The sequence below is a fragment of the Phyllobates terribilis genome, unplaced genomic scaffold, assembly GCF_046119375.1.
Source record: "Phyllobates terribilis strain yellow unplaced genomic scaffold, ASM4611937v1 Scaffold_9__5_contigs__length_417890890, whole genome shotgun sequence".
NCBI lineage: Eukaryota > Metazoa > Chordata > Amphibia > Anura > Dendrobatidae > Phyllobates > Phyllobates terribilis.
Window position 1 is genome coordinate 227,074,720 of NW_027362769.1, and position 144,179 is coordinate 227,218,898.

The following is a 144,179-nucleotide window of genomic DNA, read 5'->3' on the forward strand; positions in this document are numbered from 1 at the left end:
AATGTACAATTCCACTTTTGGAGGTGATAGTGGCCCCCTTACCTGCAGGGCCCTTGTTCGGCTGCACAGGTTTCACTAATTGTATGTCCACCTCTGCCAGTAACTATGGTTGGCTGAGTGTCCCAACCCTACAAGTTCTGTGAAACTGCATAGACTTTCGCAGGCACTAAAACATTAGTGGAATAGCTAGCAGGGTGGCTGGCAGGACATTTTCCACAAATGTTTCCTGACAAGGAGGGGGAAGCCAACACAGCATAGGCCAGTGAATGGAATCTTTGTCCCTGAAGGAAAACCATTGTAACACATTGCAAAAAAGGAAAGGGCTAGCCTTTTACAATGAGAAATGGTAGTGGTAAAACTTGGTGCCATCACGTACCAAGATATGTAAGGACAATGGTTGACGAGAGCTGAGACTAAAAGTTCCTCCCTTTTATGAATGCCCCTTTAAACATTCTATCCTTCTATCCAGTCACAACCCTTTTCAATTACATAGAAGAAAGCAATCTCAATAAGTGTTTCCAAGGCCGGGGGTCACACTACCGTAGATTCTGTCAGGCAAGAGAATCGGATCGATTACGTTAATGACACACTAATCAAATTCTCATCCGAGTGTCAGCTTAGTGTGATCCGATTCTATTGATTTAGAGATTTGCAGCACAGGTGAGAAGATGGAGAAAAAAAATTCTCCTTTTTCTCCATTGTGTGAGTCTGTGAAAATCGGACTGGACTTAGATGTCATGCAAGTGCAGTCCGATCTTCTCCGCGCACTCATAAAAGTGATCCATTATTCGGATGTACCAGGAGATGTATTCTTCTTCTCCATTGTGTGAATCTGCGAAAATCGGACTGCATTCAGATGCCATCCAAGTGCAGTCCAATGTTTTTCGCGCACCCATAAAAGTGATCCATTATTCGGATGTACCAGCAGATTTATCCTTCTTCTCCATTGTGAGAGCCATGGATATCGGGCTGCAGTCAGATATCATCCAAGTGCAGTCCAATGTTTTCGGCGCACCCATACAAGTGATCCATTATTCGGATGTAGCCGCAGCATGCTGCTATTGTTTACTCATGCTGAATCGGTATGCGAAAAAAGCACTGATCTGCACTGCCCCACAGTATAACATAGGGCTGAGCGCTATCCGATAAAACATCAGAGAGCACTCGTCTGATGAATACGCTCTAAATATAACAAACATTTCAGAAAATGGTTACATTTCTTCCTAACTATAACACATGTTGTAGGCGTCAATTTTTCCAAGCTCTTTACATCATTTTTTGTAACCTGACACATACAAGTGCCACGTTACGCACACCTTTTTTTTTTTTCCTCTGACTTGAGAAATCATAAATATTCAGTATAGTTCTCCCTAAAACTACATGACACAACTGATAATAAAAGGAAACTGTGCAACCTACTGGCTTTTCACATGACTCTCTCGGATCTAATCTGCAAACTGCAGGTTTAAATAGTTTTCCCTCTCAGTTTAACCATTATCTGATCCAAAAGGCATGCAGGGCTGTCTGTGCTGAGTGCTGCTGAATCCAGCTCAGCAGCGCCCTCTGCAGTACAGCAGCGCACAGAAGCTACTTAACTCTTCTGACGTCTCCAGAATTTCTAGGAATGCCCCTTCCCTGTTACTATATTTGGAGGTAGTTTCTAGGAAAATAATTTTCAGAGGATCTGGACTTCAGCACAGCTCCATAATCAGAACCACTTTCAGGATCTTTTTTTTTTTCTCTCTCCCTGCAGCAAACTCAGGAGTCTTTTTTTATATGCTGGATCCACAGCCTGATCTGCAACACTGTTGTACAGAACCTGAATCCATATAGCTGGCACTTGTGGAGATGACAGATTTCACTAGCTACATGTGCATTTTTAGTCACTTTTTTTGGATCTCTCCTGCAGCCACCAGTGGATTTTTTTTTTTTTTTTACCCCTGATCTGGCCTCTTGTGGCGTGACCATGATGATGATGAAGAAATGTTACAGAAGCCTGGCAATGTGATCTTTATATAATGAGTCAGGATTCGCTAAGGGAAGGAGCAGGGCTGAGGATCAAGCTTCTCCCAGCTCTCAGGGAATGACAAGCAGGAGGGAGATCTGCAGCCTGGGCTCTCCCTGCTGGCTCCACAGCCTGTAAGTTACCCTCCTTTTGTCCTGATTTCTAGAAATAATACAGAATGCAGCAGCCTGTAATCAGCATTGCTAGTGCATGGCACATACACATGGCACAATGCATGCTCTGATACCCTGGATATGCAGGTGTGGTGTGTCTGACTATAGGGGATCCATAGCTGCTTGATTGCAATTGATCATTACTTTATAGTATGACCTTGTATATTGCTGGATGGTGTGTGCACATAGCACTTTATTCTACAATCCTGCTGTAGATTGCATGAAGACAATGGACTAAGTACCTGTATTCTCAGGGGACCTTGCCATAGACAGTCTGACATTCAGCTGCAGTCTGCTTTATTACACTGCTGGCTGCTAAAGCAACAGATCTCAGCTGATTTGTGCTGCTTCTTGTAAAGTCATGCTTTTTTTTATCATCTGCAAATGATACCATCTTTTCTCGTGGGTTTGTATATTTGTTAAAAAAAAAAAGTTGCATAAATATATTATATATATATATATATATATATATATATATATATACATACATATAATACATATCTGTTTTAAAGCTGCCCTTGGAGGAAAGAGTTAACTTTTTAGTACGTCAGTACATGTCGGCTACATTTTATTTTTCAATACTCTGTAAAACATAACCTTGTAACCATTTTTACGCTCATGGCGTGCACGTTTGAAATAATGTGAACACACCCACTAAGACTGAACGCTGTCCTATGCGTTAGCACCAGGATAGGCTTTTTTTTGGGGGGGTGTTTTTGCTTTAAAATGTCCTAAAACCCATATGGGAGCACATATTTTAATTAGCCCAAATTCATCAACATAGTTTTGTAGAAAGGAGCAGCCAAGGATTGTCGCTTATTCTGATTGTTGAGTGGTATTTTCTGAAAGGCTTGGACTGGTATGGAAATATAGATCATAAATGTTCCATTTGATTAATAATGGCTCTAGAACCTTTGACTGTTGGGACTTGATAACGTGCCCCCTTCCCGCCTGAACATAGGGGCCAGGAGGCCTTTTTAGTCTTTCGACCTACCTGAGCCTATACTTTTTGAAAGAGTTGTCACTAACACTTATATTCACATAGTGAAACCATAAAATACTTACATTTCATGGATTACACTGTTATATTTACATATTTACACTATTATATTTACATGTTTACACTATTAGATTTAAATATTTACGCTATTAGATTTACTTATTTACACTATTAGATTTATGTATTTTAACACCTTAAGAGGCAAATGATGCTTATACCTTTATAGATATGAATTCTCGCCATCACGTCAGGTTCATTAAAAGGTCCCTGTAACCAATACTCTCAAAATCCCTTATAAAGTTATCATGTTTAAATAATCCCTTCCAAACGCTCCCTAAATTGTTGATATGTTATAAACCTTTAACTTTTATGGTGGTTAGGGGTAGGGCAGAGTTGTTAAAAAAAAAAAAGAAGGCACAATTTGCTATACATTTCATATCATCCAATTATTTTACCAGTTGTTACTTTTTTGGGTTCCGGCTGAGGCGCCTGCAATCCACGATGCAAGCCAAAACTAACAAAATAAGGGTTGACAGCTACATTTGGAAAGGACTTGAATCTTATGGCTCTTGTTCTCCAGTTAACCCTGCTGTGTCCTTTTTTTTTTTTTTTTTTTTAATGCATTTACAGAAAGAAAAAAAGTATGTTTTTTTTATTCTTGCTGAAGTCGTCGGTAAGTGGACAAAAGCAAATATTCAAATGTGTTCTGAACTGAAAGGGTTAATCTATTTCGATGATGTTGGATATCTTGCTTTTTTTTTGGGAGGGCAATTGAAAAATAAATGTATGGTTTCTAATGAAGGAAGCTGTGGAGTAAATAGGAGATTCTGCCATTAAGTAATTGTATATGATACAGTCAGTAAAAAGTCTTTAGAAGTTTTATACAAAGTTATGAATTTGCTTCCATTACTTTCCAGCAGGAGGGATATATTTTGGACCATAACTCTATCATCAGTGTGTGGTTTCAGAGTCGGGATTTTGGGGGCGAGATGAGCTTATTTTTTATCCAACTGGCCCGCAAAGTCCCGCTTTTGGGGGCCACTTATATCTCCAGAAAGAAACACAAATCAAGAATATTTTTTTTTTCTTCGGTCAGTATTATTTCTGTGCTTTACCTTTGTAGCTAATGGAAACATGGATATCACATGTTTGTAATTTACGAAAAAATGCCAGGATAACATTATTACATAATATTACATACGCCTACACTTTACTTCTGCACATACAAGGTTTCTGCTGTTTGTAGATGGAGGGAAATCAAACTTTATTAAAATATTATATTTCAGTTTAATAATTTCTTATCACAATGTAATGTGTTTTATGAAATTATAATATATTTAAAATTACATTATCTATTGATGAAACATATAAGAGTAAACATAAGAATACCAATTAAAAATATATACCGTATACGTATTTTTAATTAGTATTCTAATATATGAGAGATTAAAGTGATTCTATTTTTTTTCTTTCAGTAATTAACCAAAAATAATGAATTATTTTGTTATTTTAATGTTGAGATAATTTTACTTTATTCACACTTATCGTAATTAACTATTAAAAACCGGTATCGATAGCAAATGGGAATTATACATCAGCTCTAATTTGGAACCTATTTACTGTGGAGTTTATGTAGATGATACAGTAAGGTCACACCAGTGTATTTTCATAATTTTATTTTAATATTGTTCAGTGCAGTGAATTATGTGGATAATTACAGTTTAGAAAGTAAAATTCTAGCCTTAAATTGGTAAAAAAATTGTTCAGTGCGTTTTTGGAGGCAAGAAAGACATGTGAAGGATCCGATTGAGTTGTTATAAAACAGCTCGTGGGGTTTTCACACTTGTGTATGTAAGTGAGAACACTAATTAATATTGGATTTTTGCATGATTACTTTAGTATCCTACAAGACTGAGATGAGGCCCAAACTTTTTTCTCGCTAGTTTTTTTTTTTTTTTTTTTTTTTTTTTTTTTTTAAATTTCTGCTTTTTTTTTCTATAAAAAAAAAAATGAAGACTGTACTTTTGAATACTTCAGTTTAAATAATTGCACCGCCATGTGGAAAACCTCACGTTGTCGTTCAGTGTCTAAAAAAACCCAGCTCAGCTTTCTCTGCTCTGTTTTTAACACCTTTGTTGCAAATATTCTCTTTAGACACTAGTATAATATTTCCTCTGGAAATGTGGATTACCATCTGTAGAGTAATATAATACCAGGAGCGAGTAAAGTAAAGTCGCTATTTATTAACAGTTTCCCACCATTTGTCAATAATTATATTATATGGTATTGGGTGTCAATAATAATTATTATCGAATTTCTATTTTTTTTTTTTAGCTGATTTGACCATTTTTCTAATACAAACTAGAAACAAGGAGAGTTGAATATATATATACGCTGGACGAAGAAGAAATTGTGTACAGGTTTGGTCTAGGCCTAATGTAAGCCTTGTATCTCCTGTGTGAATGGAGCGGTAATGCGCATGTGTAGCAACCGATCCCATAGCCAATGAATGGAGCAATGGTTACACATGCGCATTACAGATTCATACATGCTGAGGATATGGGATCCACATTTATAGGACTGGTGGGAGTCAAAGTGGTCGAATCCCTACCAAGTCTTGAGAAAAGGCTTTTGTGTCCCTCATGTGGAAAGAGTGGTAGTGTGCATGTGTGACCATTTCTATGGGATTTGTATTGCGCATGCATCAGACAACAGTGGTCATATTCTTTTTTAACAGATCTTTTCGAAAATACTTACACTTTGATTTGAAGCTCAACATTGCAAAAATCCTAAGTGTTTCTTAACTTAAAAAGAGAGGGACTTTTTACTCTTTCGTGGTAATTAGTTTCTCACAAATTGAAAACCACCTATCAATCTGTTAGTAAACTTTTTTATTACTTGAAAATGCTAAGTCAAAGGAGACAACCAATATAACTGTACTTCTTGTCCATGAACAACTGCCGATCTACTAACAAATGTCCAATTAGCTACACATGTATATATTTTGTTGTATGTATACATACATAGATATAATTCTTTTTTTGTTTGTTTTGCGTATGTATAGCTAAATTACTGTTCAATATAATTTGAAGTGATGGTCTCGGCTGCTCCACTGGCACAAAGACCAACCGGATGTTTTGCCTACCAAACTGCATTAAAAGTCATGTGTAGGTCCAACTGATCTTGCCATATTTCGAGAGGCTCCACCTCGTTATCATGCAGAGCACCCTGAATGAAACATGGAGCGACTAGTAGAGATGAGCTAACCTGAACTGTAAAGTTTGGGGTTCGTACCGAACATGAACACTGAAATACGAACATGGACTTCTCGCAGAAGTCTGTTTTAGTGTTCGGAGTTCCGGGCGAAGTTCGAAAATAAACTCCTAGCACTTACTATGAACATTTTACAACACCAAAGTTTGTGCCCCTCTTGACTTCTATGGGGTTCTGGTTAAAGTTCAGGTAGAGTTCTGGTACCCGAACCAAACTTTTGACTAAAGTTTGGTCGAACCCGAACTTCCAGGGGTCCACTCATCCCTAGCGACTAGCTATAGGGATGAGGGACCTTTTGTTTTTGGTGGAATTAATTAAGGACTGTCCAACTGTTTTCTGGTGTAAAAAGTGTAGGACAATTTTGCATAAGTCACGTTTGTGCAAAAATGTTGGAACATTTTTCAATTACCCATCCACTTTACAAAAGTGATGAAGATGTAGACAGAGATTACAAGGAGAGGGCGACCACTCTCACACCCCAACAGATTACCAGAAATTGGTGTAAATTGTAGCGTAAATCTATCCTAGTTTATGATAAGTGTAGTTTTCATTTTTTTTTTTGCACACGGATAGACAAAAATGTACCAAATTTATTACGAAGCACCGGTTAATATATTTGGCACATTTTATACCAGCACTACAACAGTAAGGCTATGTGCCCACGATGCAGAAATGCTGCATATTTTTTCCGCATCTCCATGGCAGGAAAAACGCATGTGGATTTTACATGCATTTGTCAAGCGTTTTTGCATGCATTTGTGCATGCGGGTTATCAAGCGCTTTTCCAAGCGATTCTAGCATCACTTGGAAAGTACTTGACAACTTGTTCACACTATATAAATCCATGGAACCTGCATGGATTTATAGTAGTGTGACCAAGTAATAGTTAAAAAAAAAGAATAAGAATGATAAAAAATAAAAAATAAAGATTATACTTACCTTCCGATAGCCCCGGTGTTTTCTCTGCTACGTCTGGTGTGTTGTATGGGTCGCGGTGGTGTGAAAGGACCTGAGGTGACGTCATTGAGTCATGTGACAGGTCACGCGACCGCCTGACCTGTAACATGACTAAATGACGTCACAGCAGGTCCTTTTAGACCATCGCGAGCCATAAAACAGACCGGACGTAGCGGAGAAAACACCGGGGCTATCGGAAGGTAAGTATAATCTTTATTTTTTATTTTTAATTATTTTTTTTAACAAGTTCTATGGTACCCGGGTCTGGAGGAGAGTCTCCTCTTCTCCAGACCCGGGTACCATCCGGACATTGAACTGCATGATAACCGCATGTGCCCATGCGGATGTTATCCGATTCAATGCAAGTCAATGGCGGCAATTACGCTGCATGTCTGCAAAATTAATGGACATGCTGCGTATTTTTCCGCAATGATAATCCGCAGCGGAAATTTCCGCAGCATGTGCACAGCACATGCGGATTATCATTGGGGACCATGGAGCACGTATTACCAAGTGTTTTTGCAAGCGTTTTCGCTGCGGTAATTCCGTGGCAAAAACGCTTGAAAAACGCATAGTGGGCACGCAGCCTAAGTATAAGGCTGGCATATGAACTGCACCTGAAATGAATGAATATTTCTTTTGGGCTCTTCGAAAGTTGTTAGTAGTTGCTTATTTCTGTTGCCTCTGTGGGTGAACCTGAGTGGTCCTGAACAATTCTGTATGAATTTACTAAGCTACAACAGTCGTCATAACTAATTGTTGTGGCAAAATGCATACACATTACCATTTTAAGCATTACTTAAAGGGAACCTGTCAGTAGGCTTTCACTAGTGTTGAGCGAATTTGTTCGTCATTTCAAATTTGTGTTCGGGGTTCCGGCTTATTCGAGGCAAAAAATCGGCTCCGCCCACAAACATCCCTGATTTGCCACACTGTAATGTAAATGTTATCTGCGTGACAGCGTGGCAAATCAGGGATGTTCGTGGGCGAAGCTGATGTTTTGCTGCGAACAAGCCGGAACCCCGAATACGAACACAAATTTGAAATGCCGAACACTAGTTTTCACCACCAAAATATTGATGTGCGCATAGCTCTTTGAAAGACAAATACACCATTACCTTTAGCTAGACAGTTGTTAATAAGAAATTATATTTTAAATGAGTATGCAAATGAGGCTGAAGTGCTTTCAGCATTTGGAAGCACTTCCTAAGCCTTTGTCGCTCCGGCTCTATTCCCCCTCCAGCGTCACTGCCTCCTGACTGACTGTCATTTGCTTGAAGTAACACAGGAAAGGAGCTGTCAGTCAAGTAGGAGGCAGCAGCGCAGGAGCAGCCTATGAAGTTGTACAGAGGCTTGGGAAGTGCTTCCATGCACCAATAGCTCTTCAGCCTCATTTGCATACCCATTCAAACACTGATTTCTCAGTAATAGAGGAAAGGAAGGGCTAGCTAAAGGTATTGCTGGACTTGTCTTTGAAAGAGCTACATGTGCATATAAATACTTTGGGGGTGAAATCTTGCTGACAGATTCCCTTTAACATGACATAGTCTCAAATTAATTTACATATCTCAATTTAAAATACCTGGTTGATCATACACTAGTGAGGCTCATGGAGTGGGATATACTATAGGAATATGGTTTATACTATAAGAACTGGGGTTTGGATTCATTTTTATTGTAAGGCAGGAGAAAGTCTTGCAGCGATTACTAAGACATTACAGGTGTCCTCCAGCTGCACGGCAAACTTTGTAATTCAAGTAAAAAAGAAAAGTTTGGATCTTTCTACTTTGTCATGCTAAGTATTTGCTGTATATCAGCACATGTTGGGTACGCATTCATCACCTATGAACATTTGGTGAAAGGTTGCCCTGGTTGAAACATTTACATCTTGGTCCATTTGCAGGGTCTACAACATGGCCGCTCCTTCAACCTCTGTGCATAAATTTCCAGACAAAGAAACTGTGTAGTTCTGTCAGTGAAGTATGTCAAGTTATAGCTCGTGGAATTTACCCAGAAACTGTTGAAACTTTGTATGATGTTATATTGTCTGCATTATAGGGAGAGGATGGCTACAATATCTGGGCCAGTGGGAGGCGTATTATTTATTGTTCTGTACAGTTATAGAGTCAAATGTTGCGGTCATTTTGAAAGACGAACCATTATTTAAGAAAAGCCAGGCTACTCATTGTGTTAGGCAATCTTTACAACGGCATTTTCATACCTCCTAGTTGATTGATATCCCCCCGTCCTGTGCGTCACCTCCAACCATCACTACATTTTACTCATACAATGTTGCCAGGTATTATTTATAATTTGGTTGGAGTTGAGGTTGATGTAGAGTAAGAGGGTACGACCAATCCAGCCAGGATGGTGGGGGGTTGGAGCTAGAACTGTATGACTTTCCTAAGCTCGGTACCACCCAAGTGACTCTAAAAAATGTAAGTTTTAACATGCAGAGAAAGGGGGTCTGGCTTAACTATTGAAATAAGCCCTCTAATCACGTGCCGACACAGAAAACTCTCTCTTGTGTTGGAGCCAAGCTGAAAGAGAAGCTGTCAAGACCCAGGAGCCGCACCGATCAGGGCATCAAATTTAAGTAGGAAGTTGCGCACATACATAGATAAATATATGTTTTTCAAGTTGGACAACCCCTTTAATTATGTCCCAAATAGTAGCCTAATTGTACATGAGATTTTGAAAGGCAACAAATTGGCAGAACACAACACGGGACTTCCCTTTAGGTACACAGTAATTATAGATAAATGCAGTTTGTAAGAATAAAGCCTCCAAACCCACATTGAATCTAATCTACAGGATAATTATGAACTGTCAGATTGTCCAACTATAGGAAAACATTTTTAAGATATTGTACTCTTGTTCTGTGTGTAAGAGCTCATGCCTCACAACTCATTTTCCCGTACAAGTGCTATCTGTGGTTTTCACAGAGAGAACTCGTAGCCATGATATTTTATGGAGCTGTGCACATGTCCAGGTGGTCCGCGGAAAAAAGAGATATCCAATTTTGATCCGAGTGTTGGATCAAAATCGGCAATGCAAGTCTATGGGTTGGTGAAAAAAATTGGACTGCACTTGAATGACATCTGAGTGCGGTCCGATTTTCATGGACTGACAGAATATAGAAGGTGGAGAAATTTTTTTTTCTCTCCACGTCTAAGAAAAACTAATGCCGCTCTAATGAAACTCTGATTAAACTTTGATCAAACCCTGATCAAAATAATCAGACCATTTTTCATGTGAACCTACTGTCACAGGTGTGTCAGGTGTAACAGACAGTTGCTCTGGACCTGACTGTAGAAAGTCACTGCGCTTGGCATTGCGGACTCCTTCTTAATCCTTCTTCCTTTAGAACCCAGCAGCAACCTCCCTCCTGCTGCTGATTGCCACACTCTTGCTTGGTAGTTAAAAACTCTCAGTTTGCTCCAGGGAATCGCTGGTGATAGTTCTATGTATCTTTGTGCAGGCTTGGAGCACTAGCAGTCGGCTAGCTTCTTCCCTGGTGCCCTTGGAGGACAGTTGGCGTTATCTCTCTAATGTCTGCTCAAGCGAAGTTTATCCCCTTTGTTTGTCTACCTTGTTGTCTTTAGTTTGTAGTGGGGTCTGACCAGTGCTCACCCCTCCCTATCTAGGGCCAAGCTCTAGGGACATTCAGGGCTTAGCGTCCTGCTTGGCGCTAGGTGTGGAACCTATATAAGGATGATAGGGTAGGCAGGGTGATATTAGATCTGCCTAGGGGTCTCCACTTCCCTTTTCCCTAGTGTTTGGACTTCCTCCCCTCTTCCCTTTGTGTTGCACTTAGTCTTTCCCACACCTTGCATGACACCTACCCTAATGCTAATATAGCTCAGACCTTTACATTTACATTACTACTGCATAAGCTCTTGGGGTTTATGGCCTTTATTGTATTACTTTGGTAAATGAAAACACATCATGTTGATCTAATGTTTTATCTTTTTTGTATTGGTTATTGTTAGTGATCTGATCACATTTTATATTAGAAAATTATGCAATACCCAAGAGTTTACATAGCCAGGACTCTTAGAGCAACAGCATTAAACTGCATTGAATAAAGGATGTGGTTGAAAAAGTTGGCCAGGCAAAAGGCAACGGGCAAATGTCCATTTCTCACAGCCTGGTCAAGTATTAGGAAGCACCAAGCCAAATTTCAGTGTGTGTATGTTATGAAAAAGACTTTTGCAACTCAACTTTTCTTCTAATTAATTTGAATTTAGGGAAACATTTATTACTTTTTTATTGACAAAATGAATTAAGTTTTATTTGTTTAAATTCAGAAAGTTTCTGCATGTTACTATTGCTCATTACGGCTGTTCTTTAGTGTTGTGTTAGTGTTGTGTTCAGTACTGATCTCTTCATTCATAATGGAGTCTTAAGGCAAAAATTTACCGATATTCCTCCATGCATGGTGGTGTCCTGAATCTCTAACAAAAGCAGACATTGAGGGGAAAAAAGCAATATTTTTGGATTTCAGCATTCCAAATCCTTTGTTTTCAAAAGTAATGTCTCTGTCAGGTTTTCTGTCAGCAGCTTCTTCTCCTCTCCCAACTGAGGACACACGCACATTCGACCGAGCCCAACATGAATGAGTATGAAGGGTGTGTTGGGAGGAGTATATGTCGGTTGAATAAGTATTTGGCAGACACATTTTTTTTTAGGTGTACGGATATCTTTTACAAATGTCTGATTAAACTCATGTTGCTATTAACTTAGAAGAAAACAATCCAAAATTATTATGTCCTCTATGTCAAGATTACACCCCTCAGTGGGTCTGGGTTGCACTTACTGACTGCTCAACCGTCCAATCTGGTACAGGGGCGTGCTGAAGCTGTCAGTACTTTGACAGCTCAGTGTCCAATCTGGTGCAGGGGAGTCCTGAGCTATTGGTGTTTTGATTGACAGCTCGGTTGACAATCTGAGACAGGGAGGTGCTGGCTGTCTCCAGGTGTTCATTGTCCCATGTCATTGCTCAGCTACTTAGCGGGGTTGTTAGTCTCAGGCCTCTGACAGATGTAGCTTCAGCTAAGTGTGGTTGGTTTTCTCTGTGCCTAGTGTTTTGCTTGATGATCTTTCGTTGCCTGACCTTGGACCTCTTTTTGACTCTCCATCGGTTTAACCCCTTTGTTCTGATCCTCTATCCTCCTGGTATTTTGACCTCGGACCATTACCTGACTATGACTTTGTCTCTTCCCTCTGTATATGACGTACCCTCCTGGCTTTTGACCTCAGACCCCTTGACTAACCAACTCACGGCTTGTCCGTGAGAAGTGACTTAGTGTCACAGTCTAATTGAAAAGACTATAAAGGGGTATTCTCAACATCAATCTTTATAACTTTCCAGACTGCCGGGAGCGGGAGGAGGGGTGTCAGAGACCTCCTGATTGATTGACAGTTAGGACCAGTCCCATTGTCATGCTTCTGACCAGAACTATGTGCTCTCCCCTGTTGTAAGCAGAAACAGTTTTGCTTCTGCTGCATCGGAGAAGGGTAGCTGCAGCAATCGGGACAGCTTAAGAGCAGCGCTTACTAGCTTTAATGGAAAGGAGACTTAGGCAGTGAGAAGTAAAAAATAAATGTAAAAATCCCTCTGTTCTTGAGAACGGAAAGAATTTTTAATAACCAGCAACTTGCAAAGTTGCTTGTTTCTACAAGCAGTTTGTAATTTTACCAATTTATCATAATGAGAATAACCCTTTGAGCGGTGTTAGATGTTGCATTATGATTTCCATATTGTAGCAGTTTGCAGCCCTTTAAATCCCTTTTTTGTTATAAAATGTGTCAGCTGAATGTTACTATCTTTGTATACACAGTTGTCCGTTGTTAAGCAACCACTATCTTGACATCTAAGACTCTGTTCACATCTCATTTTGATTTTACGTCAAAGGCATATATTTGGGAGAGTCTTGTAACAGCTGCCAATTCCCCGAGAAAAAAGGCTATGAAATATTCCATTGTATACAGAGGGGAAGGTCGCCCATAGGCTCCTGTTACGTATACTGTCCAAAATATATATAGTCTATGGTATACAAATTTTTAATTGTGTCTCTTAACACTTTCCTAAATGGTGAAAGAAGGTATATTCAGGTATATCAGCCTAATCTGTACTGAAAGGTTGTACACTTGGCACATATTGGTGTATAGACGCAACATGCAGAGCAATGAGATTGCGTATGAGCTTCTCATGTCCGGAAAAAACAACTAAAACTACATAAATATTTATCAATAACCAGTAAATTCACAATCTCAGTTGTCGTCAATGTCACTTATTGGTTTCATTAATGTAAAATTTTAACGTCTATCTTCCAAAGATAAATAGATCGCTCACAAAAAATGTCTTTCAAACAAGCCAAACAACTTGGATTCACCAAATCACAGATCAAAGTAGGCAAATGACCAGAACCAAAGTCAGGAAGGACTGGATTGTAGGATAATCTAAAGAATATTCCACAGTAGTACTAGCGTGAAACAGTGTCATACAAAGGGTGAATATTATGCCTTGATATGGCCACAAAGCGCATTGTTGACTTCCAATATTCTTATTTTCCACAAATGTTAACCTGACTTTGTTTAAAACGTTTTGTAAGAGTCTTATGAAAAATAGATTGACTTCCAAGTCAGAATCAATGATATGCAGCACTTAAAGTGTGAACATTGTCCTTCCTTACCTTAACTTTTGGATCAACAAATCCATTTTATCACACAATGTCTATGGTTTTTGTCTGTGTGGCTACCTAGTGCTTCAGATGTAAAGGTTTAACTAGCATTTTAGTGAAATTGTGTTGTTGGTTTGTAAAATACTGCTACAAAAATGAAAAAAATAAATAAATAAAAAAAAATATATATACACTTGCCTAATTTTCCAGCACTATGCCTCCACTCTCAGTCCTATGTCTGCCCTCTGTCTCCTGAAATAATTTCACATGGCTACTGATCAGATGCAGCCTTCACATTTTTGTCTGAGCAGAAGTAACACTGTTCTTCCAATTATACAAAAATGTGAAGGCCGGAGCTGATCAAAAGCAACTGATTGGCTGCAGCGGTCTATGTCACTAGACTATCAGGGGACACCGGGCTGAGAGCTGAAGAGTGGCTCCTGTCCGGGAATTAAGCATAAATATATTTTTTTATTTATGCAGCACCCTGGATCACTTAATAAGCTGTGGTCCAGTAAGAAAAGGTAAAGGTAGACATATCATATGCAGCCACCTTCCCTCATTTTCAATTTTCTTTCTTTCTTGAATTGAATTCTTCAATTCATTGTCATTTTTTTCTGGTTTGCCTTTGTCCAATATTTTCTTATTTTCTTCTTATCTTATCCAGTGGTTTTCTCCTTATTTTCAGTGAAAGAAAATCTGCTTGTTTTTTTATCTCCAAGCTGTGTCCATTTTTACCATCAGTGTGTGATCAGTGTACAGTCCGTGTGTCCGCTTTTACCATCAGTGTTTAGTCCGTGTGTCCGATTTTACCATCAGTGTTTGGCCCGTGTGTCCAATTTTACCATCAGTGTTTGACCCGTGTGTCTGATTTTACCATCAGTGTTTTGCCCGTGTGTCCGATTTTACCATCAGTGTTTGGTCCGAGTGTCCGATTTTACCATCAGTGTTTGGTTTGTGTGTCCGATTTTTCCATCAGTGTTTGGCCCGTGTGTCCGATTTTACCATAAGTGTGTGATCAGTGTACAGTCCATGTGTCTGATTTTACCATCAGTGTTTGGCCCGTGTGTCCGATTTTACCATAAGTGTGTGATCAGTGTACAGTCCATGTGTCTGATTTTACCATCAGTGTTTGGCCCGTGTGTCCGATTTTACCATAAGTGTGTGATCAGTGTACAGTCCGTGTGTCTGATTTTACCATCAGTGTTTGGTCCGAGTGTCCGATTTTACCTTCAGTGTGTCAGTGTACAGTCCGTGTGTCAGTTTTTACCATCAGTGTGTCATCAGTGTACAGTAAATCAAAAAAATCACTGCACACCCTAAAGTGGTGCTCAAGAAGGGACCGTGCCCTGTCACATGTGAAAATAACCTTGGTACTCGAAAAAATTCTGCTTAAGAAAATTTATTACAGTCCATATTAATATACAGTAAACATACGTTAACGTTTCGGTCTACACGACCTTCTTCAGTTGACCGTATATTCGTATCAATGGTATAAGGGAAGATAAGCCGCGCTGCCGGTCCTGAGTCCCCTACGAGCTCCCTAGCAGGCTGTCCTAGTTGACTCCTCCAGCTTATCTTCCCTTATACCATTGATACGAATGGTCAACTGAAGAAGGTCGTGTAGACCGAAACGTTAACGTATGTTTACTGTATATTAATATGGACTGTAATAAATTTTCTTAAGCAGAATTTTTTCGAGTGCCAAGGTTATTTTCACATGTCATCAGTGTACAGTCCGTGTGTCTGTTTTTACCATCAGTGTGTCAGTGTTTTTCCAGTATGGATAAAGAAATAAATGACAAAGCTTCTCCTATACTTTGCAATGTTAAACGCGGACAGCACACGGATGCCACACTGATGACACACGGATGCCATCTGTGCGCTGTACGTGTCTGTCATGGACCCATAAACTTGTATTGGCCTTTGTCATCCAGAAAAAGCGAACATGACTGTGTGTTTTGCACGGACATGCAGTCCATATAAAAACACGGACATATGCATAGCAGCATAGGTTATAATAGGGACGTGTGTTATCTGAAAAAAACAGATGCCACACATACTGGAGACACAGGCATGTGAAGGAGGCCTAACAGTGAGAGCAGCAACTTGTAAAATATTTTGCAGGAGTCAAGTAGATGAGCTACCATGACTCTTCTGCCAAGTAGCTCCTCTCATTTGACTCCTGCACGGTAATTTACATACAGCAAGCTTATCAATTAATTTATAATTTTTATAAATTATTGCTTTTTACTATTGTATATAAAGATACTTATAGAAAGGGAAAGAGTAAGGCTATGTTCACACATCATGTTTTTTGATGCGTTTTTTTTATGCAAATTTTCAGCTGCGTTTTACAGTACCAGCAAAGTCTATGAGATTCCAGAAATCTCATGCACACATCAGGTTTTTTTTTTGTTCAGGATTTTGTGCTTTGCGTGTTTTTTTGCAAAATCGAGCATGTCACTTCTTTCAGTGTTTTTTTTCAGTGCTTTTTCACCCATTGAAAGTAATGGGTGGTGGAAAAAAACACTGAAAAAACGCACCAAAAACGCAGGTGTCAAGTTTTCAGCGTTTTTTCAGCATTTTTTGTGCCTAAACTAGAATGAGATTTTTATTTTTTTTTTTCACTGAACTTTTTATGCATAACATACGCAAAAGGACAGTGAAAATAAAACGCACCAAAAAAAAGCAAGAAAACCGCAACAAAATTCCTGAACAACCTCCTGGCAAGAGATCAGGTTTTGCTGCAGAAAATGAACACTGAAAAAACCATGATGTGTGAACATAGCCTAAAAGTAAAAGCTAATTGTAGCGGTTTACCGGAAATAAGAATTTATTGACCACTTCTTAACTTCTATGGTATCTTATATGACTTTTAGCTGCACTATTTTTATACCTGCTATTTGGTATAATGGATATGGAAACGGTGTAGTCCCATGTCTTATTAATTCATCCTTATCATTTTCATTTTAGAGAAAAAAAAAATTATTTGTTTTATAAAATAGGAATTCTCTCACTGGAATACTGACTAATTTGACAGAAAATGTAAGAAAATACTCCCTGTCTTCCCAACAAGCTTTAGCTGATGTTTCGCTACTTTCCTGCTGCCTCTCAGTTCTCACATCTCTCTGCTCGGTTTCGATGACGGCAAAAAGCAGACACAGACCTGTTATTAGTTTTTAACTAGTTAATTCCCAGACTTCTTAGGCTATGTTCAAACATCATGTTTTTTTCAGCATTTTTTGATGCAGTTTTTTATGCAATTTTTCAGCTGCCTTTTGCAGTACCAGCAGTCTATGAGAAACCAGAATTCTCTGTTCACACATCATGGTTTTTTTTGTTCATGATTTTGTGCCTTGCATGTTTTTTTGGAAAATAGAGCATGTCACTTCTTTCAGCATTTTTTCACCCATAGGAAGTAATGGGTGGTGAAAAAAACGCATCAAAAACGCACCAAAATTTGTTTCAGCATTTTTTCACCGTTTTTTTTATGCCAAAATAGAATGGGGTTCTTTTTTTGACAGAGCTTTAGGTACAGGCATAAAAAGAGACAGTGAAAAAAACGCTGCAAAAATGCACCAGAAAAGCAACAAAACTGCAAGAAAAATCCTGAACAAAATGCCCTTGAAGATCAGGTTTTGCTGCAGAAAATTGACACAAAAAAAAACCATGATGTGTGAACATAGCCTTACAAGCTAGACATGAAAAATTATCATTTTGAAAATTTTGTTTAATTCGAAGATAATGAGGCCTCATACGTATTTCACACTAAAAATCTGTTACATGTATGATACAGATGCATGGAGCTCGCAAAACAACATTTTTTTTTGTGGCCAAAAAAAAAAAAAACTATGCAGATTTTATGACGTGCTCTGAACATTCAGATTTCTGGTGCAAAATCCATACGTAACATTTGAGATTTTGGCAAAAAAAACTTCTGAGTATTTTTTGCCATGTGTGAATGTGGTCTTAGAAATGTAATAATATAAAATAATTCTAGAATCTAGACATAAAGTGCATGCTCTACTTTCCTATTAGAGAAAGTAAGAGGATTGGGTTAATATACTTTTAAAACACTCTAAATATTTAAGTTAATTTTTTGGCTTCTTCATCTCGACATTGGAATTTTTGCTAGTGTAGACTTGCTGTATTACTTGGAACAGTCCATATTAAAACCCCTTCAAACATGCCTTCTGGATCTTATTTAAGAAGTAAATGAAATCTCATGACTACCCCGTAGTTCTAAAATTATAATCTCTGTAGATCGCAGGAGATTTACATGTTCTAGAACTCGCAACTTTATTTTACATTGATTAACAACCTCTGGGTAATACTTTATTAAAGTTTATATGTGAAATCGAGAACTTCAAAAATAAATAAATCTGCTAAAAAGTAAAATTTGAACTAAATAAACAGCCAAAATAGTTGTACAAATTTTCGATAAAACATATTATTAAACATTTCTTCAAACAGATCACTCTAATCAAGAGAGTCATTCTGTTAATATACGGAGGAAATAATAAAAAAAAAAAAAAAAAAAAAAAATAAGCTAATCTTGAAGTTTAGACGTGTAATTTTTTATTGTTCTTGACTGTTCTTCCAGATGGACAACACATTCCCGCTGATGATGGTAATCTTGTGTGGCACTGAAACTATGACAGATACGGTACTTCCTATGAACGGAAGAAAATCGAACAATGGATAGATTTTTGTTTGTAAGATCAGATCTATTTTACCATAGTCTCGTAAAGGGGCTAGTGAGTTTTAGCAGGGTATTAAACCTTTCTACTTTAGCCAGGTATTAGGTGTAAGGCCTAGATATTTTAAAGTATAGGGCTTAAAAAAAAGAATAGCCTAGCTTTCACCATGATCATGCTGTTCAAAAATTGTAAAAAAATAAATAAATTATAATAATTAAAAAAAATTTTTAAATTATTGATTGACTTGGAGTGGGCAATTAGATTTACGCCTTACATAGTAAATTGACCTTTATTCTGGAGTTAATGTGATAATTGTCGAATGGCACGCATATTTTATCATTTGTACCAAACTGACAAAATGGCAAAAAAGAGCTAGAATCCTGCTTCGTAATAGTAAAACATGTCTTAAAACTAATAAATTCATTTCTACAAATGATGTGAAAGACGTTCACAATGGTTACTACTATGCTCTTAACTCCGCAGGTAGTGCTTCATTGTCATTTATCACGGCTACTGTATTAGGCTGCGTTCGCACAATGAGTTTTTTTTACACTAAGTATTTTAGAAAAAATGCAAGTAACCTATTTTAATTAATGGGTGCGGAAATTCTGCAACATCAAAAGCTCATCGTGAGAACGTAGCTTTATTTTACACACTTGGCTTTGAAGAATAGCATTTGAAGCTAGTTTTAATGCACTCATATACATAGTAATTGGATTAACTGGTCATATGGCTAACTATTGCTGTAAATTTTCACAGTCAAAACTTACTTAATGTTAAAATTGTATTTAATTGGCTATCGAGCAAAAATTTGCATATAGAAAGTACAAATTTTTGAATTATATTCCATGGAAAAAATAACCTACATGATCACAAATATCTTATAGTGTGCACATCTTTTAAAGCACCACTCCAGCATTGTTGTTTTTTTAAATGTAAGCCCCCTGCCCCCGTTTTTATACTCGCCTTCCGGCAGCTGCACCTTTTACGGATGCCCTCCGGTCCAGTGTCACCATCTTGTGTCCATAACTTCTGAATGTCCAGAAGTTACGTCACAAGAGCTCAATGCAAGTCTATGAGAGCTAACCAAATCACACAGAAAATATAACCACAAAACCAGTAGAAAATCAAATAAATGTAAATCTTTATTAAGGAATAATCAATAAATGACAACACACTAAAAGCAACACGACCACAGGAGGAGATAATAATAATAATAATAATAATAATAGTAAAAAATTCCAAAAAATAGCAGTATCCAGTATATATAAAACCAGTTCATTCAATATATATTATATATATATATATATATATATATAATCAGAGTAATTAATTCAATGTAAAGTTAAAGAAATATATAATGGGGATATCCTATACTCTACATTATATACAGCAATGAGTAATTATGATAAGATAGGCCATATATTATGTCACATATCCATACTACTATTCATATGTTCAGGTCATAACTGTGATCAAATCAAATACCTGGTATGTACAGACCTGAGGGTGTCTCCACCTGTTGGAATGGCACCACAAACATCCCGACGCGCGTTTCGGTTTTCTGCCTTTGCATTTTTGTTTTTAAGTGTATGAGAGCCAGAAAAACACCAGAACGAGGCTCTCATAGACTTGTATTGAAATGTGACATCCTGCGCACTCTAAGAAAAACTGGAGCTGCCGGCAGGTCACTATTTCCCGAAGATTGACTGGAGTGATGCCGGAAAAGGATGAACGCAGCAGCTGGTGAGTACGAGACAGGGCGCAGGGGAATTACATTTAAAGCACCATTTCAGCAGTGCAATAAAAACACTGGAGTGGTGCTTTAAAATAAGCATATCCCAGTGTTATAAAATATTCTACGACTGGGCAAGTAGAGAGAAAAGTGAATGTGTATAGACATATTGGCCATAAGCTATAGATATTTATCTCCAGATCATAGGCAGATCAAGTTTTTCTCAATAGCATCTACTGTATTATCATGATCTCATCCAGCTGGATTGTCTACGAATTTGCAGATAAATATCTCTTGTGTATTGTCTCTTAAGTTGTGCAGCATTTTAAGGTGACAAAACCAATGGAGGTGTTATTACACCACATGCTTTAATTTATCATAAAAAATGAGAGTTAGGCTACTTTTCCACTATGAATTTTTGGTGCTTTTTTTACGCTGCGTATGTTAAAAAAAATGCAAGTCTTTTATTTAGGCTATGTTCACACATCATGTTTTTTTTGCCGTCAATTTTCTGCAGCAAAACCTGATCTTCAAGGGCATTTTGTTCAGGATTTTTCTTGCAGTTTTGTTACTTTTTTGATGTGTTTTTTCAGCTTTTTTTTTCACTGTCGTTCTGTCTCTTTTTATGGCTGTACATAAAGTTCTGTGGAAAAAAAAGTACCCCATTCTATTTTGGCATAAAAAATGCTGAAACAAATTTTGGTGCGTTTTTAATGTGTTTTTTTCACCACCCATTACTTCCTTTGGATGGAAAAATACTGAAAGAAGTGACTTGCTCTATTTTCCAAAAAAAACCATGCAAGGCACAAAGTCCTGAACAAAAAAAAAACATGATGTGTGAACAGAGAATTCTGGTTTGTCATAGACTTTGTTGGTACTGCAAAACACAGCTGAAAAATTGCATGAAAAACTTCATAAAAAAACCGTGATGTGTGAACATAGCCTTAATGGGTGCAGCAATGATTCAGAAAATCTGCAACATCAAAAACTCACCAAAAGCTCATGGTGGGAATGTATCTTTAAGGTTTAGCATAAGTAAAACTGAGAAAAAACATTATATATATATATATATATATATATATATATATATATATATATATATATATATATATATATATATATATATATATATATATATATATATATATATATGAATCCAATACGGCATACAAATTTCATACTTTATTACTTCGTACAAACTTACAAGATAGATAGCTAATGGAGAAGAAAAGGCCCAAACCAGAAAAATTGCAATATACATTTTATATGTGTCTTTGGGTTCCTAAAAGGATATCAAATAAAAAGTAAAAATGTATATAGATAAAAAAAATATTTAAAATTTCAATTCACAAAAAAAGCGGCTACACCTTTTACCCACACCACAAAAAAAGTTACTAACTTTAAATAATTAAACATATAGCAACCTGCAGCTGAAAAAGAGTTTGCACAGCTGCATTCGAAATTCTGCTTTTCCAGCTCTGGGCCTTTGTGAATTTCTAAGAAATGCAATCAAAAAAATGTTATCCTTCTAGGAATCGGTTATTTTATAAGCTGTTAATTTATGTCTTCTTAAATTTCTCATTCTTTTTATATATCTCTGCTAAGAATTATAATATCCATGCCGCTATTTATTCAGCATAATGTAGACAGAGAGCTGCTCGCCTGTGGAGGAAAAAGAGGGCCCCAATGTAGAAAAACTGGTGGAGTCCGTGCCCCCCTCCTCCAGGATTTTCCTGGAAAGTCAGCCACACGTTGGGAAATATGTCTTGCAGCATTTCTATAATAAGCTGAAAGACACTGCAAGGATCATTTCTGGCCTTAACTCTGCCGAGCTCAGATTTTCTTTACATTTTGCAAAGGAAATTTAGTGCTACCCACTTTGCTTTTTTTTTTTTACCACTAATTGTTCTAATGCCAGACTACCCATTCTGAACATATATTTACGTAGATTTCACGGGTAGAGAAAATAGTGAGGCATCCAGAAGCTCGATATATGTCGAGCAGTTTTTTTTTATTTAATGCTTGAAATACATATACTATATACAGTGTGTGTGTGTGTATATATATATATATATATATATATATATATATATATATATATATATATATATATATATATATATATATATACACACACACACACATTTTTTTTTTAAATACCGGTGTGCATATATATAATATATATATTTCTTTATTTTTTTTATATAGATCTATATATATATATATATATATATATATTATATATATATATTTTGTTATTTTATTATATATTGAAAAGACCACCAGTTATTTCCGTGAGAAAAAGTGATCCTTGTAAAGAACCTTATTCATGGGATATAAAGGAATTAGAATCCTTCTTAGAAGATCTGCTCTATATCAGAGAGGTGGTAATTTGGAGAAGTCTCTCTTTAGATTATTCATGTTCATAAACTGTATAATAAGTATTTATAATAATCTATGTACAGTGTGTATATTATTACAATAAAGACTGGATCTAATAAGTAAGGTGTTAAATTGTGCCGCATCTCCTTTTGCTTCTTGGTCAGTTGACATTTGTAATTTTATTTCAGTTTGTGGCTTTCATTACATTAAGGGAATTACTACTGTAAGTAATATATTGAAATGTTATTACCATATTATTGGCCTTTGATTGGGTTTGAGAGCTTTTTTTTTTTCCAAAGGTTTCTGTAACTATGGATATATAAAGCAGACTTTGTTGCAGCAACATTGACATATGGAGTCACATAAAAATATTGCTGCCATTTCCCAATGGAAATGTAAGTTGTTTCTGTGCATCTGTGACAATGGATTCAGCCATTACAAAGAAATGTCCGTCAAATAATCAAAATCACAGACATAAGAGTCCCCTGTGCAAGAACAATATAAGGGCCTTTTGCAGTGTAATGGATCATCTAATGCTCAATTATGCCTACTTTGGAGATGTAAGCGGACCCCCTTATCTCCTGGGCCCCTGTGCGGCTGCGCAGGTTGCACCAATGGTTATGTCCGCCCCTGGTTATTCATTATCATTTTACTGTGCAGGTTGAACAATTAGTAATAACTTTAAAGTGACTCTATCAGCAGGTTTTTGCTATTTAATCTGAGAGTAGCATAATATATTGCAAGTGAGCCTGATTCTAGCGATGTATCACTTACTTTACTGGGTGCAGCAGTTGTGGCACTATCTGAGTTTTTAGATGTAGCATGTAGCAAAGCTCTCTGTGTACATTATCTATTAACAGTGAGCTGCTTATCACAGGAGGGGGAGTGGTTGGACCAGGGCTCACGTGATGTGTAGTCCAGGCAGTGATAATTTCCTGGTCATCATTGTAAGTAAACAACAGCACACAGCCAAAAAAGTGACACATCACTGAATACAGCATCTCAGCTGCTGCCTCATGCTGCCCTCAGATTACATAGAAAGTTTGCTGGCAGATTCCTTTAAAGGGACATCATGCAATAATCTGTTTAAAATCAGTGTCTGTCATACTTATGCTCTTTTATATTAAACAAGCACTCTCATGAAGATTTTTTTTATTTACTGAATCCATGTATATAGTATGTGCATGCAATGTGTGTCAGAGTTGCCAATTGTCTAGAAATTCAGGGACAGTCCATAAAAATAGGTCACTTTTTTGCCCTGTCCGTTAAAAAAAATGAAGGCATCTGTGATTTTTTTGAAGCAGAAGAAACGTATGCAGATTATTTTGATTGTAATTATCATCACTTTACACTTTGCAGTGAATGCAGCTAATGTCTTGATGTCAGAATTATGGACATGTATCACTGATAGTCATAATGATTTATTATGGCTTTCCAGTATGTCCGTAAAAAATATCATCTGTCTGTGATTTTTTTGGAAATCTGTCCAGAGAAAATAAAAATTCAAGTTAGGAGCCCTTTTGTGTTAATATACTCACCTACCGCCTCTGTGCTCCTCTTCTCACTGACATCACCCCTCTTCAGTCTCTCCACTTCACACTTCGCTCTGCGCTTTTACAATGTAAGTCTGTGGAGCGTCAAAACAAGGCATCATAGACTCACATTGTAAAAGAGACTTCTGGCTAACGCATAGAGCATAGAATGATCTGGAGATTCTGAAGAGCGGTGATGTCACTGAGAAGAGGAGAAGACCGGTGCTGGATCCCGGAGAAGATGGCTGTAGATGAATATGTTATCACACACTATATTTCATGCATGTATGCACAGGTTTAGTAAAAAAAAAAACTTCATTGGAGGGCTCCTTTATATTTGTCACCAGACTGCAGATTATTGTGATGTTTAGCTGTTCTCTGTAACCACGCGGTGAGTTCATAGAGGCATCTAGTGACAGATCTTCAAGGATCTATGACCATGATAGGTAGTCTAAGGATAAGTTCACATGAACACTACATTTTGGGGACCAGTCACCTTTGCAATTTGCGGACGTGATTGACCCCATGTTCAGCCCTTTCCACATGCCAGGTGCAGGAGTTTCCTACTGTTTACAGCAACAAGTCTGGTCTATAGATTGGGTCAGACTAGTGAATGTTGTGATTTTTTTCTCATATGACTTGGGGTCCATGTGGAGAACTTTCCATGTGGAATAACACTTAGGCTAGCAATGGTCTATGTGTGGTCCATTTTTCACACGGACCGAAAATAGCTTCATGTGAACGTACCCTAATTCTGGTTCAACATGATGAGTTCACATGTTTAGCTCAACAGGAAAGGGAGGATAAACCGCTGCCAGACCTGACTCTTTCCCCTGCAGGAACAAAGCAATGGACATGTTGAAATTCAACATGCCTGATGGTTGTTTCTTGGCCGCCTTTTGTCTATTTGGTATTAGATCCTTTAGCCTCATTACTTCTGAGGTTTGTTTGTTTTTTACTAATAACTTGGTGTTTCAACTTTTGCACAAAAAACTAAATCTTTTCCACTGATATTGTCAGGGCTGGTCTTACATTTCCCCTGAGTGGTTGCTGCAGAGAATATGTGCAGTACGAAAGTGCAGCTCTGTAATTCATCACCAGCTGGATCTGCCACAGTGATAGATGGCAGGTGCTCTCCTCTCTAGCAATTAGAGGGGCAGTCCTGAGTAGGGGCCACCATCTATGATGTCTACATACCTTAGTGAGGTCATATAAATCTCATAATGTTCACTTTTTTAAATTTAATTGCTGACGTTGACAGATATGTATGAAGTTCATGGCGATATAGAGTAAAAAAAATGTCCTCAAAATATAATGGTCTTGGTCACCTGATAACTGTAGCGTCGGCGTCCCTGCCTCCTGCTAGGCAGGGACGCTGTTCCCCTCACCTCTCCACTCCGTGCCCGGCGTCCTCCTCCCGCTCTGCTGGCAGCGCGCGCTGCTTCCTGGCCACTGTGCTTAGGGCGCGCGCGCTCCCCCTCTCTTAAAGGGGCCGCGCGCGCCGTCCTAAGGAGTCCCCGGCCAATGGCCGGAGGACCTCACCATATATAAGGCACCTCCTCCAAAATGGAGGTGCCCGAGCAATGTTGTTGCAAAGCCTTCACTCTGCTTCAGCCCTCAGGTCCCATTACCAGTTACCTGCCAGTCACCTGTCAGATTCCTGCTTGATACCGGCCTGATATCCGTTTACCTGCTTGCAAGCCTGCGGTCCGACGGTCTGCCTTCCGACACCTGTCAGTCTGTCTATGGACCAGCCTGCCCGCTCACCTGGGAGCGCTCATCTGCTACTTGCCTGCTAGCCTACCTGGAGGCTCCGCCGTCACTTGCCGTGACCACCTGCCTGTCCAGAGACTCTTGCCCGCTCACCTGGGAGCGCTCACCTGCTACCTGCCTGCTAGCCTACCTGGAGGCTCCGCTGTCACTTGCCGTGACCACCTGCCTGTCCAGAGACTCTTGCCTGCTCACCTGCTACCTGCCTGCTAGCCTACCTGGAGGCTCCGCCGTCACTTGCCGTGACCACCTGCCTGTCCAGAGACTCTTACCTGCTCACCTGGGAGCATACACCTGCTACCTGCGTGCTAGCCTACCTGGAGGCTCTGCCGTCACTTGCCGTGACCACCTGCCCGTCCAAAGACTCTCGCCCGCTCGCCAGCCACCTGCCTGCTGTCCTTCTACCCAGAGACTGTCCCTGTCACTTGCCGTGACTACCTGCCCTTCTACCCAGAGACTGTCCCTGTCACTTGCCGTGACTACCTGCCCTTCTACCCAGAGACTGCCCCTGTCACTTGCCGCGACTACCTGCCCTTCTACCCAGAGACTCTCCCTGTCACTTGCCGTGACTACCTGCCCGTCTTCCCTGGGAGCCACCCGCTTCCTTACAAGGACTGCCCCCTTGTATAGTTGCTCAGAGGTTCCGCCTCCCAGACCCTTTACAATAACCAGTAGCCAGTTGTCCTGTTGTTGATGTAGCGCGATCATGTTTAGTGCCAGGTGATTGAGTTTTCTAAGGCTGGGATCACAGCAGCGTATTTTCTCTAATCTGAGGGAATCAGGCTGATTATACTTATCACACTCTGATCAGAGTCTGATCATAGTGTAATTCGATTTTCTCGGATGAGAAGATGGGGAAAAAAAAGTTCTCCATCTTCTTCATCCTGTCCATTGACTTGCATTTGCAATTGCAATCTGATAATCGTATCCAACTCGGGCATGCTACAATTTTTTTATTCAAACCATCTTGGTCCGAGGAAAAGATCAGACATGTGCACGGCTCTAAAGAATTACGTCGGTCCAAGTGCAATCTGATGTTTTGTCTGATCGCACTCAGACCGATAATACGGTCATGTGCATGAGCCCTAATCTTTGGTAATTCATCATGTTGCTTACCTGTTTTTGTGGGGTTTTTTTTAGTGCTGGATACCTTTGAGTCTTTTGTATGTATATTATTAGAGCACCTGTCATGCTGGGTAAGGGAAAGAACAAGTGTACATTGGCGGGAAGAGGGGGAAGGGAGCCCAACAATTAGGGAAAGGAGGAGTGGAGACCTCTAGGCCGATCTGATATCACCCTGACTGCCCTATCATCCCTAAATAGGTTCTGCACCGAGCAGGAAACCTAATCAATGAGTGTCCCTAGAGCTAAGCCCTAAGTAAGGAGGGTACGGGGTGAGCACTAGTCAAGCCCCCACTGTAACTAAAGACAACAAGGTAAACAAACAAAGGGGATACACTTAGCTTGAGAAGACACCAGAGAGATCACGCCATCTGCGGCAGAGCCACAGAGCACAGTGATTGGCTGCAGTGGTCACATCAATTATAGCCATGATATCCCCACTGCAGCCTATGCTGTAGCCTTTCAGATAATTCACAAGCCTCGCTGATTTGGTGGTTTTAGGAGTTTTACAATTTAACTTTCAAAGTCAATATAAGTGTTACAATAAAGTATCGTCTCTATATAAGAGTCAGCGAGCAGTAGACGGTATGACATGGAGTCGTAACCAAACGCTGTACTTTACTTTGTAATACTTAGATTTTAAATCCAGTTATTGTAGGACTCCAAGCAGATTTGTATTGTAAGAGCTACCACTTAGCTGATTATCTACAGAAATTAAATTAGCCGACCTGGAGAGTCAGAATTAGCCTGTAGGGAAGCGGACTTGGCAAACGTGTAACTGTTAATCCATCCATGTACAAAAAGGGAAAAACCTTCAATATTTCTACAAAAAAAAATGTTTATATCTCATTACTTTCTTTTTCTTTTTTTCAATTTTGTACATCACTGCATAAACCATATTATTGTTTATTTTGAAGTATCTATAAATTTAGTATCTAAGGTAAATTATGTAGGAGGGTTGTGTGTAACCATGGATATGCTGTCATGTTTCCTAATGTAATTCTCTTAGCAACATTGTTTGTAATGATTCAGAAAAGGTGTTATTGTGCAGCTTGCTGTTAGGACATTGGCATTGGAATTTTTTTTAAATTAAAATGCAATCATAAGTTTAGCAGCATAATAACTCTGAAATATGGTATTATTGTTTACTGAAGGTTCAGCCATGATACTTGCACATCTTGATCTCCGGAATGGCTATCTGTCATTTTTCCGTATATAATATAACATAATACATATAATATTTCTTTTTTTATATACAATTTAAGGTCCTTGCACACGGCAGAGCCTTGTGATCAGCACCTGCTTAGAAGCTCTAGTATGGAGGCCATAATGCACTTATGCACAGGCTCCACTAGGCAAATTATGTAGAGAGATTTTGTCCATAAGTGGAGGCTAAGAGAGCGTGCTACATTTTTTTTTTCTTTTGGAATGGTTTGGTAGTTGACAAAAGAAACTTCCTATAACATCATAGATATACAGAGGTATAGAAATATTCCACATGCTTGAATGGACTATGCATGATTGCTTTGGAGGTTATACAGAGTCATAAGGAGGCTATGTGTAATATCCCTTAAAGGGGTTGTGCGGTACTTTAGATCAGAGGTCCCCAACCGCCGGTCCGCGGACCAGGACCGGGCCGTTGGGGTTTTTCAGCCGGTCCGCGGGGAGAGGGGGCCCCTCCAGCCTCCAGCAGGGCCGCCATCAGGGCATGACTGCCCTGACTCCAGTATGGGGCCCGGCCGGCAGGAGCCCCCTCGGAGCCCCCCTCTTGTGCGTCTCTCTCCTCATGGGGCCCCCGGCCGCATGCTAAGCGCCGGGTCCGGGACATCTTAGCGCTGCGCTGCTGCGGCAGCACCTTCATGATTCCCCTGACTTCCGGCCATGTGACGGCGCCGTCACATGGCCGGAAGTCAGGAGAACCTGGTGTCAGCGATTTGGACGAGCGCCAGGATTCTGCAGGGATCGCATGGGGGTAAGTATAACAAGTTTTATTTTTTTTTAAATACAATTAACTAGGAGTGGGGGGAATGGGAGATGCACATAGGGGGAGGGGAGAGATGAGAGATGCACATGGGGGAGGGGAGAGATGAGAGATCCACATGGGGGGAGGGGAGAGATGAGAGATGCACATGGGGGAGGGGAGAGATGAGAGATCCACATGGGGGGGAGGGGAGAGATGAGAGATGCACATGGGGGAGGGGAGAGATGAGAGATCCACATGGGGGGGAGGGGAGAGATGAGAGATGCACATGGGAGGGAGGGGAGAGATGAGAGATGCACATGGGGGGAGGGGAGAGATGAGAGATGCACATGGGAGGGAGGGGAGAGATGAGAGATGCACGGGGGGGATGAGAGATGCACGGGGGGTGGATGAGAGATGCACGGAGGGGGATGAGAGATGCACGGAGGGGGATGAGAGATGCACGGGGGTGAGCTGCACATGGGGGGGTGAGAGATGCACATGGGGGGGTTATGTTTACATAACTTTGTTGCCTTATGAAGGGCGGGGGGGGCCCCCAAAAATTTCTTGCACAGGGGCCCACTACAGTCTGTGTCCGCCCCTGGGATGAAGTAAATGCAGCTGAACAGCAGCTGTCAGGACAGCTGCCCTGTCCTGCTGCAGGGCGTGATGGGGCCTCAGTGATGCGGCTCCTGGCACAGCACATTGTGGGGCTCCTGGCATAGCTCCTGGCGGGGACCTGGTCTACACTATATGATAAGTATGCACTAAACTCCAAATCCCTCCATTACCCCGCCCCCATATGACCAAAGCCCCGCCCACCCCACCCCCTCCTTGCTGGGCCATGGAAAAATGATCTTGCTTCAAGCCGGTCCCTGGTGCAAAAAAGGTTGGGGACCACTGCTTTAGATTACCCCCCCCCAGCCATGATAATGCCTGTGAGCGGCGCTATCAGTGGCCGCTCACAGGCATCACGTGATCCCCGACTGCAGCCGGCTCTGACATCCGCTGATGTCACGACAAGTGCTGGCAGCAGCCGGGGATCACGATCTTCCTGGTTCCAGGTGGATGCCAGGCTGTGGGAGGGGTTACCCCCCCCCCCCCCCCCCGCGTCACACCCGGCATCCATTGTGCTTTCTGTCTCTCCTCATTCATTGGATACGCGTGCGGTGGAAGCTGGGTGTGACGCGGTGGGGTAACCCTGCCCACAACCGAGCAGCCACCGCGGGGACCCCAGCACTGAGTCACGCCTCACTTGTAGTGACGTCTGCGCTGAGGTCACGTGATGCCTGTGAGCGGCCACCGATAGCGCCGCTCACAGATATTATCAACAGCAGAAGGTATTTACAAAAAGTCTTAGGGACCTGGGGGGGATACATGGGGGAGGGATCTAAAGTACCGCACAACCCCTTTAAAGCAGGGATGTCAAACTCAAACACACAGAGGGCCAAAATAAAAAACTTGGAACAAAGTCGCGGGCCAACCAGTATAATAGGCCCCACATAGTCCTCTATACAGAATAATGGACCCCACATAGTCCTCCATACAGAATAATGGACCCCACATAGTACTCCATACAGTATAATGGGCCCCATATAGTCCTTCATACAGTATAATGGGCCCCACATAGTCCTTCATACAGTATAATGGGCTCCACATAGTCCTCCATACAGAATAATGGACCCCACATAGTCTTCCATGCAGAGTAATGGGCCCCACAAAGTCCTCCATACAGAGTAATGGGCCACACAAAGTCCTCCATACAGAGTAATGGGCCCCACATAGTCCTCCATACAGTATAATGGGCCCCACATAGTCCTCCATACAGTATAATGGGCCCCACATAGTCCTCCATACAGAATAATGGGCCCCACATAGTCCTCCTTACAGAATAATGGGCCCCACATTGTCCTCCTTACAGAATAATGGGCCCCACATAGTCCTCCATACAGAATAATGGGCCCCACATAGTCCTCCATACAGAATAATGGGCCCCACATAGTCCTCCATACAGTATAATGGGCCCCACATAGTCCTCCATACAGTATAATGGGCCCCACATAGTCCTCCATACAGTATAATGGCCTCCCATAGGGGTGATGGTTCTGGAGTCAAGGGCCAAATAAAACCACCCTGCGGGCCTGATTTTGACACTTGTGCCTTAAAGGGAACCTGTCTGGCCTCCAAAAGCAGCACCATAATTTAGTGCCCTATTACTGTAGTAGTGACGTCTGCGCTGGGGTCACTTGATGCCTGTGAGCGGCCACCGATAGCGCCGCTCACAGATATTATCAACAGCAGAAGGTATTTACAAAAAGTCTTAGGGACCTGGGGGGATACATGGGGGAGGGATCTAAAGTACCGCACAACCCCTTTAAAGCAGGGATGTCAAACTCAAACACACAGAGGACCAAAATAAAAAACTTGGAACAAAGTCGCGGGCCAACCAGTATAATAGGCCCCACATAGTCCTCTATACAGAATAATGGACCCCACATAGTCTTCCATACAGAATAATGGGCCCCACATAGTCCTCCATACAGTATAATGGGCCCCACATAGTCCTCCATACAGTATAATGGGCCTCACATAGTCCTCCATACAGTATAATGGGCCTCACATAGTCCTCCATACAGTATAATGGGCCTCACATAGTCCTCCATATAGTATAATTGGCCTTACATAGTCCTCCATACAGAATAATGGGCCCCACAGTGTCCTCCATACAGTATAATGGGCCCCACAGTGTCCTCCATACAGTATAATGGGCCCCACAGTGTCCTCCATACAGAATAATGGGCCCCACATTGTCCTCCTTACAGAATAATGGGCCCCACATAGTCCTCCATACAGAATAATGGGCCCCACATAGTCCTCCATACAGAATAATGGGCCCCACATAGTCCTCCATACAGAATAATGGGCCCCACATAGTCCTCCATACAGTATAATGGGCCCCACATAGTCCTCCATACAGTATAATGGGCCTCACATAGTCCTCCATACAGTATAATGGGCCTCACATAGTCCTCCATATAGTATAATTGGCCTTACATAGTCCTCCATACAGAATAATGGGCCCCACATTGTCCTCCATACAGAATAATGGGCCCCACATTGTCCTCCATACAGTATAATGGGCCCCACATAGTCCTCCATACAGTATAATGGGCCCCACATAGTCCTCCATACAGTATAATGGGCCCCACATAGTCCTCCATACAGTATAATGGGCCCCACATAGTCCTCCATACAGTATAATGGGCCCCACATAGTCCTCCATACAGAATAATGGGCCCCACATAGTCCTCCATACAGTATAATGGCTTCACATAGGGGTGATGGTTCTGGAGTCGAGGGCCAAATAAAACCACCCTGCGGGCCTGATTTTGACACTTGTGCCTTAAAGGGAACCTGTCTGGCCTCCAAAAGCAGCACCATAATTATTTAGTGCCCTATTACTGTATCCTAATAATGTTCATGATGTCCCAAACAACTCTTCATATGAGTGTCAAAATAACTTTTATTGTGCCTCTTGTTATATGTGTATTATCCTGGACAGGTCCAGCCTCAGATATTGTAATCCTGCCCCTGGGTGTAATTGATGTCCTACCTACTGCCCACTTCATTTTAGTACCTATCGGTAATCTCACCCTCCACCGTGTTCATGCTCATTAAAGCAGGGAATGTTCTCCCCAGCTTGTTCGTCACACTGCATGTGCCCATCAGGTCTCGACATCACGTTGCCTTTCTGGGCATGCACAGTGAGCTAAGGAAGCCTGGTAGTGTACACTCAGCTTCACTGTGCATGGATAGTGGGGAAGGCAAGACTTTTAGTGGTCCTGAGATGAAGTGGACATTTAGGAGGTTCAGCAGGATGTGATTGTAGTCTAAGGAACGCAATGTCCCACCATACAGGTCCAGAGTAATTAGGATATTTCAGCAAACGTATCAAGAGTTATATGTGTCATCAAAGACATTAACAGGTTACAGGAATATGTTTCTATAGCTTTATTGTAGCGACTCCGGAGGTTTATGGAACCTGGCAGATTCCTTGAAAGGTCAAAACTGGAGACTCAGGTCTAGCTTGAGATCAGAGCTCCAACTCTGTTCCCTGGAGAGTGCTTGTCCAGGAATTGCCTGTTTCTAGATTACAGTTCCATGGGGTGCTAATTGTCTCCATTATTTTTCAGTACAGCTTCCAGGATGGGTGCCATAACCACTCTGTCTGAAGCTTACATAATATAATGCTCCCTTTAAGAAAAAATTAAGGAGTAGTGAAAGATCTTAGTCTCATGATTGACTTGTGACCTGCCTAGTATAGAAAACAATGCGTAGATAAGTAGTTTATCAAATTTGTACTCTTTCTGTATGTTCATTTTGTTTTCTTCCATGAATTCAACACTGTCTCACAGATCCTAGATTAAAGATATAATTTAAGTAATTATCACACTATGATGTGTATTTAATAAATAACAAGAATAGCATGTACTTAAAGGGAGCCTGTCCACAGAAAAAATGCTATTAACCTGCATATATCAGGTTAATCTGCAGGTTAATAGCGTTATTTTCTGGTGACAGGTTCCCTTTAATAACAATAGTAGCAGTAATGGGTTTTCCCATTCAAAAAAATTATTTTAACTTCTTTTCAGTTGTAGTGAGACATTTGTTAAGGTTGTTGTGTTTTTTAGGTAGCCAGCTTATAAAGGTGGTCCGATGCTAAAACTTATTTTCTAAATGTCTATCCTTGCACTCTAACCACTTTCGCAATTTTTTTTATTACACAATACCCTACACTTTTCCTTATCCTGCTAATCCCTAAATGTGTTTTTTGTCTGTACTCCCTGTGAGGTTTCATTTGAAAGGAGTCTCAAACATGATGTCACAGGAGGCTGGGGCTGCACTCACTCCCCGCTGTGTCCATTGCCCCTTCTGGAACAGGAGGTCACAGGGGACTGGGCTGCAGTTATTTACTAGTTTTTCATCGCCACCCCCTCTTAAGATGTCCTGGATCCTGAATGCTAGACACTGCGGGAGAAGTGAGTGCAACGCTAGCACTCTGCTTCTGTCTCCACTGCCCCCATAGCTTCTGTGAAAGGTGACGTCGTTAGGTGGCGGAGATAGAAGCAGTGAGTGACATCAGCACTTCTCCACAGATACTAGCACCACTTTCAAATGAATAGTCATCAAGTAGCATCATTATGGTGTCACTCACTGCTTCTATCGCCACCCCCCCGATGGTGATTTGTTTGATGGCTGTGTGAAGCTGTGGGGCCGTTCTGGTGTAACTTACTGTTTCTATCTCCTCCCCTGATGACTATTTCTTTAAGTTAGAAGCTTCAGAGGTGGCGTAGATAGAAGTAGAGAGCCGGCGCTGCACTCACATCTCTTTCAGTGTCAATTACCTAAGATCCAGGACCTTCAAAGGGCCAGCGATGCAAGTAACTAGAAGCAATTGCAGCTCTGCCTCCTGATGACTTCCTGCACCATGAGGGGCGATGGATGCTACAGGTAGTGAGTGCAGCCCCAGCCTCCTATGGGACTCCTCTCAAATGAAGCGTCACAGGAAGTGCAGTTTTAAAAATACACTAAGGGATTAGCTAGATAGGGAAAAGTGTAGGGAATTGTGTAATAAAGCAAATGACAAAAGTGGTTAGGGTGTAAGGCCAGATATTTAGAAAATACATTTTAGATGCCGGACCACCCCTTTAACATGTTTAGATGGCTTTACCTCTAATTAGATCACAATCAATTTTGCAAACTCTGCTAGTAAATTAAATGTGAACTATTATTGGTTGGGCAATACGGGCAATTATTCCCTGAGACAGTTTTGATACATGAACTCAATATTCTCCCTGCAGCAAGTTGTCTTTAAAATGTGATACTGGAAGAATCAAATAACAAGAAAAAAAAAAAGAAAAAGCGAGAAGAAATGATAGTAAACACATTCGGGGGCAGGTGTAAATGTATCTGGGGAGGGGAAATTGTGTCAAAGTTCACAAACTCTGCAACGTAATCTTCTGTATGACTTGCCTCCTTCTCTGCAAAACATATTTATCAACACATTAATGCTACGTTGTTACTACTGGCACCAAGCCAAACCGATATCAGCCAAGGGGTAATGGAACATAATAGAAAAGCAGAAGAAATGGCATTAGCGCTACATAAACTTTGATGTAAGTGCAGAAATGAAGAGGTTAAAGTATCCACAATATAGAAAACAAGCCTTATTCATACTGAAAACTTTCAGCTATTTATGAGGGAGACTTCCTGACAGTGTCACGCACATGCTGTTGGCTGTGATATATGGGAGTCCTTCAGAAATGATATTGTCAGCAGTTCGCAGGCCTGTTTTTCAGTTGTCTCTCGCACACAGGCTTCTATTCACAGAGCTGGGGAAGAGTTCAGTCCTATTAAACTTAAAGAAAGTGGAATAAGCCTAAAAAAAGAGAAAATTTCTGTGCTTGAGTGTTACTATGTAACTAAAGGATCTATTACTTCACAGAAATACTCTTGTTACAATTTTAAAGGACATTTTGATATGTAAAGAGGTTGCCCGTAAGAGCAAACTCATGTCATGTGCCCTGTGTTTGGCTAACAGAAGGGCATACATCATGACTATTGATTTTTGTCATGAGATTTTATTTTCAATAGTGCATGTTATTGTATCACTGTTATGAACCATCATGTATGCCATAGTCACCTAATATACAACTATCTTCATTTTACTGGATTTCACCATGACTTTGCAACACTTGGGTCCTCCTTGGTTTGAATCTGACCAAGAGTGCCTCCTGCATGGAAGCTGTGAGCTCTCCCCATGTGGCTTCCTATAAAAATTATGTGTGTTTGTGCTTGCACCTAGGGACAGGGGTAACATTTCTCTAGTGCTAGTGTAAGGAGACTTATAGGTCATGCAGTGCTCCTCTGGGAAATTAAATTTCACAGAGAAGCTTTGCATGGACTATAAGTCTTCTGTATGAGAGGCCTCTGACTGGGGTCTAAGAGTTAATGTTTCTCCTTGTGGAGAGTAACATGCCAGGGTAAGGAGACTTATAGGCCACGCATGGCCTATAAGTCTCCTTAACCTGGCTTGTCACTCTCCACAAGGAGAAACGTTACCCCTTAGACCTCAATAGACCTCTCATACAGCAAAATCAGATCTCATGCTTTGTACTGAGGAGGAGTAATACTCTAAAACACATTTCTGAAAATTGAGATTCTGGTTTGGTTTTTATCCTAAGTCATCTGGCAAAGCTCGTTAAAGGGTCGATATTGACTTTTAGGATTGCTACTTCCAGTAGGAGGCACTAGAGTTAGGGCTCGCTCACACTAGCATATAAATCAGACTAGTGCAATGCGAGAAAAAAGGTATTGCACTCGGACCAAGGTTATTCAATAATACAGTGCAAATCTGCATATTTTTATTCTCAGCTATATTTGGCATGAGAAAAAAATCAATTGCACAATGAAATCTGATGGAGGGGAGATAAAAATCGGATATTATAGGGACCATCAGTTAAACATCCGATTTTTAGTGATACATTTCAATTCTGTAAAATGGGAACCTGGAAATGGTCCTGTAAATGATTAATAACTGCTGAGTAAAAACACAGATTGCACACCGATGACAAGTGAAAAAAAAATCGTCCCACTCACCTGGATGAGAATGGCACCATTTTTTTTATTTTTATTTTTTTTTATTTTTTATGCGCTAGTGTGAAGAGTCTTCTTCCTCTCTGAAGAGGCAATTTGCCCAGGGACAGACACCGGCACAAGAGGGCCCCTATGCAAGAGCAGTATATACGTCTTTTGCAGCGCAATAGCTCAACATGATGCACAGTTTCACCTGCTTTGGAGATGTAAGTGGGCTTCTTGTATTGCTGTAGTTCTGCAAAATGTAATGATTGAAATTTAAAGAAACTAATGAAAAAAAACTAATTATATTATCAATATCTAGCCATTAGTTAAAAACTGACCAAACCCGCCAGTATTAGAGATCCAGTAATCCAATGTATATGGAGACCTCCTGATGGGCTCTGACAGTAGATGTTAATAGAAAAAAAGATTAGACATGTTGACTTTCCCCATGCCAATTGTATGACGTCATCATTCATCAGTCATGTATACGTCATGTATTTGTTCGGTTTAAAGGGGTTGTCCACTACCTGGATAAATGAAGTAGTCCCCCTTGTACAATAAAAAAAACAACATATACTCACCTCCTGCATCAGCACTGTTGTAGCAGTATTGATATGGGATCTGCTGAAGTTCACATGATAGTTATGCCCCAGTAGCCAATCAGTGGCCACTATTGGGTTGCTGCATTCTCACCTTATCAGAATTTTGGTCACTGATTGGCTGCAAGAGTCAGCAGACCTCACATCGTCATCACTAGAATGGCGCCGGTGCTGGAGGTGAGAATATGTTGTTTTTTTTTAAATCTTATAGGGGGGACTACTTTGTTTAAAAGGGGATGTCCAGTTAATGGAAAATCCCTTTAAATAATTCAGAACAATTTATAGTTGACTTGGTTATGAAGGGGAAAGATATTACTGGTATTGCTAAGAATAAATTATTCTTAGATATTTACAATAGCACTTTTATTGGCTGTTGCTAAATTCTTTTCTGTCGTAAATCTAAGCACAAAGACTGACAGCATATTTCCTTGCTTTTCTAACACTTGTGTTTGCCTGCAAAAACTGTGCAAATTGTTTACATAATCGATTGACAGCGCAGAGTTGGGTTCGGAAATGATTAACAAGATATGACATTGGCTTAGCAATAATGAACTTGAAGTTATATAGTGGCTGATTAGTGCAGCTTTAATGATAACTGGTCTTTTACACTTAAAGGAGAACACAAGTTACCCCATTCCTCTTAGCCTTAGAGGGATTGTTCACTACTAGGACGACCCCTTCTTGATCAAAATGTTTGGCCCAGATAAAATAATAAAGCTTATACTCGCCTCCCATGCTGGCGCTGTTCCAGCAATGTCGGCGCTCGCGGTCCCGGGGCTGCCGTGCTATTGTTGTGACACGTGACGCCGGTGCCCAATCAGCGCTGGCGTCACTGTCTCCGCCTTCGGACAAATTGAACAAGAAGAAGAAGTCCGGGCTGCGGCTGATCTCTGACTTCCTCTTCATGCTCAATTCGACAGGAAGTATCAAATGCTTTGTTTAAAACATCACACAACAAAAAGATACAAAAACCGCAGCGTCAAAACACGATAAAAGCGAATGTAAAAAAACGCACTCAAAAAATGCAATGAAAAAATGCAGTTGTGAGCTAATTTACTTAATAGGTGGTGAAAATCTGCAACATCAAAAACTCACCAAAAGCTCATAGAGAACGTAGCCTTAGCGTCTTCAGGCATGCTCTGCTCTGATTGTAGGATGCACATCACTGCTATTTTGTATATAGTTTATGGTAATTTTTGCAGTTTTATCTCTGCACTGTATTTTCGTATACAGTACACCTTCATGAATTAGTTTGCATAGTGGATTTTCTTTTGCATCTTTATCCTAATATTATGTCTATTTGCATTTTTACAGCACATACACTTTCTCACATTTTTATGACTACTTACATACTTTATTATGGATGTATGATCTAGATTTTAGGGGATTCTGAGTTAATTTTATGTCTAAATATCTAGCTGTGTTTGATTAGAGATGGTCTTCGAAGAGACAGATTATATTGGTCTTTTTGCCTAAAAAATACCGTTTTCGTACATGGCGGTGAGGGCAGTCTTAATACCAGACCTGCTGTTTTGCTTTGTGAATAATGACCTCTAAACTAATTTAGCTGTTCCAAAGTTATATTCCCAAGTTGGCCAAGACAGATTCATTGCAACAACATTCATAAATTCTTGTAGTTTCATAATTCTTAATATAGTATAGCCAGGAAAGATTATGAGATGAGTCTGTTGAGTAACTTATGGACTGCTAACTCTCTATCTTAGAGATCCATAAAAAGGAAAGTTCAACTTAAAACATCTGACATATCGGTGTAATTGACTTTGAAGGACTGTACTTTGTGAACCATCTTCTCTTATACTGATAAGTAGAAAAATCACTTTTTGACCGCTTTGCCTTTTAGACTTAGAAATATTGGATCTCTTAGACATTAGCTGGATATTTTCCACTCTCTGCAAAAGGGCTCATTCATTTGTTGTAATGATCATTGGAATTCATAGGGCACTGAAAATGTTGATCACATCTATTAATATGGCAAAGGACCAGGAACATGTCAGAAGATCTTTCAAAGGGAACCATACCTATAAGTTCCTTTAAAGTAATGTTAGTATGTTATTCATATACATGTATTTAAAATTCAAAAGGTACCGTTCACCAGTTTTAGCATGGAAAACTGGCCACATCATGGAATAGTAGCTGCAGATCTGAATACATTTTTTTTTAATTGCTCATATACATTATGGAGATATTGACTTGTAAACTTCATATTTTAATTTATGCTAAGACTAAAGGAGCGATATCTGAGATTTTTCTCTGGGGCAGGTACTTTTTCCCCTGCATGATGTTGACCAATCATAGGCAGGAAGTGTCATGCAGATGAAAAAAGAACATGCCCCCAAAGAAGGTCAGACCCAGCCTTTTCTGTGTGAGACATGTGATGAGACTCAGCTCTACTCTCCTCACTGAACTCTAAACCTACTATGTAGAGTAGAACAGCGCTATATTTCATGACTTGGTTTTAGCATAAATTAGAATCTAAACATTATATACTAATATCTCCACAACAAAGATGTGAAATAAAATATAAACTACGTTTTATTCATCTATACCATGATGAGGCCAGTTGACCATCTTTAAGGTCTACCAATATTAGATAAGTTTGATTCCAAATATGGGCACCACTGCCGATTTAGTTTTTAGAAGGGCATCACTGCTTGTGCAAGTGCTCCAATCTCTTTAATGTTTACATTGGCTTCCAGGTTGTAGTTACCTGTGCTGTACCTTACTTAGAAGTGGTTCAATGTATTGTAGTGTTTCCCCACTCATGTAAAGTCAAGCTGTAATTAAATATTAGGGGTTGTCCTGTTTAAAAGGAAAAGTCTGCAGTCACTATGTGTGACTGCAGACTTTTGAATCTCTCCAGAGCAGGCTCACCTTTACACCTAATCCCCTGAAGCCATTGTCACTTGTAAACAAACCAAAAATAAAAAATGACAATATCCCTCACCTGCCCGAAGTTGAAACAATCCAGTGTCCCACGCCATAATCCATCTGTGCAACATTTCTTCATCAGTGTGACCGGTGGCTTGAGGCAACTGCTCACTCTGAGGAGCAGGGGAGAATGGCTCCCTGCAACAAGCGGTTCCCTGAACTATGCTGAGCTCAGCGCAGTTTACCATGAGAAATTTCTCAGTGACCTCAGCACAGTTCCAGGGCTTGCTCTTGCTGCACAGCATAATGGCCCCACATAGTCCTCCATATGGCATCGTGTGCCAAATATGATAACCCTGAGGGCCAAATTTGGCCCACGGGCCAGAGTTTGACATGTGTGCTCTGAATACAACTCTCAACATTGTCCCTTGCTCTCCCTGATCGCAGTGCAAGCAGGGGACAATGATGAAGCTTGCCTCCAGCACCTGGCGCTTGGGAACAGTACTGCTGATTCCCAGGTGCCGGTATGTGTGATACTGATACAGCACACAGGCGGCACACAATTGACACACACGTACACACTGATATCTCCGGTACTGTTTTTTCCAGTACCGGAAATATCAGGACATGTGAAAGAGGCCTTAGGGGCCTTATTCTAAGGTTAAGACTGCTTAAGGACCTTTGGTGATATCACGGTCATGTGACCATGATATCACCAAAGGTCCTTTAACTGTGGGAGCCTAGAGGAACTGAAGAGGAGACAGGCTGTACCATATGTGCAGTGTGTGTATACACATGTGTATGTTCAGTGTGTGTGATGACATGATTATATTTGGATAAATGTTGATTTTGAATCTCCTATAGAATCTAAACCAAACTCGACAATGAAGTCGGAAAGCACTGCATGCAGATTTAATGGCTGATCTTGGATTGGAGATTAGCCATTAGCTGTGGATTTAACTCATTACATTACAATGAATTAAATCTGCAATGAAAATCTGTGGCATTTCTGCAACAAACGAGGAATGCTGTGGATTTTCAAATGCACAGCATGTCTGCAATCCGAAATTGACCTGGTATTCATTAGAAAGACAAGCATGTAGGTGGCAATAAAATAACATTATAAACATCATGATAGCAGCATGTTGGGTTCAAGGTTGCGGTCAGGAAGATTGGTAAGGAAGCTGTAAGTTACATCAAATGGTAAACAAGATACCGGAAAATCAGGATTCAAAGGTATGGTCTGACAGCAGTGCCAGATCCAGATAACTGTACATTTATTCATGCTGCTCATGTGTCATTTGCACAGTGTATATAGAGTGTTCATGTGTATATATACAGTACATGCTTATTTTATTATAAGGATTATTTAATTAGAGTGCATATGGCTTGTTTTTGGATGAAAATTATATTTTCGACAGTCTTTTGTTCAGACTGAGCTCCGGGTCCCATATTAAGCTGAACAGCTGTGACCTTTGCTTCACTGAAAACATCCATCCGTGTCCAAACTTGATAAGTTTGCATGCAGCTGAAATTCAGTCTTAAATAACTGTATTAGTGGTAGAATAATGCCAGTTCTACATTACTGCCAGCAAAGAGCAATAGTCAAAAAATAATGGAATTATAGTGCCCAAGCATGCAAAAATAATTGTAAGCACTGAGTTCTTGCCAGTGTTTGTTGTAAACTGCGGCTGAAAATGTTATTTTTCAGATGCTGCAAATTTTCTCTAAAATGGAAGGCTTTTCTCATGACTTGCCAAATTTAAAAAGTAAAGAGCAAAGTGGGCATAGTATCCAAGAAGATGGCGTTTTAGTCAAATTTTTACGAAAGCCTAAAAATTGCATAACTGTTGGCGCAAAATTATATCTTCTCGTAGTAGGCATGGAATACATTTTTGAAATGGTAAATAGTTCCAAATGTGCCAAATACACTGAGAAGTGTGCGTTTTTGCTACCTCATCCAAGAGCAGAATAATGTAGGAAAGGAGACCCTGATTCCAATGATGTATGACTTAGTTTACTGGGTGCAGCAGCTGTCACACAGTCAGAGTTCTTAGCTGTAGCATGCAGCAGAGCTCAGGAAGCTAAACCCGCCCACATCACAGCTGTTTATATTGTCTATTAACAGTGAGCTGCTTATCAGAAGAGGGGCGTGGTCAGACCAGTGCCCACAAGCACACTGGTCCAGACAGTGATAATCTCCTGGTGATAAAACATTCATTGTATGGGAACAACAGCACACAGCCTAATAAGTGACACATTGCTGAAATCTATGTCTCAGCCTGTACATGAAGCTGTCCTCAGATTACATAGCAAAAACCTGCTGATAGATTCCATTTGAAGAATACTTGTCACCAGGTCAAAAGTTGTCAATTTTTGCTCTTATTTTATTTTCACTGCTCCCCGGAGTATTCAGTTAATTGTGTTTTTTTTTAAATCCATCATATGGCTCCAGAGATAGACCTTTTTATTTTTTTATTTAGTGATAATTTTTATGGTCTTTACAAGAGGTTTGCTGCTCACAGGATTGGCACCACCTAGCTAGGGTGTACAAATGCCAGCTAAGATAACAGTTATAAGAGAAATATATAGCTGCACTCTAGGTTGCTAGAATGGTAAATTTAGACAATTGTCTTAGCTGGCACCTGTTCACACAAGCTAGGAGGTGCTGGTCAGTTTTTCTCTTTGTAGCAAACTCCTGTGACATGTGCACTCCTATTCCCATCAGCCGTAGGTGGTTTTAATTACCTGGTTCCTTCCTGCCCCATATATTGTAGGCTTTTTAGTTCAAGAGAGGTTTCTTATCAGGATAGGGACCCAACAATAAGGTACGCTTTGATGTTGGCTATTGGGCTCATATACATTGGCCAATTTATGTGCTAATTACCTTCCTTCTGCTGTAAATTTTTATAGAGCAATATTGCGGTTCCATTTTTCCAAAATTCCATGTGTACATAATGTAGCACTTACCTATTTTTCATGGCAATAATGTAGTTCCAATTGTCTAAATGTAACATTCTAGCAACCTAGAGTGCAGTTATATATTTTTCTTGCTCAGAGGATTCCCTGGGGAAGTGTCTTTAGGCTGCTCTGCATTATTCTGTGAGCCACGCCCCATTGGTAAAGTCCATAAAAATTGTCACTCAATAAAAGGCCCATGGAACCATATGACGGATTAAAAAAAAAACACTAAATACTCGAGAGCAGCGGGAATAAAATTATATCAATAATTGGCCACTTTTGACCTGGTGATAAGTCCTCCTTAAGTTGGACTCTTACAAGCATTAAGATACTAACTTTCCTATATGCTGATATTTAGGACCATGATCTTTTGCACATGACCTGGCAGTATGGTAATTATCTCAAATTTCTGTGTACTGTTTTGTAGTTTGATTCTATATTTATGATAAAGTTGTTGTTTTTTTATGTAATCACTATTTGTGTACCGTCATCTTGTAGGTTTTTGTAATTTGGCAAATGTGGCTACTCTTTAATATATTCATTTGTCCACTTCTGGCTTTGTGGTTTTTACCACCATTTAAAGGTTTTTATGGTATTTCACCCTTTGACAGCTAATAGATGTTATGGCTTTTTATGTTATGGCTGATTGTTTATATTATCAGTTTTGTTTTGCATGCTTTTTGTTGTCCTGAGCCTTTAAGAGCTGCTGTTATTTGGCTTGCACACCCTAACACCAGCTGTTCTTCATTTTTATTTATTCAGTCTCATAACTGGCTCAAGCAGTTTTAATGTCCTTCCAGACTTAACCTTTGTCACTTTTTTTGCAATTTGCTACATGAACCCACCACCCAGTAGGGCCGCATACCCGTTTTTTTTCAACGAGTCTGCCAAATTCCAACCCTACAACATGACCTCTTGCTCTGGTGCTTCTGCTAAGTATCAGTATATGTATTATAATGAGTCTACAAAGCGGCATCATTACACTGGTGAAAGGTTGTATGAGTCTGCGTGTGAAGGGTGAATGTAGCAGATTACAACCACTTGAATATGCAAGGAAATCTACAGCCGCAGAAATCCAAGGAGCTGAACATTTTAACTTGAGAACCTCAGATCTGTAGGAAAAAGATGTCATGCTTGTAGTTTTTTTTAATGCAGCTATTTCCCTGCCAAATGATATTTTAATGAATACTTTGTCAAAATGCAATTTAACAACACTTCATTGTTAAACGTTGTTTCAATGATCTTTGGAATGTAACAATTAGAAGTTAATCACTGGTTGGAAAAAGCAATATTGCCAGTGTGCAGCACTTGTATATTGTTATCATTCCATTATTATGCTGTTAAGCGAAATATTCTGATCTAATAGTCTTCAATAGTGGGTTTGTCTTGTCACAACATTGAACTTAGCGCTTGGCAAAACATCAATATCAATATAGATGGCAAAGCAACATTTTTATAGCCGGGATGTACTGTATATTGTGACCTGGTATTTAGTACATTCTTAGTTTTATAACTGTAAGAAAAGGAAAAATGTGGCTCTGAGTTATGTAGATTGATACAATGTATTTCCAATAATATGAACAAAAAAAAAATCTAATGTCAAAAAGTTTTATTTTTATTAAAGGGAATCTGTCAGCAGGTTTTTTTTCTATGTAATCCAAGGACAGCATGCTGAGACACAGATTTCAGGGATATGTCACTTATTAGGCTGTGTGCTGTTGTGTTCATACAATGAAGGTTTTATCACCAGGAGATTCACTGCCCAGACTAGCTGCATCGTGCCAAGTGGTCTAACCACGCTCCCTCCACTGATAAGCAGCTCACTGTTAATAGACAATGTATATACAGAGCCTGGAGTGGGTGGGGTCACCTTTCTGAGCTCTGCTACATGCTAAATCTAAAAACTCAGATTGTGTGACAACTGCTGCACCCAGTAAACTAAGTGATACATCCTTAGAATCAGGGTCTCTTTTCCTACATTATGCAGCTCTCAGATGAGGTAGCAAAAACCTGGTGACAGATTCCCTTTAAAAGATTTTATGCACATGGTTGCGTTTGAAAATTAATTCCATTCATCTGAATGGGATTATCTCGAGAAAGTGGACATTGATTTCCGAAAACCCATTCTTATGAAAAAGATAGCTACAGAAATTTCTGAAACAAATCTGCTTCATCTGAAAATACCCATAGAGTATGTCTACAGGGAACTTTTCTGCTGAGGACTTTCTGCAGTGAAATTCACAGTGGCAAAACCTGCATCAGATTGTGATTTCATTGCAAAAATGCTGCAGGTTTACTGAAGATTTTACCTCTTTCATGGCAAAGGGTGACATCTGTGGTGAAAAATCTGCAGCACTCAGAAGTTCTTGCTGCTGAGTTTTCGTGCAGTGTGTGGATGACCTACTGTAGGGTAAGGCCAAATGGAGCAGCTGCTCAGCAATCATGTCTTTCAGTGTTTTAACTATTTCAAAAATAATTTAATTGATTTTGTAGGAGAATGGCTGTTTTACCTGGTAAGATGCTCAGCTGTGCAGTTTTGTGCCTGAAACAGCTCTTCACCCCCCAAAAATCAAGTGATTGGTTGTTGAATAATAACAAAATTGCCGCTGCTTACTGCTCCTTTTGGCCTTACCCTTAACTTTTATCCCAAATGATGGTACTGGAAAACAAAGCGGAATCTCACCTGAATGGATGTATCCTAAAACTCAATCAGTAATGTTCATGCTAAAGTGTCATGCACACAACCTCAGCTAAATAAATACAACCTCTATCAAAGTTTTATGCATTTATAATTTAGATCCCAGAAGACTTTTGTGGGTCCTAATTTTACTCCTGCATGCTTGGAATTTAAAGGGGCTAAAGGGGAAGAATGGCATAAAATACTTCAGATACGTTCCCATGTAGATTTTCTATCTGGATATTCCTACAGTGTCAACTTTGTGCATGAATTTCATAAAATTGTGTTCACGCGCTGCAAAAAATATCTGTTTTGTCAACTGACAAACACTGAATAATTCTCAGTGGATTGCTGTACAAAATGTATAAGACTGCAATCACACTTTTTTTTTTTTGCCATGATCGCAGTAGATTCGTAACATTTTTGGCTGCAATGTGTGAACGCAGCCTTACACAGAGCTGTTTGTTAAACTGGATTAAAATATACAGGTTTACCTAAATTTACAATCAACCAACTATTAACAGTTGTTAGTTTAGGCTTGGTTTATGTTGCATCACGGTTGTCCTGCACAGCGCACCAATGTCTTGAAGACATACTTATACACTATGGATAATATTAGATGAGTCTTCGTGTTAATCATTATCCATAGATGTTTTCATTCGTAGAACAGATGACTGTCATGCATGCTGTATTTTCTTTTTATTAATACAGGCTGATTTTATATACCCAAGAGAATAGACTCATACTGTAGATTAACATTAGCTCCCTATTAAATTATTACTTTATTGGCATCCAAATGGCTTCATAATAGAAGAGGGGGAAATTAAATCACTCGAATCCTTCAAAAATAATTACTCCTCTCACAACAAATCACAAGTTTAGATATCATCAATTAGCACAATCACTAAGAGCAGAGAAGGCAGGAAATAAAAGAGTCATAATTGGAAAATATTAATATGAGAGTCACAATCAACCCACAAGATAAAATATATTTCAAAACTGTATAGAAAATAGGAAGGGCAGAAGCTTCAACTTTGACCCATACGAAAAGAATGGGAAAAGGCCATAGTGCAGAAACAAAAAAAACAATGGACAAAAGCATTAGGGACTTGCTAAATTTAGAATGAGCATAGATTATGGCACAATGCAAATTATTATTTGGCATCAGTTGTATTATAGACCAATGTTATTATCTGAAATGCAAAATAGAAAAGATAAGAAGTGTCCTAAATGTTGTTTGAATGATGCAGGTTTATTGCATAAAGGCTTATATATTTATATGTCTGATTTTCATTTATGATGAGTTCTATTAAAGGGAACTTGTGATGTGAAAAAAAAACACTATTAACCTGCAGATATGGGGTTGTTGATCTGCAGGTTGATAGCGTTCTGAACCTGCCCGGCCGATGCACTTAATTTCCTCCCAGCAGCGGGGCTCTAACTTCATTCCCCCGGAAGTGTTCGGCTTTCAGTCATGGGGGTCATCGTTCTGTGTATAGAGTGACAGCTGTAACCACGCCCCCAGCACTGACTGACAGCAAGCTCAGCATTAGGGCCTGCTGTCAGTCAATGTCAGGGGAACATTAACTTGCTGTTTTCACTATTACCACTTTAGAATACATAAAACCTTTTGATCATTTTTTTTATTCCGTCTTTTTAGGCCACATTCACACGTTCAGTACTTGGTCAGTATTTGTAAGCCAAAATCAGGAGAGGAACAATCAGAGGAAAAGTATAATAGAAACACGTCACCACTTCTGCATTTATCACCCACTCCTAATTTGGACTTACAAATATTGATGTAAAATACTGACCAAATACTGAACATGTGAATGTGGCCTAAAAAGATGGAATACATTTTTTTTATTTATTTTTTCTCAATGGTGTTCAATATGTGGTATAAGTTATGAAATGGTTTAATACTTTGTATAGTTAAAGTTAAGACAATACTAAATATATGTGTGTTTTAGGGTGTTTGATTTTCTAAATTAAGCGTATATTATTGTTTAAAATTGTATTTATTTTTTTAAATTTACACTTAAAAACATTTTTTTTTACAATATTTATTATTTGTACAAGGGGACTTGAAAATTATTAGTCTCAGTATTAGTATTAGTTTAATAATGCCTCAAGGGATGTGAACATGTGAGCTTTTGATTGCAATACTTTTGTAGTGCAGTGTAATACCTAAGCAATGTATTATACTTGCCTGTCAGTATTAAACTACAGTAACACATCTGTGTGTATTTTTACATTCGTGTAAAGTGCACTATTTTTCTCTTGTCATCTGTTTTTGTCTCAGTTTTGCATCCATGTTGCATCTGTTTTTTTCTCATCTGTGTTTAAAAACTCAAGTAGGCCGACTGTCTGAACTTTATTCCATCCATTGACTCTTAAAGGGAATCTGTCATCAGGATTTTGCTATGTAAACTGAGAACAGCATAATTTAGGAGCAGAGACCCAGATTACAGCGATGTGTCACTTACTGGGCTGTGTTTTGCTGTTTCAAAACAATCATCATTTTATCAGCAGGAGATAATCACTACAGAACAACTGGGCATGTGCAGAGTAGTGCAACCCCGCCCCCAGCACTGATTAGCAGCTCTCTGTCACTATACAATGTACACAAAAAGCTGTGATGTGGGCGGATTATCAATAGCCACCAACTGAGCTCTGCTAGATCTGCAGCAGAGAAAACTGTGACTCTATCATAACTACTGCTGCCAGTTTACTGAGTGACACATCGCTGTAATCAGGGTCTCAGCCCCTATCTCATACTGATGTCAGATTACATAGCAAAAACCGGCTGATAGATTACCTTTAACAATGGATCAGTTATAAAGAAAAATAATACGATTGGAACTCTGAAGTATGAAGTATGTCTTCCACGTTTCATCTGCATTTAAAGGATCCCCATAGACATTAGTGACTAAAGCCCCCGTCTCACATAGCGAGATCGCTAGCGAGATTGCTGCTGAGTCACGGTTTTGGTGACGCAACAGCGACCTCACCAGCGATGTCGCTATGTGTGACACTTTGCAGCGATCAGGCCCCTGCTGTGAGGTCGCTGATCGCTGCAAAGTGTCCTGGACCATTTTTTGGTCGTTGCCCTCCCGCTGGTCAGCACACATCGCTGTGTGTGACCAGCGGGAGCAGCGATCAGGCTGGTAACCATGATAAACATCGGGTTACTAGGGGCACACGCGCACTTAGTAACCCGCTGTTTATCATGGTTACGAGCCTGCTAAAGTGAGCAGTAACCTCCCGCTCACCGTAGCAGAGTGGTAACCATGATAAACAACGGGTTACTAGGTGCGCGTGTGCCCCTAGTAACCCGATGTTTATCATGGTTACCAGCCTGCTCCTGCTTCAGCAGGCTGGTAACTGGAGCAGGACATCGTGAAAAGATTCTTTCCACGATGTCGCTGCTCCCCTGATCGTTGGTGAGCCTGCCTATTTGACAGCTCACCAGCGACCACATAGCGACGCAGCAACGATCCCTGACAGGTCGTATCGTTGTCGGGATCGTTGCAGCGTCGCTAAGTGTATGATCTGCAAAATGGATAAGAATAGGACATGCTGTGAGTCTCATTGATCCGACACACAGATCAGTTTTTAAAACTGATCTGTGTATGGTTTATTGATATTCTATGAGTTCTTATGCTTTCCATTTAAGAATGGACAGCATCCGGATGGCGCTTAGTGGATGTGTGAATGTAGCCTTATACTGACAGGCAGACTATTAGGTTCTGCCCCCAGCAGTATCTACTATCACCTTGAGGTGGAGCCCAAAGTGGTGACAGAAGGAGCGTTCTCCCTCTGTCAGACTCTTTAGGTAATGCAGTCAAATTTGCAGGACTGAACATAGTATGTCATAGTTTGATAAATAACATTTCACCACTATATATACACTCCTCAAAAAAATAAAGGGAACACTTAGACAACAGAATATAACTCCAAGTAAATCAAACTTCTGTGAAATCAAACTGTCCACTCAGGAAGCAACACTGATTGACAATCAATTTCACATGCTGTTGTGCAAATGGAATAGACAATAGATGGAAATTATTGGAAATTATAAAGACACCCTCAATAAAGGAGTGGTTCTGCAGGTGGGGACCACAGACCACATCTCAGTACCATTGCTTTCTGGCTGATGTTTTGGTCACTTTTGAATGTTGGTTGTGCTTTCACACTCGTGGTAGCATGAGACGGACTCTACAACCCACAGAAGTTGCTCAGGTAGTGCAGCGCATCCAGGATGGCACATCAATGCGAGCTGTAGCAACTAGCAAGAAGGTTTGCGGTGTTTGTCAGTGTAGTGTCCAGAGGCTGGAGGCGCTACCAGGAGACAGGCCAGTACACCAGGAGACGTGGAGGGGGCCGCAGTAGGGCAACAACCCTGCAGCAGGGCCGCTACTTCCGCCTTTATGCAAGGAGGAACAGGAGGAGCACTGCCAGAGCCCTGCAAAATGACCTCCAGCAGGCCACAAATGTGCAAGTGTCTGCACAAATGGTTAGAAAATGACTCCATGAGGGTGGTATGAGGGCCCGACGTCCAACGATGGGGGTTGTGCTCACAGCCCAACACCATGCAGGTCGCTTGGCATTTGCCACAGAGCACCAGGATTGGCAAAGTCGCCACTAATGCCCTGTGCTCTTCACAGATGAAAGCAGGTTCACACTGAGCACATGTGACAGAGTCTGGAGACGCCGTGGAGAGTGATCTGCTGCCTGCAACATCCTTCAGCATGACCGGTTTGGCAGTGGGTCAGTGATGATGTGGGGTGGCATTTCTTTGGAGGGCCGCACAGCCCTCCATGTGCTCGCCTGAGGTAGCCTGACTGCTATTAGGTACCGAGATGAGATCCTCAGACCCCTTGTGAGACCATATGCTGGTGCGGTTGGCCCTGGGTTCCTCCTAATGCAGGACAATGCCGGACCTCATGTGGCTGAAGTGTGTCAGCAGTTCCTGCAAGATGAAGGCATTGAAGCTATGGACTGGCCCGCCCGTTCCCCAGACCTGAATCCGATTGAGCACATCTGGGACATCATGTCTCGCTCCATCCACCAACGTCACGTTGTACCACAGACTGTCTAGGAGTTGGCGGATGCTTTAGTCCAGGCCTGGGAGGAGATCCCACAGAAGACCATCCGCAACCTCATCAGGAGCATGCCCAGGTGTTGTAGGGAGGTCATACAAGCAAGTGGAGGCCACACACAATACTGAGCCTCATTTTGACTTGTTTTAAGGACATTACATCAAAGTTGAATCAGCCTGTAGTGTGTTTTTCCACTTTAATTTTGGGGGTGACTCCAAATCCAGGCCTCCAGTGTTCCCTTTATTTTTTGAGCAGTGTATATACTGTATGTGTGTGTGTGTGTGTGTGTATGTGTATATATATATATATATATATATATATATATATATATAATATATATTATATACACTGCTCAAAAAAATAAAGGGAACACTCAAATAACACATCCTAGATCTGAATGAATGAAATATTCTCATTGAATACTTTGTTCTGTACAAAGTTGAATGTGCTGACAACAAAATCACACAAAAATCATCAATAGAAATCAAATTTATTAACCAATGGAGGCCTGGATTTGGAGTCACCCCAAAATTAAAGTGGAAAAACACACTACAGGCTGATCCAACTTTGATCTAATGTCCTTAAAACAAGTCAGAATGAGGCTCAGTATTGTGTGTGGCCTCCACGTGCCTGTATGACCTCCCTACAATGCCTGGGCATGATCCTGATGAGGTTGCGGATGGTCTCCTGTGGGATCTCCTCCCAGACCTGGACTAAAGCATCCGCCAACTCCTGGACAGTCGGTGGTGGATGGAGCGAGACATGATGTCCCAGATGTGCTCAATCAGATTCAGGTCTGGGGAACGGGCGGCCAGTCCATAGTTTCAATGCCTTCATCTTGGAACCCAGAGCCAACCGCACCAGCATATGGTCTCACAAGGGGTCTGAGGATCTCATCTCAGTACCTAATGGCAGTCAGGCTACCTCTGGCGAGCACATGAAGGGCTGTGCGGCCCTCCAAAGAAATGGCACCCCACACCATTACTAACCCACTGCCAAACCGGTCATGCTGAAGGATGTTGCAGGCAGCAGATCGCTCTCCACGGCATCTCCAGACTCTGTCACTTCTGTCACACGTGCTCAGTGTGAACCTGCTTTCATCTGTGAAGAGCACAGGGCGCCAGTGGTGACTTTGCCAATCCTGGTGTTCTGTGGCAAATGCCAAGCACCCTGCACGGTGTTGGGCTGTGAGCACAACCCCCATCTGTGGACGTTGGGCCTTCATACCACCCTCATGGAGTCGGTTTCTAACCGTTTGTGCAGACACATGCACATTTGTGGCCTACTGGAGGTCATTTTGCAGGGCTCTGGCAGTGTTCCTACTGTTCCTCTTTGCACAAAGGAGGAAGTAACAGTCCTGCTGCTGGGTTGTTGCCCTCCTATGGCCCGCTCCACGTCTCCTGGTATCTGTTCCATGCTCTGGACACTGTGCTGACAGACACAGCTACCCTTCTTGCCACAGCTCGCACTTTTTGCCATCCTGGATGAACTGCACTACCTGAGCAACTTCTGTGGGTTGTACTGTAGACATCACCTCATGCTACTGTTCCTCTAGTGATGAGAGCAATGGCAAAATGAAAAAGTGACCAAAACAACAGCCAAAAAGGATGAGAACAGAGAAATGGTCTGTGGTCACCACCTGCAGAACCACTCCTTTATAGGGGGTACCTTGCTAATTGCCTATCATTTCTACCAGTTGTCTGCTCCATTTGCACAACAGCCGGAGAAATTGATTCACAATCAGTGTTGCTTCATAATTGGACAGGTAGATTTCACAGAAGTGTTATTGACTTGGAGTTACATTGTGTTGTTTAAGTGTTCCCTTTATTTTTTTGAGCAGTGTATAATACAAGCACACGTAGTACTGTGGGAAGGGGCTATACCTGTTGTGTGGTCTAAGGGCATAAGGGCAGCAAGTCAATGCTTTTCTACTTGGTTTTGTATACAAATTCAGGTATGCTTAGCAAGGGGTATCTGGAGTGTAGACAGCTGTAGTTTTAAGAGAGAGACTGCAAACATTTGCTGGACAAAAAGGAGGAAATATGGGTTAATTTTGTTATGTATATGGCCAATTGTAGATGCAGAACATACGTAACATCTGCATTTTGTATTTCCTATGGACACTCTGTTTCCTCTCACATTCCAAAAACATATTTGTCCTTTAGTCTTTTCCTAAAGTAATGTGTATGTTTGTGTTGGAGAAAGCCGATCAATGAATACATTCATAGTATTGCACTGCGGAAGATATTGGAATTGCGCCACTGATGCACTGAAATCTCTACTAGGGCTTGTTGACACAGTGTAGTTTCGATGTATTTAATGGACTGGATCATAATAATTATATGAGGATTATTTATTATAATTTGCTTGTTCTCAGCACATTTCTGACAAAACTTTGAGACAGAATTCTGGCCCTAATGCTGCACTCTGCATTTATTAAGTGTCTTCGACCCTTTTTGCGCCTTAAACTTCAAGGGGTGTGATATTGCGCGAAAGTTGGCATAGCTTAAGATAGGCCAATTGACGCCAACATTTTACTGCAAGAAACTGATCTAAAGAAAGCCAATCCGGACATGCTATAAAAAGGACAAAAGTGTCTTAAGATGCACCTAATTTATTATCCAGCATGAAACACTGTGATGAATTTTTAGTTTATAAGGGCAACAGACAATGACACTTTAAGACACTTTTGATAAAAAGAAACAAAGAGTAACCTTAGACTAGAGATTGTAAATGTGGCAAATTTATCCCAGTAGGTACATTTTAGGCATTTTGTCTCACTCTACTCCAAATCTTGATGGGCTTTTTTTATTGCACCTCAAATATTGGTGAAAGCCAGTGCATTGTTAAGAGTTATTCCTATTTTAATTGATGGAAACTGCTGGAGACTTTTTGCAATTTATTGCTTATTAAAGGGAATCTGTCACGCTATTAACCTGCAGATATGGGGTTAATCTTGGACCCCCGCTGCTGGGAGGAAATTAACTTTTTTTCCACCCGGTAGCTTTCAGGTTTCAGTCACAGGGCAGCGCCGGCGCTGGATCAGTCACTGCTCTGTGTATAGACAGCGGCGGATGTAACCGCACCCCCAGCACTGACTAACAGCCGGCCCTAATGCTGAGCTGCTGTCAGTCAGTACCGAGGCGCGGTTACAGCTGCCGCTCTCTAAAATCACAGAGCGGTAACTGAACCTGTGCCGGCGCCGCCCTGTGACTGAAACCTGAACGCTACCTGGAGGAATAAAGTTAATTTCCTCCAGGGAACAAGCAGCGAGGCTCTAAGTGCAGGTGCTGAGCAGGTTTCAGAACGCTATTAACTTCCAGATTAATCCCATATCTGCAGGTTAGTAGTGTTTTTTCATGTGACAGGTTCCCTTTAAAATATGCAGCTTTTCTTAAAGGAAATCTGTCACCAGGTTTTTCCTGTCCCATTTGAAAGCAACATGAGATAGGGGCAGAGACCTGTTTCTGCAGTTTTGATAAAATCACTGTTTTCTCTTCTGCATATCCAGCAGTTCTCTAAATGCTGAGCTCTGTATAACCCCCCACCCACACCACTGATGGACAGCTTTCTGCCTATGCACAGTATACACAGAAAGCTGCCAATCAGTGGTGGGGGCGGGTTATATATATCCATGAATATGGAGGACTACATGGCAGCAGGTTTACTAGCCTTCGGCCATGTTCACATGTTCAATATTTGGTCAGTATTTTAAACCAGTATTTGTAAGCCAAAATCAGGAGTGGAACAGTCAGAGGAAAAGTATAATAGAAACACGTCCCTTTAAGACATTAAAACTTTTCTTTTCTCCTTTAAGTCTCCAAATCAATGATCTGTAAGCAAAAGAAAAGTGTTAATATCTCAAGGACAACTGCAAATTTTAATAAGCAAAATTTCTTGCATTTATAAGCACTACCCGACAATACCCATTTATGAAGATGGGAATAACGTTTTTAAGCTTCTTTCCAAATTCAATTATTAAATTAAAGTGTTCTTTTTAATAGGAATATATGTTTGTTGTGTCTGATTAGAAAATGATGGCTGCAAATTCACAAGTTCCATGATCATGGAAGATTTTATGAGTAATCCTGGAATTTCATATACAGTAGATGTAGAGCCAATGGTGCAGACATACGTTTTTTTTTTCCCCAAAAGAATGCCGATTAGTGCTATTTTTCCATAATGAATATTTTAGACTTTCCCATACATTTTCAATTGAAGGACTGTGTGTTTTAATATTCATGCTCGGTGGATGTTAAGGACTCCAAGTCCCTTGCTTATTTAATCAGTTTTCAGACTAATTTGTAATCTGAGCACTAGTTGCTTCCTTAGTGCTGACTAATATTGAACGTGTAAAGTCTGCAGTGTGGCTGTGAGCTGAACGTGTGAGCTTTGTCTCTAAATCTGGTGCTATTATTCTTAGCTTTTATTTATGTGGTGCGAATATTTTCTGCAGAGTTGTTAAGCAAGTAATTGTTAGGGGAGATGTTGAACATTTAAGAATTGGGTAAGAAAGAGGAAATATAATAAATTCTCTTTTTCTAGGACTTTCATTTGTATTTTGCTAAATTTGAAAGACATTAAATTGGACTGGGAGTTGTTAAAAAAAAAAAAAAAAAAAAAGCAGCAGAGCTAATATTTAGGATTTTTGATGCAGAAAATGCGGAACAACATACATTTTTGAATCTATAAAGGCAGCTATGTTTTCAGAACTGACAACTACAGATGAGTGAATTAATTCTGAACAATTCAAAATCGGGATACATTTTTGAAAAGTTCGAATAATTCTGGATTAGTTTTCGACGAATTGCCTATCATGGCCCTGTTACAGATAGCATAAGACAGAGAAAAAGGATGACATGACCTTCGGCTCAGCCCTTGCTTCCCTATAATGCCTTGAACAGCCAGTCATTCAATCATTGATGACTCAATGACTCATAGCCACTATAAAAGCCCAAGTAGGAGATGCTGCTGCCATATTGTGGGGATGATTAAACTACTCAACCGATATCTGTGCATCATATTGATTGATATATAGTAATAAACCTCCGATTATATGCATCTGCGGACTACGGAGTAAAGGGACATAAACCCTAGAATAAGGTAGACGCCGAAACGTGCATTGGGGTGGACGTGCGCCCACCCAGGGCATCCAATACCTCCATGATCATATTGTACAGTAGATATCATTATGATCTGCTGTCTATTGCATAATCAGTAGTCTTCAGCCATCATAAGATGGGTCACATGTTGCACTTATGACGCGCCCCTGGGCCTGTGTCGCGCTGCGTTGCGCATGCGGGAGCTTACCCGGAGCCGGATCTCTTGAGGGTTGTAGTCTCGTGGCGGTGATCCGGTCCGTGCCCAGGGAGTCAGACTAAGTGGCGCTGTATTAGCGGTAGATGATGGACGACTACGCCACCCGTTGAGTACAGCTAAGGAGCTGCTGCTGCAGGGCAGACCGCTGAGGCCGGTGGTAGGATTGTGCAGCGTGATAGTATAACCCCCAACGGGAGGGGTATGGCCTCAGGGCAGCCGACGTGGATGATGGGGGTAGCAGGAGCCACTCAGAGACGGTACGGTGTAGTTCAGGGTCTTTACTGGTGACAACGATAGACCCTCCCGGAGTACTGGCTAGCGATTGGGGCCTGGTCAGTCCTTGAGCAGATGGGATCTCCCCTGGCCAGGCGGAGTTGTAGGCCTCCCAAAACTAACGATACTCTTCTGGCTACCTTGCTAGAAGCGGGTATAAGTAGCCCACGTCCCTGAGTGTACCGTGTGGTGCTCACCCGTATGGCCGGTGACTCGGGGCCTTCTAGTAGCTTCCGCTCCACGACGGCGGTGCTGGTCCCACGCGTGTGACCGTGCCTTCGGGTTTCTGGGCCAGAGGACCTGCAATCCCCTGCGGGTCGGTTTCTGCTGCTGGATAGGAGTTAGTCCCCACAGCCTCGGACTCCGGGTCCGGTGATAACTTCTCAGTCAGGGCGAGCTCTGCAGCTGCCAGCCCCTGACTCCTTGTAGCACTGCTCCCACAGAGCTCCTGATGTTCTTTCCTATATCTGCTTCTCTTCTCTATCTCTACTTCTTCTCTACTCTTCCCTTCTCTTCTCACTAACCCTGCCTCAGCCCCAGTTTTATATAGGGGAAGTTCTTCCCCTCCCAGGACTGGGCAGGAGGTGTGGCATGCATAGGATTCCTGACCAAGAGACCTCCCACCTGCTCTCAGACATAACATTGCTATTACTGTGGAGACCAGACCCCTGGGGTGCCACATTCCCCCCTAGTGAATTTTAGTACTCCGGGACTAAACATACTTTTGTAAACATAACAAATTACAAACAGAAACAACGCAATAAAGAAAAACATTAGGATGGTCACGGCGTGTCCGCAACCGGGTGCAGTTTTTCAAGAAAACAAGGGTGTCCATTTCACCAACACAGGGAGACGTAACCAGGTAGGGGTCTGTCCTGCCCCGAGTCCTTAACAGTCTTTCAGTCCGTCCTGGGTTACGCTCCAACTATATACACAAAGGATTCCCGGTAAATCCACCAAAGACTCCTATAAATAACTAGAAACACAAAATTATACACAAGCAACAATAAACAGGTAAACATTAATAAAATAGCTTGAACATTTAGATCCTCCACCGTATGGGCAACTGGCCTCTAGTGACCCTAGTGGACCTACGGAGCTGGCTCACTGGTCCTGAGCTACAGGGTATAGGAGCTGTCAAGGGTAAACTGGGCAGCCGTCTACGGACTCTTTGGCTCACTAGGGGTATGGCAGGCTCACTATAAGCAGAGGGTTGATTCTCCGGGTCTGCTTGTGTAGGGTCTTCTGCCTCCTGGACCGGCTGTTCTTCCAGTTCTACCTGTGTCTCCGTAGGCACTTGGGATGCTGGTTGGAGGAACGTGAGGACGGGTACCACAACAGCACCATTGACTTGAGTCCAAGACCGAGGGAAGTCTCCGAGCACAGTACTAACCATATCTTCCCTTTCCTCTACGGGTCGAGGGTCCTCTTGTTCCTCTTCAGGGTTCCGTAGCTGTTCGGGACACTTCTTTAGGTGATCCCGGGATACAATGGCTGTGGTTTCCCCTCCGTCTTTACTGATTGTACAGATCTTTGGGTTGTCGTGGCTTGAGGGCAGTACGGTGTACGGGTCCTTCTCCCACTGGTCGTCCAACTTGTGGAGCCGTCTTTTCCTCTTCAAGACCTGCTCTCCGGGCACCAGGGGAACAGCGGGAGCATACTGGTTGTAAGTTTTCTCTTGTCTTTCCCTAGCTTGACAGAGACTTCGCTCCACGCTCTCCTGTACTTTCCGGTACTGCTGCTGCCTCTCTGTGTCCCAGTCTGCTTCTGGTGAAGTGTCCTCGGGTGTCAGGACTCCCATCTCCAGATCAACAGGAAGCTTACCAGGTCTTGCCCTCATTAGGTAAGCCGGGGTACAGTTGGTGGAACCTACAGGGATGTGGTTGTATAGGTCCACCAGGTCGGGCAGCTTTTCAGGCCACAGACTGCGTTCCTCCAGGGGCAATGTTTTCAGGAGATCTATCACCACCTGGTTCATTTTCTCACAAAGTCCATTAGTTTGCGGGTGATAGGGTGTTGTTCTAATCTTCCGGCATCCATACAGGGTGCAGAACTCCTGGAAGACCTCCGCTTCAAAGGCAGGCCCCTGGTCCGTCAGCACCTGCTCCGGGTATCCATGCGGACGGCAGAAGTGCTGCTGGAAGGCTCTAGCTGCTGTGTGAGCCGTTAAATCCTTGACGGGGACGACAACCAAGAACCGGGAGTAGTGATCCACGATGGTTAATGCGTAGACGTAGCCACTTCTGCTTGGGGTCAGCTTTACATGATCCAAGGCTACCAGTTCCAACGGCTGTCTGGTGATGATGGACCGCAGGGGAGTCTTCTGGCTGGCACGGTCCCTCCTTCTTAAGTTGCATGGGCCACAGTCTCTGCACCACCTCTCGATGGTCCCTCTCATGCCTACCCAATGGAACCGCCCGCGCAGCAGAAACTCCAGCTTCTTCCATCCGAAGTGCCCAGCTCCGTCGTGGTATGCCTCCATCACCATAGCTGCGTCTCTTCTTGGCACCACTACTTGCCAGATTAGTTCATGCGTCCGGGAGTTAACCATTCTGCGGCACAACTTCCCCTTGTAAAGGAACAGTCGACTCTTCTCAGCCCACAGTTGCTTGGCTTCCTCCGGAGCGTCTGGGTCAAGGCGTGCATCTGGCCGAGTCAGCATCTCCTTTACCAGTCGGACGGCAGGGTCACTGTCTTGCGTCTCCGCCCAGTTGTAATGAGGTAACGGGTTGAACGTAGCGGATTGCTTACTCCTTACACGGTGGGAATACTGGATAGTCCCATGACGGTGGAACGCGGGGAGTTCAACTTCTTCCAGTTCCTCTGAATCTTCCCCTACGTCCGGTAGGTTCGGCATCCTGGACAGGGCGTCCGCGTTGGTATTGGAGCGTCCTGCCCGGTATTTGATTGTAAACTCATAGTTGGACAAGCGGGCCATCCATCTCTGCTCTAGGGCACCGAGTCTTGCAGTGTCCAGGTGTGTCAACGGGTTGTTATCCGTGTACACGGTGAACCGGGAAGCAGCAAGGTAGTGCTTAAAGCGTTCGGTGACTGCCCACACCACTGCCAGGAACTCTAGCTTAAATGAGCTGTAATTCTCAGGGTTTCTTTCGGTGGGTCGCAGTTTTCGGCTGGCGTAAGCAATTACCCGTTCTTTCCCCTGCTGGATCTGGGACAGTACGGCTCCTAGCCCAATGTTACTGGCGTCGGTGTAAAGGATAAAGGGCTGGCTGTAATCCGGGTACGCCAGGATTTCATCCCCCGTGAGGGCCATCTTCAGCTGGCGGAAGGACTCTTCTTCCAGCTTCTCCCATCTGAAGGGTGGCTTCTGGTTCTTGGCCTTCCTGGACTGGCCTATCAGGAGGTCCTGCATAGGAGCTGCCTTCTTGGTGAAACCGGGTATGAACCTTCGGTAGTAGCCTACCAACCCGAGGAACTGCCTCACTTCCTTTACGCTGGAGGGGCTTGGCCATTCCTTAATTGCGGTGATCTTATCAGGGTCGGGAGCCACTCCGTCAGCACTCACCACGTGTCCCAGGTACTGCACCTTTGGCTTCAGGAGGTGACACTTGGAGGGTTTCACCTTTAGGCCGTAACTTGCCAGAGCTTCGAACACTTCCGCCAGGTGTTTCAGGTGGTCCTCGTAGGTCTTGGAGTAGACGATGACATCGTCCAGGTATAACAGGACCGTCTCAAAGTTCCGGTGTCCCAGACAGCACTCCATCAGTCGCTGGAAGGTTCCTGGTGCGTTGCAGAGTCCAAGCGGCATGCAGGTAAACTCGCTAAGTCCCATCGGGGTGGTGAATGCGGTCTTCTCCCGGTCCGCCTCTGCTACAGGAACCTGCCAGTACCCGCTAGTGAGATCCAAGGTGGAGAAGAAGTTAGCAGATTTTAAAGCAGCCAAAGACTCCTCTATTCTTGGTAAGGGGTACGCATCTTTGTGTGTGATACGGTTAATTTTCCGGTAATCTACACACATTCTCATGGTGTTGTCTTTCTTTTTGACTAAGACTAGTGGAGCTGCCCAGGGGCTACAGCTATCCCTGATTACCCCAGCCTCCTTCATGTCTCTAAGCATCCCCTTGGCGTGTTGGTAGTGTGCAGGGGGTACCTCTCTTTTATGGGAGGATGGTCTCCCGTGGGGATGTGGTGTTCTACCCCCTTGACTCGCCCGAAGTCTAACGGGTGTTTACTAAACACTCTCTCGTACTCTTGAACCACCCGGTAGACTCCCTGTTTCTGGTGGGAGGGAGTGGAGTCAGCACCCAAATGTAGTTGCTGACACCAATCCTCCATTATTTTCGTAGAGCCGTTACCTTCCTCCGGGGGAGATGGAGGCAAGGGTTCCACAGACTGTATAGAATTTTGGTTGATAGTATATAATTTGGCTAGCGTAACATACCGGGGCAGGTATACTTCCCTTTTCCCGATATTTATTATGCGAACGGGTACCCTCCCATGGCGTACATCAACTACCCCCCGGGCTGTCAAAATGGTGGGCCTACTGTCTGAGTAGACTGGCTCTACCATGGCCTGGTAATCTCTACCTCTCAGACCAATAGCTGCCCGGCACCAAATCATCATTTCACTTTTCGGGGGCATGGCAATAGGGAAAGGGTCACACATTCTTACGCTACCAATCTCACCGCCGGAGAGTTCCACTTGTTGCTGTCGCATCAGTGCCCGGATCTCTTTCTGGAGCACTCGCTGCTGGCCGGAGCTGGCGTTCTTGGCAACCTGCTGTAAAATGAAAATCACCTCTGCAAGACAATTTTCAATCACATTAGTTCCTAGAGTTATCTTTGGGTGACTCTCGCACTTGTCAATGTCTACAATGATCAGTCCCTGTGCTGCCAGTTCGACTCTACCGATTTTAATGGTCATTTCTTTAAATCCGATCTGTGGCACGGGCTGACCATTACTGGCGATGATACTCAAGTCGTCGTCTGGATAGCGGGTTATATCCGAGTCATTCCAGTACTGCTTGAAGAGCACGTACGGGATGGTGGTGACCTGTGACCCGGTGTCCAGTAGGGCACTCATAGGGATGCCATCCAGTACCACAGGCAAGACTGGACGTCCTCCCACATATTTGTCGCGCCAGCTCGATGGGCCTGGTGATCTTTTTCCTGGGGGTTGGCCCTCTACCCCAGGTTGTGCCAGTTTAAAGGACAGTACCTTGCCATATGTCCGGGTTGATTGCAGCGGCGGCAGATGGGTCGTCCGTCCTCGTTGTGTCGGTCGCTGGGTCTTCCTCTGGCCGGTGGGGTCCTCCTTGGTCGACGCCACGGGATGTCCTCCGGTCCGGATGCCAGCTGGATCTTCCCTGGAGTGGAAACCGGTAAAGACTGCACAGTTCGGGTTAGCGCAGCAACGCTTTTAGCTAGCTCTTGGACCTGATGGTGCAGGTCTGGAGCCGGGTCATTGTTCAAAGCCTGCGCATCAACCCCCACAGGCCCTGCCGACAAGGGCGCCGCCTCCTGGTGGTAAGTGATAGCTGGGCGCCTGTGGGTCACAACGCCACCCGGTGCCGGTTCTCGGAGCACCCGGATGGCTCTGTCCTTGAACTGTGCAAAGTCCAGATGAGGATCCTGTAAGGCCATTGCCCGCAACTGGGTTCGGTGGGCATTGCAATATAGTCCCTCTATAAATTGTTCGGTCAACAGCCTGTCCTCGTTTCCCACGCCGTCAGGGTCGGTCTGCTTAATGGCTCTCAGGGCCTCTTGTAGGTTTAGTGCATAGTCCCTTATACTCTCATGTGCTCGCTGCTTGCACCCATAGAATTTAAGCTTAATCTCGGCTGAGGTGCGGGTATCAAAGGTGTCCCTCAGCCGGGTTAGTATCCCTGCGACAGTCCTCCTCCCAGGTGGCCGGGACTTTACCTCCCTTTGGGCTGCCCCGGTTAGTTGGGCCACCAGGATGCTCACTTTTTGCTCCTCTGTGAGGGGGTACACCTGGAAGAGGCTATCCAACTTTTCTTTAAAGTCATTCAGGGTATGTGACTCCCCTGAGTACTGGGGTAGCCAGGCTGCTCCCGGGATATAGGGCATGGTGAAAGGCATGACTGCAGCAGCGGTGGCGCTGGCGGGGGTTGAGGCAGTGAAGCTCTCCTCCGTATCCGACATCTTTCTCCCCCCTAGTGGACCGTGGCCTACCTTGCGATGATCCTCTTCCGTAGGCCGCGGCTCCGCAGTGGATCGTCAGGGTTGAGAACCTTCCGTCGCGCTCCTGTGACGTCAGCGTCTGCTGGGCTCCTTCCAGGACCTTACGCGACGTCTGGACGTGAGGCGGGGCTTCAGTTCTCGCGCGCTTTCGGAGTCCACGCCCCTCTTCTTCCCGCGCGGCGTCTTCAAGATGGCGTCCAACGGCGGGAAAACTCCACGGAAGGCGGGAAGAAGGCTGAAAATGGCGCCGGATGGCGGGAAAACTTCACGGATGGCGGGAAGAAGGCTGAAGATGGCGCCGGATGGCGGGAATCTTCGCGGATGGCGGGAATCTCCACGGATGGCGGGAAAACTTCACCACTGGTAAGTTTGAACAGTCTTTTTCAGGCACGCAGTACCCGGTGGTTGCGGGCACGAAATCCTGCCGACTACGCCAAAAGTTGACGCGCCCCTGGGCCTGTGTCGCGCTGCGTAGCGCATGCGGGAGCTTACCCGGAGCCGGATCTCTTGAGAGTTGTAGTCTCGTGGCGGTGATCCGGTCCGTGCCCAGGGAGTCAGACTAAGTGGCGCTGTATTAGCGGTAGATGTTGGATGACTACGCCACCCGTTGAGTACAGCTAAGGAGCTGCTGCTGCAGGGCAGACCGCTGAGGCCGGTGGTAGGATTGTGCAGCGTGATAGTATAACCCCCAACGGGAGGGGTATGGCCTCAGGGCAGCCGACGTGGATGATGGGGGTAGCAGGAACCACTCAGAGACGGTACGGTGTAGTTCAGGGTCTTTACTGGTGACAACGATAGACCCTCCCGGAGTACTGGCTAGCGATTGGGGCCTGGTCAGTCTCAGTCCTTGAGCAGATGGGATCTCCCCTGGCCAGGCGGAGTTGTAGGCCTCCCAAAACTAACGATACTCTTCTGGCTACCTTGCTAGAAGCGGGTATAAGTAGCCCACGTCCCTGAGTGTACCGTGTGGTGCTCACTCGTATGGCCGGTGACTCGGGGCCTTCTAGTAGCTTCCGCTCCACGACGGCGGTGCTGGTCCCACGCGTGTGACCGTGCCTTCGGGTTTCTGGGCCAGAGGACCTGCAATCCCCTGCCGGTCGGTTTCTGCTGCTGGATAGGAGTTAGTCCCCACAGCCTCGGACTCCGGGTCCGGTGATAACTTCTCAGTCAGGGCGAGCTCTGCAGCTGCCAGCCCCTGACTCCTTGTAGCACTGCTCCCACAGAGCTCCTGATCTTTCTTTCCTATGCTGCTTCTCTTCTTCTCAACTCTTCTCTTCTCTTCTCATTAACCCTGCCTCAGCCCCAGTTTTATATAGGGGAAGTTCTTCCCCTCCCAGGACTGGGTAGGAGGTGTGGCATGCATAGGATTCCTGACCAAGAGACCTCCCACCTGCTCTCAGACATAACATTGCTATTACTGTGGAGACCAGACCCCTGGGGTGCCACACTTACGCTATATACTTATTTAGTATTTGGTCAGTATTTTACATCCTTATTTGTAAGCCAAAATCAGGAGTGGAAAAATCAGAGGAAAAGTGTAATAGAAACATGTCACCACTTCTGCATTTATCACCCACTCCTGGTTTTGGCTTTCAAATACTGATGTAAAATACTGACCGAATACTGACGTGTCTCATACTTCAAAACCATACTCAAAATGGCTCTGTTGTATGTATGATTCCATGTTTGGGAAAATTATGCTGCTCCATTGCGAACAGGTCAGACATGAGTAAATGCAGCGCTGTGACATGTTTGCACATAACTACTGGGTAATAATTAGATGAATAAACTGAAAATGTTCAGTTTTTACAGATCTTTAAAAATAGAACCGGTTATTTTTTGTTGTTTTCAGCAATTTATGGATGATCAAACGTCATAATTAAGGAGGATTCCGAACTGCTATCAGACTAAACACTTACAGCAGCACTACCATGGCAATTAAGTGTACGGGATCATCATTATACCTAGCGTGTCCTCATCCTGGTATTACTTAAAGGTCACCTAATTCTTCTGTGATCTTTTTTGCAATAAATCCCAAAGACAAGGAGAAAAATTCCCTCATCCTCCCGACCTACAAATCGTGTACAAAGTCATCATTTTTTTCCCTATATATTGCTATGGATTTTTTATGTTTTTTAGTTTTCTTGGCTTACATAACTACATGGCATGCCCCTAATTTGTCATATTATTTTAGACTATTTTTACACCTACCTAAACTATTTTTGAAAGAAAGAGGCATGGGTGTGATTTACTGTACAAATGGTCTATTATGTACATCTACCATGAAGTGCTATAAAGAACACAGTGCTTAAGAGTGTTAAAGGCGTTATACAAAAAATGTGTTAAAGGCGTTATACAAAAAAATATTATGCTATATGTGTGGCACCCCAGGGGTCTGGTCTCCACAGTAATAGCAATGTTATGTCTGAGAGCAGGTGGGAGGTCTCTTGGTCAGGAATCCTATGCATGCCACACCTCCTGCCCAGTCCTGGGAGGGGAAGAACTTCCCCTATATAAAGCTGGGGCTGAGGCAGGGTTAGTGAGAAGAGAAGAGTTGAGAAGAAGAGAAGCAGCATAGGAAAGAAAGATCAGGAGCTCTGTGGGAGCAGGCTAAAAGGAATCAGGGGCTGGCAGCTGAAGAGCTCGCCCTGATTGAAGAGTTACTACCGGACCCGGAGTCCGAGGCTGTGGGGATTAACCCAGACCCAGCAGCAGAAACCGCCCGGCAGGGGATTTCAGGTCCTCTAACCAAGAAACCCGAAGGCACGGTCACACGCGTGGGACCAGCACCGCCGTCGTGGAGCGGAAGCCACTAGAAGGCCCCGAGTCACCGGCCATACGGGTGAGCACCACACGGTACACTCAGGGACGTGGGCTACTTTTACCCGCCTCTAGCAAGGTAGCCAGAAGAGTACGATTAGTTGGGGAGGCCTACAACTCCGCCTGGCCAAGGGGGATCCCATCTGCTCAAGGACTGACCAGGCCCCGACCGCTAGCCAGTACTCCGGGAGGGTCTATCTTTGTCACCAGTAAAGACCCTGAACTACACCGCATCGTCTCTGAGTGGTTCCTGCTACCCCCATCATCCACGTCGGCTGCCCTGAGGCCATACCCCTCCCGTTGGGGGTTATACCATCTACGCTGCACTATGCTACCACCGGCCTCAGCGGTCTGCCCTGCAGCGGCAGCTCCATAGCTACATTCAACGGGTGGCGTAGTCGTCCTACATCTACTGCTAATATACCGCCACTTAGTCTGACTCCCTGGGCACGGACCGGGTCTCCGCCACGAGACTACTACCCCCAACAGGCCCGGCTCCGGGTAGTCCCCGCGTGCGCAACGCTACACCAAGGAGGCCCAGGGGTGCGTCAGCTTTTGGCGTAGTCGGCAGGATTTCGTGCCCGCAACCACCGGGTACTGCGTGCCTGAAAAAGACTGTTCAAACTTACCAGTGGTGAAGATTCCCGCCATCCGGCGCCATCTTCAGCCTTCTTCCCGCCATCCGCAAAGTTTTCCCGCCATCCGGCGCCATCTTCTGCCTTCTTCCCGCCTTCCGTGGAGTTTTCCCGCCGTTGGACGCCATCTTGAAGACGCCGCGCGGGAAGAAGAGGGGCGTGGACTCCGAAAGCGCGCGAGAACTGAAGCCCCGCCTCACGTCCGGACGTTGCGTAAGGTCCTGGAAGGAGCCCAGCAGACGCCGACGTCACCGGAGCGCGACGGAAGGTCCTCAACCCTGACGATCCACTGCGGAGCCGCGGCCTACGGAAGAGGATCATCGCAAGGTAGGCCACGGTCCACTAGGGGGGAGAAAGATGTCGGATACGGAGGAGAGCTTCACTGCCTCAACCCCCGCCAGCGCCACCGCTGCTGCAGTCATGCCTTTCACCATGCCCTATATCCCGGGAGCAGCCTGGCTACCCCAGTACTCAGGGGAGTCACATACCCTGAATGACTTTAAAGAAAAGCTGGATAGCCTCTTCCAGGTGTACCCCCTCACAGAGGAGCAAAAAGTGAGCATCCTGGTGGCCCAACTAACCGGGGCAGCCCAAAGGGAGGTAAAGTCCTGGCCACCTGGGAGGAAGACTGTCGCGGGGATACTAACCCGGCTGAGGGACACCTTTGATACCCGCACCTCAGCCGAGATTAAGCTTAGATTCTATGGGTGCAAGCAGCGAGCACATGAGAGTATAAGGGACTATGCGCTAAACCTACAAGAGGCCCTGAGAGCCATTAAGCAGACCGACCCTGACAGCATGGGAAACGAGGACAGGCTGTTGACCGAGCAATTTATAGAGGGACTATATTGCAATGTCCACCGAACCCAGTTGCGGGCCATAGCCTTACAGGATCCTCATCTGGACTTTGCACAGTTCAAGGACAGAGCCATCCGGGTGCTCCGAGAATCGGCACCGGGTGGCGTTGTGACCCACAGGCGCCCTACTACCATTTACCACCAGGAGGCGGCGCCCTTGTCGGCAGGGCCTGTGGGGGCTGATGCGCAGACTTTGAACAATGACCCGGCTCCAGACCTGCACCATCAGGTCCAAGAGCTAGCTAAAAGCGTTGCTGCGCTAACCCGAACTGTGCAGTCTTTACAGGTTTCCACTCCAGGGAAGATCCAGCTAGCATCCGGACCGGAGGACATCCCGTGGCGTCGACCAAGGAGGACCCCACCGGCCAGAGGAAGACCCAGCGACCGATACAACGAGGACGGACGACCCATCTGCCGCCGCTGCAATCAACCCGGACATATGGCAAGGTACTGTCCTTTAAACTGGCACAACCTGGGGTAGAGGGCCAACCCCCAGGAAAAGATCACCAGGCCCATCGAGCTGGCGCGACAAATATGTGGGAGGACGTCCAGTCTTGCCTGTGGTACTGGATGGCATTCCTATGAGTGCCCTACTGGACACCGGGTCACAGGTCACCACCATCCCGTACGTGCTCTTCAAGCAGTACTGGAATGACTCGGATATAACCCGCTATCCAGACGACGACTTGAGTATCATCGCCAGTAATGGTCAGCCCGTGCCACAGATCGGATTTAAAGAAATGACCATTAAAATCGGTAGAGTCGAACTGGCAGCACAGGGACTGATCATTGTAGACATTGACAAGCGCGAGAGTCACCCAAAGATAACTCTAGGAACTAATGTGATTGAAAATTGTCTTGCAGAGGTGATTTTCATTTTACAGCAGGTTGCCAAGAACGCCAGCTCCGGCCAGCAGCGAGTGCTCCAGAAAGAGATCCGGGCACTGATGCGACGGCAACAAGTGGAACTCTCCGGCGGTGAGATTGGTAGCGTAAGAATGTGTGACCCTTTCCCTATTGCCATGCCCCCGAAAAGTGAAATGATGATTTGGTGCCGGGCAGCTATTGGTCTGAGAGGTAGAGATTACCAGGCCATGGTAGAGCCAGTCTACTCAGACAGTAGGCCCACCATTTTGACAGCCCGGGGGGTAGTTGATGTACGCCATGGGAGGGTACCCGTTCGCATAATAAATATCGGGAAAAGGGAAGTATACCTGCCCCGGTATGTTACGCTAGCCAAATTATATACTATCAACCAAAATTCTATACAGTCTGTGGAACCCTTGCCTCCATCTCCCCCGGAGGAAGGTAACGGCTCTACGAAAATAATGGAGGATTGGTGTCAGCAACTACATTTGGGTGCTGACTCCACTCCCTCCCACCAGAAACAGGGAGTCTACCGGGTGGTTCAAGAGTACGAGAGAGTGTTTAGTAAACACCCGTTAGACTTCGGGCGAGTCAAGGGGGTAGAACACCACATCCCCACGGGAGACCATCCTCCCATAAAAGAGAGGTACCCCCTGCACACTACCAACACGCCAAGGGGATGCTTAGAGACATGAAGGAGGCTGGGGTAATCAGGGATAGCTGTAGCCCCTGGGCAGCTCCACTAGTCTTAGTCAAAAAGAAAGACAACACCATGAGAATGTGTGTAGATTACCGGAAAATTAACCGTATCACACACAAAGATGCGTACCCCTTACCAAGAATAGAGGAGTCTTTGGCTGCTTTAAAATCTGCTAACTTCTTCTCCACCTTGGATCTCACTAGCGGGTACTGGCAGGTTCCTGTAGCAGAGGCGGACCGGGAGAAGACCGCATTCACCACCCCGATGGGACTTAGCGAGTTTACCTGCATGCCGTTTGGACTCTGCAACGCACCAGGAACCTTCCAGCGACTGATGGAGTGCTGTCTGGGACACCGGAACTTTGAGACGGTCCTGTTATACCTGGACGATGTCATCGTCTACTCCAAGACCTACGAGGACCACCTGAAACACCTGGCGGAAGTGTTCGAAGCTCTGGCAAGTTACGGCCTAAAGGTGAAACCCTCCAAGTGTCACCTCCTGAAGCCAAAGGTGCAGTACCTGGGACACGTGGTGAGTGCTGACGGAGTGGCTCCCGACCCTGATAAGATCACCGCAATTAAGGAATGGCCAAGCCCCTCCAGCGTAAAGGAAGTGAGGCAGTTCCTCGGGTTGGTAGGCTACTACCGAAGGTTCATACCCGGTTTCACCAAGAAGGCAGCTCCTATGCAGGACCTCCTGATAGGCCAGTCCAGGAAGGCCAAGAACCAGAAGCCACCCTTCAGATGGGAGAAGCTGGAAGAAGAGTCCTTCCGCCAGCTGAAGATGGCCCTCACGGGGGATGAAATCCTGGCGTACCCGGATTACAGCCAGCCCTTTATCCTTTACACCGACGCCAGTAACATCGGGCTAGGAGCCGTACTGTCCCAGATCCAGCAGGGGAAAGAACGGGTAATTGCTTACGCCAGCCGAAAACTGCGACCCACCGAACGAAACCCTGAGAATTACAGCTCATTTAAGCTAGAGTTCCTGGCAGTGGTGTGGGCAGTCACCGAACGCTTTAAGCACTACCTTGCTGCTTCCCGGTTCACCGTGTACACGGATAACAACCCGTTGACACACCTGGACACTGCAAGACTCGGTGCCCTAGAGCAGAGATGGATGGCCCGCTTGTCCAACTATGAGTTTACAATCAAATACCGGGCAGGACGCTCCAATACCAACGCGGACGCCCTGTCCAGGATGCCGAACCTACCGGACGTAGGGGAAGATTCAGAGGAACTGGAAGAAGTTGAACTCCCCGCGTTCCACCGTCATGGGACTATCCAGTATTCCCACCGTGTAAGGAGTAAGCAATCCGCTACGTTCAACCCGTTACCTCATTACAACTGGGCGGAGACGCAAGACAGTGACCCTGCCGTCCGACTGGTAAAGGAGATGCTGACTCGGCCAGATGCACGCCTTGACCCAGACGCTCCGGAGGAAGCCAAGCAACTGTGGGCTGAGAAGAGTCGACTGTTCCTTTACAAGGGGAAGTTGTGCCGCAGAATGGTTAACTCCCGGACGCATGAACTAATCTGGCAAGTAGTGGTGCCAAGAAGAGACGCAGCTATGGTGATGGAGGCATACCACGACGGAGCTGGGCACTTCGGATGGAAGAAGCTGGAGTTTCTGCTGCGCGGGCGGTTCCATTGGGTAGGCATGAGAGGGACCATCGAGAGGTGGTGCAGAGACTGTGGCCCATGCAACTTAAGAAGGAGGGACCGTGCCAGCCAGAAGACTCCCCTGCGGTCCATCATCACCAGACAGCCGTTGGAACTGGTAGCCTTGGATCATGTAAAGCTGACCCCAAGCAGAAGTGGCTACGTCTACGCATTAACCATCGTGGATCACTACTCCCGGTTCTTGGTTGTCGTCCCCGTCAAGGATTTAACGGCTCACACAGCAGCTAGAGCCTTCCAGCAGCACTTCTGCCGTCCGCATGGATACCCGGAGCAGGTGCTGACGGACCAGGGGCCTGCCTTTGAAGCAGAGGTCTTCCAGGAGTTCTGCACCCTGTATGGATGCCGGAAGATTAGAACAACACCCTATCACCCGCAAACTAATGGACTTTGTGAGAAAATGAACCAGGTGGTGATAGATCTCCTGAAAACATTGCCCCTGGAGGAACGCAGTCTGTGGCCTGAAAAGCTGCCCGACCTGGTGGACCTATACAACCACATCCCTGTAGGTTCCACCAACTGTACCCCGGCTTACCTAATGAGGGCAAGACCTGGTAAGCTTCCTGTTGATCTGGAGATGGGAGTCCTGACACCCGAGGACACTTCACCAGAAGCAGACTGGGACACAGAGAGGCAGCAGCAGTACCGGAAAGTACAGGAGAGCGTGGAGCGAAGTCTCTGTCAAGCTAGGGAAAGACAAGAGAAAACTTACAACCAGTATGCTCCCGCTGTTCCCCTGGTGCCCGGAGAGCAGGTCTTGAAGAGGAAAAGAAGGCTCCACAAGTTGGACGACCAGTGGGAGAAGGACCCGTACACCGTACTGCCCTCAAGCCACGACAACCCGAAGATCTGTACAATCAGTAAAGACGGAGGGGAAACCACAGCCATTATATCCCGGGATCACCTAAAGAAGTGTCCCGAACAGCTACGGAACCCTGAAGAGGAACAAGAAGACCCTCGACCCGTAGAGGAAAGGGAAGATATGGTTAGTACTGTGCTCGGAGACTTCCCTCGGTCTTGGACTCAAGTCAATGGTGCTGTTGTGGTACCCGTCCTCACGTTCCTCCAACCAGCATCCCAAGTGCCTACGGAGACACAGGTAGAACTGGAAGAACAGCCGGTCCAGGAGGCAGAAGACCCTACACAAGCAGACCCGGAGAATCAACCCTCTGCTTATAGTGAGCCTGCCATACCCCTAGTGAGCCAAAGAGTCCGTAGACGGCTGCCCAGTTTACCCTTGACAGCTCCTATACCCTGTAGCTCAGGACCAGTGAGCCAGCTCCGTAGGTCCACTAGGGTCACTAGAGGCCAGTTGCCCATACGTTGGAGGATCTAAGTGTTTAGATTGTTTATTAATGTTTACCTGTCTATTGTTGCTTGTGTATAATTTTGTGTTTCTAGTTATTTATAGGAGTCTTTGGTGGATTTACCGGGAATCCTTTGTGTATATAGTTGGAGCGTAACCCAGGACGGACTGAAAGACTGTTAAGGATTCGGGGCAGGACAGACCCCTACCTGGTTACGTCTCCCTGTGTTGGTGAAATGGACACCCTTGTTTTCTTGAAAAACTGCACCCGGTTAAGGACACGCCGTGACCATCATAATGTGTTTTTCTTTATTGTACTGTTTTTGTTTATAATTTGTTATGTTTACAAAAGTATGTTTAGTCCCGGAGTACTAAAATTCACTAGGGGGGAATGTGGCACCCCAGGGGTCTGGTCTCCACAGTAATAGCAATGTTATGTCTGAGAGCAGGTGGGAGGTCTCTTGGTCAGGAATCCTATGCATGCCACACCTCCTGCCCAGTCCTGGGAGGGGAAGAACTTCCCCTATATAAAGCTGGGGCTGAGGTAGGGTTAGTGAGAAGAGAAGAGAAGAGTTGAGAAGAAGAGAAGCAGCATAGGAAAGAAAGATCAGGAGCTCTGTGGGAGCAGGCTAAAAGGAATCAGGGGCTGGCAGCTGAAGAGCTCGCCCTGATTGAAGAGTTACTACCGGACCCGGAGTCCGAGGCTGTGGGGATTAACCCAGACCCAGCAGCAGAAACCGCCCGGCAGAGGATTTCAGGTCCTCTGGCCAAGAAACCCGAAGGCACGGTCACACGCGTGGGACCAGCACCGCCGTCGTGGAGCGGAAGCCACTAGAAGGCCCCGAGTCACCGGCCATACGGGTGAGCACCACACGGTACACTCAGGGACGTGGGCTACTTTTACCCGCCTCTAGCAAGGTAGCCAGAAGAGTACGATTAGTTGGGGAGGCCTACAACTCCGCCTGGCCAAGGGGGATCCCATCTGCTCAAGGACTGACCAGGCCCCGACCGCTAGCCAGTACTCCGGGAGGGTCTATCTTTGTCACCAGTAAAGACCCTGAACTACACCGCATCGTCTCTGAGTGGTTCCTGCTACCCCCATCATCCACGTCGGCTGCCCTGAGGCCATACCCCTCCCGTTGGGGGTTATACCATCTACGCTGCACTATCCTACCACCGGCCTCAGCGGTCTGCCCTGCAGCGGCAGCTCCATAGCTGCATTCAACGGGTGGCGTAGTCGTCCTACATCTACTGCTAATATACCGCCACTTAGTCTGACTCCCTGGGCACGGACCGGGTCTCCGCCACGAGACTACTGCCTCCAACAGGCCCGGCTCTGGGTAGTCCCCGCGTGCGCAACGCTACACCAAGGAGGCCCAGGGGTGCGTCATATGCACCATTTAGATAAATTATGCACATTACCAAGTCAGCTCCTGGATATATTAGCAGGTAGTGATGGGTTGTTCACAAACGATTCGATACAGGAAGTTAGCTCTCTGTTGTAAACTGTGAGGGCCGGCACCCCAGTGAGAGTCATTAAAGTCTCTAATTGGGCTTTCACTTTCACTGAGTGTAAAATAACGGTGTTTGGCGGCCAAAATCCCGCCCTCCCAGTCCGAACCCTGCCCTCCCAGGTATTTCATTGGCTGGTTGCAGGTAGGTGGAGTTTCGGCCGTGGGTGGATGTGGTTTTAGCCGCATTAGTTTAATCCTAAATGTGTGTTCATCTGGGGGGAACACATATTTAATAAGGATCCATTTAGGATCCAAAAGAGCCAGCTGTTTTTGATGAGCAGAGCTAAGTGATCCAGATCATCAAAAAGAGCCGGACTGGTCATCACTAGTAGCAGGGGTGGAGCTATAAAGGGTGTCGGAGTCACATGTAGAGGGATGGACCAGTTGCCCCAGCTCCTTGACTCTGAAGGGTCTCAAATACCCCTCTTCCACAAAAAATCCCACCAGTTTTAGAAATGGCGGTTTTCCCTCTTAAAGATGGCAATACAGTACAGTTCAGTGTATAAAATTCTTATTAAAATAGTTTTGTGTGTAAGCAGGTGAACTACATGCAACAGTGGAAATACCACCCGGAACAACAATCTACTTTTATTTGCTTAACTGAATAATATGAATAGAAAATTATTAGAGGCAGATTATACAGACACAGTATTCACAGAATCAATGGCAAAACAATTATAAGAACAGGAATATATTGGTTAATGTACAATGGGGACTATCAGGATAAACTCGGGGTCTACAGTCCAAACTAATTTTAGTTGGGAGGGGGGTAAATGCTGTACTTGGCATGAACAGTCTCTAAGAACTTCTGCGGCTTTCTGGACCCGACGAGGGCCGCTACTCCGTCTCACTAGCCGCACCTTTTCCTAACAAAGTCTATCAGTTCGCTCTAGGCCACTCTAGCGTCAGCCGGACCCCGTTTGGCCTGGAACCCTCTCTCTGCCCACACCTAGTACTGTAAGTCTCTGCTGAAAGTGATGGCCCATCCCACACGTCTCCTTCGATCACCGGCCCAGGCATGGGTCTCTAGCCGGGTATCCTCAGGGCTTCTTCGGTACTTGACCACCGACAAGTGTCTCCTTGGTCTGTATTTATGTGGGCTGATCCTCGGCTGTTGACCAACGTCATCTGGGTCGGGGGCCTTGACCGGCATCGTTCAGGTCTTCGGTGCTTGAATGTCAACGGGTGAAGTCTGGACCTTGGCTGGTGTAGCTCTGGTCTTCGGTGCTTGACCATCATCGTCTGAATCTGGGCCTTGCTGGTACACACGGCTGCAGCAAACGGTCTTGGCTGCTGGACCAACTGTAACTTCTCTTGGCGCTCAATCCAATTCTGTTTTGGTGCCCTGGCCTTTTGTATCCAAGGCTGGCTTCATCGCTGTCACCTGATTCAGAGCACTATCTAATTCCGTCCCTCCTGCAACTTCTCTCCTCCGGATCAGTTCCGTAGGGTTTTGTTCAGGCCTGAAATCCGCACGGCATTGCAGCTTTTTATCTCCTGTACTCCATTCTCCTACATGTGCATCTTCTCAAATGCATTTCTAACATTATTCAAGTCAGTGGAGTGTCTTTGTAATGCTGGACAAGAAAACATCATCCAGAGAGAGACACACAGAGACACTCCTAACTGCTTTCCATTCTGGTCAAATGAAGAGGCCCTGAACAAAAGGATCCCCAACTATTAACTAAGAGTTTCCTATCTGGGTAAGGCTGAGTTCACACTATGCTGCTGCAGTCTTTTCACTTCTCTCCTGCACAACCACTTCATTCTGCATGAAAACAGTGGTCTATCTATAAAATGAAGTGATTGAGAGAGCAATGAAAAGGCAGGGGCCAAGCTCAACCAAATTAAGATGAAACTGTCAAGTTCGGGCCAAGAGATCAGCAGCCAGTCCGTGAAACACAGTCCATACAGGGACGGTGTTATACGGACTTCTGAATTCAGCCTGAAAGGAAGTTTGTCAATAGAATCATTCCTCCTAAGCCATCTATATGGCCATATAGGTCATAGGAAGCTGAATAAAAGGATACCTTGATATCTGCAATCCGATGTCTTATTCCAGAGGTATGCATGTTTTTCTTATATGTAAATCAGCTGCTCAGGACTACGTGCCGGACACTGATCTGCATGAGAATCTGCCTCCACATTATTCTTAAAAAAAGGGGGAGTTACCAGTGTGAGACATGTAACTAACACAGAACAGTAGAGCTGAACTTTGTCTCATAACAAACATGTTATCAGCTGCAGCTCTCACAGCTCTGCTTTATTGTAGCAATATTACAACCCTATCTGCCTGTGAGCTGGAGGCTGAAGCTGAGAGGACCCTGCACATGTGTCAGGTATAGTCACACACCGCTCTGCAATGAGATCAGGTGAGCAGAGAGCGACCATTACATGTCTCACACTGGTAACGCCTCCTTTTATTTAAAATAAGCTCTGGAGGTGGAGTCTCATGCAGATTAGTGTCCGGCACAGAGATCTTTACAGCTTATTGGCATATAAGAAAAATGTGGACATCAGATCGCAGATGTCAAGGTATCATTTTATTCAGCTTCCTATGACCTACATGTCCATATAGACAGCTTAGGAGGGTTGATCCTTCTGACAGATTCCCTTTTAAGGCTTTAATGGTTGGGTTTAATAATAGTGCAGTATGATGAATCTATTAATATCTAGTATATTTTCAATACATACTGTATTACTATAATTTTTTATTTTATGGCAGTTCAAGTGTAACATGCTAACAAGATTTTTTACCTTTATACTTGTATGCAAGTATAAATCATCATCAGAAAACGTATAGTTTTCCTTTTTACCTCACTTTTCTACCTAGCCATGATGATCTTAGCTCCCCTAAATATGTTTTTTTTTTTTTTTGGGGGGGGGGGGGGGTGCTGTTGGCTAGAGCAGTCATGTTCTACTGTGCCCAAAGACAGGTATTAGAGAATTTTAGTGTTAGAATAGAAATCAATAGTTTGTGTATTTTTGACTCTAAGGCTATGTTCACACACGTTGGATTTTTCAGCGTATTATGCAGATTTTTATGCAAATTTTCAGCTGCGTTTTGCAGTGCCAGAAAAGTCTACGAGAAACCAGAATTATCTGTCTACACATCTTGGTTTTTTTTTGCTGCGTATTTTGTGCCTTGGTTGGGTTTTTGGGAAATAGAGCATGTCACTTGTTTCATTGTTTTTTCAGCGTTTTTTCACCCATAGGAAGTAATGAATGGTGAAAAAAACACTGGTAAATTTTTTCACAGTTTTTTCAGCGTTTTTGATGGCGAAATAGAATGGGGTTCTTTTTTTTTTCCATAGAACTTTATGTACATGCATAAATATAGACAGAAGGACAGTGAAAAAAAACAGGGCTGTGGAGTCGGAGTCGGAGCCCATTTTGGTGGAGTCGGTATAAAATGGACCAACTCCAACTCCTAAAATATATAATAAATTGGTTACAGTAGTTCAATGCAGTTTGTGGGGAATATTTTTTTCATAAGAATTTGGGAAAGTTATGAAATGTCCTATAAATGTCTGTCCTATTCCTGATCTAAGGGTCTAGACTTTTAGCTGAGATGAATCTGTGCTACAGTAAATTTATCACTTAAACATGAGCCATGTATGAGGGAGTCAGAGTTGGAGTCGGTGTCATGGAAATTGAAGAGTCGGAGGTTTGGCTTACCGACTCCACAGTCCTGAAAAAAAGCATCAAAAACGCAGCCAAACCTGCGTTTTTGACGCAGCTGATTTCCTGCCAGAGATCAGTTTTGCTGCCGATTTCTGACTTAAAAAAAACCCCCACAGCATATGGGAACATAGACTAATATGTTTGTGTGTGTATGTTTTGCAGTGTGTATATGTAGCACCCTGAGGATTCGGCTGCTACAGGGGTATTGCACCTCAACCCAGAGGTGTGATATTCCACTCCCGGGTAAGGATGGAGTGTGGATCTGAGCTCGGTAGGCTGCATGCACTACATACATCCCATTTCCGAGGAGCAGACCGACGGTACTCCCACTTAGAAATGTGCAGGTACGACCGAGTCTGTTCCTGGCTGGAGTGGGAGGGGGGTGGAACATCCCAAGTAGTGTAGGGGCAGATAGGGGGAGCAGCCTGGGTAAAGATAGGAGCTCATTGGGTGCTGGTCGCCTGAGCTCACACATAGAGGGTGTATATAAGGTGGGCACCAACTAAGAACAGGGTCAGTTGCAGAGAGAAAGTCAGCGAGCGGAGGAGAAGAGAGACCCAGAGTGAGAGAGGAGAGAGAGAGACCCAGAGGGGGAAACAGAAGAAAGGACTCTAAGACCCCAAATTAAATCCCCGGGTGAAGAGTCGGCGCAGGGTACCGGAACCCAAGCTGGTGGGGGCAAAAACACACCCCAGCCAGAGACCGGAGGCCGTGGGCAGCGTTTGCCACGGCCACCCACCACATCCACCACGAAGGCACACCACGTGGAGGGTCAGGGAACCCAAGGCCAAGGGTCTCCCAACAGAAGGCCCGAGGGAGCTGGACCTGGGTGGATCAATAGTGGGGACGGCCAGAGAAAGGACAGAAGGAGAGCTCAGGGTCACGCTCCGGACTTGCTTGGGGGTTGGCTGGATCCAGGACCTGGTGGATGCAGCACGGCTCGGGAGGTCACTCGGAGCTGGAGTGACCGGAACATCAGCAGTGAGTAAACATCCTAAACTGCATAACCCGACTCTGTCTCTGATTGCCGTCTACACTGCATCACCACAACCCCCATCCTCTGCACCTGATCCCCCTGAGGCTATACCCCACCCGTTGGGGGTTATACCATCACAAGCTGCACCTATACCATCAGCCTCAGCGGACCCTGCTGCAGCGGCGGCCATAGTGACCGCAATACAACGGGTGGCGTAGTCGACATTAAGAACTTATTAACATCTGTAGGACTGCCACATACAACTGAGTTTGACACCCTGGGCACGGACCGGGTCACAGCCACTCGGAAGACTACAACCCCCATCTGATCCGGCTCCGGATATTCCCCCTAAAAGAATATGGCCCAGGGGGCGCGTCAACTTTGGCGTAGTCGGCAGGATTACGTGCCCGCAACACCCGGGTACTGCGTGCCTGAAGAAAAGTGCAAGTTTACCTCAAAAAGAAGTCTCCTGCCGGTTCCGGAGGGTCCCCGCCATCGGACTCCGTCACAGATCGATTCCCGCCGGTTGTCCGCCATTAACAGCTTTTTCCCGCCATCTGCAGAGTTTCCCGCCACTGGGAGACGATTCCCGCCATTTCCAAAGGTTTCCCGCCTTGGAAGAGCGGACGCCATTATGGGCGTGCCAGAGGGTGGCAAGAGGCCACCTCCCATCGTGGGCCAGGACCGAAAATGGCGCCAAAAGTGGAAACCGCCCCCACCAACAGAGACTGTGATGCTAGAGGTGTCTGTCAGCGTGAAAGAACTGCCCCTGGAGCTGACAATCACCAAGTGGCCCCGGGACCGCCCTCGAGGTGGGAGGAGACGAAAGGAGAGAACAAAGATGGGTGCCGCCTGGAGCAGTCTAGAGCGAGCGCACCCGGAGGCAAGAAGCCTGGAGAGGAGTAGCAGAGAAGCTCACCCGGAGATGGCCAGAGAGCAGAGCAGCACCGGCCCGCTGGCCAGGAGCCTGCTGGAAGAAGAGCAGAGCAGCACCGACCCGTTGGTCAGGAGCCTGCTGGAAACCACGACCCCACTAGGCCTAGTGGAGGTCCTCGCACAGCTCCCCCGAGACCGGGAGTGTGCACAGACTGCCCTGGAGGGCCTCGCACGGAGGATGGCCCGGGTACAGCGAGAGACATTGGCGGAGTGGAGCCGAGAGATGGCCCAGCAAACCAAGACCCGGAGCACGCCAGCCAAGATGAGGAGACAGACCGCCTCTGAGGATGGCGCGGGAGGACCCAAGGCCGGAGACGGCGCCGAGAAGGGAGCCGAACGCATGGAGGCAGGTAAAGGGAACGTCTATACCCCAAACCAGGACACCGCTTACCTGCCCCAGCTCCCCGTCGCAGAGCCCGAAAGTCCCCCTGCTGTGCCCGAAAACGCCATGTCACCGACGCAGACTAGGCCCCAACCGGAAGCCGCCGCCGCGACCCCTGTGACGCCATGCGCACCGACCCCGAGCGTGGCAAAACAGGAAGTAACACCAGCCTGGTCGCAGGGCCTAGAATTCCCGGGCGTCGCATCACCAACAGCGCCCCCTACCTCCGCGGAGCCTCCGGCCTGGCCGCAAGGCCAGGTAGCCCAGGGCGCCGCCGTCCTGACGGTGCCCTTCACCTTCCAGGTGCCCCAGGCCTGGCCGCAAGGCCTGGGCAACCCGGGCGCCACCACCACCGCGCCCGCCCCATAAGACCTAAAGTGCCGCATCTGGGAGAGGACCTGTACGCCCAGGAAGAACAAGAGGACCCGGACGGGTCTGAAACTAGAGCCAAAGGTAACAATAAAGAAAGAGCAGGAGGACGCCGTCGTTAAGTACAGCGAAGCAGGAGCTGTATATAGTTGCCCGTCGGGGCACCATAAACTGAAACTGAAACTGTAACTGTTGCTAATATAGTCCCCGTTGGGACCAACATGTGTGAACAGTTTACCCGTTTATCCCTTAAATCCCACTGACCGAGGACTGAGAGCGGTCAACCCCTATTCCCATTACCTGGCCGAGGACTGAGAGCGGCCATATCCTTGTATATAGTTGCGCGTCCTAAAGCGCCCCCTACCGGTTTTATAGGAAAACCATTTTTCCAGAGAGACTGTCGCACTTTACCCGGTCACACGTTGCACAGTGACCGGAGGAGGAGCCAGAGGCGACGAGAATGTTTTATATTGATCTATATATATATATAATGTTTTATATGTTTTATATGTTATGCAAAAATTTGTATGTTTTGGTGTTATGTCTTACAGCCCGAGGGCGTGCTGTGATTTACCAGGGGGGAATGTAGCACCCTGAGGATTCGGCTGCTACAGGGGTATTGCACCTCAACCCAGAGGTGTGATATTCCACTCCCGGGTAAGGATGGAGTGTGGATCTGAGCTCGGTAGGCTGCATGCACTACATACATCCCATTTCCGAGGAGCAGACCGACGGTACTCCCACTTAGAAATGTGCAGGTACGACCGAGTCTGTTCCTGGCTGGAGTGGGAGGGGGGTGGAACATCCCAAGTAGTGTAGGGGCAGATAGGGGGAGCAGCCTGGGTAAAGATAGGAGCTCATTGGGTGCTGGTCGCCTGAGCTCACACATAGAGGGTGTATATAAGGTGGGCACCAACTAAGAACAGGGTCAGTTGCAGAGAGAAAGTCAGCGAGCGGAGGAGAAGAGAGACCCAGAGTGAGAGAGGAGAGAGAGAGACCCAGAGGGGGAAACAGAAGAAAGGACTCTAAGACCCCAAATTAAATCCCCGGGTGAAGAGTCGGCGCAGGGTACCGGAACCCAAGCTGGTGGGGGCAAAAACACACCCCAGCCAGAGACCGGAGGCCGTGGGCAGCGTTTGCCACGGCCACCCACCACATCCACCACGAAGGCACACCACGTGGAGGGTCAGGGAACCCAAGGCCAAGGGTCTCCCAACAGAAGGCCCGAGGGAGCTGGACCTGGGTGGATCAATAGTGGGGACGGCCAGAGAAAGGACAGAAGGAGAGCTCAGGGTCACGCTCCGGACTTGCTTGGGGGTTGGCTGGATCCAGGACCTGGTGGATGCAGCACGGCTCGGGAGGTCACTCGGAGCTGGAGTGACCGGAACATCAGCAGTGAGTAAACATCCTAAACTGCATAAGCCGACTCTGTCTCTGATTGCCGTCTACACTGCATCACCACAACCCCCATCCTCTGCACCTGATCCCCCTGAGGCTATACCCCACCCGTTGGGGGTTATACCATCACAAGCTGCACCTATACCATCAGCCTCAGCGGACCCTGCTGCAGCGGCGGCCATAGTGACCGCAATACAACGGGTGGCGTAGTCGACATTAAGAACTTATTAACATCTGTAGGACTGCCACATACAACTGAGTTTGACACCCTGGGCACGGACCGGGTCACAGCCACTCGGAAGACTACAACCCCCATCTGATCCGGCTCCGGATATTCCCCCTAAAAGAATATGGCCCAGGGGGCGCGTCATATATATTTGGATGTGTAACATATACATATACTGTATATAAATTCAAGCGTGTTTGTGCGGCATGTGTTTTCACAGTTTATGTGTGTGTGTAAGATGTAACTGTGTCCCTAAATTCAACACTCTTTAAAGTTCCTGCCAAGCCTTGACTACATTTGGGCCATTGCTTATCACAGTACAGTTATTAGTAAATGATTGATTAGGGAAAAAATACTTACAAAAGAAAAGTTACAATGGAAATGTGTGTTTGTTACTGTAGTGTTAATTTTACTGTTCCTTTATAACACATATTTTAAGAGTAAACGTCATTTTATTTATTTTTTCCCCAATAATTAATAGCAAACGTGAAATTAAGAAACTTTATGATATATCTTATTAGAGAAATGTGCGTCTTACTTCTCCAGAACTGATCATTAATTCTCAAAATTCACTTTTCATGGGTAATATTTGATTTCAAAGTAGATACAAATTTTCCTATTACTTAGATGGGAGATAATGGCTCGTGCTCAAAAACTTCTATGAAGAACTATAACTGTCTTTTAAGCGGAACATGCAGCTGTCATCTCCTATGTCATTAATGGAGAAAGTCTGTCTTCAGTGAATACAATTTTACCTTTTAAATTGAGTATAAAATATCAATCCAAGATGAGAAAGAAGCAGATTTCTCTGATAAGATACATTACAAGGTTACTTACATTCATGTGTACTACTGATTTCTGAAATAAAAATTAAAACAATGGTTATTTTTTAGAATGGAATTGTAGGTAAAAATGAAAAATTCAGCTTTGGGTAAAGGAGTTTTAGAAGCCTTAGAGATTTACCTACTTGTACATCTTCCCTCTGAAGTTTCCCATAGATTTCCTTATAAGCCACAGGTAAAGCCCATGCTGTCATTCACAATATTACACTTGATTAATGCCGTCATGAATCACTTGGACGTGAGTATTGGAAATGTAGTTATCTGCAGTTGGACTTCATCTTATACAAAACACAACATGGCTCCTAATACTCATAGTCAGCAGTGAGCTTGTCAAGATCTTCTATATTGCCTTCACCTCCAACCAAGACGAAGACATCTTTAAAATGACACAGAACTGCTAAGTTAAACTTTGGGGCTATGTGCATTTTTATTGTAAGTTACACTATAAAGGGAAGCTGTCACTATGAAAATGCCGTCCAGTCGGCTGGCACCATGTTATAAATCAGGAGAAGCTGAGCAGATTGATATATAGTTTTGTGAGAAAACATTCAGTATAACCTGTATTTAGTCATTTAATCCTCTCCTGTGTCTGGGATTTTGGTTCAGTGGGCGGTCCTATCAGTGATTGACAGGTTGCCTTGTATAAGTCATCACTGATAGGACCACCCACCGGACAAAAATCCCAGAAAGAACAGAGGATTAAATGATTAAATACAGGTTATACTCAATGTTTTCTCACAAAACTATATATCAATCTGCTCCGCTTCTCCTGATTTATAACATGGTGCCTACAGATTGGACAGTATTTTCATGGTGTCAGGTTCCTTTTAAGAAACATTAAACATTAAATTAACAACTAAAACCTAAAAATGTAAACGAAGCTCAAAAAATACTTGAACATTTGACAGATGCATTATTGCTTTAGGCTTTACCCGAGGTGATGCTCCTGGAAATGGCAGCACTTTCTTTACCTTCCTCTTGTTGTGATAAGACAGGTCATTACGATGTTACTTTTTATTTTACAGATGGCAAATGTGAATTTTTTTTTAAATTATCCAAGGGCTTTGTTTAATTATTTTCCTAAATAACACGGATAGTGATCTGTCTTGTGGTAATTATGCTTATTTAAGCCTAGACACAGAGGAATCCCAGTTGTTTTTTTAAAGTTTACAGGCTCTTATACCAGGTATATGTTAGTGCCAATGGATGATGATTAGAGATGAGAAGATCTTTTGAAATTTGAATTTGCGATCTAAGCTGAATTTTCTCCCAAAGTTTGATTATTCGCTGAAAATATCAATGCTGCAAAGCCTCTAATTTACCATTACATGTACGTGTAACACTCTATAGTCTCATTGTAAAGTATTGAACCCTTTTTGAGTTCTTTAATGCAAACGCAAAATTAGGACAGATGGTAAACTGTCCTTCTTGTTTGCAGTGCACTGAAAATTAAAAAAAAAAGTGCTATTAAGGAGCTGTACTGCAGTATATTACAGATCAATCAATTCAGTTACACAGACACTGCAGGTCCAGCACCTCCCTATCGCTTGACTCTTTATAATATTATTCATAGACTAAAACTATCACTTCATATTTCAATACTTTTTAAGCACAGCAGTAGTACACCACAATCAGATTTAGGCCTTTATATATCCCCTTTCTGTAAGGGCAAGTGCAGATGAGTGTATTTTCAGTCTGAGTGCGATCTGGCAAAACATTGGATAGCACACGGACTAATTTTATCTATGGGGCTGTGCACACGACCAATTTTTATCTCTGCGTGCCCGTGATCCAATATTCGGATCCAATGAGTGCGTGGAAAACATTAGACTGCACTTGGATGACATCAGAGTGCGGCCTGATTTCTGCTCTCTGACAGAATGGTGAAGATGGAGACATTTTTTTTTCTCCATCTTCTCCTCATTCGAGAGAATCGGAGCATTTGCATAATCGACCCGATTCTCGCGAATGATGGTCGTCTGTACCTGCCCTTATGATGAGCTGTGCACTCTGACCTCCTATCCATAGGTTGTACAATTCTAAAATGCCTACTGCTTTCCCTGCCCTCATCTTTTATAGTTCCTGTGATAGTCCCACCTGATTGGCTGCTCTAGACCATATAATGTGACAGTTGCAAGGTATTATGGGGAAGCATGTGCATCCACTCCTGACATCATGAGCCTGCTCTCTGGCTCATGTAATCTTCAGCAATGTATGGAATGGCCAGACAAGAAATGTTTCATTGATCCTGCCCATCGGCATGTGATCGCAGCTGAAGCACCGCTCTGTATAGCACAGGCGATGATCGGGTGATCGCAGCTTCAAGCCTCCTAAGATGAATATTAAATTCAGGAATAAGTAAAAAAAAAAAAGTTTTAAAAAAATATCTAAAAAAAAAATATATATATATATATATATATATATATATATATATATATATATATATATATATATATATATATATATATATATAAAAAACACAAAGTCAAATCACCCCCCTTTTGTCACATTAGAAATAAAACAATTGAATAAAAAACAGCAACAAATTTGGTATCGCCATGTTCATAAATGTCCGATCTATCAAAATATACAATAAATTAATCTGATCGGTAAATGACGTAACAAAAAAAAAAATCTAAATTCCAGAATTAAGTTTTTTTGGTGGCTGCAACATTGCAATAAAATGCAATAAAAGGCGTTCAAAACATTGTATCTACTCCAAATTGGTATCAGTTAAAACATCAGCTCGGGGCGCAAAACATAAGCCCTCACCCAGCCCCTGATCCCAAAAAATAAGAACGTTACAGATCTCGGAAAACAGCGACAAAAGCAAAAAATTTTTTTTACAAATTTCTGAAATTCTTTTTCACCACTTAAATATAAAAAAACTATACGTATACGGTATCTATGTACTCGTACTGACCCAGGGAATCATAGGTCAGTTTTATCATATATTGAACATGGTAAATAAAAAATCCAAAAAAACATTGTGGAATTGTACTTTTTTAGCACTTTCACCGCACTTTGTTTTTTTTTTCTCATTTTCCAGTACAATATGAGGCAGAATGAATGGTGTCATTCAAAAGTACAACTCATCCCGCAAAAGTCAAGCCCTCCTATGGCTATATGGCTGGAGAAATAAAAAAAGCTATGGCTCTTGGTAGAAGGGGAGGAATAAAAATAAAAAATGGAAAATCGCCCAGGGGCGAAGGGTTTACAGGGATAGATAATAAAAAATAAACAGTTGTACTTGCTGTTAAAAAGGAACAACTATGACATTTCAATGTATGACGACACCTAGATTTACAGCATGCAGCACGTCCACCTTATGCTGCGGATCGCACATGATCAGTCACTCTCCACAGTCAGATCCCTGTATAAAGATCCTTTATCTATTGCAGTGCAGCAAATAGCTTTCTGCTCACACTAACGTATAACATGGCCGAGTGCTATCCGATGTTTCATTGGATTGCACTTGACTCAATTTTATATTATGGGGCAGTATAGATCTACGATTATTTTGTCATGCCAACTCTCTCTCTCTCAACCTCTCTCTCTATCTCTCGCTATCTCTCTCTCTCATCCTCTCTCTCTATCTCTCGCTATCTCTATCTCATCCTCGCTATCTGTCGCTATCTCTATCTCTCTCTCATGCTCTCTATCTCTCGCTATCTCTATCTCTCTCTCATCCTCTCTCTATCTCTCGCTATCTCTCTCGCTATCCCTCTCGCTCATCCTCTCGCTCTATCTCTCGCTATCTCATCTATCTCTCGCTCTCTTTATCTCTCTCATCCTCTCTCTATCTCTCGCTATTTCTATCTCTCTCTCATCCTCTCTCTATCTTTCGTTATCTCTCTCGCTATCTCTATCTCATCCTCTCTCTCTCACTATCTCTCTGTCTCTCTCATCCTCTCTCTCTCTATCTCTTGCTATCTCTTTCTGATCCTCTCTCTCTATTTCTCTCTCATCCTCTCTCGCTATCTCTATCTATCTCTCGCGATCTCTCTTTCTCATCCTCTCTCGCTATCTCTATCTCTCGCTATCTCTCTTTCTCATCCTCTCTCGCTATCGCTATCTCTCTCTCTCTATCTCTCTCTCTATCTCTCTCATCCTCTTTCTCTGTCTATCTCTATCTCCCTCTTATCCTCTCTCTCTATCTCTCACTATCTCTATCTCTCTCTATCTCTTGCTATCGCTATCTCTCTCTCATCCTCTTTCTCTGTCTATCTCTATCTCCCTCTCATCCTCTCTCTCTATCTCTCACTATCTCTATCTCTCTCTATCTCTTGCTATCTCTATCTCTCTCTCTCTCTATCTCTCGCTATCAGCTTCAAAACAGTGCTTACAAGTTCATTAGAATACAGCTTGTAAGCACTGTGCATGTTCTGCTATCTAGCAGTGGTCGGTCTCCGGAGCGACAAACTGTAAACAAAAGAAAATAAAACTGTTAATAACGTACGACTGAAAATTTTAATAAGCAGTAAATTGCAATATTGCATGTATCTACACAATCACTATCCTACCAATGAATTTAGAAATAATACTTTAAGGCTGTGGTTGTAATAAACTATTTCCCTGCAAAATTAAGTGATTGTCTAAGGAGCAGTTAAAAAAACGCAGCAGCTCAGCGCAGCTTGTGAACGCAGCTTAAAGCGAACCACAAACCATGTAATTCCAAGTAGTTTGGTTGATAAATTCAATTTTAGACAATGATTAAAATGTAAAGTGCTGCGGAATATGTTAGCACTATAGAAATAAAAATTATTATTCTATTATTATTACATAAGATTTCATACAAATTGTTGAATCACTTTGCTTGTTGGATCAACTTACATTTTATTACAATCGATTTAAATTGTGCGCAGCAATTTGTGACAATGGATTCCTCTCCCCAGTATGTATTGAGATGCAATGTTCAATCGTATTACGTATGTTTAGATTTCATATACAAAGCTATCCTATAGATATAGTCATATTGCACAATGGATTTTCGTAGCTCTATAGAAGCAGAACTAATGGACAATCAATGCACAGACTGACATGAGTTGCAGCAGCAGCTTTTAAAGAGAACATCCTGCTCCCTTGGAGACCATACATATTTTTAGGCTGCAGGCAGGAATATCACATGGCTTCTATTACTTGCAGGCATTGCAGGATTTAATAGTGTCCTAGATAATAAAAGTCTACTTTGGGTTGAGGTACTGCACACAAGGACTGTGCTTCATAAATGTATATACTCCAAACTTTTGATTATATTTTCTATGATGTATCTATATCTTTATGCGTCATTTATTATTAAAACGATAACTAAAATATTTGAAGTGTTATCCATGACACCAGTGTCCAAAAGCTGGCAGTAGTTTGGGTATTATCGTAGGTGTTAAGGCACACAGTTCTTTATTGCAACGCTTTTTTTTTGGCATAAAAAAAGCGCTGTTCACATTATGCATGTTTTTGATGCATTTTTTTAATGTGATTTTGATGCATTTTTTTATGCATTCAATTGACTTGGGTAAAAAGATGCAGCAAAAATGTTGAAGGAATTGACATACTGCCTTTTTTTTTTTTTAACACACTGTAGCTTAAAAAACACAAGGAAAAAACACATTTTAAAAATCTCATTTATTTTACTGTTACTTTACTGTATTTTTTCTTTTTTTTTTTTTTGCATAAAAAACATGTAAAATTGTTACGTGTGAACAAGCTCTTACTGTCTTGGTGCTCAGACCACTTTTAGTTTAGATCAGAGTTCGTTTATGAGATTGAAATAGAGTTTACAGGATATTGAAAAAAAAATGGACCAGATGTGACACGAACTTACTAAGAAGTAGTGCCAACTACTGTCAGCAATTCCCAGGTGATTTCCATACTGATTTTAATGACTATTTTTGATATTTACTATAGAAATAAGAATGGTTGGAAAACTACTGTAATTTTTCTTATATATAGCTTTTTACTGCCCGGTATATATGACATAGTAATTTTAATTTGAGGACATTTTATGTTTTTCATAAATTTCTACTTTTACACAATAAAAAATATTTATTTTTTCACAGAATAATATGTTTCTGTGTTGCTGTTTTCTAAGACCCCATGATCTTTTTATATTTTTGTTCATAGCCCTGAGTGAGGGCTTGATTTTTTTTGCTGGATGACACCACTTTAGGGTACACACCAATTTTTTAAATTTTTTATTAGTCTTTTGTGTGGCTTAATGAACAAAAAACTGCTATTTTTTGTTATTTTTTTTAAATTGGACTCACAATGTAGGTAAGTAATTTATTCATGATCTCAACTAGTTTAAAAAAGTGATTTACTTAAATTTTTTTTTCATTTAGGAGAAAAATAAGAGGCTGCCTAATAGACTTCTTTACATGGTATGGTAGACCTGGGGTATATTGTGCTTTTTTATTCTTTTCTTATGCATTATTAAAGGGGTTGTCCAGGTTTGCCATGCAAGTCTGCTGTGCTGTTTGTGACTGCAGACTTGTGAATCCTCACATTTTGCACAGCGTGCGCTGTCAGGATTCTACGGTATTGACGCTGGGAGCAGGCGGTCGTGTAACCGCAAGATATGCATACTCCTGGCCACATTCCGACTAGCGGCCTCGCTTAATTTTAGCTGCAAGTATGTATATCGCATACTTGCAGTCACCTGACTAGTGGGTCTTGCTGCCGGCACCGGCGTATCCTGACAGCGCACACTGTGCACAATAGAGTCCCATAGAGTGACTGCAGATTTTTGTGCCAAATCTGGACAACCCCTATTGTGCCTGCAGTGTGGGCACTGATAGGGTGACAGAGGTTGTCCTCTACTTCTGTTTAACCACATAAATGCTGACCGTGGCATCTCAATGGTTGAACACCTGAGCGATCCGAGGACCCACAATTGATGGAGTGGGCTCAGCTCCAGTGGCTTCGCCATTACAGTTCAGTAATAACACATCAGCTTGTTAGTTTATGCGACATACTTTTATAGCACAAGTCTTTCACACTGTCGATCATCTGTTATCGCAAATGGAAGTCATGTCTGGCTATAATTCTATAAGGCTGGAATTACAAATTGAGTTTTTGACACATTTTTTTATAGATTCGAATATAATAGAAAATGTAAAAAAAAAATATAGAGTTTTCCTTTCAGCTCGGTCAGCTTCTGGCTTTGACTCAAAAACTATTAAAAAACTTTGCATTTTAAAAACTTAGGATTTCAAACAACTAAAGAGTCTTCCATGTAAAGTATGGACATGCTGGATCTACCAGAGAAGAAATTCAGAGCCAGGGACCCCCATGGAGCCCACCTCCTCCCCTCTATACCATCCCTATGCTACAAGGCAGAATGAGAGTGCTTGTTAATGAGAGACAAATCCTATAACTTCTTGACCCCATGAATTATCATTTTTCCTAATAAATGTTGCCATTGTTTGCAATGGTTTTACATGTATAAAAAAACGTGTGAAAAAAGAAACATTCTTGACTGAAAGAACCAAAGCAAATGAATCTCTATACGACTAGTTTTCCCTGCCATTAAAGGGAATCTGTCAGTCGAATCCATCCTCCTCTATGGGCATGAGGGTCATAGAAAGTTGAATAAAATGATGCCTTGATATCTGCGATCCGATGTCTTATTCTGGAGAAATCCATATTTTTCTTAATATGTAAATGAGCTCTTAAGATCTATTGGCTGGACATAGATCTCCCTGAGAATCTGCATCCAGAGATTATTTTAAATGAGAGGGGATGTTACCAGTGTGAGGGATGTAGATCAGAAGAGCAGACTGTCAATCATTGTGGTAATGCCCCCTTTCATTTAAAATAAGCTCTGGAGACAGATTCTCGGGGAGATCTATGTCCGGCCCATAGATCCTAACAGCTCATTTACATGTTAAGAAAAATGTGAATTTCTCAGGAATAAGACATCTGATCACAGACATCAAGGTATCATTTTATTCAGCTTCCTATGACCTACATGCTCATATAGACGGCTAAGGAGGGTTCATCCTACTGATAGATTCCCTTTAAAGACAATTTTGCATATAATGATACAGTTGTATGGCAAATACTTTCAACTACAAAAAATGAATGTAAATTATTTGTGCACAAAGCATTGGCAAAAGGATATGTGACGCTTACTTGCACAGATGTAACTAAGAAAAATCTGCACTAGGGCCCCCAACTATCAGGCATCATTTATGGTAATGATCTCATGCATTCCTGGAAGGAACTAGATGACAGATTATCAAACTATGGTATGTGTAGTCCTGGACTATGTGCTATTTCCCCAGGGGGTACTTTCAAGTCCTCTTGTTACTCTTTTAATCAGCAACACAATTTCAGATCATACTTTTGGAGAAGCTTTGATATCATTTGTTTGCTTAGGAGGTGGAATATAGACAAATAGTAATGTAGACACTGTCGGACACTGAGAGAAAAGGGCCCCTGTGCAAGAACAATATATGGGCCCTTTGCAGACCAATAGCTCCTAAAAATGGAAAGATTGCATTTGCTTTGGAGGTATAAATGGACCCCCTTCCCTCTAGGGTCCCTGTGCGGCCGCACAGTTTGCACCAATGATATGTCCGCCCCTGGTTATACCCCCGCTTACCAAGTCAAAGTGTAAAATAAAATGGCCATTTCTACTAAACTTATCATTATGAAATCCCAATGGTCTAATGATTTGACAATTTCATCTATATTTTTTAAAGCGTTCATCTATTTTGTTATAGTCGCTGTGCTGCCATCTTTCACAGAATTTTCTTATGATGTAGCCTTTGCAGTCGCTGCCAGTAGAAGCTTTTTGCTAATGACTAAATCTCTTCAAATAAAGCAATGGAAATACTGACACCTCCAGGATATAAAAATAAATTTATACCATGCCCAATTAGGAATGATGGATCCCCTGGTGAGTGCAGTAGTGTTTTATACCGAGAGTAGCCATAATATTCGGGTATGGGTTTAGAAATCTGTGACTGCTCGCCTATACAAGGTTTCTACACGAGTTATTTTGCCAATCGTTTCTTTCACTTTAAATAATATTGTCTAGTATTCTAAGCATTAATACGGCCTATTGTAATACACAGAATAATAGATAAAATGGGAGCGGGATCGTCTGCATGCCTACCTTATGTATTATTAAATTGTAATATTGCATGATCTTCCAAAGTAATGAGTCGGTAATTATTATTTATACATTAATCGGGTTGTCCGGGGTTAGAAATAAAGGTCTGCTCTTTTTCCTAGAATTGGTAGCTCTCTTGCCTATCAGGAGTGTCTAGTATTGCAGCCCAGTTCACTTGATTGAGGATGAGTCGTAATACGAGACCCTGCCTACAGCCAGGAGAGCGATGACTGATGGAGCCGAGACTGGATATTTATTTTAAGTAAAATAGAGTGCATATTAAAGGGAACCTGTCATCTGATTCATGCTGCCCAAACAACGGGCAGAATGAATTAGAGCTTGTTTGCAAGATTGCAGCCAGGTATACTATTCTCCGAAAAGCTCCAGGAGGTCCCTGGCCGGCTCGTTCCAGCGCTGCTGCAGGTGACTGACAGGTTTCTCCCTAAGTACACACAAGGAAAAGACCTGTCAATCAAATCTCGCAGCACTGGGAAGAGCCGGCCAGGGACTTGTCTCCAGCATTGGTCCCTGGATGGATAGTCTAACTATACTTTCCCTGAAACACCTGAGCGATTCAGAGAATAATATTCCTACATGCAAGTATGCAGCCAAGCAGTAATTCATGCTGTCCACGATTTGGGCAGCATAGGTTAGACGGTAGATTTCCTTAAAATATGGTATTGTAACAAGTAAAGTTTAGAACAGAAATTGGAAGAGGCATATATTACGGTGCTTTCACATTGTGCTTTTCTGCACGATTGTGGGAACCGTCGGGGCTTGCGTCCAAATCCCCCACGCAAGACGGGCTTCAGACGTATACACTAATAGGGCCATAGCCTATAATGGCGAGCGGGTGTATACGCCTACTGGAGGCAGACTCTCAGACATAGTCTACTATGTCTGAGTGTCCGAAAATGATGCATGTCTGAGCGCATGTTCGCTCTGCCAGCACTATTTTAGTCTATGGCACCATCAGCGCATACGTCCGAACCCTGTTTTGCGGGGTGAATCAGACACAAACCCCAACGGGACCTACAAACGTGCAGAAAAGTGCAATGGGGAAGCATCCTTAGAAATAAGCAACAAATTATTTGGAAAGTTAAGAAAATGTCCACACATGAGTCTACACTTGTGAAAAATAGTGGACCTGGAAGCAGACCTGCTAGTTCTTCTGAAGGGGTTGTCCCACAATCACTTCTTATCGCCTATCCACTTGGTAGGTGATAAGAGTCTCTCTACTGGGTGTCCCACCGCTGGCTTACTTGCTAGGGATCACATGATTGCCACAACATCTATCTCTGTCGGACCCAGCTGGCTGACACCTATTACCTATTCTGGGACAACACCCTAACATGTCTGTTTTAGTAATTTCTTGCAATTCTTATTAAAGGGAGCCTGTTACCAGGTTTTCCCCATATAAAGTATGGCCAGCACCTTTAAGGTATTTTTTACAGCATTCTGTAAAAAAGTCCCCAATACCCTTCAGCAGACCCCAAAAAAGAACTTTTATTATACTCCTAGATGGCGCGGTCCGGTCCAATGGGCATCTCTTGTCTTGATCTGGTGCCTATTCTCTTTCCACAATGGCCATCTTCTTTCCCTGCTTCATGTCGGTGATGCGTTCTACGTCACCTACACGGTGTCTCCCAATTGCTCTCCTGCACAGACACACTTCTCTCTGGCCTGCTGAGGGCAGAACAAAGTACTGTAGTGCCAAAAAGAAGATGACCTAATTAATAACTGGCTCTCCTCAATATGATATTTAACCTATACAAAAATTGGAGTATCACCACAAAATAAAATATAAATACTTTATTAAATCCAAAATTGATAAAAAATTCAAATTACAAATAAAAACAATTAAAAATGGAGACGGTCAAACAGAGGTAGGACCCACACAGAATATAAATAAATAACAATCATTACTGCATTTCTTGCTCTTATTGTATACAAAATATATATATAAATAACTGTCTTGGTTTGGTACTAAAGATTCAATGAGTCCAGATCAGTGCATTCATTGATGAATAGCAGAAGGTGCAAATATATAAAGTACCAAGAAATACCTTAGTTTGATAACAAGCTTCTAAATACTTTCTGTGTGAATTATGTAGTCGGTGTGCACAGATGCATGCACTCGGAATAAAGTGAAACAAATCCTACAGGGTCAAATAATCCAAATTGAATTACAGAGTGCATGCATATGTGTGCAGCCACATTCAAGTATATCAGGATATCATCACAGCATAACATGCCAAGTGGACATTCAGACCAGACATGACAGTTTTTTAGAATAATTTTCACAAATGCAAAAACATATGAAATAAATATACAACCTATGTGGATGTAAAGAACACCCCTGACGCGCGTTTAACGTATGGCTACTTTTTGGTCCGAATTATGCTTGCAGTCCGGATCATCGGTGCTCTTTGGCCTTTTCTGGCACATGCACATTACACTACTGTGCTGTGACCTTGGCAGGACAGCGAGAAGTGCGCTTGCACAGAAACGTAATGGGGACACTTTATGGATAATGCGTCCTACATCATTTACACAAAGGAAGACAGAGATAGAAGGAAGAGAGGAGGCGCCTGATCAAGACCAGAAGCGCCTATCGGACTAGACCGCACCATCTATGAGTATAATAAGATCTCTTTTCGGGATCTGCTGAGAGGATTGGGGACTTTTTTACAGAATTCTAGTATGGTGTAAAAGATGCCTTAATGGTGGTGGCCGTACTTTATATGAGGAAAACTTGGTAATGGGTTCACTTTAAATTCTGAAGCATCTTTTCTTAGAGCTATGCATTGCATTATCCTCCTGGAAATATATGAATACGTTGAAAGCTGGGTGTTACCATTCCCCTTGTCAATGAGGCATGTCCCTGCACACACACCAATTGTATGATAAGTATTGTGTAGAGACCCTATAGATAAATGTAAGGCTAACACCTATTTGTCAAATATTCAAACATTTTCAAGAGGAGTAACAGAGGAAGACCATAATGCCGTGTTCTAAGGTGATCCAGTACTGCTATTACATGGGGAATATAAATATTTGCCAAAACAGTGTGGAGAGCTGACAGGTGATTGTTAAATGTTGATGTAGCAGAAGAACAGTCTTACTCTTCTGTTCTCATGGATTAGCTATTGTGACATACAGTACATGTAAGCATTTTCGTTCTGGGCCCATTCCAATGTATTTTAGGGTTAAGTATCATTACTTTGGGAGATGAAAAATGAACGTCTGCTATGTATCTCCGCACCCAAACATGCACTTTTAAAAGAAAAAAAAAAGATCAAAAGAAGAATTAAAATATTTGAAATACTTTATTTGCAGAAACATATCCAATTACTTCTATTGAATAAATTACTGCCATAATTCAGTCTGCAGATAGCTGCAGCTTCCCACATATGAGCAGTCACATACATTATTGCCTAATCTTTGTTTAATATTTAACTGTGATATCCTTGCTGTTAGGAAGAGACAAATGCTGGAGAATATATACTGTACTTCAACTAAAAATTCCATTTTAAGCAGTAATGTTATTTGGATTGTGAAAAGAATTTAAAATTCATTACTAATTTTAGACAAATTCTTAACATTCTGCTTGATGAAAAGAAAACCACATAGTTTAGTGCTTAAGATAGTTGAACTGGAGGGACGTCGCTTTGTATTAGTGTAATGGTTTAGAATAGTATATTGGAGGGCTAGAGATAGTTTGATTAGTTAAAGAGGTTGTCCACTACTTTTTCATTGATGACCTATCCACAGCTGATCAGCTGTTATCGGTGGCGGCAGCCGTTGGCCGGAAGTGCTCACTTGCGGAGCTGGCCGGTTCTGATAATGGCCTCCTGCAGGGTACTACACATCTGGCTCCTATTGATTTGAATCAATCCGCTGACACCGATAACAGCTGTTCGGCGGGGGTGCCGGGTGTCGGACCCCAGCCAATCAGACATTGATAACCTATCCTAAAGATAGGTCGTTAATGAAAAAGTAGTGGACAACCTCTTTAAGCTGTTGAATGCTCTAAATCCAGAGATAGTGTAGGCAGATACAGTGACATTTGCCAGATGTTCATCTAATGATCAGTGGATGCCATGTAGAGCCAAGAAGGATATTTTTTCCTCAGATAAGTCTGGTTTGCAGAAGTCAATTTTATTTCCTATGTGAAAATTAGTACTTGTTTTTTTCATTATGTTGGACCCATTTTTGGTTGGATGATATCCGTGTGCTATCTGTTTTAATTTTTTTTTCATGGATCCATTGACTTTCATTCACGAGTTTGAGCTACAACACGGATCAAAGTAGGACATGTCTCTATTTTTTTTAGTACAAATGGGCTACAATTGGGACAAATGAAAAGGCACATCCACTATAATGGGTCTGGGGTATATCTATAAAATTAACAGATAGCATACTTACAAAAAAAAAATAATGTTTAAAAAAGCCTTAAGGAGCTTGTCCAATAAACTAACTCAGGAGGATAATTACCCTAAAGATCGCCATATATCTTTTCTGTTTGTTATCTAGATGTATAATCAAAGTTTCTCAGCAGGTGCATATTAACTAATGATTAGAGCTCCATGGCTAGCACCTAATGACATTTACTGTAGGCAAATCGCTAATCATAAATATACAGCGAAGGGAAAGATGCGATCAAAGCTACACAGCAGGTAATTATCATAAAATATAGCTTTTATTAAATATATAATTAAGAGAGAATACACCACATAATATAGCAGAAACAGTGCACAACATACATATCAAAAATATCTTAAAATACCATCATGCTCAATGGACACAGAGGTCCACATATAGGGCACCCACCAGGACTATAATATAGACTCTAATGCACCTGATTAACAGATCTCTAATATATGTGTCCAAATAGTGTATCATTAGTGGTCAGCTAATATTGCCTAACTGTATATTGACATAACCATGTAAATGACCATATAGTATGGTAATAGAATCTACCTGGACAGAGGGCTATCAGCGGGGGTGCTCCAATGTGGACCACGCGTCCACCCCGACTCGCGTTTCGGCGTTACCTTCTTCAGGGGGCGTGGTTGCAAACCGGGGGTGTGTCCTTATAAACCTATCGCTAGCCAATAGAAAGGTGTGGGCGGACATCTAATGACGCGCCCAGCGTCTCTGCTGCCTCGGCAACCCGCGATGCCGGCGTCATGCGAAGGACCTCCCAACAGTCACGTGGGCCCACGTGACCCGCAGGTCCTAGCATGAAGACGCCGGGTAACGCGAGCCGACCTCAGCAACAGAGAACGCCTGCACGTACCTGTCCAAGAACCGCACCTATATAATTAGGATTAAGTAAGGTATTCTTTGACCCAGCTAGAGGTCCTTCTTAAGATTGCCCTCAACTACCTCAGGGACTGCAAATAAGGGTGCATGTAGTGAAATGTCCAATTATAAATCTACAACTACTCACATCAATCCAGTGGTAGGGCATAATACAAAAATCTCCCATAAAGAAAGAATGCAAATATGCATAGCGACATATATCAATATATGGACAATTTCACACATACCACGAACCTCACCATATGCGTCAAGTTACACCTGACACTACTAAATCATCACTGCACAAAGTACCTATCAAACATACATGATCATAATAGTCATAATAGCATTAAATGATACAAGACATATGATCACAGTAATGTTGTGCAAGTAAATTACAATAACACTGTTTGTCCAATAGGCAGGACCAATAACCACACATATGGAAGGCCCAACCACATATATCACAATATACAATCTCCTAAGAGATGAAAGCAATACAAAATACAATACTTATTTAGACAAAGTTCACAATGTGAGCAAGGAGGTTTATAGACTTTGGCGATTGCTGTGCAACGATATCACGAATCCTTCATCTCCTCCACAAACACTCATCCATAATGGAACGGATATAATACGGACACAACCCTCCAAAAAGAAAGTTCGCAGACCATTTTACGATGGAAGAAACTGTGAATAATAAAATAAAATTAATAAAAACTTAAAAACACAGATGACATGTACTAGGTAGAGCGGATATCAAAGAAACGGAGCAAAACTGAGACTCTCATTCAGTCCATGCGGGTGTACAGTGCCCAATTTCCAGATCCATCTGGATTCTAGTTGAGCTAGACGTTGACTAAATTTGCCTCCACGAATACCAACCTTCAAAGCATCAATCCCCCTCACCCTCAGTAGTGAGCTGTCACAATTATGGCAGAGTTTAAAATGTCGTGGTATCGTCCTGAGTGTGGAGGGATCCATACAGTCGGCTGCCGCCAAAATACCCAACACATGCTCCCTAACTCGCACTTTGAGTTGCCGTGTGGTAAGACCAACATAGATTAATCCACATGGACATGTGGCATAGTAGATAATAAACCGTGAGGTACATGTAATCCGACTTTTGATGACATAAGTCGCTGTACCCGCAGCATTAGAAAAAGTATCAGTACACTCTATATTCGGACAGGCGACACAACGGCCGCATGGAAAACTTCCACACTCAGGACTAGAAGCGCCAAAAATTGTAGAAGTCCCAGATTGAAATTGATAATGGCTATGTACCAGACAGTCCCGAAGATTTTTTGAGCGGCGCACAGCAATAGATGGGCGATCTGGAAGGATTTTAGACAAAACAGGGTCGACAAGGAGAATTGGCCAAGCTTTAGCCAAACATTCCCTCATCCGGCCAAATTGACCATGATAGTCAGTTATAAATCTTGGTTTATCTTCTGATTTTGGAATCTTTTTCTTATAAAGCAAATCATGTCTATTGGAATATTTGGCACGATGGTATGCCCTTTTTACCATGCGTTTGCTGTAGCCCCTCTCATAGAATCTCTTTTTCAAATCTTCGGACTGTCTTATTTTATGATAATTACCTGCTGTGTAGCTTTGATCGCATCTTTCCCTTCGCTGTATATTGTTATCTAGATGGTAGATAACTTTTTTTACAACTACAATACCAATTAGAACTATACTAGCTCTTCAAGAGCAGTTTATCCAAGTCGCCCGGTCTCCCGATGATAAAATATAATAATAATTGGTAGTGAGATACAGTGATGACTATCAAAATTTACTGTTCCAAATCCTTCCATTTTTAATTAAAGTTCTTCTCTCAAAGTACCTTGCACATGGATTACTGTTGCTAGTACTTCCTGCACTCTAGCTTTGTACTAGAGGCTACATTTTTGCTAGAAAAAGCTGAAATGATGTACATTTTGATGGGATTTGGTTTTATCCGGGTCTAGTAGTTACTGTTTTTCTTTGTGGAGACAAGATCACCAAGCTAGCATAGAGACTCCTTTGGGTTCGGCAATACTCCCTGGTCATGCTGAGTAGGATCCTGTTGGGTGGGTGAGAAATAGAGTTGAACAAAAAGATTAGTAGAATCTTTGTACAATGGACATGTTGGTAGTCTGACAACAGCCCTGCGAATCTCTCTCTTCTTTCCAGTGACCTGACCCGTCTTCTAACTAGTAGACTCTACATGATGTCATTACGTTGGAGGACAGCAAACGTATGAAGTTGTGCTGGGCCTAGTAATCAGAAGAGCTGCTGGGGATGTTAGAAGTTAGTAGGAAGTTTGCAGGGCACTGGTCTGGTGACTGTAGACTATCAAGGTTGTCAGGGTCCTGCAAACCTTTTTGATCAACTCTAGTGAGAGGCTTTTGACGGATGTATAGGGAGTACTGAAGTAATGAGAGGAAAAACCTACAAAGGCTGTCTGTTCTTTTGGAGAACACTGGTTTGACTAAATATCTTACATCATGTGACAAGTTGACTTATAGGATGGCTACCTCTAATAGGTGGCACTAAAGAACCTCCTTTGTTTTCTTTGGTGGAGATCTAATTTGCATACCTTTTTCACAAAGAACATTGCCTCGTCTATAAGTCTCTCTATATCCGCTTTCCATTCTTGAGAAGAGAACTGATACCCTTTGACCTCTCACCCAGCCAACCCGTATCATAGAGTATGAAATGGGTTGGCTGGGTGAGAGGTCAAAGGGTACTGGTTCTCTTTTTTTTTTTTTTTTTTTTTTTTTTTTTTAGGGGGCAAAATCCTAAAACCATAAAAAGAACAAAATGGAAAATAGCAGGGTCGCAAAGGGATTAAACTTGTGGTTTCTTAAAAAGTTGATGTATCAGGACATTGTATACCAAGACAGTTACTATGAATATTTTTTAGCACATAAAGAAATAAAGTTTCTATAACCTTTGGCCATATTTTACTTTTATAGGAACAGGATTCTACTCAGGATTCTAACTTAAACATGTACTATTAAGAACAACAGCAAACATAAAGCTCCGTCAGTGTAATGTTCAGATAAACCTACTATTTAACTAAAGCAGAAACCATTTCAGGGATCACAGCCGAGTTATGAAACAGTTCTTGGAATATTCTGAGTACTGGCCATTAACAAGTTCTTAACATGTATTATTTAGCAGAAATACTTCTCATCAATATAAAACCTCAGGAGACACCGGCATGTGAGATGTGATTTACTGATACAGTCATGGATTTTATTTTCAACTGCTGTCATTGAAACATTTATTTATTCCTGTCACATGCTTGACATGTTTTACTTAGAAAACCTACTGTGATTCTTTGGAAGAAATATTGACGTAAAAGCATTTTTTTTTTGTTTTAGACTATTGAAACACTTTAACTCCCTGTGTACCTGGCAGCAGAATAATGTGATCATTACTGGTGGAGATAATTTATAAACAGTTTTACTTTCTGGACTTTCAAATTATGTCTTAAAGGGACTCTATCAGTAGGATCAATCCTCCTAAGCCATCTATATGGGCATGTAGGTCATAGGAAGCGGAATAAAATGATACCTTGATATCTGCGATCCGATGTCTTATTCCAGAGAAATCCACATTTTTCTTATATGCAAATGAACTGTTAAGATCTATGGGCCGGACATAGATCTCCCTGAGAATCTGCATCTGCATAGGAATCTGCATCCATAGCTTATTATAAATAAAAGGAGGCATTACCATCCATTGGAAGTAGTAATCCTAAAAGTCAATATCTACCCTTTTATGAGCCTTGCCACACATGTTTCTCCTTACGGAGAGTGCCATACCAGGATAAGGAAGCTTTAAAACCATGCAATGCTCCTCTGGGAAATTAAATATACAATATTTAAGGTTGCTGCTTTCAATTATTGGCACTAGAATATAAATCCTCTTCCTCTCCGGAGACAATTTGCATATTTAATTTCCCAGAGGAGCTTTGCACAGCCTATGAGCCTCCTTACCATGGCACATCAGGCATGTCACGTTCCATAAGGAGAAACATTGCCCCTTAGACCCCAGTCAGAGGCCTCTCTTACACCCAAATCAGATCTCGTACTTGGCAGTGATGAGGGGCAACACCCCGAAACGTGTCTTCAAATTGAGATTCTGGATTGGGTTTTATCCTAAGTCATGTGGCAAGGATTGTTAAAAGGTCAATATTGACTTGTAAGATTCCTACTTGCAATAGGTGGCACTAGAGTTTAAGTCGTCTTTCTCTCTGAAGGGACAATTTGCATATTTCATTTCTCAGAGGAGCATTGCATGGCCTATAAGCCTCCTTACCCTAGTATGTCAGACATGTCCCTGTCCAAAAAGAGAAACGTTACCCCTTAGACCCTAGTGTGAGACATGTAATGGTTACCAGTGTGATGTGTAATGGCCGCTCTCCTGATCTCACTGCAGAGCTGTGTGTGATTATACCTGACACATCTACAGGTTCCTCTCTTCTTCTGCTTCCATCTCACAGGCAGACAGGGTTGCAGCATTGTTACAATACAACAGAGCTGAGAGAGCTGCAAAAATGTGCTTGTAATGAGATAAAGTTCAGTTCTACTGTTCTGTGTTAGTTACATGTCTCACACTGGTAACTCCCCCTTTTATTAAAAATAAGCTCTGGAGGCAGAATCTCATGCAGATCAGTGTCCGGCCCATAGTCCTGAACGGCCCATTTACATATAAGAAAAGCATGGTTTTCTCTGTAATAACACATCAGATTGCAAATATCAAGGTATCACTTTATTCAGCTTCCTATGACCTACACGCCCATATAGATGGCTTAGGAGGATTGATCCTACTGACTGGTTCCCTTTAAAGAAATGGTAGCCCGGAGCAAGATAAAAGAGAATTTCTTGATAAAGTAAGTAAAACAATTACAGTACACGTTATCTTGTGCGTCGATGTTCCAACTGTAAAAGACAAGTGTTAAAATTCTGCTTATATTTATAGGACTAAAATGAATATTTCAGACAAATAGAAAATGATTTCACATTTTTTTCTTATCTGGTAATGATTAATTGTTAACATTTAAGATAATGTAACAAAATACATGTGCAGTAATGCACCAAAAATTTGCAATGAATAGGACCATCTTCCATGTTTTACGAGAGACCACTGTAGACAATATGCAACATTTCCTGATAGTTATGCATTTGAAAGGCTATACTGTACATGTAAGGTGCTCTTACAACTTATTTTTTTGCTGTGGTGACATGGGGGTCTCATGAGAGGGAGGGTGTCATGAGCGGGAGACCGACTCATTAATGTATATATGCTTCAGTAGGGAAATAGAGAGAGGTCTTCAGCATTGGACTACTCTTTTGATTCTTAATAGCCCAAAGTACAGTTGAATTGATATATTAAAAAAGTTGACAAAGGCTCTGTATCCTCTGAATTGTAAAGTGTTGTGGAACATCTTGGCACTATAGAAATTAAAAATTATTATTATTATTATCTTTATGGCACATGCTTATCAATTTCATCTACTCATAAATCACAACTTTATGGTCCTGAGGAATGATACTGTAGATACTCTTCTTGTTTGTGGCAATAATATCAAGGATACAATAAAGGGGATAATTTATCATATGTAAAATGTACCGTATTTATTTATTTGACACCAGAAAACTGATGCCCAATTTTGAACCTCAAAAATCTTTACCAAAATCCAGGATTGATTCAAAGATAAAAGAAGATATAAAGGAATGACTTCTACATCTCCTTTCTACACATATGAGCCCTTGTGCTGGCGATACAATATAATTTTTGATTTGTACTTTCTATAGGAATGGAATCCAATTTCGCCTAAAATTTCTTTCAAATCCGAGGATCATCCACATCCCGTAAATGTTTTTTTTTTTTTTTTGCAACCTTATTCACATACGGTTGGCACAAAAAAATTAGCCGTAAAATAATAAACATGGTAAATGCCACATATTAGGAAAATTTGGGGATTAGCCCCATTGAATGGCAATGCTCATGCTTGTGTTGATCTGCTGCACATCCAACAACAAATCTGCCCCTGAAATTTGAGTGTCAATTTCTGAATTTTGTGGCTGAAATCCATGTCAGCTTTTGTGCTGACATATGAATATATATTTTATAGGCAGCACAATGACTCAGTAATTAGCACTGCAGCCTTTCAGCGTTGGGGTCCTGGGTTTGGATCCCACCAAGGACAACATCTGCAAGGAGTTTGTATGTTCTCCCCGTGTTTTCGTGGGTTTCCTCCAGGTTCTCTGGTTTCCTCCCACACTCCAAAGACATACTGATAGAGAATGTAGATTGTGAGCCCCAATGGGGACAGTGATGCCGAAGGCTGTTAAATTAATGGCGCTATATAAATGAGTAAAATACATAATAAATAAATACATTACAACCCCTTACCAACATATGAAGTACTGGTATGTCATATGCCGGCTCCTTGACTGGCAGTTCACAAGCCCGCATCTCTCCTGATATATGATGGCTTATTTAATCAGCCATTATGTGCCTTTAACATCTGCTGGTGGAGAGGATCTCCACTTGTGGCTGTTAAACTGTTAAATTCGAAAGAGGGGGAGACTCCAAGAGCAATAGCGTTTTATCTGGTGGAGAAATTGTTCTAGGTGAGCGGAATTGCTGACCATTTAGGGTTGTTTAACCCTGAATTGAGGAATCAAGGTGTGACTGCTGCTGCAGTACTATCAGGTCGGGAGATCCCGCCGTGTAGAACAATTTGTAGGAGGATAGGAGTAGTAGTCTGTGCTGGTGTGCTAGATTCAGGAAATCCTGAGGATGTGTTAAAGGATTAGACCATGCGGTTTATTCTCAACGCATTTCTTAGTTGAACTAACTCCTTCATCAGGAGATCCAGAATATTGTGGTTCTCCTGATGAAGCAGTTGTTCAACTGCGAAACGCATTGAGAATAAACCGCATGGTCTAATCCCTCATCACGTTGTCTGGATTTCTCGAATCTAGCACAGCCGCTCAGACTACTACTCCTATCCTTCTACCAATTGTTAAACTGTTAAATTCGGTAAATGACGTAACGAGAAAAAAAAATCCTAACTCCAGAATTAAGTTTTATTGGCTGCTGTAACATTCCAACGAAATACGATAAGAGGTGATCAAAATATTGTATCTTCCCCTAAATGGGGTTAATGGGCTTGATGAAAAACTCTCATGCAATTTTTGTTTAGACGCAGTTAAAAGTATTTCCCTTGGCATTTTTATTATGGTGCTTAACAAAAATTGCAGTATGTGCTGAAGGGAAAAAGGTGACTAAAAGTTAAGGTGAAGAGTTTCTTCTGTGAAGAATTATAGCTGTTGTAAGTTTTTTTCCTAATTTTTCTCCCTTGTTGGACTTGTTGTTTGCACATAGATCTGCATCAGTCAGTGGAAATTAATTACTTTGAATTCTTTGCCAGTGTTTAGTTCTGGTGTATATATTGGCCTCATATGCTAGCATATCCTTACGTCTGAACTTCAGGGATTTTGTCCAGAGCAGTAGGATGTGGTTAACCTGAATTTGGTGCAGTGTGTTCCTTCGTTCTGCATACCTGTGACACTGTATCTTCAGCCAACTGGTTGCCACCGATATGCGGGTACTTTGTCATTGATGTATGTAGACAGCTGGCAGCTGCCCAGGTCCAAATAACTTGTAGGAGAAAACATCTCTGTTGTGCTGAAATCATGTGGTGTTTTATTGCACATTCCTCCGGTCCCAAAGTTGCTTTCAGCATTTTGTTGTGATGGATTTTTTTTTACAATGCATGGTTTATATTCTATGCACACATTTTTTACTGAAAAGGCACATTTTTAGAGAATGCTTCAGCAGCGTGATGTTAAGCATGATTAATCAGTAGCATTTCTTCCTCTAGTAACCCTACATAGCTTAGTACAAAATATTTTAAGTCGATAATAATAAAAAAAATGATTCTTTTTACTCTTTTATATTTAATTACAACATGTTCCCTTAAATAATACTTTCATTCCTATGTAGCGTCTCTATAATTTGGCCATTTAAATTAACAGTAGTTATGTTTATGTGCGAATCGAACAGATCTGTTATCTCAGCTTTTAGGGTAATATTTGATCATTTAAAGGGGTTATCCAGGACTATTTTATTTTTTCTTAAGGACCTAAGAACTTATTGGCTAACTACCTGCCTGTTCTGTCCAGCACTGACCTCTGCTGGCTCAGATCAGTCAGATTCTGCAGCATCTGGTGACGTCACGTACACAGAGCAGCTGCTTCTTTTCCACTTTATTCTGTCGATAGGGCGTAACTACTAATGTCATGCTGATTAATAGCTGGCTTCCTGCTACCTAACTGCGGGGAGCCAGCTGTCAATCAGCATGATGTCTGCAATCACACCCCCTGTACAGAGTATCCATGTTAGATCTGCTCTGTTGACGCAAGGTCAAATGAAACAGCAAATTCACCGGCATGAGCAGTCTGTGACCGCGCTGAACCAGCACTGGGCAGGACACTGCCTGAGCCCACACTCTATGTGCACCCACACTATATGCATGCCCACACTGGCACCTGGCTGGACATGTTCTCTTCCTGACTCCTCCTTACGGCCAACAATCACTACACTTCCCAGTGTATCAGTTTAGCAACTGGCGGCCACAGGGAGGAGAAAACGCCCATACACACTCTGTGCGCACCTGTACTGACACTATGTGGAGCTCGACAGGGGCTCAGGCAGTGTCTGTGCGCACGCGCAGAATCATGGGCTGAGTTCAGGCAGTGCTTGCACTGTGCAAGTCGGCTCTGTCAATCAAAAGCAAGGAAGGTCCCTAACATGCAAATTGAGGGGGCACAGAGCCCTTGGATTTAAATTAAAAGTAATTTTCTCAGGCTCTGTACCACTAATATGCACAGTGCTAGTATGATTTTTACAAGGGCTAAGTCCCCTGTGTCACTATACAGCAATACAACGAGTTTAATATGCATTTTGGGGGTGGCAAACTCTCTTTTAAAGGGGCTGTCCACTACTAGCACAACCCCTTCTCAATCTGAATGTTTGCCTCTGTGAAAATAAAAAACTTATACTCACCTCCCGTGCCGGCACCGTTCCAGCGGTGTCTGCATTCACGTTCCCGGGGCTCATGTGAGGTTGTCATGTCACACAAGCCCTGCGCCCAATGACATTCTCTTGATTTACTTATATGTCTGAAGGCGGGGAGAGTGACGCCAGCGCTGATTGGTTGCCAGGCTCATGTGACCTAACAACCTCAACATGAGCCCAGGGAACGCGAGTGCCGACACCGCTGGATCAGTGCCCGGCATGGGAGGTGAGAGTAGGTGTTTTTATTTTAACCGGATCAAACATGGGGAATTAGAAGGGGTTGTCCTAGTAGAGGACAACCCCTTTAAGAAATATGTTGCAAAATTGTTATTTCATTGGGAATACAATTTGCTAAAATGAACATATCAGTAGAGATGACAGGTCTTCTTTACAGTAAGCAGTGCTCATAACATGGACATTCTTAAGGGGTGGATGTCTAATCTTTGGTTTTATTTATCAAGACCACAATATGTATAATGTAATAGTAGATTGAGTCAGTAATAGTCATCTACATACCAACCTCAAATATTACCAGTTCTCATAATACAGAATATAAAGTTTATTAAATCTCAATACATCCGTAAAATCTAATGAACTAGCAGGAAGCTATGAGGACTTGTGCCGCTGATGGATTTTTAGTCCTGTTCATCGCTTCTATACCCTATGAGGTTGTGCCCACTATTGAACCATTGGTAACTTATGTAATACTGCTTAGATGGATTAAATTAGGAGTACTTTGCCACTTCCTTCGGTATTGATTTTTCATTTTAATTAATTTATTGCTTATGTAGAAGCCAATTAGTAGATCAATGGTAATCATGGATCATCATTCTCCGCATACAAGGTCTCCAAGTGCACCACCTCGGAGAACAAGAAGCACAAAACACATTTAAATGGTTGAAAGTCAGATTTTAATTTTCCATATTCTTACGCCTCATGATGTCTTTTATGTATGAAAAAAAAGTTTGTCTTCATTTTACATTGCAAGTTATTATTTCAGTGTCTTTTATTATGTTGTCTGTTGTGGGAGACGCATTTTTGTTGTATTACTTTACTAACTATACCCCTTTCCTTTTTTAGTTGAACCATGAACTGCCAAGGTCGACCTCGCTCTGCATAGCTGTATACCGCAGGGAAAATAAGGGACTTTTGGGGGCAGATGTGTTTCCATTACACTACCATAATGCCCCTAAAAATCCTTATTGTTCTTGCAGTGTTCTTCTGAGTCTCTGGACCCTCTGTGCAACATCAAGACATACCCGGGATATTATTTTTCGGAAAGCCTATTTAAACTACCACAGTTACTTCCTTGCTTTATTTCTGGCAAGCCTAAAATATAGAAAAGGAGATGTGCCAACATAGACAGTCTTTTTGCCAAAAAGGTTGAAGGAGAGATGAGCGTGGGATGTTTTAACCCTTTGATCTCCACATGGGCACACTCTGCTTGCTTCTGTTTTTCTTTTTTTTTTGCTGAATGTTTGGCTAGAATTGGTTCTACTGTTTAAAATGACATTATATGTGTGAACTCAGAACAAATTTAGTTTAATTGCTCAAAGGACAGAAATATGGAAAAACACTTTTTTTAAGGTAAAATGTAATAAAACAAAGTAACAAGACATGTTAAAGGGTTATGTTCATTTTTATAGATGGATGTTGTTAGTTCTTGTAAAGACAAGCACTTTTGCAATATACTGCTTATTAAAATTTTCAGCCGTTCTTGAGATATTAACTTTTTATTTATTTTTTTGTTGCCTTGGAGACAGACCACTGCTACTGTCTTGCTTGTAAGCAGCAATGTAATATGGTCCATGATTAGGAGGTAACGGCACACTCCAGTGATCATGAAAAGAGTCAAAACAGTGCTTACAAACTCACCAGAAAAGAGCTTGTCAACTCGACGCCTGTTCTGCTGTCTAGCAGCAGTGGTCAGTCTCCAAGGTAGCGAGTGGTAAAGAAAAGGGTTGATGTCTCGAGACCGGCTGAAAATTTTCACAAGCAGTAAATTGCAAACTTTCTTGTATTTACGAGCACTATCTGCCAATACCTATCTTATGAAGTTGGGAATAACTCTTTAAGGAGTCTGTTAAGCTATATAGCTGGGGACATAGAAGCTACTGCCATGTCTCCCCTCCAGACACTTCCCAAGGTGACTGTCAGTATAACAAAGCAAGTCACATCTTATAAAGGAATTCATGTTTTATGTTTCCTATGGTCTTTCAATGCCTCAAATATCGAAATATGGTTCCAATTCTCTTTCCTTCAAGCCGTTTGCGTTGCTCCACACTTGCTTCTTACCTTTAGACCTTATACACATGGATGGCAATCTGTAAGTCTTTGTGTCTCTGATTGGTACCTCCGTGCATTTCCTTGTGCCTTTCTATTCTCACTATGCACAATAATTCTTCCCGAGGAAGATACTTCCATAATACAGAATTTTTTTTTAATTCATTAAAAACAAACCTTTTACAGTATGTGCCTCCATGTTAAAATTAGAAACACATAGGAGTTTAAAAGGGGTCCATAGAATTGTTTGGGCAGTGCATATTTAGGATCCATACAATGCAGATCCATAGTATACAGAAATAGTCTCTCACTAAGAGAACAAAGTAAGCACCATTTCAGAATTTTAAATAAAGTGGTGCAAATGTCATAAACAGCAAATGTTAGAAGGGTTATCCAGCAGATTACAATTGTAAAAGGGCTCAGACTGGTGTAAAAATGAAAAGAAGTAATGGTCAATCTAAGAGTAGCATAGTATAAGACAGGAGACACTGATTCTAGGGATGTGTCACGTATTAGGCTGTGTGTTGTAGTTTCAATGCAATAAGCATTTTATCAGCAGGAGATTAAGACTATCTGACTACAGCTCATGTGCAGCCCAGTCAGGCTAATCTGTGTAACTCCGCCCACCACCACTGATTGGCAGCTTGCTTACCTTTCATAGTGTACAGAGTATGCTGCCAATCAGTGGTGTGGGGGTGGCTTATATACAGTTTAACTCTTAGCCGTGCTACATCTCCATCACCAAGCAGCCCAGTAAGTGACACATCCCTGGAATCAGGATCTCCTGCCCTACATTATACTGCTCTCAGATTATGTAATAAAACCATGCTCACACAGGAAAGGCTGTCAATCACTCCACCCACTGGACTCCTATAGGTATAAGAATAACTGTAAAGTAATCAGTTAATGCCCTCTGTCTACAAAGTTCTCTGTTAACGTAAGGTATTATATAAGCCATTGCCATATACAATAATTTGTTATCCACTAATTACATTTTTTTTGTACATTTGTTTTTATTTAATAATACTGTTAAGCATAATAAACTTTAAGCCAGTTTGAGAAGAGACATTTTCTTGCCAACCGTTAATAAAAAATTTCAATTGTTCAAGGTTTTTGTATAATTGCTTTTGTCTTTACATCTATTTTTCTGTTTTGGGCTTGATTGACCTTTCAGAAACTGTTTATTTCAGTCTATCATATTTGGATTGGTGGCAATGGATGACATTTCTATCGGCACGTTGCTAATGTTCGATCATTTGTTTTATGCTTTTTACCTTGTAATTATTTAACAGCAGCTATGGATGTTTTAAAGTGGTTTTCTCATCAGAGACAACTCTTTTCTAAATGTGGCTTAATTAATGTGTGATCAATTAATCATCTGGGGTGATTCTATTAATGCATATCTGCCCGGAGCAGGAAAACTTGTACAGATTGGTTCTTATTTGCTTATAGAGGAGAGTTCTAAGATGAGGTGTCGCTCATACAAGTGCTCTTTGCAGCCCCTTCCCTTTGTTTTTGAGTGACAACTGCAGGCTCCTCGCTGGATGCTATACCCATCATTCAAGAGCAGAGGGGCAGGATTGTGGCTCACTTACTACATAGACCTAAAGTCATTTCAAAACAAGGAACCGCTCAGATAGCACTTGCCTGTGCAGTGTTGTCACCTTCTCATTCATTCGCCTGTTAAAACCCTATACAAACTTTTTTTTAAATACCTCTATAGGTCTTCTATTCAGCGTTGACAGCAGTTTTGCAGTCTCCCTTTTATAGGGAATGTATCAACCAAAACTAAGAGTGTAAACTAAGCACATAGGTTTCAATTCATCAAAGTATACCGAGGCACATGCCACTTTTCTGATATTCTTGATTCATTAAGTGGCATGCACCTCTTAATGAATCCGGAGCAATTGACTCCATCAAACCCCCTCATCCAGAGGGCAGTGAAAATCATTGGTTTATATGAATTGGGGCCATAGTCATTTGGGGGATATATTTCCTGTAAAAAATTATCCTTTAGTGTTCTAACCAACTGAACTTTGGAGCACCCTTGGGGTGGCTAAGCTGCTTAGTGCACCATTCTGCCTGCTGCTTTCGCATGCTCCCGCTTCCTTCATTGATGACAGAGAGCACTGGCGGGGACATGCAAAACCAGTGGGTAGAATGGAACTCTGAGCCTCTTGGCCACACCATGGGTGCACTGAACTTGCTAACTAGCAAGCATATTTGATTACACTTCAGTTTTCACAGGAAAGAGGAAGTGACTATAACAAAAATCATGCAAATTTAATAAGGGCTATATCTTCTACAAGGCCATGGTCCCAATTCATGGAAATGGAAACATTTTAAAACATCTTGATTTATTCAGTATCGAGTATAAGTGCTACACACAGAAATCGCTGCACATGCAAGCCTTGGATGCTATCAATGCAGGTGTTAATCGTTGTCGGAGGAATTTACATGTACAAATCAGCAAGATCCACTGCTGGCAGCTCTCTTTGCAATTGCAAATGGTAAACTGGATTAAAAGTGTTTTTCTTCCAACTTGTCTCCACATGCATCCCTTGAATCTTACCAGACCTACCTCTTGCTTACTCAGTGATAAATTTTACCAGTATTAAAGGGGTTGTCCCGGTCTTTTGTATTGATACCCTATCGTTAGTATAAGTCATCAATATCCGATTGGTGGGAATGCGACACCCAGCACCCTCCCACCGATAAGCTGTTCTCAGTTCCAGTAGCAGCCAGATGTGCTCAATTCCAGAGCTCCACATAAGAGCTTTGTCAAAGAACTAATGGTCGCAGCCAGGAATGGCACATCTGTCCCTTATTCAAAGGGGGCAGATGTGCAATACCCAGCTGCAGCCACTTTATAGTTGACAGAGCTACAGTGGTGTGAAAAAGTGTTTGCCCCCTTGTTGATTTCTTATTCTTTTGCATGTTTGTCATATTTAAATGTTTCAGATCACAAAAAATTTAAATATTAGACACAAAATGCCTTTTTTAACTGAAGGTCTTTATTATTAAGGGAAAAAGAAATCCAAACCTACAAGTCCCTGTGTGAAAAAGTGATTTCCCCCTAAACCTAATAACTGGTTGGGCCACCCTTAACAGCAACAACTGCAATTAAGCGTCTTCGATAACTGGTAATGTGTCTTTTACAACGCTCTGGAGGAATTTTAGCCCTCTCATCTTTGCAAAATTGTTGTATTTCTACCACATTGGAGGATTTCCAGCATCTCAATTGGAATAAGTTCAGGACTTTGACTAGGCCACTACAAAGTCTTAATTTTGTTTTTCTTAAGCCATTCAGAGGTGGACTTGCTGGTTTGTTTTGGATCATAATCTTCTTGCATCACTCAAGTGCTCTTCAGCTTGAGGTCACAAACAGATGGCTGGACATTCTCCTTCAGAATTTTTGGTAGAATTCATGGTTCCATTTACCACAGCAAATCTTCCAGGTACTGAAGCAGAAAAACAGCCCCAGACCATCACACTACCACCACCATATTTTACTGTTGGTATGATATTTATTTTCTGAAATGCTGTGTTACTTCTATGCTAGATGTAATAGGACATGCACCTTCCAAAAAATTCAACTTTTGTCTTATCAGTCCACAGAGTATTTTCCCAAAAGTCTTGGGAGATGTTTTCTGGTAAAACTGAGATTAGCCTTTATGTTCTTTTTGCTCTGCTGTGGTTTTCATCTTGGAACTCTGTCATGCATGCCATTTTTGTCCAGTCTCTTTCTTATGGCGGAGTCATGAACACTGACCTTAACTGAGTCAAGTGAGGCCTGCAGTTCTTTGGATGTTGTTGTGAGGTCTTTTGTGACGACTTGGATGAATCATCGCTGCACACTTGGGGTATTTTTGGTCGGCCGGCCACTCCTGGGAAGGTTCACCACTATTCCATGTTTTCACCATTTGTGGATAATAGCTCTCACTGTGGTTTTCTGGAGTTCGATATCATTAAAAATAACTTTATAACCTTTTCCATACTGATAGATCTCAATTACTTTGTTTCTCATTTGTTCTTGAATTTCTTTGGATTGCAGCATGATGTCTAGCTTTTGAGGATCTTTTGGTCTACTTCACTTTGTCAGGCAGGTCCTATGTAAGTGATTTCTTGATTGAGAACAGGTGTGGCAGTAATCAGGCCTGTGTGTGGCTAGGGAAATTGAACTCAGATTCCCAAAGATGTGATAAACCACAGTTAATTCATCTTTTAAGGGGGGGGGGGGTGCAATCACTTTTTTCACACAGGGTCCTGTAGGTGTGGATTTCCTTTTCCATTAACAATAACAACCTTCATTTAAAAAATGTATTTTGTGTTTACTTGTGTTATTTTTGTCCAATATTTAAATTTGTTTTGTGATCTGAAACATTTAAGTGTGACAAACATGCAAACTAGTAATGAATCAGGAAGGGGGAAAACACTTTTTCACACCACTGTATGATTTACAGCTCCGAAACTGAGCACATCTGGCTGCTGCAAACATAGGGAACAGGTGGTAGGCGGGGGTTCCAAGTGCTGCACCTCTGCTGATCAGATATTGATGACCTATCCTAAGAAAAGGCCATCAATGTAAAAGTCCCAGACAACTCTTTTAAATAGATACAGGTTATATTACAGCACAAACATATACTAAAATACCATTATCCACCCTGCTGGATACATTCAGGTTTTGCACCTCTTAGCATTTTCTTTTTTTTTTTTATTCCAAGAAAATAGAATTTAATTACAAACCCATATGTATTATATGTTAATATGTTCCATGGGAAAATTCTAGCAACTGTAATTTTCCTAGATTCATCCTCCTCTATATGGCAATAATTCTGTATTTTCCGTAATATAGAAAACTGCATAAACCAAATAAATCATGTCATCTAAGAAATATACTTATTTCTCCACTCTCCGTCCGCCTCCTAAACTCATCATTCGCTCAGAAATACAGAGAAAATGTCGTACTGCCAGCTTGTTGAAGAAGTTAATTATGGTTGCCTTTTGAAGTCTATAGAATGGAGAGGAGCAGAGTGCAAGGCCTCGGGAAAGAGCTTGTGCTGCTGCTTTCCAGTAAGTGTTATATTTCACCCTAGAGTAGGATTCATATCTATACTGCTCAGCACAGCTGTATGATGTCCTCCATGCTGCTGCTTCTAAATGTAACTAGAAAAATATTCATATAGCACATACAGTTTACATACTCTATATAAAAGACACATATGCATGTTTTTCTCAGTATCTGACATGAAATCAGAATAAACCTTTCCCGTTTTAGGTCAATTAGGATTACCATAATTTTTCAATATTTGCCAAATGCCAGAATAATGAGAGAGAGAGAATGTTTTAAGGCATTTTTATTACTTAGTTTAAAGACAAAAGTTTACATACATTTCATTAGTATTTGGTACCATTGACCAGGGGTGGGATTCAGATTTTTAGCAACAGGTTCTCTGTTTGTGTGTAGGAAAACCACATTCATTTTTTAAAGCCACACCCATTTTTAAAGCCACACCTTTTTTAAAGCCACACCCATTTACACACACCTTTTCCTCAAACATATACAAGTAGGGGCACAGTCAGACAGTTCCGAGCGCCCCTACTTGTATATGTTTGAGGAAAAGGTGTGTGTAAATGGGTGTGGCTTTAAAAAAGGTGTGGCTTTAAAAATGGGTGTGGCTTTACAAAATGGGACATAGTGATACACCTAAATGGCATAGAGCATTGTATCTAGTGTTGTCGCTTCTGTATTTAATGTCTCGCACTTCAAAAAGGAGTGAGCAGCAGGACACTGGTCAATAAGGGTCTTCATGCATTTTCCTGAAAGAGAAACAAAAAGAAAAGTAGTAACGTCTTCGGCGTGTCCAAATATAATCATTTCTACAGCAGAAAAATAGAAAATATCAGAAACATTGCTGCCAACAAGACAAAAGTAGGTGACAGATAAAAGGGAACGGACTGTGCACCGCAGATTGTAGTCAGCAGACCATAAAATACAACATGGCAGGATACTCATCAGAACATTAGGGAATTGTCACATATGCAATTCCCCAGTACAGAGCTTATCACTATACATGCCCACACTGCAGCCATATTGCTGGGGCCTCTGCTAGTGACCGGTAGACACAAGGCAACATGGCTTCTTCTATCAGAACTGTGCAGGTACGAAATTGTGACCTGGAAGTGGCTAGTAGTGTGAGGAGACAACTTCCGGGGCAGTATGAGCCTTGTAGCAGCGCGCTGCTGTAGCCAGTGCCGGGGATGTTTCTGTCCTGCAGTATGGCTGCGCTGGGCCCTGGAATCGGCTCCATATCCTCCGACCTGCCATTCAATGTCAGCTCTCAGTGTCCCTTGGCCACAACCAGTGTCGGACTGGGGTGTCTAGGGCCCACCCTACAGTTATATGTAAATACCTGATAGCCGTTATCTCTGTTATAGTGGAGTGTCGACTGTAAATCACAGGCGGCTCCTGCACATCTACTGCAGCTCCATTCTTGTTTTTTTCTGGAAGCCCCAAAGAGAAAGATCAGCCACTGAGCGAATAAATGGATCAGTGGTCAAATCGCACATGAGCTCCAGTCTAATGGGGATAAAAGCTCAACATTCTACCAATCCGTGAGGTCCCAGCATTCAGACCCCCACTAATCAATAATTTATCACTTATCCTGTAGAGAGGTGATTACTTGTTTTCCCCGGAGAACACCTGTAAGTGCATCTTGTTCCAAGTATTTAATCACTAATGGAAATAAAGAATCTTCTCCTAATTAATATCAGAGAGAACAAATGACCGCCATACACAACACAATCCACTATACCAACACCAATAGTACCACATACAATGGAGAAATAACGCCACACCATGACCAGACCACATATTATCACCACATAGTGACCGAATAATACTACATACAAGGGAGAAATACAGTGACACCCATGACCGACCACATATTACCACCAAATAATGACCGAATAATACCACATATAAGGGAGAAATACCGCCACACCATGACCAGACCAGATATTACCACCACATAGTGACCAAATAATACCACATACAAGGGAGAAATACCACCACACCGTGGCCAGACCAGATATTAACAGCATATAACGTCCATAGCTATAGCTCTTCTCCATCATTGTCATATCTCCTCCATTATTGTCATATCTCCCCCACCTCCTTAATCATTGTTATATCTCCTCCATAATTTCTATATCTCCCCCCACCTCCTCCATCATCATTGCCATATCTCCCCAACCTCCTCCATCATTGCCATACCATATATCCCCCCATCTCCATCACCATTGCCATGCCATATCTCCCCCACCTCCTCCATCATCATTGCCATGCCATATCTCCTTCCACCTCCTCCATCATCATTGCCATGCCATATCTCCCCCACCTCCTCCATACCCATTGCTCTCCCCATCTCCCCCCACCTCCTCCATCACCATTGCTGTCCCTCATTTCTCCCCACCTCCTCCATCAGCATTGCTCTCCCCATCTCCTCCCACCTCCTCCATCCATCACCATTCCTCTCCCCCCACCTCATCCATCACCATTGCAGTCCCTCATCTCCTCCCACCTCCTCCATCACCATTGCTCTCCCCCACCTCCTCCATCACCATTGCTCTCCCCCATCACCTCCATCACCATTGCTGTTCCTCATCTCCCCCCACCTCCTCCATCACCATTGCTCTCCCCCCACCTCCTCCATCCATCACCATTCCTCTCCCCCATCTGCCCCCACCTCCTCCATCGCCATTGCTGTCCCTCATCTCCCCCGCCTCCTCCATCCCCATTTCTCTCCCCCATCTCCTCCCACCTCCTCCATCACCATTGCTGTCCCTCATCTCCCCCACCTCCTCCATCACCATTCCTCTCCCCAATCTCCCCCCACCACCTCCATCACCATTCCTCTCCTCTCACATCATGACCATTCCTCTTCACCACCTCCTCCATCACCATTCCTCTCCCCCCACCTCCTGCATCACCATTGCTCTCCCCCATCGCCAATGCATTAGTTAAAAAAAAAAAAAAAACAACCCTTACCTCTCTCTGCTCGTTCCCCCGCAGGCCGCAGCATCCTCGATGCCGCCAACTTTCTCCCTGACACAGGCGTGCGCTGCATGATGATGTCATCAAGCCACGCGCCTGTGTCAGGGAGGATTCAACGCCAGGTAGGAAGCAGAGGACAGATCCCTCCTCTCTGCTGCCATTTTCCCCCTGTCAGCTGCTTAGCTGGAGGGATTGCTTCCTGCCCGTCGCACAGGATGAGGGCAATGTGACGTGTGCCTTTTTCAACTACATGTGCGGCAGGATGCACATTAGTTGAAAAAGGTGACCAGCGAAATGGAACGCAGCTCTGCTTCTGGCCTGTTCGGGGAACCGGCAGCAATTTGAACAATCGGTTCTCCCTGACCCGAACGGCCGAATTCCACCCCTACCATTGACCGTAAACTGAATGACTTGGGTCAAACGTTTGGGATATCCTTCCACAAGCTTCTCACAATAGTTGGTCGGAATTTGGGCCCATTCCTCCTGACAAAATTGATGTAACTGAGACAAAATTGGTGTAACTGATCCATGTTTATAGGTCGCCTTGCTCGCACCTGCCTTTTTAGCTTTGCCCATAAATTTTCAATAGGATTGAGATCAAGGCTTTGTGATGGCCACTCCAAAACATTGACTTTGTTATCCTTAAGCCACTTTGTTACCATTTTGGCAGTCAGCTTCGGGTCATTGTCCATTTGAAAGACCCATTTCCGCTCAAGCTTTAACTTCTTGGCTGATGTCTTGAGATGTTGCTTCAGTCTTGCCACATAATCTTCTTTTCTCATGATGCCATCTATTTTGTGAAGTGCACCAGTCGCACCTGCAGCAAAACAACCCCACAATATGATGCTGCCACCCCCGTGTTTCACAGTTGGGATGGTTTTCTTAGGCTTCCAAGCTTCTCCCTTTTTCCTCCAAACATAACAATGGTCATTATGCCCAAAACGTTAAATTTTAGTTTCATCAGACCACAGGACAGGTCTCCAAAAATTAAGGTCTGTGTTCCTGTGTGCATTTGCAAACATTAATCTGCTTTTTTTATGTTTTGTTTGGAGTAATGACTTCTTCCTGGCCTTTCAGACCATGTTGATACAGTACTCTTTTCACTGTGGATATTGGCGCCATCTTACCAGGTTCCGCCATCATCTTCACAAGGTCTTTTGCTTTTGTCCTTGGGTTGATATGCACATGTTGGACCAAAGAACGTTCATCTCTGGGACACAGAACCCGTCTCTTTCCTGAGCGGTATAATGGCTGGACATTCCCATCTTGTTTGTACTTGCGGATAATTGTTTGTACAGATGAACAAGGCACCTTCAGGTGTCTTGAAATTGTACCCAAGGATGAGCAAGACTTGTCCAAGTCCACAATTCTTTCTCTTCCTGATATCTTGGCCGATTTCTTTAGACTTTCCCATGATGCTCCAAAAAAAAGCAGTATGTTTCAGGTGTGCATTAAAATACATCCATAGTGTGCCTCTAACTCAGATGTTGCCAAAAACACATGACATCATCATATGGGCAGTCCAGAATTATTTAAAGGCATAGTAATCTTAGTGGATGTAAACTTTTTACTTTGCAGTAAGTAATAAAAATGCCTTAAAACATTCTCTCTCTCTCATTATTCTGGCATTTGACAAATATTAAGAATTATGGTAATCCTAATTGACCTAACACGGAAAAGGTTTATTCTGATTTCATGTAAAATATTGAGAAAAACATGCAAATGTGTCTTTTTATATAGTGTATGTAAACTTCTGGTTTCAACTGTATATGTTTTTCCTTCAGCTAGGGGCATAATAGTATAAATTCCGCCATCAATATACCGAGATTGTAGAGTGGATTACTCATAATTAAGCATTTTTTGTTAAGTATTAATTACCGTTTTAAGTACTTTTTGCCAGTATTTTCAAAGGGGCAGAGTAGTAAATGGTATATAATATACTATGAGGTTCTCCACAAGTGCTCCAATGCGTGTTTCTCATATATTGCTTTCTCAAGGGGAGTCTAAATGTGCAGAGAGACAGGAGAGCAGGAACCCTTCATGTCTCTGAGTAATGTGTATTTAATCCAGTTGGATGAACACGATTTACTCCAGCAACGCAGCCCACTTACGTGTCCATCCAACTGGATCCAATATCTCCTGGAAGATTTATCCACCAGCCACGGGGCAGGAGCAGCTGTTTTTCTTCATGCCTACATAAGAGTGTGCCTGTCACAACCCCATCAGGTGAGCGTAAAAAGCACTCTCCTGCTCCATAGGGTACTTTAACATTCCTGGCGACGTGTCTGCATGGTTTCCCATCCCCCCACCATGCAAGGATGCCAACATACTCACCAGTCCAGGCTGTGGAGTGTGTTCCTTATCCTCTGCTTGCTGAGCTTGCTTCCTGGGGTATGCTTAGGGCGGCCGCGCCTGCACTTCCTGATTCTAAAGGAACAGTGCGTGTATTCCTAATGTGTCCCCAGCCTATTGCTGAGAGGCACTGGGTACTTAATGCACCTCCACCCATTGGGAGGTGCCTAAGCAACACTCTCTTTCAGTGTGTTCTGTTCAACTGCAGAGTTGCCAGGACCCGTCCTTTATCTAGTCTGTTTTCTGCCACCATGGGGGCTGAGTACCCAGGCCTGAACCCTATACCTTCACCTGTGTCCTTTCTAGGTTGTTTCTGCCATCCTGGGGGCTGAATACCCAGGCCTGTTTCCTGAATCTTGGACCTGTTTATCCCTATGTCAGTTCCTGTCTGAACTAGGACCTATTCCTGTACCTGTTTGCATCTATGTCAGATCTTTCCCTTTACCTCATGTCTCTGTTCCAGTACCTTTCTCATAACCTGTAGTGTCTGTACCAGAACCTATTTCCAATCTGTTGTCTCTGTATTCCATTTTGTGAGTTGTGTGTCCACGCGCTACTTCATAGTAAGTACCTTGTGTGAATCTGGCTCTGTCTGTCCCGTTACCCTGTCCTTGTATTTATCCTCTGTGTACTTGGTATTTTCCTGTGCTTTCCTGACCCTGTCTGTTCCATGTGAACAGAGCCCTGTCTTGCCTGACTGCGCTTGCGGCATCCTTGCCTGACCACGCTTGCGGTATCCCTTGACTGACTGCTCTTGCAGTATTCCTTGCCTGACAGCGCTTGCGGTATTCCTTGCCTGACCGCGATTGCGGTATTCCTTGCCTGATCGCGCTTGCGGTATTCCTTATCTGACTGCGTTCACGGTACTCCTGCCTGACCGCGCTTGCGGTATTTCTGCCTGACCGCGCTTGCGGGATTCCTGCCTGACTGCGCTTGCGGTACTCTGCTCCTGAATTCCAGTCGGTCCTGGGTCCTAACCGCTCCTGTATTCCAGTCTGTCTTGAGCCCTATCCATTCCTGTATACCTGCCTGTCTGTATACCAGCCGTGCCTGCCAGTACCTACCCGTCTGTATACCAGCTGAGCCCGCCAGTACCTACCTGTAACCAGCCGGACCTACCGCACCTGCCAGTGCTCATCTGTATTCTAGCCGGACCTGCCCGCACCTACCAGTGCTTATCTGTGTATCAGCCGGACCTGCCCGCACCTGCCAGTGTTTCTCTGCACCCCCACCTACTGTATCCTCACCCATCCCTTGTACACTGTGAGCCCTCGCGGGCAGGGTCCTCTCTCCTCCTGTACCTGTTTGCCGTTGCGTCTTTGTTCAAGATTTTTGTAAATGTTTTTGCTATGTTTACCCCCTTTTTCACATGTAGAATGCCATGGAATAAATGGCACTAATAATAAATAATAATAATACCACCCGAACCTGCCAGTACCTACATACCTCGTTGTGAGTCAGCAGCGGTGTGACCGAGGTCTGCCCTAGTGTAGCACCTGGTCCACCTCCCTCGTCCCTCCTCGGATCACGGAGTCGTCAAGCCGTTGTACATCCGAGGTCGGATTTGGTGAGGCCCCTAGTCACGCCCCTCCAGGCACTCCTCGGTCCGTAGCCCAGTTGGACCATGCTCGCGCTAAACAGTCGGAGCGCAAGCGTTACAGGTCTCACCCTATTGTGCGCTGTGTTCCCCACATCTAGATTTACATAGTGTGTATGGGAGGCATTTTAGCATTTAGACTGCACCCATTAGCTTAAGGAAAATTGAAGATTGAGTTTGTAGAGGGGAAAACTTGTGAAAATACAGAATAAGATCATAATTGACAGAAATAGTATCATTCCTCATGTAAAAACTCATCAGAGCTTATTCTTAAAAGTCAGTTATATTTTGGCAAAACTTTTCCACTATTCTTTTCCATGATGTCTTGAATGTAATGAGTGTATTTGAAATCCACTCTTTATAGCTGAACTTATTGACTTTAGACGTTTTGGCATAAAACTTTTTTGTGCATAATCCTTTATACAATTACAGATTATGATAGGGTTGGTTATGACTGCAGCCCAAGACCTAGAGCTTCCTCTTCCAAACCAGCAGTGCAAGAATATCTTTAATGATAAAGTGAGTGGTTTACTGGTTGTCAGTGGGTTAGTGATATATCCATAGCAACACTGATCCATGTACACAGCAGAAAGTTCAGGCTGCGGTAAAAGATTGTAATAGTATAATTATCAAGCCCGCAATGACTCTTCTTGTTCACACAAGCTGGTTTTTCTTATCTGACTAATACTGTATATCTGCTACTACTTTCTGTTTTTGTATACTTTGTAAGCTTTCACATTTTAATATGACTCCTTTAAAATAATTTAGCATTAGAGTTATAGCATATGGGTATTTAAGGGGAGCCTGTCATGTAAAAAAAGCGCCGTTAACCTGCAGATATGGCGTTACTCGACAGGATAATAACGTTTTGACTGTGCAGCCGCTGCACTGAGAGCCCCGCTGCCGGGAGGAAATTAACTTTATTCCCACCAGAAAGCTCGCAGCCAGCCCGGTTTCACTCAATGCACAGTGCACAGCGAGCGGTAGCTGTAACACCCCCCTCGCACTGACTGACAGCCAGTTCAGCTTTAGAGGGTTGTCAGTCAGTTCGGGGGTGGGGGTGCCGCTCTCTATGTACTGAGCGTTGACAGAAACCGTGTCGGTCGCACTCCAATGACTGAAAGAGCGAGGGTGCCGGGAGGAATAAAGTTAATTTCCTCTGGGCAGTGGGGCTCTCAGTGTAGCGCCTGCATAGCTTTGGAGCACTATTAACCTGCAGATTAATCTCATATCTGGAGGTTAATAACGCTATTTTACATGAGAGGTTCCTTTTAAAGAGACCATTATAGACGCACCTGGGTATTCCTATATAGGCAGTCCCCGGGTTAAGAACCCCAAGATGTATGTAAACTGGAACAGGGCCAGGAAAAAACAGCAAGACTAACACTCACCGTTGACCTCTCCGACTGCCTTGCTACTAGCTGCCCACCATCCTATCCTCTTTTTTCCACCGTCATATGCCACATCTTCACTATAGACTGGGACTTCTGCCCGTGTACAGACTTCAGAGGTTACTGCATGTCATAATATTGTGACGTTATAACACGCAGTGACCTCCAGGGCCTTGATGCAGTCAGAAATCTTGTAAATGTGGCACGTGACGGCGGAATGAAGAGGACTGGACGACGAGCAGCAGAGTAGCCAGAGAGGTGAGTGTTAGTTTTTCTTTTTCTAACCAATACCTCAATGTTCGCCATCTGGTGCTCTTCTGTTCGTCGTCTGCATTTATGGTCTCTTCATCATAGGCCATGTCTTCACTTCGCGTCCAGGCCGAAGCTCACTGCACATCATAAGGTTGTAATAACGACGCAACAATGGTGCCCCATCTTATCTAATCATGACACCATTGGTGGTTTTAAATATATACATTACAGTCAAAATGAAAAAGATCAGAACACCCCTTGTGGGACTTAAAATGGTAATTAAGTTTAAATAAGCATAATTAAAACATAGACAAAGAATAACATAAAATAAATTGACATTTTTATTAGGCCTGGTTCACATCACGTTTAGTGACGTCGTCTTAGTGTTTAGCTGTGAAAGCTCTGGCATGTGCATAGGGTCCTATAAATATGAAAGCTAGAAGAGTGTCCTTTTATCCTCTGTCCGGTTGGAAAATGTTGGTATTCTGCAAAAAATAAATTATGGAATAGGATAGTATAGTATAGTTGTCAATCAACAGAAGGATGGGGGGGCGCAGCTCATAAATATCGAGGACTTGGCTGTGCACACATACAAGAAAAGACTCCGGAGATGCCGAATGTAATCAAATTTATTTATGAAAGTTTCTGCAAGAGGCAAAGTAAATAATATAGTAATGGAATCAGGCCATCATAAGATGCCCTCTCAGATAGGGTATCATAAGCCTAGTGACAGATTACTCTATTAAGATAAAGAAATTGGTCAGTATCCCTCTAATCTGCAAAATATATTATGGCTATAAAGCTATTGTGTTATTATTGGTGGACATTAAAGTGAACCTGACAGCTGATATATGCTGCCCAATCCATAGGCATCATGTACAGTATCAGGCACTGGCTGTATGATCTTGGGTATGTTTGACTATGATATAATGCAGCGTTTCAGAGAAAACCATACTTTAATAGCCACTGAGGACCAAGCAGCACGGCAGACTAGTCAGAGAGGCGGGTCTCCGGCGTCTTCTCCCCGCCCTGGATTGATAGGTGTCTGGCTACGTGCGAATACAGGCAGAGACCTGCCAATCCAGGGCAGCGGGCTAGGTCCCCATGTTTTAAAGCATGTTTTTCTCCGAAAGACCAATGTTTCAGAATCAAACATACCTAGTCGCGTTCAAGCCATCAACTGTCAGGTTCGCTTTAACATGAAAAAATAAAAAACACAATTATGGAATTGCTTTTTTTAAGCAATTAGCATTTTAAAAAAATCATTAAAATGTAAGATAAAATGATATGTAGCTCAGAACCATCTACAACTCTCCATACAAAAAAACCCCAAGATATTATGAAGCTGTGCCAACAATAAACAAAAGTTCCGTTTGTTGGAATCAGTGGTCTCTCTAAGCTGAGCAATTTAGAAAGGGAATAGTTAAAACAGTATAATAATGTGGTTAATAAACCCAGTTATTGATAGACATCACTTTAGGCTAGGGCTACGCAGCAACTTTTGCTGCTACAGCTGTTACACAACTGAAGATTGCTCAGAGCCGCTGCTACCTCGTACGGCTATAGCAGTGTATGGGGTCGCATTGCAACAACTACACTACCACAAACAGCAGGTCACAGAAAATCCAACCAAGTCTGATTTTTTAGCTTGTTGAGGTCCCAGTGATGTAGGTGTCGCTCTGCGACCCCATTCACTTCTTTAGCACCGAGGTGTCTGGTGTTCTTTAACTCTTCATGTTCTATGCGAACAGCTTAGAGGAAATATTGTGTGGAATGCAAAGAGGTACAAGAAAAAATGTATGTGGCGCTAAAAGTTAAAAATTGCTTGGCACTTATAGGGTTAAACAACAGAGCCATGTTACACTACAGGTGATGTTACACTACAGAGTGCTTAATACACTAAACAATGTAATTTTCCCGCACTGCACTAGTAACTATAACACTAGTCCTGGTCCCAAAACAAACACTGGCACTTTGCATCGGTTATGTGAGTCCTCTTCTGGGTCGTAATAAGTTCAGAGCAGCTGGGACAGTTCTTTGGCTTGAGAAAGAGTTAATACCATCTTACAGGATGCCAAATTAGTGCAGTGGCACTAGTAATGAAAAAAATAATATCATATAGAGATTGGATCTGAGTGAGCACGGTGAGGGATACAGCACAAATTTTTAATGATGCCTAACAAATGCACTGTAAAACTAAATTTAAAGAGGACCTGGGAATACTTGGGGAACAGCAGGATTAAAATAAGGAATATTTTATAGGTGGAGTCAAGAGGGACCCTGCTTTAAAAAGGACCTTTCTGGATTTTTTTAAAATTTAAACTGAGTACCTCCTTCAATTGGCACGGTTTCACTAACGCAGGGACAGTTTTTCTTTTTCTTCTGTGCCCCTCGGTTCCACAGTTCCACCCCTGGTAATACTGGTGTAATTTTTCCCTTCAACTAACTGGGCGTATACCACAGAACTTCTATGTGGGCGTGGCCACATTTTGATTGGCCAGCACAAAAGGAGATAATGTAAACGCCCACAGAAGGGTTCTGTGGTACACGCCCAGTTAGTTGAAGGGAAAAATTACACCATTAATACCAGGGTGCATAACTTTGGAACCGAAGAGCATAGAAAAAAAAAAGAAAAACTTTTCCAGAATCAGTAAAGCGCCACCAATTAGAAGAGTTATTCTGTTTAAATTAAAAAAAAAATCCAGTGAAAAGTTGTCTTTAAGTACAAACATGGTTGTATTGTGAGTACAGCTAATGATGGATTAAACTTATTTTAGGTAATTTTTATAATTAACAGTTAAGAGTTATTAATTGCATGATGCATGTAAGAGTTTAAACCTTACAAAAAAAGCATGATACTCCTATTATTTTACCTCCCATAAATAAACCATAAATATGGGTGGCACCTTTTCCACATTCTCCATAAGATTCCTATGTACTTCATCTCTTTTACTCATGTATTAGACTTCCTAACCAGAAAATAGAAATTAAAGTTAGTAAGAATGGTTATGGTACCATATGTGGGAGCCACTATATTTCACTACAGTAGTTCCCAAATTTGAGGGTACTAAGAATCTCTGCTCTGGATGTTTGTCCATTAGATTTTATCACTATCACTTCTTTCTTTCTCTTATCGGCGCCTGTTAAAAATAACAAGTGGTGCTTTGTGTTAAAAAAGGCACAAAAAAAATAAAACAAGTATGTGGACATTTTGTTCACACATCCAATTCATCGCACTTTTTTCATTTTTTTTTGTCTGATTTTCACACATCTTCAGTGATGATTTTTGGTAATTTTTTAAGATAAGCGAAAATGCATCAGTCTTAGGGAAGAGTCAGATGGCCGTATAACTCGGACGGGGATCGCAACGCAATGCACGGACTGGCCGATGGCTCTCCCGATCCAAGTGTGACAGATCCATTGAAATACATGCTGTTACACTTGGGTCAGGAGAGCCGACTGTCAGTCCGAGCATTGCGTTGCGATCCCCATCCGAGTTTCACGGTCGTGTGACTCTTCACTTATACACATGAAGAAAATATTAATGTAAACTTAGCAGTTTGTGCCTTTTTTTTCAGTCTTACCATGTGCAATTGTTTTAGTTGTATTTATTTCATCATTTTATATTTGTTTTCAGTTCTTTTGTATGTGCATCCTTTTTAAATAAAGCAAAATGATTGTCTTTTTCTTCTAAAGAAAACTGTAGAAAACTAGTGTTAATAAACAACATTGTTGCCATAGTGCATCTTTGTTAGAAACTCTGGTTATCTTTTGTACTAGGTTTAATAACTTTCTCACATTGCCGCCTGAAGTTGTCAGACTACTTGTGCTGACATAATGGCAGCGGCACAGATTCCCCCATCTATTTTAATGATATAGAAATGAAAAATGTACAGGAAAGATTGACATTGTCTACTTTCTTTTAGGTCTTAAAAAACTTTACATGTGAATCCAACCAAAGTGACAACCAAGTTGTTTTAGTTTAATTTAGATGATTGTTTCCATTTAGTTTAAATGGAAACAGTTATTGGTTTATATGGATAAAAACCTCAATTTTCTTTTTTGCTTAGTTTCCACACCTGCACTGTATCAGACAGGGGTGCCAAGAGCCCACCAGTGACATTCACTCTGGGGACCACTGTTCAGCTACATGCTAATATTACATTGTCCTCATTCACACATTTATCTTTGCTTCTACAGTCAGGTTCAGAAATATTTGGACAGTGACACAAGTTTTGGCATTTTAGCTGTTTCCCAAAACATATTCAAGATACAGTTATATAATCAAGAAGGGCTAAAAGTGCAGACTCTCCGCTTCACGCCACGGCCCCACTATCAGTATTCGGTCATTATTTTTTCTCAGGAGTGGGAGCCAAAACCAGGAGTGGGTGATAAATGCAGAATTGGTGACTTGTTTCTATTATACCTTTTCTCTGATTGTTCCTCACCTGGCTTTGACTCCTGAGAAAAAATACTGACCGAATACTGATAGTGGGGCTGTGGCCTAAAGTTTTGGGAATTACAGGTTTTTTAAGATAAGCGAAAATGCATCAGTCTTAGGGAAGAGGTGATTTTCCATTTTTTTTCCTCCCCTTATTCCAAGAGCCATAACTTTTTATTTTCTGTACCCATAGCCATATCAGGGCTTGTTTTTTTGTGGGACGAGTTGTACTTTTTAATTACATCATTCATTTTATCATGTGATGTTCTGGAAAGCAGGAAAAAAAAATCCAATTGCGTTCTAATTGCAATTCCACAGTAGTTTGTTTGGGTTTTTTATTTACAGTGTTCACTATATGGTAAAACTGAGCAGACAGTATGATTTCCTAGGTCAGTATGAGTATGCAGATACCAAACATGTATACTTTTTTTTATTTAAGTGGTGCTAAAAAATACAGAAATTTGTAAGAAAAAAACATTTTGCTTGTGTCACCATTTTCCGAAACCCGTAATATGTTGGCTTGTTTTTTGGACTCTGAACTGATGTTTTTACTGATACCACTTTGGCATAGATAGGATATTTTGATTGCCTCTTTTTGCATTTCATTGCAATGGTGCGGCTGCCAAAAAAACGTAATTCTGGCGTTTTGATTTTTTCATTGTTATGCCGTTTATCGATTGGATTATTTTACTTTATATTTTGATAGATTGAACTTTTATGAATGCAGAGATACCAAATATGTGTATTTAAATTTTTTATTGTTTTATTTTTAATGGGGCAAAAAGGGGGTAATTTTAACTTTTTGGGGGGTTTTCACATTTTTTCATTCATTTTGGAAAAGCATTTTTGGATAGATAAAACTAAGTTCAAACTGTACCAGAATGATGGGAAGAAGAAAATATGGAGAAGGCTTGGAACAGCTCATGATCCAAAGCACAGCACATCCTCTGTAACACATGGTGGAGGCAGTGTGATGGCGCGGGCATGCAAGGCTTCCAATGGCGCTGGGTCACTAGCATTTATTGATGATGTGACTGAAGACAGAAGCAGCTGGATGAATCCTGACGTCTACAGGGCGATACTTTCTGCTCAGATTCAACCAAATGCAGCAATGGTGATTGGACGATGCTTCACAGGACAGATGGACAATGACCCAAAACATACGGTGAAAGAAATCCTGGAGTTTAAGGCTGTGTGCCCACGTAGCGTTTTTCAAGCGTTTATGCTGCGGAATTTCCGCAGCGGAAACGCTTGTGAAACGCTAGGTAATCCGCCCCCCATGGTCCCCAAGGGGATTCCGCATGTTCTATGCACATGCTGCGGATTTTTCCGCAGCGTTTATGCTGCGTACAAAAATCCGCAGCATGTCATTTAATTTTGCGGAAGCGCAGCGGAACTCCCGCCATTGACTTGCATTGAGACGCATAGAAACCGCGACTGTACATTTTTACAAGCGGCTTCTATGCGTCTCTATGTGCGGATGGTACCCAATTCTGGAGGAGAGGAGACTCTCCTCCAGACCTGGGTACCATTCTACCTGTAAAAAAAGAATAAAATAACAAATAAAGTTTATACTCACCTGTCCGGCGGCTTGTCTCTGAATGCCGGCATCGCTTGAGGACCTGCGGTGACGTCACAGTCATGTGACCGCAGGCCCTTCACCGCTCTGTCTCGCGATATGCCGGCATCCAGGAACCAGCCAGGAAGCAGCGCTGCAGCCACGCCGGGGCCTCGGGGGTGAGTATAGCTTTATTTGTTTTAATTTTTACGGTTCACACTGTATAAATCCATGCTGTTTGCATGGATTTATACAGTGTGACCTAGTTGTCAAGCACTTTCCAAGTGATGCTAATCGCCTGGAAAGCGCTTGTCAATCTGCATGCGGAAACGGATGTGAATCCGCATGTGGATCCACATGTATTCTGCAGGAATAACGCATGCACAATCTGCATGCGTTTTTTTCTGCCAGGGAGATGCAGAAATGCTGCAGAAATTTTCTGCTTCATTTCTGCATCGTGGGCACATAGCCTAAGGCAAAGAAGTTGAATATTCTGCAATGGCTGAGTTAATAAAAAGAGCTCAACCCCCTCGAGCAGCATTTCACATGCTTAAGGCGAAACTTAAAGGGGTTTTCCCATGAACAAAGTTAATTTTAATCAATAGATCTTGGAATAATAATAATTTCCACAATTGGATGTGTTTATGTAAAATGTTCCTGTGCTGAGATAATCTTATAAATGTGCCCCTGCTGTGTATTGTGTAATGGCCGTGCCTGACCGTGCTGGAACATGGTCTGATCATACCACATCTCCTGGGCAGGGGAGGAAGCAAAAGAGTATACAGACAGGACAGCACGGGATCACAGCTGATTATTTCCTGTGCTGAGATAATCTTATAAATGTGCCCCTGCTGTGTACTGTGTAATGGCTGTGTGTGACCGTACAGGAACATGGTCTGATCATACCACATCTCCTGGGTGGGGGGGTCAAAAGAGTATACAGACAATATAGCAGGGGATCACAGCTGATTCTTTATGTAAAACATTGTTTGAAAAACAGGCAGTGAAATGTTTTGCCTCACAGAAAGAATCCTATCACCGAAGGTGGATATAAATAACTGCAAGAACTAGTATTACATTCACCGACTTAAACACTTGTATAACAAATGTAATAACATATAACCTTTATTATACTCATTAAAAACAATATATATATGAAAAGTTAAAATATTGAAGACTACTAATCTCCCAATCAGATTCATTAATAAAGGAGACTACTAATACCCTATTTTATTACTACTGTGTCCCTTCCTTGCTGTGGAGGTTGCACCCTAGGTATATTGCAAATGGCGCCACTGCTCACCGTCGGCTATCCCTTACTGGCCCTATAAGGCCGTATAATAGTAAAGGAATGTATCTAACACCAGAAATGACCACAGGTATCTATGGAACTCAGTTCCTATAGTGTGTGCCAGAAATCAGAGTTAAACTAAATAAGCACCAACATATACCAATGAAGTGAGTAAGTATTTTACCACAATATTAGATTAACACGCTAAAACAATTAATTGCCAATAGGGAACTCCCAGCAATATAGCTGCCAAACAAAACAGCACTTATAAAAATATGTATAAACCCTTGCAGATCTCAGTTCATACACCAGGGCAAATCACTATGATGTCATACAGCATAGAAGTATGTATAAATCCCGATCAATGTGATGTCATATGGCATAGAAGTGTGTATAAGTCTCCGACGCATTTCTCCAAGGTAGGTTCATCAGGAGAACATGCTCAAGCTTATACTTAGCTTTGGAGCTCAGCGTTGTCTACCAACCAATTCGAAAAACAAGTGTATCTCAAAGTCCTGGGGGACCAATGTCCATCCCTAGTGGATCGATGTCCTGTGAATAGAAACGGCAAGGAAGGGACACAGTCGTAATAAATTAGGGGATTGGTAGTCCCCTATATTTTAACTTTTCATATATATTCAGTATATAGTTTTTAATGAGCATAATAAAGGTTATATTTTATTAATTTTCTTATACAAGTGTTTAAGTCGGTGAATATATCACAAAAATAATCATTTGCAATCCTGTGGTGTAATGTCTGTATACTCTTTTGCTTCCCCCTGCCCAGGAGCTGTGGTATGATCAGACCATGTTCCTGTGCGGTCAGATACAGCCATTACACAGTACACAGCAGGGGCACATTTATAAGATTATCTCAGCACAGGAAAGAATCAGCTGTGATCCCGTGCTGTAATATCTGTATATTCTTTTGCGTCCTCCTCTGCCCAGGAGATGTGGTATGATCAGACCATGTTCCTGTACGGTCAGACACAGCCATTACACAGTACACAGCAGGGGCACATTTATAAGATTATCTCAGCACAGGAAAGAATCAGCTGTGATCCCGTACTGTAATGTCTGTATACTCTTTTGCTTCCTCCTCTGCCCAGGAGATGTGGTATGATCAGACCATGTTCCTGTACGGTCAGACACAGCCATTACACAGTACACAGCAGGGGCACATTTATAAGATTATCTCAGCACAGGAAAGAATCAGCTGTGATCCTGTGCTGTCCTGTCTGTATACTCTTTTGCTTCCTCCTCTGCCCAGGTGATGTGGTATGATCAGACCATGTTCCATACACGGTCAGACACAGCCATTACACAGCACACAGCAGGGACACATGTATAAGATTATCTCAGCACAGGAACATTTTACATAAACACATCCAATTGTGGAAATTATTATTATTCCAAGATCTATTAATTAAAATGTACTTTGTGGGAAAACCCCTTTAAGGTGGAAAGACCCACAGACAAGCAACAACTGAAGTCAGCTGCAGTAAAGGCCAGCAAAGCATCACAAAGGGGGAAGCCCACCGTTTGTTGACGACCATGATTTCCACACTTCAAGGAGTCATTGCCTGCAAAGAATTCTCTACAAAGTATTAAAAATGAACATATTAATGGTAAAGTTAATTTGTCCAATTACTTTTAAGCCCGTGAAATGATGAGGCTTTGTAGGGTAAGGGTGTGGACTGCCCTGTCCCTGCCCCTGAAGACAGCATTGAACTATAAGTATACTGTTGTGCGATTTTACTGCGTTTTATTGTGTCATGTGAAGTGTGTACTGTCATGTGGTTTCTAGTAATGTAATGTAACTAATGTATAATCTTATAGGTAGCGATGCTGCTGTGAGAATACTGTCACTGTAAAGGTACTGATGCTGCTGTTGTAACATGGATCCGCTTAAGGTATAGCGTAAGCACGGGAGTACATATAGTTTAGTGCTTAGTTCTGCAGATAGTGACTGTAGATACATTAGGGCAAGATACAGTTAAATGTTTGGGACTAGCCCAGATTGGGAGGGGTGGAGGGCAAATAAAAAGGAAACCCCTTCCTGGTTTAGGTAGTTAGTGAGAGAATTCGTGAAAGTGTTCGTTGGAGGCAAGGTGAAGTTCAAGCTGCAGTGGACTGGAAGCACAGTGTGGACAAAACGTTCTGAGGTCGTACAAAACTCCCTGCGGATATTCCTTCAACGTTAGGAGTCTACAGCTCGATATAAGTGCTATGGAGAGTACATCAACCCCTTCCTTACAAAGGAAGATGGATGTGAAACTGCGTGAGGGAAACGTAGTGGATCTCGGGAATACTGCGGTGCCAGATGGGAAATCCCTAGGGCTAACAGGATCTGTTATAGTAGGGATAGTCCGAGGTGAACTTAAAAAATGATGGAAATGTACTGTGTGAACGAAGCAAGTGGCAAAGGGTGCTGTGCCCGATACTGCGTGGTAAAGACTGATGTACTTGAACTGTCCAGTAAAGTTGAACTTGTTAAAACGAACTGGGTGTCCACTGATGTGTGTGCGGCTGTAACTGGAACTATGGACGTGGAGACAGTGAAGGCCTCTGGCTTACAAGTGAGTGAAATGCTGCATATACAGCACAACACATATGGACTGGGACACGAATTGTTTGTAAAGTGCCAGAGCGTTATGGAGCAGGAGCTCGCCCATGGTTACCGTCCTGGGCACCTTACAGTAGAAAAATGGTTGCACTTCATAAATGTTTCACAGGATGTTTTTATGTTTTTATTAAACCCTTTTAATTAAACCTAAAAGTCTAAACTTCAATTGCATTTCAGTTGTTTCAATTTAAATAAAAAATAGAGGCATGCAAAGCCCAAATCACTAAGATTCGGTCACTGTTCAAATATTTCTGGACCTAACTGTATATAATAATAAACTGGGTAATGTGTTAATTGATGAGATGCTGTCTTTGCCTGTACATAAAGAATCAAGTGTATTGTGCCAACTACTGATCATATATAAGGGATGGATGGTCCACTCCTGCACAGGGGTCCACCTGGGGATTCACCAGTTCCCATGTGGGCCAATCCGAGCCTGCACCTGAACAGGAAAGTATACCCTATCATGTCATGGAACTATCTCGCTTAGAAACGTATCAATATTATAACAAAGTATATTATATCTGTAAAACTCAGAAGAAGCAGGAACATGGCTCTGTAAAATCTGAAAGCCATAAAACTGAGCATTTGCAGAATGAAAAGTCAGTCTGGCATGTGACTGTGAGCTGCGTTTGTGTTAATGAGATGAGCAGTTATGGGTTGCAGAAGTGCGGGCAGACAGCACTGTCTGTGACAGGAGAATAAAAGCTGACAAGAGATGGGATAATTTGATGACAACTGGACAATTTAGATAGATAATGAAGCAGCAGCACATATTTGGCATCCACACTCGCTTGCACATATTGCTCCGATATTTATTTGTCACAGAAATCTGTTGTTGTTAAAAAAGCAAGATCTCCAGTATAATTACAACATCTGTGACATAGAGAAAAAAATCTCACCGGTATCTTCTTTTTTATGGAATACAGTCATCTGCTCTTTTATTAAGTAAAAAGGGAAAAAATATCCAATCAGCCTTGTTTTTCAATATATATATTGTGGTAGATTGTCTCACTTGGTTGCACATAGAGGTAGACACAGGAACACTGGTACGACATAAATCATGGCAATGTTAGCAAAACAAACACGGCCTTCCCAGCCTAACAGGAAAAACAAAACATAACGTATGGCACAGTTCTTGTTACTACGGGGTAACCACCTGCTTCAGGAACAAACAACTCAATGTTTAGCTTGTCTTCACATGACAAACCAGCTCCAGAGCTTGTGGCTCCAGACCCACTCCACACCAAATGCTCTAAAAGGCTGGGAATTTGTCTTCTGACCTCCTCCCTTACTACAGATGTTTAATCACCCTAGCACTCAAGATGGCTGATTAACCCCTCATAACTTCTTGTGCTGGAACATTTTTCCTATGTTTAATTACTGGAGCTAACAATCTCAGTCCTTCCTATCTCCCCTCCAGTACTTTGTCAGTGACTTTGTCACATATATATGTGTGTGTGTGTGTGTGTGTGTGTGTGTGTGTGTGTGTATGTGAGTGTGTGTAAGACTATCTACCATACATGTAATTATATGCATTGATATTTGGAAAAACAAGGAGAAAACTTCACAAGAATGTTACTGCACTTGTGGAAATGTTCCTGCTCACTTGTTTTTTTTGTAAGGTAAATCTCATTAAATTCAGATGAAACATTAATGAGTGAACAAGGCACTAAAATGGTATCCAATAATTGTTTTGGCTTTAGTAAATCTATTTTAATGTATTTTTACATGCAGAAAGTTTTTGCAGAAATGTCTGTTACTGAAAATCAATTCAATACATGTGAATGGTATTGTTTTGGCAGGAAATAAATAAATTTCTGCAAACCTTAATCTGCCACTGTTGAATATAGCCTAAGAGTTTAGAGAAACTAAGTAATGCTATCCACTTGTTTCCCACTTATCTTACTTTAGTAGAATACCCTTTGAGATAATATAATCAAGTTGAGCACTTTCATACCCATGCTATTTGAATTCTAAAGAAGACCATTCACCAAATTGTATATATTGAATTGGAAAAATGATGTAATAGTAAAAAAAAAAATAGAAAATAGGACCCACACCCCCTGTAACTTTTCAGACCGCTAATATGGGCCATACAGGTAAGTATAGATTCACATTTCTATCACCTGTATGCCCATATTAGCGGTCTGATATCGCCCAGGAGGGTGACAGATTCCCTTTAAAGTAATGTGCAAGTACACAAATATTCTACAGTATATTGGCCATATACAAACATATACATATACGATTCGTGAGCACACTGAATATGTAAGCTCTACTATTGCTGTAAACTTTAGAATGTAAAGTACTTCGCGTTTTTTGATCAAAAAGCGCAAAAGCCATCCATCCATGTCAAGTGAAAGAAAACCAGGAGTAGCTTGCTATTAATACCTTGACTGGTACGGATGTGTAGATAAAGATGCTGAGGCCTGGAAGATGCCACCCCCATCCTAAGTATACTACAAAAAAAAAAAACCTTATCTACACATCTTTCACAGACAAGGTTTTAACCCTTTCATGACTTTTGACATTGTCTCCTTGACTTTGATGTGGGCTTGCATACTGGGCCCACATCTTTCCCTGCACATGATGGCTAATTTAATCAGCCATCATGTACCCTGAGCAGCCGTGGGTGAAGCCGAGCTCCGCCCCAACTGTTAACCTGTTAAATCCCGCTGTCAATCTTTGACAGTGGCATTTAACATACGCCGGCAGGAGGGCGCATCATTCCACTCTCCCATCAGCCTTCCTGTGACATGATTGTGGGGCGCCGATGGGTTGTCTTGACAGCCGAGGTTCTGTTGATGACCTCCATGCCTGTCATTACAATCCTCTAGAGAAAGCCAGCCCATGGTCTGCATTCATAGGAGATTGTGATTTTCACTATACATAGCAGTGCTGACGTACTGCTATGTACAGCGCAAGCGATCAGATGACCACAGCTTCAAGTCCCCTAAGGGGACTATTAAATAGAGTGAAAAGTGAAAAAAAAAGTTTTAAAAAATATGAAAAAAGTAAAAAAAAAACAACTCAAGTTCAAATCACCCCATTAAGTTCAAATCATTCTATTGCCCCATTAAAAATAAAACAAAAACTAAAAAAAATACAATTATTTGACATCACTGCGTTCGTAAAAGTCCGATCTATCAAAATGTAAAATAACTTAATCCGATCCGTAAACAGCATAACGAGAAAAAAAGAATTACAGAATTACATTTTTTGGCCGACACAACATTTCAATAAGAGGCCATAAAACATTGTATCTACACCAGTATGGTATCAATAAGAAAGGCAGCTCAGGAAGCAAAAAATAAGTCCTCACACAGCCCCATATTCTGAAAAATGAAAACGTTATGGGTCTCGGAAAATGGCAACAAAAGCAACATTTTTGGAGTGGTTAATTGCGAGTTACACCTGTTTTTCTTTCACTTCTACATTCACATGAGGTCTGGTTTGGCACAGGGAGAGGAAGGACATTAGTGATAGGGGCCATCCACATTTAAGTACACCTTAACGTGGTTGGATGGCTTTTGTGCTCTTTGATCAAAAAACACGAAAAGACATTAGATTAACATAGGCCAAGCACAAAAATATTGACTGGTTTGGCTGACAGTGTAGTGTGTATGGGGAGCCCTGGATAGACGATTGTCAAGGGAATTAATGATGAAGCATGTTTGATTTTAGACTGCCGATTCTTTTGTTCTCCCTGAGATAAGCCACTGCTAGACATGTCTTGCAGCTGCCCACTCATAGAGAACACAAGAGCTCACTACAAAGTGACACTGCCAGACATGTCTTGCAGCTGCTCACTCAGAGAACACAAGAGCTCATGACAGAGTGAGCACTTCAGTGTATGGGAGAGATGGTGAAGATAGCTGCCAGCTGAATCATCATTTGTCTGACAGCCATCTAATGTGTATAGGGGCTTTTGGGTAAGACCTTATTCACATATTTGTGATTGTTTTTTATATGCAAAAAATGTACTGTTTATATCGGTACTATTGACCATTTTCCATCTTTTTGCGTTCTGTGCGAGTACTCTTACCCGTTTTGTCATTTGTGGTTCATATCCATTAAAAAAGTGGAAAGGGACACAAACGTCTCTAGACAGCTAGTCCGGGAGAAGCAGACAGCACAGAGATGCCATCTTTCATGGATTTACCGAGACAGAGAGGAGCCAGCAGCCTCTGATTACACTTACTCCTGCTCTGATTAGAAGCACTTCTCCCTCATATAAACGGTGCAGGTTTATGTCAGCAGTGCAGGGATTAATTTGTTCAGCTTGAAGTCTCTGGAGTTTCCTGCTTGGATGATCTCAGCTGTGCAGTATTAGTCACTCCCCTCTCCTATATATACTTGTCTCTGGCAATCTGGATTGCCAGTGTTAAGTCTTGAACTGCCTGGTGAGGAATGGAGGGGAGAATTGTTCTTTCAATTATCAATTGTTGTGACTGTTGCTTGGTGTTTCGGCAGCATGCATAGTCCCCATCCTCTTAATCTTTCCGGTGTTTCCCTCTGTTGTCTGTGAGTGCATATTTTGTATGATTGGTATTTTCAGTTATCCCTGTATGTTCTTCCTTGCTTGTCTGGTTTGTGCATTTAAATGCACTATTCATCCCCACTTTCCTGAGTAGGGGAGGGGACAGATTATGGCTGATTCAGGAGCTCAGCAAGGTACATGGCCCCAGCATCTTCACCATCAGAAGTAACCTGGGGAGTAGGAATAACTAGGGTGCCCCTAGCATTAGGGACAGGGAAGGAGCCCCTGGCCCCGTGCTATCAGACAACAGAATCGTGACACCATGCTTGTGCTGTTTTATTTTTTTTTGCGGACCCATTTATTTGAATGGGCGAGTTTGGTTTGCAAATTAGGCCCGAGTGGAACATGTCTCCTTTTTCGTTTATGTAAACCATCTTTCCATCAAAAAGATTGACTTGTGAATAGCCCCATAGATAATAATATGTCTGAGTCCAGACTGGATAAAATCCACCAGCTACTCCGTTGCAGTTAAGTGGATGAGGTTTTTATAAGCCCATCCTCATGTAGTAGGAAGAATCAAGAAATCAGGACATGCTATGGATTTTCAGATCCATAACACGCTCCTAAATAGAAAAGCGCTCAAAAATATTATACCGCAACAAGAGAAACTTTATATTCTTTCTAAGACAGAAATGCAATAGTCTACAGTAGCTTTTGTGTGCAGGAGATTGAAAACTCTAAAAATCTGTTCGGTACTTACTAGGTCCTGCTCACATCTGCAGCTGCTGCTTCTCCAGAATAAATAACCTGGAGACATTTCAATACAAACAGTGCAGAACAAGATAATACAACAGTGACTAAGAGGATAAGCTAGAGGTTTATCAGCCTGTGCTTGACATCCCTGTCGAGTACAGTACGAAATCAAAGTTCCCGAGATATACCAGTAGCCGGTTTTGATTGCCTCATGAATCTCCAGGGCATCGGTCTTCTATGGCTGTATCAGCAAATATATTTTACAACAGGTTTTTTTATTGCTGATTTTTTTTATTGGATACTCTCAAAAAACACACTTTTGAAAAGTTGCATAACACAAAATGCTCATGCCAAGTTTCAAGTGGCAAAATAATTCAATACAGTTGTAGGGTTTAATTTTAGGTCATGTGTACAAGCAGCAGATCATCTCCTCTGCACTAAAATACAAGGGAACTAATAAACACTTAAATGCTTAATAAATAATTATGAAGATGGGAAAGAAACAGTAAAGTGGACAAGTATTTAAAAATCTGGGGCAAATGAGAAGAGGTACAGTACAGACCAAAAGTTTGGACACACCTTCTCATTTAAAGATTTTTCTGTATTTTCATGACTATGAAAATTGTCCATTCACACTGAAGGCATCAAAACTATGAATTAACATATGTGGAATTATATACTTAACAAAGAAGTGTGAAACAACTGAAAATATGTCTTATATTCTAGGTTCTTCAAAGTAGCCACCTTTTGCTTTGATGACTGCTTTGCACACTCTTGGCATTCTCTTGATGAGCTTCAAGAGGTAGTCACCGGAAATGAGTTTCACTTCACAGGTGTGCCCTGTCAGGTTTAATAAGTGGGATTTCTTGCCTTATAAATGGGGTTGAGACCATCAGTTGTGTTGTGCAGAAGTCAGGTGGATACACAGCTGATAGTCCTACTGAATAGACTGTTAGCTGCTTTTTTCTTGCCATACTATAAATTCTAAGTAAAGAAAAACGAGTTGCCATCATTACTTTAAGAAATGAAGGTCAGTCAGTCCAAAAAATTGGGAAAACTTTGAAAGTGTCCCCAAGTGCAGTTGCAAAAACCATCAAGCACTACAAAGAAACTGGCTCACATGAGGACCGCCCCAGGAAAGGAAGACCAAGAGTCACCTCTGCTTCTGAGGATAAGTTTATCCGAGTCACCAGCCTCAGAAATCGCAGGTTAACCGCAGCTCAGATTAGAGACCAGGTCAATGCCACACAGAGTTCTAGCAGCAGGCATCTCTTCAACAACTGTTAAGAGGAGACTTTGTGCAGCAGGCCTTCATGGTAAAATAGCTGCTAGGAAACCACTGCTAAGGACAGGCAACAAGCAGTAAAGAATTGTTTGGGCTAAAGAACACAAGGAATGGACATTAGACCAGTGGAAATCTGTGCTTTGGTCTGATGAGTCCAAATTTGAGATCTTTGGTTCGAACCACTGTGTCTTTGTGCGATGCAGAAAAGGTGAGCGGATGGACTCTACATGCCTGGTTCCCACCGTGAAGCATGGAGGAGGAAGTGTGATGGTGTGGGGGTGCTTTGCTGGTGACACTGTTTGGGATTTATTCAAAATTGAAGGCATACTGAACCAGCATGGCTACCACAGTATCTTGCAGCGGCATGCTATTCCATTCGGTTTGCGTTTAGTTGGGCCATCATTTATTTTTCAACAGGACAATGACCCCAAACACACCTCCAGGCTGTGTAAGGGCTATTTGACCAAGTGGGAGAGTGATGGGGTGCTACGCCAGATGACCTGGCCTCCACAGTCACCAGACCTGAACCCAATCGAGATGGTTTGGGGTGAGCTGGACCACAGAGTGAAGGCAAAAGGGCCAACAAGTGCTAAGCATCTCTGGGAACTCCTTCAAGACTGTTGGAAGACCATTTCCGGTGACTACCTCTTGAAGCTCATCAAGAGAATGCCAAGAGTGTGCAAAGCAGTCATCAAAGCAAAAGGTGGCTACTTGAAGAACCTAGAATATAAGACATATTTTCAGTTGTTTCACACTTTTTTGTTAAGTATATAATTCCACATGTGTTAATTCATAGTTTTGATGTCTTCAGTGTGAATGTACAATTTTCATAGTCATGAAAATACAGAAAAATCTTTAAATGAGAAGGCGTGTACAAACTTATGGTCTGTACTGTATGTAATTAAGATATTTAAAGGGTTGTCCACTAGTGTTGAGCCACCCCCGTAGTGTTCGAGTTCGGTTCGGTTCGTCGAACACCCGTGTGTTCGTCGAACACCTTCGAACACCGTTAAAACCAATGGCAGGCAAACAAAAACACATAGAAACACATAGAAAACACCTTCAAAGGTGTCCAAAAGCTGACAAACTGCTCAGAAGACACAACTAACACATGGAAAAGTGACAAGTACATATAGTCATGCGAAAAGAAAAGAGGTGGAGGAGTAAAAGGAGGGGGAGACACAGATATAGGCATGTCATGCCCTTCTAAAATCCAAAAAGTGAGAAGCCGACACGTTCAGTCCGCTCCTGCCCGTGCCACCTCCGTGTCGCCGGGTTTGTGCCAGAGCCGCGGTGAACCCTGACGGCCAGCCCCCCTCTCCCAATACTGGTGCCTGTCCGCTGGTGGGTCGAGCGAGCCCCCCTGTGGTGGAGGCAGCTCTAAGCTTTTTAAATTTAAATTGTCTCTCTAATTTGAATGAATACACTTTAAATCCATTTACAAGGATCTATTGGAGGGCAAGTCTCATGCCAGCAGCCGCGTAATTCCAGCTCCAGTAGCGTCCACTAAAGCTGCTGCAGTTAAAAAGCTTTTATAAGGATCGAGCTCGGCTGTCCACCGCAAGGCATCCTACTGCCAGTCCCAGCCCCTATGCCTTGGGGTGCCTCCTGATGCTCTTCACTGAGTATCCCGTGGTCCCGAAGCATTTCCTTTGAAAAAATTAAGTGTCCAAACTACAGGTGGTGTAGCTTGCTTAACAGCCGGGATAATCCGCTGACTAGCAGACACTGCTACTAGGCACAAAGTATTTATTGGGCTAGATGCAGTTAAAAATTTGTAATTAGATACTCTCGTTGGATGCTGAGAAAGCATTCCATAGAGTCTCCTGGCACGCCATATATGATTCTCTTAAAAAGCTTGGGGTAGGGGTCTAGGGGACCCTTTCATAGCCAAAATCACGGCCCTGTATCACAATACGTCACCTAGGCTGAAGATGAATGGAACTGTAGCACCCTGAGGGCTCGGTTGCTACAGAGGTATTGCACCTCACCCAGAGGTGTGATATCTCACTCTCAGGTAAGGATGGAGTGTGGATCAGTAACAAAGAAAATGACGGCACTTCCACTACAAAAACTAGGTGTGAACAGGTGCTTACTAAGAGCAGCTACCTCCATATATAATGAACAAATAAAGTAGCACACTGTAAACACTGAGTATATAGATATGAAATATGAATAGCTTAACTGCTGTAGAAAATAGAAATAAATGAAAAAAAATTTTTTGAAAAATTTTTTTGCGCATGTAAATATGAAGTATGGAAAATGAATAGCATTACTGCTGTAAATAAATGAGAAATCTTAGCGCATAAATTGGCCAATTCATGTGTACCTGACAGCCGCGGTAAGGCGTTTCTCGATGTCAGGACCTATAATGTGAATACCTCTCTAAGAGACCTCCGTCTGCTTATGTGTGGGAAAGACAGATCCTGATGCATTTAAAACCACCTGCGGCATGGGGGTGGGGGTGGAGTGCTCAGTCAACGCTAAATCTAGTAACAAAGAAAATGACGGCACTTCCACTACAAAAACTAGGTGTGAACAGGTGCTTACTAAGAGCAGCTACCTCCATATATAATGAACAAATAAAGTAGCACACTGTAACACTGAGTATATAGATATGAAATATGAATAGCTTAACTGCTGTAGAAAATAGAAATAAATGAAAAAAAAATTTTTTGAAAAATTTTTTTGCGCATGTAAATATGAAGTATGGAAAATGAATAGCATTACTGCTGTAAATAAATGAGAAATCTTAGCGCATAAATTGGCCAATTCATGTGTACCTGACAGCCACGGTAAGGCGTTTCTCGATGTCAGGACCTATAATGTGAATACCTCTCTAAGAGACCTCCGTCTGCTTATGTGTGAGAAAGACAGATCCTGATGCATTTAAAACCACCTGTGGCATGGGGGTGGGGGTGGAGTGCTCAGTCAACGCTAAATCTAGTAACAAAGAAAATGACGGCACTTCCACTACAAAAACTAGGTGTGAACAGGTGCTTACTAAGAGCAGCTACCTCCATATATAAAGAACAAATAAAGTAGCACACTGTAACACTGAGTATATAGATATGAAATATGAATAGCTTAACTGCTGTAGAAAATAGAAATAAATGAAAAAAATTTTTTTTTTTTTTGAAAATTTTTTTTGCGCATGTAAATATGAAGTATGGAAAATGAATAGCATTACTGCTGTAAATAAATGAGAAATCTTAGCGCATAAATTGGCCAATTCATGTGTACCTGACAGCCGCGGTAAGGCGTTTCTCGATGTCAGGACCTATAATGTGAATACCTCTCTAAGAGACCTCCGTCTGCTTATGTGTGGGAAAGACAGATCCTGATGCATTTAAAACCACCTGCGGCAAAAAAAAAAAAAAAAAAAAAAAAAATTTTTCATTTATTTCTATTTTCTACAGCAGTTAAGCTATTCATATTTCATATCTATATACTCAGTGTTACAGTGTGCTACTTTATTTGTTCATTATATATGGAGGTAGCTGCTCTTAGTAAGCACCTGTTCACACCTAGTTTTTGTAGTGGAAGTGCCGTCATTTTCTTTGTTACTAGATTTAGCGTTGACTGAGCACTCCACCCCCACCCCCATGCCGCAGGTGGTTTTAAATGCATCAGGATCTGTCTTTCCCACACATAAGCAGACGGAGGTCTCTTAGAGAGGTATTCACATTATAGGTCCTGACATCGAGAAACGCCTTACCGTGGCTGTCAGGTACACATGAATTGGCCAATTTATGCGCTAAGATTTCTCATTTATTTACAGCAGTAATGCTATTCATTTTCCATACTTCATATTTACATGCGCAAAAAAATTTTTCAAAAAAATTTTTTTCATTTATTTCTATTTTCTACAGCAGTTAAGCTATTCATATTTCATATCTATATACGCAGTGTTACAGTGTGCTACTTTATTTGTTCATTATATATGGAGGTAGCTGCTCTTAGTAAGCACCTGTTCACACCTAGTTTTTGTAGTGGAAGTGCCGTCATTTTCTTTGTTACTAGATTTAGCGTTGACTGAGCACTCCACCCCCACCCCCATGCCGCAGGTGGTTTTAAATGCATCAGGATCTGTCTTTCCCACACATAAGCAGACGGAGGTCTCTTAGAGAGGTATTCACATTATAGGTCCTGACATCGAGAAACGCCTTACCGTGGCTGTCAGGTACACATGAATTGGCCAATTTATGCGCTAAGATTTCTCATTTATTTACAGCAGTAATGCTATTCATTTTCCATACTTCATATTTACATGCGCAAAAAAATTTTTTTTCATTTATTTCTATTTTCTACAGCAGTTAAGCTATTCATATTTCATATCTATATACTCAGTGTTACAGTGTGCTACTTTATTTGTTCATTATATATGGAGGTAGCTGCTCTTAGTAAGCACCTGTTCACACCTAGTTTTTGTAGTGGAAGTGCCGTCATTTTCTTTGTTACTAGATTTAGCGTTGACTGAGCACTCCACCCCTACCCCCATGCCGCAGGTGGTTTTAAATGCATCAGGATCTGTCTTTCCCACACATAAGCAGACGGAGGTCTCTTAGAGAGGTATTCACATTATAGGTCCTGACATCGATAAACGCCTTACCGCGGCTGTCAGGTACACATGAATTGGCCAATTTATGCGCTAAGATTTCTCATTTATTTACAGCAGTAATGCTATTCATTTTCCATACTTCATATTTACATGCGCAAAAAAATTTTTAAAAAAAATTTTTTTTTCATTTATTTCTATTTTCTACAGCAGTTAAGCTATTCGTATTTCATATCTATATACTCAGTGTTACAGTGTGCTACTTTATTTGTTCGGAGTGTGGATCAGGACCCGACACCTGCATGCATTACACCACATTGCCGTGGGGCAGGGCGACCAATATGCCTCTGAGATGAGCACGACAGTCCCTGTCCCTGGCTGGAGTGGGGGGAGGGAACACTGAGGAAGGGGAACCCTGTAGTGCAGGAGCAGGGAGGAAGCAGTTCCTGGGTGCATTGAGAAGGGAGTATAAAAGGTGGGCACCATCTTAGTTCAGTGCAGAGAAGTCTGAGCAGAAGTGGCAGGGAGCAGGGGCTCTGCATGAGCTCTGCTCCGGAGGCGGGCCTAGTAACAGAGGCCCAGGCCTGGAAGAGGGAGAAGGAAGGAAGAGGAGCGGAGAAGGCTCCAGGAACGAGGAATGAAGGGATCCCAGGGGTGCGGACGGGCGAGTCGCCACCGCACGGCCGAATCCACCTGCGTGGAGGGGTCAGGCCAAAGGGGGAGACCGGTCCCCGAAACTAGTGGAGGCAGGAAACGACCCTCAGCTAGAAACCGGAGGCTGTGACATTTTATGTGGCGCAGCCCCTCGCTACACCTGCTAGGAAGGCACCACATAGGGTCAGGGAAACTGGCGCCAAGTTTACCAAGAGGAGGCCCGAGGCAGCCGGACAGAAGGGTTGGTAAGAAAGGCCAGACAAAGGACACACAAAGGGGGTCCTGTGAAGCGCTCCAAAGTTATCTGGGAGTTGTCTGAGCCCCTCACCTGGTGAGCACAGTACGACGTGGGCAGCCGTTACCTGCAGACGTGGTCTGGATAATAAGAACTGTGAGTAAAGGCCCTGGACTGCATCACTGACTCCGTGTCGTTACTGCTGCTGCCCTGCACCATCACCCCCATCCTCCGCATACACTGCCCTGAGGCTATACTCCTCCCGTGGGGAGTTATGCTACGCTCTGCTGCACCCACGACACCAGCCTCAGCGGTCTGCCCTGCAGCGGCGGTTCACTCTGACCGCAATCCACGGGTGGCGTAGTCGGACATTTAAACATCAAAACCACATAAATAGTTCCGCCACTGGTTTGACCACCCTGAGCCACGGAACCGGGTCGCCGCCACGAAGACTACAACCACCAGCATCCACCAAAAAGGGTCCGGCTCCGGGTGTCCCAAGGCCCAGGGGGTGCATCAGAACATTTTCATCACCTTTCACAATCACCAATGGGACAAGGCAGGGATGTCCTCTGTCCCCTCTCTTATACATCCTAGTGACGGAGCACCTGCTCTCATCAATTCGCCATAACCCCAATATTAGGTGGATTGAGGTGGGAGGCACCGAGTACAAGTGCTCTCTATTTGCTGATGATGTCCTAGTATATATCACTCAATCACATATATCCATCCATGCTGTTA

At 42.7% G+C, this 144,179-nt stretch overlaps 1 long non-coding RNA gene across 1 annotated transcript; it reads left to right on the top strand.

Moving 5' to 3' along the window:
* Positions 1 to 1,575: 1,575 nt before the first annotated feature.
* Positions 1,576 to 109,014, top strand: LOC141160937 (uncharacterized). The gene is made up of 2 exons (XR_012250583.1): positions 1,576 to 2,139; positions 106,704 to 109,014. It is a non-coding gene; the product is annotated as an uncharacterized lncRNA (long non-coding RNA).
* The last annotated feature ends 35,165 nt before the right edge of the window (positions 109,015 to 144,179 follow it).